This window comes from Oncorhynchus nerka, linkage group LG23 (genome assembly GCF_034236695.1).
Source record: "Oncorhynchus nerka isolate Pitt River linkage group LG23, Oner_Uvic_2.0, whole genome shotgun sequence".
Classification (NCBI taxonomy): domain Eukaryota; kingdom Metazoa; phylum Chordata; class Actinopteri; order Salmoniformes; family Salmonidae; genus Oncorhynchus; species Oncorhynchus nerka.
In genome coordinates this window covers 37,793,641-37,923,781 of record NC_088418.1, presented here as the reverse complement: position 1 = coordinate 37,923,781, position 130,141 = coordinate 37,793,641, and the positions used below count along the sequence as shown (strand labels likewise).

The 130,141-nt window shown below is 43.8% G+C and overlaps 4 protein-coding genes across 4 annotated transcripts; 2 read left to right on the top strand and 2 right to left on the bottom strand.

Moving 5' to 3' along the window:
* Window positions 1-20,578: 20,578 nt before the first annotated feature.
* On the bottom strand, window positions 20,579-26,268 carry LOC115106226 (testis-expressed protein 26). Its single transcript, XM_029628788.2, has 8 exons — window positions 26,104-26,268; window positions 25,813-25,996; window positions 25,475-25,565; window positions 25,190-25,352; window positions 24,516-24,672; window positions 23,458-23,634; window positions 21,123-21,284; window positions 20,579-20,894 (listed from the first exon to the last, which is right to left on the bottom strand). Exons 1-8 carry the CDS (start codon window positions 26,122-26,124, stop codon window positions 20,761-20,763), a joined length of 1,089 nt encoding a protein of 362 aa, XP_029484648.1. The 5' UTR covers window positions 26,125-26,268; the 3' UTR covers window positions 20,579-20,760.
* A 4,757-nt stretch (window positions 26,269-31,025) lies between these two features.
* Window positions 31,026-33,758, top strand: LOC115106798 (high mobility group-T protein-like). The gene is made up of 5 exons (XM_029629896.2): window positions 31,026-31,134; window positions 32,025-32,187; window positions 32,360-32,505; window positions 32,613-32,787; window positions 33,202-33,758. The coding sequence occupies exons 2-5, from the start codon at window positions 32,041-32,043 to the stop codon at window positions 33,310-33,312; spliced, it is 579 nt and encodes a 192-aa protein (XP_029485756.1). The 5' UTR covers window positions 31,026-31,134; window positions 32,025-32,040; the 3' UTR covers window positions 33,313-33,758.
* A 28,997-nt stretch (window positions 33,759-62,755) lies between these two features.
* Window positions 62,756-111,074, top strand: LOC115106794 (protocadherin Fat 4). Its single transcript, XM_029629886.2, has 22 exons — window positions 62,756-63,025; window positions 64,116-64,368; window positions 64,826-65,173; window positions 88,119-88,546; window positions 89,055-89,270; window positions 90,921-91,190; window positions 91,712-91,883; window positions 92,255-92,435; window positions 92,550-92,800; window positions 92,961-93,186; window positions 93,336-97,459; window positions 97,767-97,868; window positions 98,244-98,393; window positions 98,552-98,703; window positions 98,843-98,928; window positions 100,606-100,785; window positions 101,028-101,155; window positions 101,389-101,615; window positions 106,643-106,702; window positions 106,836-107,046; window positions 107,714-107,857; window positions 107,951-111,074. Exons 1-22 carry the CDS (start codon window positions 62,942-62,944, stop codon window positions 109,282-109,284), a joined length of 9,327 nt encoding a protein of 3,108 aa, XP_029485746.2. The 5' UTR covers window positions 62,756-62,941; the 3' UTR covers window positions 109,285-111,074.
* Window positions 111,052-129,107, bottom strand: LOC115106797 (ATP-binding cassette sub-family F member 3-like). The gene is given in 22 exon segments (XM_029629895.2): window positions 111,052-112,343; window positions 112,591-112,678; window positions 113,333-113,465; window positions 114,058-114,149; window positions 114,259-114,347; window positions 114,750-114,882; window positions 114,967-115,011; window positions 115,270-115,346; window positions 115,606-115,806; window positions 116,440-116,495; window positions 116,728-116,750; window positions 116,997-117,053; window positions 117,154-117,213; window positions 117,946-118,026; window positions 118,164-118,430; window positions 118,971-119,093; window positions 120,269-120,366; window positions 120,495-120,550; window positions 121,117-121,193; window positions 121,347-121,494; window positions 129,003-129,092; window positions 129,095-129,107. Coding segments are annotated over 22 exon segments (2,166 nt in total). The 3' UTR covers window positions 111,052-112,184.
* Between the last annotated feature and the right edge of the window lie 1,034 nt (window positions 129,108-130,141).

Below are 130,141 nucleotides of genomic sequence, written 5' to 3'. Positions count from 1 at the left end.
GTGATCTGGTATTAGTAAGACATGGTTTAGACAGCCAGTGTGTGATCTGGTATTACATGGTTTAGACTGCCAGTGTGATCTGGTAATAACATGGTTTAGACTGCCAGTGTGTGATCTGGTATTACATGGTTTAGACTGCCAGTGTGTGATCTGGTATTAGTAAGACATGGTTTAGACAGCCAGTGTGTGATCTGGTATTACATGGTTTAGACTTCCAGTGTGTGATCTGGTATTACATGGTTTAAACTGCCAGTGTGTGATCTGGTATTACATGGTTTAGACTGCCAGTGTGTGATCTGGTGTTAGTGAGACATGGTTTAGACTGCAGTGTGTGATCTGGTATTACATGGTTTAGACTGCCAGTGTGTGATCTGGTGTTAGTGAGACACAGGTTTGACTGCTAGTGTGTGATCTGGTATTACATGGTTTAGACTGCCAGTGTGTGTTATCTGTTTACTGCCAGTGTGTGATCTGGTATTACATGGTTTAGACTGCCAGTGTGTGATCTGTATTAGTAAGACATGGTTTAGACTGCCAGTGTGTGATCTGGTATTACATGGTTTAGACTGCCAGTGTGTGATCTGGTATTACATGGTTTAGACTGCCAGTGTGTGATCTGTATTAGTAAGATATGGTTTGACAGCCAGTGTGTGATCTGGCATTAGTTTATGGTTTAGACTGCCAGTGTGTGATCTGGTATTACATGGTTTTAGAATGCCAGTGTGTGATCTGGTATTAGTGAGACATGGTTTAGGCTGCCAGTGTGTGATCTGGTATTAGTGAGACATGGTGTAGACTGCTAGTGTGTGATCTGGTATTTACATGGTTTAGACTGCCAGTGTGTGATCTGGTATTACATTGTTTAGACTGCCAGTGTGTGATCTGGTGTTGGTTTAGACAGCCAGTGTCTGATCTGGTTTAGACATGGTTTGCTAGTGTGTGATCTGGTATTACATGGTTTAGACTGCCAGTGTGTGATCTGGTATTACATTGTTTAGACTGCCAGTGTGTGATCTGGTATTAGTAAGACATGGTTTAGACTGCCAGTGTGTGATCTGGTATTAGTAAGACATGGTTTAGACAGCCAGTGTGTGATCTGGTATTACATGGTTTAGACTGCCAGTGTGTGATCTGGTATTAGTAAGACATGGTTTAGACAGCCAGTGTGTCTGATTGGTTTACTGAGTGATCTGGTAGACATGGTTTAGACTGCCAGTGTGTGATCTGGTATTAGTAAGACATGGTTTAGACAGCCAGTGTGTGATCTGGTAATAACATGGTTTAGACTGCCAGTGTGTGATCTGGTATTATATGGTTTAGACTGCCAGTGTGTGATCTACTATAAGTAAGACATGGTTTAGACTGCCAGTGTTATCTGATATAGTAAGACATGGTTTAGACAGCACAGTCTGAGATCATGGTTTAATTTCAAAGACATGCAAGTGTTGATCTGCCAGTGACATGGTTTTTAGAAGCCAGTATGTGATCTGGTATAACATGGTTTAGACTGCCAGTGTGTGATCTGATAGACATGGTTTAGACTGCCAGTGTGTGATCTGGTATTACATGGCTAGACCAGTGTGTGATCTGGTATTAGTAAGACATGGTTTAGACTGCCAGTGTGTGATCTGGTATTAGTAAGACATGGTTTAGACTGCCAGTGTGTGATCTGGTATTACATGGTTTAGACTGCCAGTGTGTGATCTGGTATTAAGACATGGTTTAGACTGCCAGTGTGTGATCTGGTATGGTTTTAGTACCAGTGTGATCTGGACATGGTTTAGACTGCCAGTGTGTGATCTGGTAATATACCAGTGTGGGTTTAGACTGCCAGTGTGTGATCTGGTATTACATTGTTTAGACTGCCAGTGTGTGATCTGGTGTTAGTGCCAGTGTGACATGGTTTAGACTGCTGAGATCAGTCAGTGATCTGGTATTACATTGTTTGACAGAGGCTGCCAGTGTGTGATCTGGTATTAGTAAGACATGGTTTAGACTGTCAGTGTGTGATCTGGTATTAGTAAGACATGGTTTAGACAGCCAGTGTGTGATCTGGTATTATAAGACATGGTTTAGATTGCCAGTGTGTGATCTGGCAGAAGTACTATAAGTAAGACATGATTTAGACTGCCAGTGTGTGATCTATAATATGAGACATGGTTTAGACTCACAGTCTGTGATCAGTACATTTTCAAAGACATGCAATTGACTGCCAGTGTGATCTGAACCAGTATGTTAGCTTGACATGGTGTAGGCTGCCATTGTGTGATCTGGTATTAGTAAGACATGATTTAGACAGCCAGTGTGTGATCTGGTATTAAGACATGGTTTAGACTGCCAGTGTGTGATCTGGTATTACATGGTTTAGACTGCCAGTGTGTGATCTGGTATTAGTAAGACATGGTTTAGACTGCCAGTGTGTGATCTGGTATTATAGGGTTTAGACTGCCAATGTGTGATCTGGTATTACATTGTTTAGACTGCCAGTGTGTGATCTGGTGTTAGTAGACATGGTTTAGACTGCCAGTGTGTGATCTGGTATTACATTGTTTAGACTGCCAGTGTGTGATCTGGTATTAGTACATTGTTTAGACTGTCAGTGTGTGATCTGGTATTAGTAAGACATGGTTTAGACTGCCAGTGTGTGATCTGGTATTACATGGTTTAGACTGCCAGTGTGTGATCTACTATTACATGGTTTAGACTGCCAGTGTGTGATATATTACATGGGATTACATGGTTTATTGACTGCTAGTGTGTGTGATCTGGCTAGATCAGTGACACATCGTTTAGACTGCCAGTGTATGATCTGGTATGACATGGTTTAGAATGCCAGTGTGTGATCTGGTATTAGTAAGACATGGTTTTTAGACTGCCAGTGTGTGATCTGGTATTAGTGAGACATGGTTTAGACTGCTAGTGTGTTATCTGGTATTACATGGTTTAGACTGCCAGTGTGTGATCTGTGTTAGTGAGACATGGTTTAGATTGCCAGTGTGTGTGATCTGGTATTACATTGTTTAGACTGCCAGTGTGTGATCTGGTGTTAGTGAGACATGGTGTAGACTGCTAGTGTGTGATCTGGTATTACATGGTTTAGACTGCCAGTGTGTGATCTGGTATTACATTGTTTAGACTGCCAGTGTGTGATCTGGTATTAGTAAGACATGGTTTAGACTGTCAGTGTGTGATCTGGTATTAGTAAGACATGGTTTAGACTGCCAGTGTGTGATCTGGTATTACATCGTGTAGACTGCCAGTGTGTGATCTGTTATTAGTAAGACATGGTTTAGACAGCCAGTGTGTGATCTGGTATTAGTAAGACATGGTTTAGACAGCCAGTGTGTGATCTGGTATTACATGGTTTAGACTACCAGTGTGTGATCTGGTAATAACATGGTGTAGACTGCCAGTGTGTGATATAATATTACATGGTTTAGACTCACAGTCTGAGATCAGTAATTTCAAAGACATGCATTAGACTGCCAGTGTGTAAACCAGTATGTTAGCTTGACATGGTGTAGGCTGCCATTATGTGATCAGGTATTAGTGAGACATGGTTTAGGCTGCCAGTGTGTGATCTGGTATTAGAAAGACATGGTTTAGACTGCCAGTGTGTGATATGGTATTAGTAAGACTTGGTTTAGACTGCCAGTGTGTGATCTGGTATTAGTAAGACATGATTTAGACGGCCAGTCTGTGATCTGGTATTACATGGTTTAGGCTGCCAGTGTGTGATCTGGTATTACATGGTTTAGAATGCCAGTGTGTGATCTGGTATTAGTAAGACATGGTTTAGACTGACAGTGTGTGATCTGGTATTATAGGGTTTAGACTGCCAGTGTGTGATCTGGTATTACATTGTTTAGACTGCCAGTGTTATCTGGTATTAGTAAGACATGTAATAACATGGTTTAGACTGCCAGTGTGTGATCTGGTATTACATGGTTTAGACTGCCAGTGTGTGATCTGGTATTAGTAAGACATGTTTTAGACTGCCAGTGTGTGATCTGGTATTAGTTAGACATGGTTTAGACAGCCAGTGTGTGATCTGGTATTACATGGTTTAGACTGCCAGTGTGTGATCTGGTATTACATGGTTTAGACTGCCAGTGTGTGATCTGGTATTACATGGTTTAGACTGCCAGTGTGTGATCTGGTATTAGTGAGACATGGGTGTCTTATATCTTATTTTAGTAAGATATGGTTTAGACTGCCAGTGTGTGATCTTGTATTACATGGTTCATTTAATGTAATTAAATTTAATGTAATTAATGTAATTTCCCAACTATAACAGCATACATGCTCCTCTGAGCAGTGTGATCCTTCATCAGAAAGGTCATGTCTACATCCTCACACTTCAAAACTACTCACTGAGTCACTGCCACACGCACCCGCACACCTACCCACACTCGCTCTTGCTCCTCTTCAGGATGAGCCCGGGGCTCCAGTAGTAGACAGCACCATCCTCGCAAACGGTGAAAATGGTGCCATCAGGGCTGCAACGGGCTCTCCATGGCACAGGTCCCTGACCGGGGCGGGCAGGGAAAACGCCACCTGTTGGCCACACTGCGCCGACTCCTCCTCCACTGTGTAACTCATCCTGCAGGAGATAGAGCAATGTCAAATCAATATATTAATGTATTTGTCCTACTAGCTGTTATAGGAAATCATTCAGGCAAGCAGTGCCAATACATATGACAAATAACATGAGATAACAGTTGAGACATTGAGATAATAGTTATTAAAAGCATGTGTGGTGTGTGGTGTAATGATAGGAATGCAACTCAAGATCATCAGCAGTTGTGACATAAATGTATAGCATACTCTAGAAATGGGCTATCCAACTAAATTCCTGGGTTCAGGCTAAAACAAAATCTTTGTTAGACATGGAATCACACCCAAACATTTTGAATTACAGTTTCATGTCAACTGTAATTCTTTTTTTGAAATGAAATTGTTCTTGTCAATTGTTTTCCTAAGGCAGTCACCGTTCCAGGGTGGGTTCTTTAGTTTTGTGCATTCTATGTTGTGTACATTCTATGTTGTCTATTTCTTTGTTTGTGGCCGAGTGTGGTTCCCAATCAGAGGCAGCTGTCTATCGTTGTCTCTGATTGGGAATCATACTTAGGCAGCCCTTTTTCCCACTTTCTGTTGTGGGATCTTGTCTACATTTAGTTGCCTGAGTGCACAACAATAGCGTCACGTTTCGGTTTGTTTGTTTGTTTGTTTGTTTGTTTGTTTGTTTGTTTGTTTGTTTGTTTGTTTTTTGCTGTGTTTCGATTTATTAAAAACATGTGGATCTCTACTCATGCTGCGCCTTGATCTACTCATTACGACGATCGTGACAAGATCCCACCAAAAATGGACCAAGCAGCGTGTACAGGAGGAGTGGACTTGGGAGGAGATCCTGGATGGGAGGAGATCCTGGATGGAAAAGTATCCTGGATGGAAAAGTATCCTGGATGGAAAAGTATCCTGGATGGAAAAGTATCCTGGATGGAAAAGGACCCTGGACGCAAAAGGACCCTGGACGCAGGCCGGGGAGTATCGCCGTCCTAAGGAGGAGATAGAGGCAGCAAAAGCGGAAAGGTGACATTACGAGGAGTTATACCAACGAGGCAAGCACAAGAGGCTATGTGGAGGGAGGGAGGGAGGGAGGGAGGGCTAATCATTTATTAATCTATCTGTCCAATAATTAAAAGTTGGTTCTTCTGGCTGCTTTTCCAGTTCCATTTTTTAAATATATATTTTTTAGCTTTATTTAACTAGGCAAGTCAGTTAAGAACAAATTCTTGTTTTCAATGACGGCCTAGGAACAGTGGGTTAACTGCCTGTTCAGGGCCAGAACAACAGATTTGTAACTTGTCAGCTCGGGGGTTTGAACTTGCAACCTTCCAGTTACCAGTCCAACACTCTAACCACTAGACTACCCTTCCGCCCGATTAAAAAATTTACTATGTTGTGTAAGCCCAAACACTTCTTCACTATCAGTCCAAAGTTGAGCACATCCAGTGGTCTTAGGACACCCATTTCAAATTCCTGCAGAGGAGAAGGTGTCATTAAATACATTAGATCACTGAATTCCAAATCGCCCCCAAGCCCCTACATTCTAGGTACTTCCGATTTGAGGATTGGATATGCATTATAGTAATAGCTTCATCTTGTATTCTGATTGGCTAGATAGAAATGTCGCCAAATTGCTTCCGCCTACCAATCCTCTCAGATCTACAGGATTGGCTAAGGTTCGATTGGAATTCAACGCATATATCCATAAGGAATGACCATACTAGGTCATCCCAACAACACATTCTCAAACCATAGCAGAAATGTACCTCAAAGGCCAGCTTGAGCTTTGGCAGGCTTTCAAGCGATACTCTCTTTTCAATCTATTTGAAGAAAAATATCAATTATTGTCATTATAGTGTCACAAATTATATTTTTTGAAAGTACTTACACAAAGGAATGAACAGAAACTTCAGATCAAAGCAGCTTTAGTATACGATAAGCTAAAAATGGAAGTGGAACAATTTTTCATAACTGTTCCATTTCCTTTGGATAATGAAGAAGATTGAAATAACAAGGCGAGGTGGAAAGGTGACAGATCAATCTGCTCTTTAAATTCTCACAGCCCATGATAGACTTCACTTTCCAGCCAATTAATGAACTCGGAGCGCTAGAGATGAAAGGCAGGGGAGGGGAGGGGAGGGGAAGGGACGAGGTTGAGAGAGGACTCTGGCTAACATGGCACAACATTTCCATTTAATTATCATTTCCATTTAATTAACAACACACATCAATAGGTGCCACCTCTGAGTGTGATTAGACCCCCATTTTAGTGGCCCTTACATGCAGGCATCATGTAAGACCTGGGTTTATAAGTGTGGATATCGACTCTGCCGCTCGAGCATGCTTTTGGGGCACAGTCGGTAGCGCTCTGGACTTCGGGCTAGAAGGTCCAGGGTTCGAGACCTGCTACCTGCTTGTTTCATTACAATACTACACACACGTAACATTATTGCTCCCGTCCCGCTCCTTGTCCCAACCTGGACTTGAACCAGGGACCCTCTGAACACATTGACAACTGCCACCCAAGAAGCATCATCACCTAGTGCTCCACAAAAGCCAAATCAAATCAAATCAAATCAAATCAAATTGTATTTGTCACATACACATGGTTAGCAGATGTTAATGCGAGTGTAGCGAAATGCTTGTGCTTCTAGTTCCGACAATGCAGTGATAACCAACAAGTAATCTAACTAACAATTCCAAAACTACTGTCTTATACACAGTGTAAGGGGATAAGGAATATGTACATAAGGATATATGAATGAGTGATGGTACAGAGCAGCATACAGTAGATGGTATCGAGTACAGTATATACATATGAGATGAGTATGTAGACAAAGTAAACAAAGTGGCATAGTTAAAGTGGCTAGTGATACATGTATTACATAAGGATGCAGTCGATGATGTAGAGTACAGTATATACGTATGCATATGAGATGAATAATGTAGGGTAAGTAACATTATATAAGGTAGCATTGTTTAAAGTGGCTAGTGATATATTTACATCATTTCCCATCAATTCCCATTATTAAAGTGGCTGGAGTTGGGTCAGTGTCAATGACAGTGTGTTGGCAGCAGCCACTCAATGTTAGTGGTGGCTGTTTAACAGTCTGATGGCCTTGAGATAGAAGCTGTTTTTCAGTCTCTCGGTCCCAGCTTTGATGCACCTGTACTGACCTCGCCTTCTGGATGATAGCGGGGTGAACAGGCAGTGGTTTGGGTGGTTGATGTCCTTGATGATCTTTATGGCCTTCCTGTAACATCGGGTGGTGTAGGTGTCCTGGAGGGCAGGTAGTTTGCCCCGGTGATGCGTTGTGCAGACCTCACTACCCTCTGGAGAGCCTTACGGTTGAGGGCGGAGCAGTTGCCGTACCAGGCGGTGATACAGCCCGCCAGGATGCTCTCGATTGTGCATCTGTAGAAGTTTGTGAGTGCTTTTGGTGACAAGCCGAATTTCTTCAGCCTCCTGAGGTTGAAGAGGCGCTGCTGCGCCTTCTTCACGACGCTGTCAGTGTGAGTGGACCAATTCAGTTTGTCTGTGATGTGTATGCCGAGGAACTTAAAACTTGCTACCCTCACCACTACTGTTCCATCGATGTGGATAGGGGGGTGTTCCCTCTGCTGTTTCCTGAAGTCCACAATCATCTCCTTAGTTTTGTTGACGTTGAGTGTGAGGTTATTTTCCTGACACCACACTCCGAGGGCCCTCACCTCCTCGTTGTTGGTAATCAAGCCTACCACTGTTGTGTCGTCCGCAAACTTGATGAACTTGATGAACTCTTGAAGTTGGAGGCGTGCGTGGCCACGCAGTCGTGGGTGAACAGGGAGTACAGGAGAGGGCTCAGAACGCACCCTTGTGGGGCCCCCGTGTTGAGGATCAGCGGGGGGGAGATGTTGTTGCCTACCCTCACCACCTGGGGGCGGCCCGTCAGGAAGTCCAGTACCCAGTTGCACAGGGCGGGGTCGAGACCCAGGGTCTCGAGCTTGATGACGAGCTTGGAGGGTACTATGGTGTTGAATGCCGAGCTGTAGTCGATGAACAGCATTCTCACATAGGTATTCCTCTTGTCCAGGTGGGTTAGGGCAGTGTGCAGTGTGGTTGAGATTGCATCGTCTGTGGACCTATTTGGGCGGTAAGCAAATTGGAGTGGGTCTAGGGTGTCAGGTAGGGTGGAGGTGATATGGTCCTTGACTAGTCTCTCAAAGCACTTCATGATGACGGAAGTGAGTGCTACAGGGCGGTAGTCGTTTAGCTCAGTTACCTTAGCTTTCTTGGGAACAGGAACAATGGTGGCCCTCTTGAAGCATGTGGGAACAGCAGACTGGTATAGGGATTGATTGAATATGTCCGTAAACACACCGGCCAGCTGGTCTGCGCATGCTCTGAGGGCGCGGCTGGGGATGCCGTCTGGGCCTGCAGCCTTGCGAGGTTAACACGTTTAAATGTCTTACTCACCTCGGCTGCAGTGAAGGAGAGGCCGCATGTTTTCGTTGCAGGCCGTGTCAGTGGCACTGTATTGTCCTCAAAGCGGGCAAAAAGTTATTTAGTCTGCCTGGGAGCAAGACATCCTGGTCCGTGACTGGGCTGGGTTTCTTCTTGTAGTCCGTGATTGACTGTAGACCCTGCCACATGCCTCTTGTGTCTGAGCCATTGAATTGAGATTCCACTTTGTCTCTGTACTGACGCTTAGCTTGTTTAATAGCCTTGCGGAGGGAATAGCTGCATTGTTTATATTCGGACATGTTACCAGACACCTTGCCCTGATTAAAAGCAGTGGTTCGCGCTTTCAGTTTCACGCGAATGCTGCCATCAATCCACGGTTTCTGGTTTGGGAATGTTTTTATCGTTGCTATGGGAACGACATCTTCGACGCATGTTCTAATGAACTCGCATCCCTTGAAGAGTAATGGAAACAACTACTTGCGCTAACTAGCTAGTAATTTTAAATCAGCTACACAAACAAACAAACACACAGACACTCATATGCATTCAATCTCACACTGCACACACAAAGTGGAGGATGGGGAAGACTAGGAACATACATATCCGTATGTTCCTAGGGGGTATACCACGCTCTCTGTAATAATGACCTCTCTCAGATGTGACAGCCAGAGTCTCCTAGCAACAGGCCTTTCATCCAGGGAGCCTCTTTGAGCTGTCATAAATATATTTCAGGGATAAACACGCTAACCAACTCCTGGACTGGGGGTGCGTGCGTGTGTGGACTCAGACATACAGCTCCCTCTCACTAACCCCCTGACCCTGGCTGTTACCTAATGGCTAAATCTTCACCCAGCCTCTTGTTCAGTACGAAGAATGGTTTAGAAGCAATACTACTTCATTGCTTCATTTGTGTTGAAAGAAAAGTCTTTGTTGGAGTCATTTGTGCCTGCACATATGCTTATAAAAGCTAGGTCATTGTGCATGTCATGAACTTTGTTGTACCTCTGTCAGAGGTATTTGATTAGTAATAGCCAATATTGCCAAGTCATGAAGATATTTGCTGCATTTGAATTTGTTGTAATTTAATAGTTTACTGATGGAAATATGGGTATGTACTGCATATCAACAGTTAACATACAAATGGAGATAGAGAATTTAATCAATCATTACATTTTGGGTGTATTTAAAACATGTTTAACCACCTTGGCATCATACTTGATTCCAACCTCTCTTTTAAAAAGCATGTGAAAAAGGTAATTCAAATAACCAAATTCAACCTAGCTAATTTCCGATTTATAAGAAATTGTTTGACTACATCTTCGTCTTGCTGCTTTTTATTCTATGTTGCTCTGTCTGTATGCTATGTCTTGCTTGTCCTATGTTGCTCTGTCTGTATGCTACGTCTTGCTTGTCCTATGTTGCTCTTCGTGTGCTCACTGCTCAATGATTATCTATATTGTAATTGTTTTTAATAACCTGCCCAGGGACTGCGGTTGAAAATTAGCCGGCTGGCTAAAACCCAACTAAACTCAACTAAACACAGGGTTCTAACAGGAGGCATCACACTGCTAGAGTAAATGGTGCTAAATAGAACCAAAAAGTGCTAAATGGTTTGTTTCATATAGCCCTCAAAATGTTCTATAAAGAACCACAACCAAGCATTCGTATTGTCTAGCAGTGCAGGACAGTCATTATGCATCAACCCCATTGCTCTCCAAATGCTTCTACTGACTGATTTGACTCCATTCACATTTCTACCTGAGGCAGAATGTACCTGCTGTCACATAGAAGTTCTTAAAGGGGAAATCTGGGATTGGTACATTCATTGTTTTACTTTTAATTTGAATGATATATGGCCATTGATTCTTGAAGAACATAACTTAACCTCTGTTTGACAACATCAGAACACAAAATGTAAGGTTGTTTCACTTTATTGTTTGAAATCAATGTATAATTGTAAACAAACATTGTATAGCTTCAATACATGGTTAAAACTAGCATTTTGGTTAGTCCTTGCATCTGTAGCTCCATCTATGAATTTGAGTGGTTACATTTTTCCAGCCCGATCCTTGGCCCTTTAATTAACAGGTAAACTATAAAGAGAATCTGCCCTCTAGCCAAGCTATTTCTGCATTCTGATTAGTTTACCAAAGCCAAAAGAGGTTAGGGAGCCTTTTCAAATCAAATCAAATTTATTTGTCACATACACATGGTTAGCAGATGTTAATGCGAGTGTAGCGAAATGCTTGTGCTTCTAGATCCGACAATGCAGTAATAACCAACGAGTAACCTAACAATTCCAAAACTACTACCTTATACACACAAGTGTAAAGGGATAAAGAATATGTACATAAAGATATATGAATGAGTGATGGTACAGAACGGCATAGGCAAGATGCAGTAGATGGTATCGAGTACAGTATATACATATGAGATGAGTAATGTAGGGTATGTAAACAAAGTGGCATAGTTTAAAGTGGCTAGTGATACATGTATTACATAAAGATGCAGTAGATGATAGAGTACAGTATATACATATACATATGAGATGAGTAATGTAGGGTATGTAAACATTATATTAAGTAGCATTGTTTAAAGTGGCTAGTGATATATTTTACATCAATTTCCATCAATTCACATTATTAAAGTGGCTGGAGTTGAGTCAGTGTGTTGGCAGCAGCCACTCAATGTTAGTGGTGGCTGTTTAACAGTCTGATGGCCTTGAGATAGAAGCTGTTTTTCAGTCTCTTGGTCCCTGCGTTGATGCACCTGTACTGACCTCGCCTTCTGGATGATAGCGGGGTGAACAGGCAGTGGCTCGGGTGGTTGTTGTCTTTGAAGATCTTTATGGCCTTCCTGTGACATCGGGTGGTGTAGGTGTCCTGGAGGGCAGGTAGTTTGCCCCCGGTGATGCGTTGTGCAGACCTCACTACCCGGCAGTTGCCGTACCAGACCGTGATACAGCCCGACAGGATGCTCTCGATTGTGCATCTGTAGAAGTTTGAGTGCTTTTGGTGACAAGCCGAATTTCTTCAGCCTCCTGAGGTTAAAGAGGCGCTGCTGCGCCTTCTTCACGATGCTGTCTGTGTGGGTGGACCAATTCAGTTTGTCTGTGATGTGTACGCCGAGGAACTTAAAACTTACTGCCCTCTCCACTACTGTCCGATCGATGTGGATAGGGGGTGCTCCCTCTGCTGTTTCATGAAGTCCTCAATCATCTCCTTAGTTTTGTTGACGTTGAGTGTGAGGTTATTTTCCTGTCCGAGGGCCCTCACCTCCTCCCTGTAGGCCGTCTCGTCGTTGTTGGTAATCAGTTGCCGTACCAGACCGTGATACAGCCCGACAGGATGCTGTCGATTGTGCATCTGTAGAAGTTTGAGTGCTTTTGGTGACAAGCCGAATTTCTTCAGCCTCCTGAGGTTAAAGAGGCGCTGCTGCGCCTTCTTCACGATGCTGTCTGTGTGGGTGGACCAATTCAGTTTGTCTGTGATGTGTACGCCGAGGAACTTAAAACTTACTGCCCTCTCCACTACTGTCCGATCGATGTGGATAGGGGGTGCTCCTCTGCTGTTTCATGAAGTCCTCAATCATCTCCTTAGTTTTGTTGACGTTGAGTGTGAGGTTATTTTCCTGACACCACACTCCGAGGGCCCTCACCTCCTCCCTGTAGGCCGTCTCGTCGTTGTTGGTAATCAGTTGCCGTACCAGACCGTGATACAGCCCGACAGGATGCTGTCGATTGTGCATCTGTAGAAGTTTGAGTGCTTTTGGTGACAAGCCGAATTTCTTCAGCCTCCTGAGGTTAAAGAGGCGCTGCTGCGCCTTCTTCACGATGCTGTCTGTGTGGGTGGACCAATTCAGTTTGTCTGTGATGTGTACGCCGAGGAACTTAAAACTTACTGCCCTCTCCACTACTGTCCGATCGATGTGGATAGGGGGGTGCTCCCTCTGCTGTTTCATGAAGTCCTCAATCATCTCCTTAGTTTTGTTGACGTTGAGTGTGAGGTTATTTTCCTGACACCACACTCCGAGGGCCCTCACCTCCTCCCTGTAGGCCGTCTCGTCGTTGTTGGTAATCAGTTGCCGTACCAGACCGTGATACAGCCCGACAGGATGCTGTCGATTGTGCATCTGTAGAAGTTTGAGTGCTTTTGGTGACAAGCCGAATTTCTTCAGCCTCCTGAGGTTAAAGAGGCGCTGCTGCGCCTTCTTCACGATGCTGTCTGTGTGGGTGGACCAATTCAGTTTGTCTGTGATGTGTACGCCGAGGAACTTAAACTTACTGCCCTCTCCACTACTGTCCGATCGATGTGGATAGGGGGGTGCTCCCTCTGCTGTTTCATGAAGTCCTCAATCATCTCCTTAGTTTTGTTGACGTTGAGTGTGAGGTTATTTTCCTGACACCACACTCCGAGGGCCCTCACCTCCTCCCTGTAGGCCGTCTCGTCGTTGTTGGTAATCAGTTGCCGTACCAGACCGTGATACAGCCCGACAGGATGCTGTCGATTGTGCATCTGTAGAAGTTTGAGTGCTTTTGGTGACAAGCCGAATTTCTTCAGCCTCCTGAGGTTAAAGAGGCGCTGCTGCGCCTTCTTCACGATGCTGTCTGTGTGGGTGGACCAATTCAGTTTGTCTGTGATGTGTGAGGAACTTAAAACTTACTGCCCTCTCCACTACTGTCCGATCGATGTGGATAGGGGGTGCTCCTCTGCTGTTTCATGAAGTCCTCAATCATCTCCTTAGTTTTGTTGACGTTGAGTGTGAGGTTATTTTCCTGACACCACACTCCGAGGGCCCTCACCTCCTCCCTGTAGGCCGTCTCGTCGTTGTTGGTAATCAGTTGCCGTACCAGACCGTGATACAGCCCGACAGGATGCTGTCGATTGTGCATCTGTAGAAGTTTGAGTGCTTTTGGTGACAAGCCGAATTTCTTCAGCCTCCTGAGGTTAAAGAGGCGCTGCTGCGCCTTCTTCACGATGCTGTCTGTGTGGGTGGACCAATTCAGTTTGTCTGTGATGTGTACGCCGAGGAACTTAAAACTTACTGCCCTCTCCACTACTGTCCGATCGATGTGGATAGGGGGGTGCTCCCTCTGCTGTTTCATGAAGTCCTCAATCATCTCCTTAGTTTTGTTGACGTTGAGTGTGAGGTTATTTTCCTGACACCACACTCCGAGGGCCCTCACCTCCTCCCTGTAGGCCGTCTCGTCGTTGTTGGTAATCAGTTGCCGTACCAGACCGTGATACAGCCCGACAGGATGCTGTCGATTGTGCATCTGTAGAAGTTTGAGTGCTTTTGGTGACAAGCCGAATTTCTTCAGCCTCCTGAGGTTAAAGAGGCGCTGCTGCGCCTTCTTCACGATGCTGTCTGTGGGTGGACCAATTCAGTTTGTCTGTGATGTGTACGCCGAGAACTTAAAACTTACTGCCCTCTCCACTACTGTCCGATCGATGTGGATAGGGGGGTGCTCCCTCTGCTGTTTCATGAAGTCCTCAATCATCTCCTTAGTTTTGTTGACGTTGAGTGTGAGGTTATTTTCCTGACACCACACTCCGAGGGCCCTCACCTCCTCCCTGTAGGCCGTCTCGTCGTTGTTGGTAATCAGTTGCCGTACCAGACCGTGATACAGCCCGACAGGATGCTGTCGATTGTGCATCTGTAGAAGTTTGAGTGCTTTTGGTGACAAGCCGAATTTCTTCAGCCTCCTGAGGTTAAAGAGGCGCTGCTGCGCCTTCTTCACGATGCTGTCTGTGTGGGTGGACCAATTCAGTTTGTCTGTGATGTGTACGAGGAACTTAAAACTTACTGCCCTCTCCACTACTGTCCGATCGATGTGGATAGGGGGTGCTCCTCTGCTGTTTCATGAAGTCCTCAATCATCTCCTTAGTTTTGTTGACGTTGAGTGTGAGGTTATTTTCCTGACACCACACTCCGAGGGCCCTCACCTCCTCCCTGTAGGCCGTCTCGTCGTTGTTGGTAATCAGTTGCCGTACCAGACCGTGATACAGCCCGACAGGATGCTGTCGATTGTGCATCTGTAGAAGTTTGAGTGCTTTTGGTGACAAGCCGAATTTCTTCAGCCTCCTGAGGTTAAAGAGGCGCTGCTGCGCCTTCTTCACGATGCTGTCTGTGTGGGTGGACCAATTCAGTTTGTCTGTGATGTGTACGCCGAGGAACTTAAAACTTACTGCCCTCTCCACTACTGTCCGATCGATGTGGATAGGGGGTGCTCCTCTGCTGTTTCATGAAGTCCTCAATCATCTCCTTAGTTTTGTTGACGTTGAGTGTGAGGTTATTTTCCTGACACCACACTCCGAGGGCCCTCACCTCCTCCCTGTAGGCCGCCTCGTCGTTGTTGGTAATCAGTTGCCGTACCAGACCGTGATACAGCCCGACAGGATGCTGTCGATTGTGCATCTGTAGAAGTTTGAGTGCTTTTGGTGACAAGCCGAATTTCTTCAGCCTCCTGAGGTTAAAGAGGCGCTGCTGCGCCTTCTTCACGATGCTGTCTGTGTGGGTGGACCAATTCAGTTTGTCTGTGATGTGTACGCCGAGGAACTTAAAACTTACTGCCCTCTCCACTACTGTCCGATCGATGTGGATAGGGGGGTGCTCCCTCTGCTGTTTCATGAAGTCCTCAATCATCTCCTTAGTTTTGTTGACGTTGAGTGTGAGGTTATTTTCCTGACACCACACTCCGAGGGCCCTCACCTCCTCCCTGTAGGCCGTCTCGTCGTTGTTGGTAATCAGTTGCCGTACCAGACCGTGATACAGCCCGACAGGATGCTGTCGATTGTGCATCTGTAGAAGTTTGAGTGCTTTTGGTGACAAGCCGAATTTCTTCAGCCTCCTGAGGTTAAAGAGGCGCTGCTGCGCCTTCTTCACGATGCTGTCTGTGTGGGTGGACCAATTCAGTTTGTCTGTGATGTGTACGCCGAGGAACTTAAAACTTACTGCCCTCTCCACTACTGTCCGATCGATGTGGATAGGGGGGTGCTCCCTCTGCTGTTTCATGAAGTCCTCAATCATCTCCTTAGTTTTGTTGACGTTGAGTGTGAGGTTATTTTCCTGACACCACACTCCGAGGGCCCTCACCTCCTCCCTGTAGGCCGTCTCGTCGTTGTTGGTAATCAAGCCTACCACTGTAGTGTCGTGCGCAAACTTGATGATTGAGTTGGAGGCGTGCATGGCCACGCAGTCGTGGGTGAACAGGGAGTACAGGAGAGGGCTCAGAACACACCCTTGTGGGGCTCCAGTGTTGAGGATCAGCAGGGTGGAGATGTTGTTACCTACCCTCACCACAGGGCGGGATCGAGACCCAGGGTCTCGAGCTTGATGACGAGTTTGGAGGGTACTATGGTGTTAAATGCTGAGCTGTAGTCGATGAACAGCATTCTCACATAGGTATTCCTCTTGTCCAAGATGGGTTAGGGCAGTGTGCAGTGTGGTTGAGATTGCATCGTCTGTGGACCTATTGGGGCGGTAAGCAAATTGGAGTGGGTCTAGGGTGTCAGGTAGGGTGGAGGTGATATGGTCCTTGACTAGTCTCTCAAAGCACTTCATGATGACGGAAGTGAGTGCTACGGGGTGGTAGTCGTTTATCTCAGTTACCTTAGCTTTCTTGGGAACAGGAACAATGGTGGCCCTCTTGAAGCATGTGGGAACAGCAGACTGGGATAAGGATTGATTGAATATGTCCGTAAACACACCAGCCAGCTGGTCTGCGCATGCTCTGAGGGCGCGGCTGGTGATGCCGTCTGGGCCTGCAGCCTTGCGGAGGGTTAACACGTTTAAATGTTTTACTCACGTCGGCTGCAGTGAAGGAGAGTCTGCATGTTTTGGTTGCGGGCCGTGTCAGTGGCACTGTATTGTCCTCAAAGCTGGCAAAAAAAGTTATTTAGTCTGCCTGGGAGCAAGACATCCTGGTCCGTGACGGGGCTGGTTTTCTTTTTGTAATCCGTGATTGACTGTAGACCCTGCCACATACCTCTTGTGTCTGAGCCGTTGAATTGCGACTCTACTTTGTCTCTATACTGACGCTTAGACTTGGCGCTCTGGTACCTCTTGTTGTGTGGTGAACAGGGAGTACAGGGAATACAGAATGGGACTAAGTACACAACCCTGAGGGGCCTCAGTGAGCCAATGAACAGCATTCAGTTCGGATCTATTGCCACTAATAAATTGCCACTAATTCCCTGCCTGCCCGAAGTCCTGTCAGGTAATAACCTCAAATGGATTCCTCTTGTACCTATCGGCTTCAATTTTATGTAAAGAGGCAGGACCTCAACTGACACTCTACTGACACCTTGAGGTTAAACGCATCATGATAGAGATTCTATGAGTCAGTCAGTCAAAGTTTCAGCCCAATGACCGCCAATCAGTTTGGTATAAAGCTACGGGAAGGTGCTGGAGAAATTTAACCCCTCTCAAATTCATAGATGGGTCAAACCAGTAACATTAACTTTTTAGGCACCAGTACTCAAATACTTATTTAATTCAGCAAGACTGTTTGAGTTTTGCTTAGAGAGAAGCAACACAAAGAAAATGACATTTGCACTTACACTATTCCAGAGCTTTTTTACATTCTCCATGGATAGTGAACAGGCAGGCCACTGATCCGTTAGCAACCCTGATGTCTATCTATACTTGTCTCTAAGTAACAGGTGCCCAACAAACCTTCCTCTGCTGCCTGCTGGTTACCAATGTCTGGTAACACCACCCAGGGTATGAGAAGGGTAATGAGTTGGTAGACAGGAAGTCACACAACATCCAACCACATTCATCTCCCAAAATGAGTTTAGAAGACCTATTCAAGCGAATAATTAAAAATATTACTTCTTTACTAAAAAGCTTGGTTGTAAACAAAATACACATTTCTGTTCTCTGCAAGATAATGGGCAACAACATATTTAGCTTTTTAGTCCAGAACTAGGCTTAATCTGGGTCTGGGAAACTGTCCTTTAGTGTGGTATACCTTGAGCTTACTGAGGCTGCATGTGGGATCAGCACTGTAGAGCAGTTGTGACCTCAGTTTGACTTAGTCTCCCAGGGTTATAGAGTGGCAGCGGTTCTCCTGTCTCAGCAGCTCAAGCTCCAGCCACTTAAGAGGTGGCCTGTCCTCTGACACGGACCCCAGGTACACCCTCGCGTCACCACGGGCCGATCTCTCTCTCCCCGCTGCTCTGTCCCGACATCTTAGTCCATCGCTCTCCTGCATTCCCCAGCTCAGCGAGAATGCGGTGAAAGAAGAACCCAAAAGTCTCAGGTTAAGTCCAGAAAAGAAGACCCTGTTTGAATACTTTGGAAGTGCATCCTTTCTTCCTCTCTTCCTTGAAGTAATCACTGAACTAACACAAATTGATAGGTGTAAGCAATGGTTCTACCACAGCTTTCACCAATCCAGCCATGTCAGATCAGGAATGTAGGCCTATTCAAGGAAGATAGAAGGGTGCATTGTTAAAATATTAAAACAGGGTCAAACCCTACAGCCCCTAGGCACGAAATGATAGACATAAACAAAAAATGGTAGTTGCTCCACCTTGCCCTCTGATAGGCTTGGTAGGACTTTCACCATATTTATTACACTGTAGCAATCAAATCCTTTCAGATGTCCAGAATTGCCAAGTAAGTAGGGGATAGGGGGTGTTTCTGGAGTGGTAAACATTAAAAGAAATACAAGTAAATAGTTGGAATAATGTTACCTGTGGATGGCTTTATGCAAGTTCTGGTTTAACTTCCAAAAATATGTTTAAATATGCAAATCTGAATAACTACAGTCTAAATCCCAGGTCTCAGACTTCATAGTGTTGTGTAATTGGTGCTGTGACCTAGGGGGATCCAATCTTACATTTCCTCGCTCTTCACACAAGCAGCCAAATTTGGATATTTTTCCAAGTGATTGGTCTTTTGACGAATCACATCGGCTCTTTTCACAACATATATTTTTCAGAGCTGATCTGATTGGTCAAAAGACAAATTATTTAAGTTTGTTTTTTTACACAGGCAGCACAATTCTGATATGTATTCACTAATTGGTATTTTGGCCAATCAGATCAGTTCTGAAAAAGATATGATGTGAAAAGATCTGATGTGATTGGTCAAAAGAGCCTTTAGTGGGAAAAAGATCAGAATTGGTCCGCCTGTATAAACACAGCCTTAGATACTTAAAGCTTAGAGCTCAGTGTCAATGCTGTGAGAGGGAGGATAGCCCTATTTGCAGACACATCCACCAGATAATTGAGTCAGTCTCAAAACCCTTCCAGACAAACCAACCACAGAGCAGACTCAGAGAAGACGGGGGTTGCAAATGAAGTTGTTCCTTACATAATATGCGGTAGATAACTACTGTCCATCAGCGGGAGTCTGTGTGTATAGCAGAACTTCACTGTGAGTTTTTAAACTTTGCTTGACACAGCCAAGACAGTTTTTACGACAAACTCTGCATGCGCTGGCAATTAAATTATATTTACCAAAACAGAAGGTAGGAGGGGGGCTAGGAATAACAGCTTTAAATCTAATCAAATCTAGGGAAATGTATTTATCGGAGCTCAAATTAATTAGGCTTCCAGTGCTACATGGTAAATGTAGAGCTGTGCCACTGAGTGCGCCTCCACAGCCCCTTGACAACAGTCAACAGGCTTTGAAAAACAGGCGTTCTACTCCCGTGGAGAGCAACATGTCAGTGCAACAATGCAGAAGACTCAACCCAAATCACCCCGTCAACCCAGCTCAACCCAGTCAGCCCCTTGCTGAGATGAAAGCCCACAGAAAACAGCAGCAGATAATCAATTAGAAAACCAGCACCTGATCTGCTGTTTAAAGCAACAACAAACTGACAGGTGGCAGAGCAGAGGCAGAAAACCTGGACACATTCTGAATCTCTAGTTTCCCAGCAGCTGAAGAAGGGCAAACTTTCTTCCCCCAGCGGCATCCCAGTAGTCTTTGTATGTCTGTCTGTCTGTCAGCCTGGTCCAGTGTTCAGTTCTCTGTGAGAGTGGATGGAGGAGCTCAGCCCTTCAGAGCCAGTCCAGCCCACAGCCTCTGCTTCTCCAGATGTCACATTACCTGACACTCTAACCTTTCACCTGGACTCACGTGGGTGGCTCTCTGGTAACTAAGATACTAAGATAACTACTGGATGCATTTCTGCTAATATTGTCAGGTCCACAGAGCAGACAAAACCTTGGATTAGATCTAAAGGGCACCACCCTATTGGTGTAAACATGTGTTATTGTTATGTTACTACATTTACTTTTGACATTTGAGTAATTTAGTAATGACTTACAGTAGTGGGTGCAGACACTTTCGTACTAGCATGTTATAATGACGGTATTACACTACTGACTGTCTCTGAAACCTCATTCTGACGCCTTCTAAAGAAGTAGGCCTACTATTGATAAATCTGAGGTTTGGTTCTGGAATCATGGTAACTGTACCAAAGAAGAATTTGATTCAGCAAGTAAAACTGCACTTACATCTGTGATATCTACAGTACAACATGCTAAAAAAGTATCACAATGGTGTTATTCAGTACTGTTATAGTTAGATTGCAGATGTAAACGGAAGTATCGTTGCATTAGATTGATTGGCTTTATTTTCAGAAATGTCAAGGCAGTTACAACACTGCAAATAAAACTCACAAACAGAGCATAAACACTCGTACACACAGTCCCACAAAGGCACTTGTTGACTGGACAGTGCCTCTGGTTGTCACATGATTGTGGCGGGATGCTACAGAAAGTCAAGTATCACAGGGGCCCGGGCCAGCCAGACATCCACTCTGACCTATACAACGCAGGAGGGAGGACAGGTGACTTTGTACCTCTCTTCACCTGGCCGGTAGGGGGCACTCGGTGCAAAAATGTCTGCACAACCTCCTTATCTGTAAACACAACACATCAGTCAACATATATACAGTGCTCGGGGGTGAATTTTCCCTTAGGTACAGATCTAGGATCAGATCCCCTGCCCCAATCCTTAACCATTAGTGGAGAAAATGCCAAACTGACCCAGGATCAGTGTTTATGGGCAACTTCAAGCAACCAAACAGGGAAGTGATTTGTAACTAGGAGAATAGAGTCAGGGTTCATAACAAGAGTCCGTAGCTCACCTTTTTCAGGTAGATGTCTGCAGAACTGCTGGAGCTCTTGGGGTTGTAGAGAGCGGAGCACGGCCGAGACATCGGTCGTTATCCCTCCAAAGTGTCTGTCGTAGGTGGTCAACTGGGAACTATTTTCCTGGTTGTGGATGTGACCATGAACAACAGTAGGAACTGGAACAGAAAGGGGCGGGAGATACACTGAGATCTCTAAGTGATGAGCCTGGTAGGTTGTTTAATTATTTAACTAGGCAATTCTTATTTACAATGATGGCCTAGGAACAGTGGGTTAACTGCATTGTTCAGGGGCAGAACGACTAATATTTACGTTGTCAGCTCGGGGATTCAGTCTAGCAACCTTTCGGTTACTGGTCCAATACTCGAACCACTAACCACTAGGCTACCACTAGGCTACCACTAGGCTACCACTAGGCTGCCACTAGGCTACCACTAGGCTACCACTAGGCTACCACTAGGCTACCACTAGGCTGCCTTATTTTACCCGAGTTTAGCTCTGAGCAACATTGTGCAGCGTGGGAAAATATTAAATGGCACCCTATTCAGTATTTCAGGGATGGTAACTTTGATGGGGGTGGGGGCCACAAGAAATATGAACTCATCATGGCTCACAGGTCTACACAATCACATCCATACCCACACATGTAAGTTAGAGCCAGCCCTAGCCTGTTGGAGGCGCTAAGCTACATTTTGTTGGGGGGGGGCAACAACTTGTGCGTTTTAGAGTTCTTTTCCAGCAATTCTACACATTTTGTCATGGGGCATAGAGAACATTTTGCAGTTTTATAGCACATTTGATGCAATTCTACATATTTTGCCATGGAGTGGAAGAGAAGATTTTGCAATTGTATAACTCATTTCATACAATTCTACTAATTTTGCCATGGGGTGGAAGAGAAGATTTTGCAATTGTATAACCAAATTTCATACAATTCTACTAATTTTGCCATGGCAAGTAGAGAAAACCTGCTGATGCACAACCACATTTTGAAATGACACCTTGTGTATTCTACAATTCTAACTAAGTAAGTTAAGACCCCGACTGTGTTCCAACTGTATTTTCATTCTTATAGATTTTTTGGGGGAAATTGCCCATAAAAGGGGGGCCGGGGACGCCAGTTGCCCACCCCTGCCCTATATAGTCTTCCCTAATAGTCAAAATGAAAGGAAATCAAATGACTTATAGCAGTGGCGGCCCGACCATAAGAGAGTTAGGGGCGGCACTCAACTTGTGATTGATCAACAACAACAAAAAGTACACATTTTTTACATTACATTTTCCTGTTAAAAAAATAAATAAGCTGTTCCTGTTCAATAAAGAAATAACAAGCTGTTCAGTTACTGCCCCAAAGATACTGCCAGCAGCAGCACCGGCTTACTTCCGCACGTCAGACTAGATCTGCTCTATCAGGTAGAGGTGGCACTAAAGCGAAAAGCAATAATTCACTTGTAAATAAATTATCGTAACAGTCATGGCAGCCTGGGACCTGATAAACTGGACAACTACCTCCAACAAGAGTCGAAGGACAGAGGAATGCACTAGCTAGAACCTTCTCATCACAGATCTGGTAGGAGAAAAATACATGGCCAATTTGATTGTTCCCCCCCATGTTATTCATCAGGTTCTGCTGTAGGTGACAGGGCGGGCGACATGTTGTGTGGACTAAAACAGCATAAACCCGGATGATTCACAAAGCATGATCAAATTAATTAGCCAGCTACAGTAATTTTGAGAAACACTTTTTTGGTCAAATGAACCAGTTATCTACCTTAAATACGCAGATAGATAGCTATAGCTAGCTGTTAGCTTCCTAGCTAGTTAGCTCCCATGCCAATTTCAAGTCTTTCTAAACTCATATCTGACTAACTCGTAAATCTGAAGTTTTTCCAGAATGAACGTTAACTGGCTTGCGCATCATGCTTTGTGACATTATGTTAGCTAGCTATCCCCAGTTAGATAATGTGTTTTCACTTATTGCATCTGTATGCTTGTTGCATTCTCCCTAGTGCACTAGTTTATTCATGAGTTGACTGCTTATTTTAAATAGTCTAAATATCTTCTCAAAGAAACTACTGGTAGTTCAAAAACTTGGCATCATATTTCCGCCATGCTGTTTTGTTGACAACTCTAAACACCTCACACCCCGGGTATTCAGCCAATCAGCAGCCGCCACTGCTCCAGGGTTTCCCCTAGGTACAGATCTAGGATCGGCTTCCCCTCCCCCAATCCTAACCTTAACGATTAGTGGGAAAAATACTGACTCAAGATTACTGGCTAGGGGCAACTTCACTCTACTCATAGGATGCATCCAGGCAGCTCATAACTTACCTATACCCCTGGGGGCAACGCCGTGCAGTGCGTTGCAGCCGTAGCGCGACATGTTGCCCCGCAGTTCAGACCGTTCCCTGGGCTGGCGGTAGTTGTGCCTCATCTCTGTGTGCGTGCAGTGAGGGACTTGGCGCTTGTGGTTCAGCGGAGTGAGAATCGGGGGGATCAACTGAAGTCCTGTAAAAAGACAAAAGTGCAGAAGAGAGAACTTGCAAGGCGAATGCTGTAAAGGGTAACAAACAACTAGAGTGAAGTTGTACTACTGTCTTCTGCTCAAACTAAAGACATAACCCCCCAAAACGTAGAATTACCAGGATTCAATCAATTGCAGGTAATGGCTTCCAGATAATGCTTTCAGAATTGTGTTTTAGTTCCACAGCAGAGTTATTTATAAACTGAATCATTACATGGCAAGACCTGTTCAGTTCAGACACAAACCTGACTGAGAAGTCATCTAGTGCATGCAACTTGACTTATTATGTCCTGTACAAATAAAAAAAACTCTTCTGAAAGTGCTATCAGGAATATCCTTATCTGCTTGATTGAATCCTGATAAATATTATTATTTTTTATTTTTTTGGGGGGGGGGGGGTTCCGACTTCAGTTTGAGCCGACTTTAGTTGTTTTTTTCCCCTTACAGCTTTTGTAAGCCTACAGTATCATACTCTTACATAGAGATACTCATGCTGGGGAGTACTTCGAAAACACTGAGAACTTCGAAACAGGGTGTGGCTTTGGACAAAATTAGTGTGGGTATCATTTCAGACACAGCTCAGAGCCTATATCCATAAAGCCTCTCAGGGCAGGAGTGATGATCTAGGATAAGTTTAGCCTTTTGGAGCTTAATGAATAAGATTACATGGAGAGAGGGGGAACCTTATCATAGATAAGCAATCCTACTCTAAGACGCTTGCCATATACAGTGCCTTCGGAAAGTATTCAGACCCCTTGACTTTTTCCACATTTTGTAGGTTACAGCCTTATTCTAAAATGTATTAAATTGTTATTTTTCCTAATCAATCTTTCCGAAGGCACTGTATGCTCCCTGATCTCTCTACCTTGAGGCATGCCCAGGTAGTCAGTCCGGTAGGTGGACCGGTACTGGGCAGTCAGAGCGTTTCGGATCTCTTCCTCAGAAGGAGGACTTTTCCAGGGGGACCAACCACCTACAGAGCTCTGCTTCTGGCCCTTGGGCAGTCTCCACACCATGAATGACTAGGGAAAAATGAAGAATGTTTAGCACTTTTCAATACATCGCTGCCCAAAGAGCTTAAATGTATAAGTAATAAAGCATAGAGGTATAATAATAATAACAGGGATGTGTCCCAGATGGCACCTTACACTCTTAGAAAAAAAGGTCCTATCTTGAACCTTAAAGGGTTTTTCGGCTGTCCCCGTAGGAGAACCCCTTTGAAGAAAGTCTCTACCTGAAACCAAAAACGTTTCCCCTGTCGGGACAACTGAAGAACCCTTTTGAAACCATTTTTTCTAAGAGGGTACAGTGCACTACTTTTGACCAGAGCCCTATGGGCCCTGTTCAAAAGTAGTGCACCATTTGAAATGCAACCCTGGATAGGAGCACCAGAGGGACAGACAGGTTAGTTAGCTAAATGTTAGATTAATGTTTGTTAAGAAGCTTTTCTTTCTGTAAAAAGTTAATGGAAATGTATGAAAGTTTACACATTCTAAATAGTTCATGTCCAGAGGATTGAGTGTGAATGTGGATCTGTACCTGACTGGGATGTGGGTTGTTCCTCCTGTTCCCAGAGGCTGATCCTGTGCGAATGCTGTCAGGTTTAGTGGCTGGCTTCCAACAGAAGTCCTCATTGTACACAGTGGCACCCACAGGACAAGCTAGTGCATAGGAGTTTCTATGGGCTCTTGTCTTTGTAGGACTGAAAAAGATTTCACAAAAGGAGAAAATGTATAGGGAGACATAGCCTAAATGTGAATAATATAAACAACATAATGAAATATAAATGAATTCATGAATAGTCAATCATATTTTCAGGCCTACGGTAAAACTGGTGTTGATGAACTGGGTCGATAAATAAAATCTCTTTTCTGCGATGTTTCATATGGGTCCCACTCCCACATACGTCTGTCATCTGAAATATCAAATATCACGTTAATAGACAATAACTCATTTAAATTAGTATAAAAGGGGAGGTTTCTCGGACATTAATAAACCTAGTCCAAAAAACATGCTCAATGAAGAATAAGCCTAGTCCTGGACTTTAAAGCAAATTCAATGGAGAATCTCCTTACAAATATATTTATTTTCCCAAAGACTACGATCAGAGTCCGAGAAACAGCCCCAAAAAGTCTCATGTCAGGTAATCTGAGGCTCCTCACCCACGGCTGCCATAGCTGTTTTCGCTCGTGATGAAACGTTTCCAGAAATCGGAATATTTTGGTTATTGGGCGCGATGTCTGGAAACAAATGCACACATCTCTTCTCTAACTCTGCCTGAGATGGATGTGTTAGGCAAACTTGTCGATCGTGCGCTTGATGATGCTCCGGGACAGTTCCGTGGTGCTTGAAATCACAAGCGAGAGAAAGTCATTAAAAATACGCCACCAATGCAATGTAACGTAATAACAATTATGACGTCAGAAGTTATGACACTTCAGTTGTAGGCCTACCTGGTTCGCAGGATTCTTCATCTTGAGTTTGCATTGTTCAATTTGGCCTATCTAGAAAACTTGTTTTCAGGGCTCCGTGGTGTGCAACTGTGTGTGCTGGAGTGTGTGCTGGAGTCCTTGGTTGTTATGGGAGACACACAACAATTCCTGTGAATTGCACAACAGCCGCGAGGGCAATTTGATGATTGATGCTGTGCTGCCTGGGGGGCTTGGACCCGCATGAAAGATTCAGCATCACATTTGGCTAGGTGCACCAAGGGTGGTAGACCGGGTTACTGGTGGTTACACTGTTTTATTAAAGTATATATATGTGTTTTATTAAAGCCTGCCGAATAGGCTATGTCGTTGTGTTTGCAGGTGTCCGAGTAAATGTTCTGTAAAAGGCCAGACAAGTGAAGGCAAGCACAGCATCTATATTCTCGCCATTAATGGCCAGAAGTTATGCTGATATGTTGTTGGGCCATATAATAGTCCTTGTGTGGGGCAGTTTTTGGAGTTTATTTTTAAAATAGCATTTTAAAAGATTTCAAAATGTGACACAAACAAATGTTTTATTAATTTCCGCGGCACTGAAACAAAGAGGTGCCGCTATTATGGACCGTGACGTGAACGGGCAAATGGACCATTTTAAACTTGGTGGACCCTGAATGCTGATTGACCGACAGCCATGGTATAATGAGACCGTATACCGCCGGTGTGACAAAACATGTATTTTTACTTCTCTAATTACGTTGGTAACCAGTTTATAATAGCAATAAGGCGGCCTGGGGATTTGTGGCATATGGCCAACATAACACGGCTAAGGGCTGTGTCCAGGCACTCCACATACATAAGAACAGCCCTTAGCTGTGGTATATTGGCTACATACCACACCCCCTCGGGCCTTATTGCTGAAATTACTCCATGTGCTCATTACTAGTTTGGAGCACCTGGCGCACGCCCGGGAGGCAGCCCGTTTCCAAAACGAATGCCATCAGTTTTCACCTGGTGTAAACTTCTTCTCAGGCGGCATCCTGGGCCAAATAATCGAATCCCCTCAAACTTTGAAGTGTCACGCTAGACTCTAGAAAGACGACCAATCATTCGACGTCTCCAGTAAGAGCTGTAGAAAGCAAGCGCCCAATCAGACGTTCTACGGAGTTAGCGGCAGCTAATAGGAGCCACAATGCATGGAGACGTCGCACAGCTAAAATACCGCTCATCGAATCTGGCTATTACCGTTATTTTAGCAGCAAGATATTATGCTGGCAGCACGATCGAGGGATGTAAAAATGTTTAATAAGAGTCCCCCTGCAAAGACAAGCTAAACTTTAAGAATATCGAAAATCAAATAAAAATATATGTAATTAGAATTAAAGTCTGCTAAACTTAAATTGGTCTCTTATGTTGACCAACGGGTTTAATACAGAGTGCTGGTGACTCCTTACTCCACCCACTCCATTCGATGTATATTAATTACATATTGGCTCATAGAGAAAATAAATATTATATGTGCTGAGGTAAAAGAGGGGTTGGGATTACTCTGTAGGGTCTGTAGAATCTCTATATCGTGTTATTTCTTGGATGGCTGTGGTTGAAATATCCAGCATCACTTTCTAATCCTCCCATTCCATTGGTCCCAAAGCAATACACTGTAGGTTTATAAATGACATATTGGTTTATGGAGATAAAACTATTCTATATGCCAAAGTAAAAGTGTGCTTGGGATTACTGACTAGGGTCTGGAGGATCTATATACGGTGTTATTTATTTGCTCTACTTTTGATCTAAAGCTCAAAGGGTATTTGGTGTTTCAAAAACAGTGTATTGCACTGTGGCCAATGGAGTGGTTGGAGTAAAGTGCTGCTAGGTATTTATACCTCAGTCCCCCACTAAACTACATCCAGATACACTGAGTGTAGAAAACATTAAGGACATCTGTCCTTTCCATGACATAGACTGACCAGGTGAATCCAGGTGAAAGCTATGATCCCTTATAGATGTCACCTGTTAAATCCACTTCAGTGTGGAGGAGTCAGGTTAAATAAGGATTATTAAGTCTTGAGCCAATTGAGACATGGATTGTGTATGTGTGCCATTCAGAGGGTGAATGGGCAAGACAAAAAAAGTGCCTTCGAACGGGTATGGTAGAAGGTGCCCGTTTGTCAAGAACTGCAACGCTGCTGGGTTTTTACACTCAACCGTTTCCTGTGTGTATCAAGAATGGTCCACCACCCAAAGGACATCCAGCCAACTTGACAACTGTGGGAAGCAATGGAGTCAACATGGGCCAGCATCCCTGTGGAACGCTTTCAGCACCTTGCAGAGTCCAGGCCCTGATGAATTTAACCTGTTCTGAGGGCAAAAGTGGGGGGGTGCAACTCAATATTAGGAAGATGTCCGTAATGTTTTGTATAGATTATACAGACCCTATTGAGTAATCCCCACCACACTTTGGCACATAGAGTATTTTTTTCTCTGTAATGTATAGGCCTATATTGTATTGCAGTCCCCCAAGAAATAACACCATATATAGATTATTCAGGCTCTACTGAGTAATGCCAAACCCACTTTTATTTTCGGCACATAGAATAGCTGTTTTTTTCTCTATAAGCCAATATGTAATAGATAGGTCGATAGTGTATTGCATTGGGACCAATGGAGTGGGTGGAGTACGAAGTAATGCTAGGTATTTAAACCTCAGTCGCCAAAGAAATAACACTATATAGAGATTCTCCAGACCCTACTGAGTGTTCCCAAACCCACTTTTACCTCAGCACGTATAATAGTTTTTTCTCTAAATCCCAATGTTGAGAACATACCAATCTGAACATTGTATTTTTTGATAGTGGTCTTCCATTATTTTTGTAATTGGTTTCCACAAATTCCTTCTTGCATTTATATTATATTTACATTATAAGCACAATAAAAGCACAATATAAGCACAATAATATAAGCACAATATAAGCACAATAAAAATGAACATTGATTAACATTTAATATCTCTTGAATGAGTTCTCCACTTTGCAAGAGGGTAGGTTGATGTCAGTGGCTGACTCTTGAAGAGGACGGAACTAGTGGGTTGCTCTTTGGTTAAAGATGGTGGAAGCTGGAGCAGGTGGTGAACACAAAACTAATGGCGGTAAAAGCAAGGAAGATTGGACAATGGTCCAAAAGAATTGAAAAATGACCAAAGTATTGCTGGAAAACAAAATGGATAGTTCTGGGAATGCTCCTTCTTATCTTGTAGGAGTGCTGTTTGTTGAGGAGGGGCGAATCCATTTGAAATATCCAAGCTGGTGGAAAGAGTGATGGTTTAAGTAAATGTAGTAAGGATTACGAGAAGTGGACTTGTTTTGATTTCGTGTACTCCTGATAAGCAGAAATAGCTTGGGTAACGTTGTACTGGAGTCGAGAATGTTGTCATGTTGTGCGTAGCTCTTCGGATCAGGGCACCCCTCAAGGGGGTAATATCTGGCGTTTCGTGGGAAGTGCAATTGGAAGAAATGTAAAATATCCCTGGAGTGATTGATGCACGTTGGATGAAATGAGTAGTTAATGGAGAGAACATGAAGAGTATCTGTTCTTTTGTTTTTTGAAGTGAAGTCCCTCCAAATCGAGGAGAAGTTGAGGTATGTGAATTACTGTGTAAGAGCATTTGTACCAAGATTGTGATTGCTGTTGTGCCTTTTAACACGTGGAAAGTGTCTGTGATTGAAATATGAAAGTTGTGGAGAAGATCATATTGAGTGTGGTTTGAGTTTTGATCATGTGAAATGTTGCAATTGTGGTGGGAACCATGTTGCTTCATTTTAGGAATGCCCAACGAGGGTGAAGGAAAATGGCTAAAGTCAGGTCCATCCAGAATATATCATTTGCAGTGGCTGTCAAAAGGGTTGAGGGAGCGAGCGGTCCTGAAGGCCCCATGGTGGTGGATAGGCATTACCTGCAGGCTACAGATATTCTACAGGTTAAGAAGGTGAACTTTGTACTATTTATGGCTATGGTGATCAGCGGCACTGCCAAAGTGGAGAAAAGTCTAGAAAGATGGACATCATTGTGGATGCGTCAGAGAGGTTCCTGAGATTGGAGGACTTGTCGGCGAAGGAGTTTACATGAAAGGCTATCACGAGCCTTTACTACCCTCTCAGGCCCCAGAGCCTGAGTTGGGAAACATGGAACTTTCAACGATGGATGGAAGAAGTGGGAGTCTGTTTTGCTTCGTTTTGTTTTGTCGATTATGTTAGTTTTTTTCCCTTCAAATATGTGTTTCTTTTCTACCTTGAATACAGTAGTGGGAGGCAATATAACATGTTAGATGTCGTCTGCACTAAAACCCTAGCCTCGTACAAACCATCCTGATCTCACAAGCTTACATTCTGTTTCTCTAAATCAGGATGCTTCATACGAGGCTACTAAAACCACTGAGGTAAATAAGAACTGGAGACTGCGTCCAAGATGTCCGGACGTCCGTTGTTTTCAAGGAAATCTACTGATATTTGCATATGCCGATTCATCTATATCTGTGTTGCATCCGGTTTATACGGACCAGGATTTGCATCCAGTTTACACAGACCAACACCACAGGCACACTAGCACTCAGTGCGCACAGGTAGCAGGCAAGCAACAACACGTCATCCAAAAACATGTCAGACATTGGATGAATATAAACTATAAACATAATATCTTCGGCTGTGAGTGATGGGGGAAAAATCAGCCTCAGTGACAATTAGTGTATTATTAGGAATTTTCTAATCTGACATGTCTATGTGGCCTTGTATGGAAATTGTATTTCTGGGTGGGCATCTGCAGTATGGAAGCAAAACTGTAGGAGCAGTCGAAACCGTGCTTCTAGACCGGAACCCTGGCCACTTGACTAAAACCCCACCGAAGAAGATTTACATTTGTATGTTTAGAAATGCGTGCTTTTATTTTGAAGAATTCTTCATTACCATACGAGAGTGACGTCATTGTTTGCGCTACTAGCGAATATTAATCATCGTCCCATTGTTGTTTGATGAAGCATAACGTTAGCTGGTTAGCTAACTGAGGGTATGTATTTACACCCAAAATATTAGCTAGAATACGTTGCTAATTATGAGAAATAGCAACATTGACATTTATTTTTGTTCAAATATTTAGTGTATTTTGCTGAGCATTCATAAACATTTGCTTGCTAACTAGCTATGTAAGTGAAATGTGGGCTAACAAAAGACAGTAAACAACTGCTAGCCAGCACATTTTTAGGCACCAACTAAAACATTGTCGTGACTTTAATTACGTTAACGTTAGTTGGTTTTAAAAACTCATGGAAGCCAGACATATCTAACGAGTTTATATTCTACTACGTCTATCTAGCGTTAGCTATTTTTGCTCTAGCTAGACGCAAGCTTGGCCCGTTGCGCTGACATTAACAACGTTAACAGAGCATCTCGATTTTATTTGCTGTATCGTAGCTAACGTTAGTTGTTTTTGTTTTGTCCCATTTGATACGAGTCAGATTAGGTAACCATGTTGTCTTTTGCAACACACACGTTATTTAGCTATTTATAACGGCTCACTGCAAGGCTAGGTAGCTAGCTATTACCTACGACACAACAATGGGATGGATCCATGATAGCTATGCTTTGTTTTGGTATTCAGAGGGGGTTGGATTCGATGCTAGCGAACTGCCATTGTAGCTTGCTAGCTACGCTGCACCATCCATATGCACAATTGCACCTTTAATTATTTGCAAAAAAGGTTTTGCCGTAATGCAGCAAGTGATAATTATTAGCGATTACAATAGTTTATTTTCAAAAAGGAGAAGACAAATGTGCACACCCCCAGGCCCCATTCTTTGTTATGGGCAGCTAGGGAGGGACACTCATTTAATATGGCCAAAGCTCAGGGTGAATTTATCCTTGTTATGTTGAAACTCTATCTATATCCTCTCCTACTAGACCTACACAAGTCACCATGGGGAAAGATCCTAGGAAGCCGAGAGGCAAGATGTCCTCATATGCTTACTTCGTGCAGACCTGCAGGGCGGAGCACAAGAAGAAACAGCCCGAAGCCAGCGTCAACTTCGCGGAGTTCTCCAAGAAATGCTCAGAGCGATGGAAGGTAGCATTACACACCAGTGAATGATTGTGAAGTGACATGTTTCTGGTCCATATTCAGAATGGTTTTGAATTTATTTCCACCTTGGTATGTTTTGTTACACTTGAGTGACCTTGTGGACAGTCTTGCTGTGGCCATGTGGATGTGTAATCTGAATTTATACCTCTACATCCAGCCCATGTCTCCTAAAGAAAAAGGAACGTTTGAGGACATGGCAAAGCAAGACAAGGTCCGCTACGAGAGAGAAATGAAGAACTACATCCCACCCAATGGCCAGAAAAAGAAGAGGTTTAAGGATCCCAATGCCCCCAAGAGACCGCCGTATGTACCATAATTCACAAGGTTTGCATGACAGATAGACTGGATAGCAATCCGAGAGGGGAATTAAACTTCCCTTTGAATTGACATGTGTTTGTTTTGTTTCTCAGGTCTGCGTTCTTCATCTTCTGTGCTGACTTCCGGGCCAAGATAAAGAGCGAGCACCCAGGCCTGTCCATTGGAGACACTGCTAAGAAGCTGGGAGTGATGTGGAACAGCTCTGCAGCTGAGGAGAAGAAGCCGTACGAGAAGAAGGCAGCCACGCTGAAGGAGAAATACGACAAGGTGAGCAGGGCTTTGATACAACTTCCAGAGATGGGATTTTCACAATGACTGGAATTCTGGCTTTTCTGTGATTATCCTCTATTCAATCATCTTAGAAGTTGACCTATGAACTTCTGATTTTGAATAAGATGGGTGCAGATAATTCCACCAATATTCAATAAATAGGATGAAAAAGGGGAATTTCATGCTGATCTGAACGCCATTCTCATGATGCCATTGTCCAAATGTAAGAAATCAACATCTGACGCATATTTCTTGGACAACTGCTATTTTGGATGGCAATTTGAGAATTCAGTGTGGGAAAATCACTTTTTAATTATTTTCCCTCTGTAAAACAGTATGTCAGCAGATATATTGGTTTTGGGTCCAAACATATCCGTCTGGCTCTATAAGTAATTGTGATGTGTCCCACAGGATATTGCATCATACCGCACCAATGGTAGAGTGGATACTGCCTCCTCCGCAGCTGCTGATGACGACGACGACGAAGATGAGGAGGATGACGATGAGGATGATGACGAGTAGCCTCCCTGCTGTTGGAGGCTACATTCTTGTTTAACGCTATGTAACCCTATTGTACACACTTTACATCTCCGAACAGACCCAGACGCAACTAGAAACACATTAAGCTGTGTGTATATTTAATGTTTTAATGCTCCCTAACCGGTTAAAGGTAACACTACATGTCTTGTTTTTGTTCTTGTAGTAGCCCTTTTTTCCTGCCCATGCCTGTAACTGCTTTGGCAGATTATAAATCACTATGGAAGTAATAACTTCCCTTTAGGTGTGCAACTCTCAAATCAGATTTCTGGGTTGGTAGCGAGTGAATTATGTTTTTTTCTGTATTTGTTTTAAAGGATATTTTTTCATATGTTTGTCACACGGTCTTTGTATTGTTCTTTGAATACCACTCTGATAACAAATGCAGCTGACATTCAGGAATGTCTTAAATAAAGGTCTTTTTTAATAAATTGTATTTGTTTTTTTATTTCAAGATTTAACAAACTAAATAAGGCATTTGGTTGACTTTGATCAATCTTGGCAATGTACATACAGTGCCTTCAAAGTATTCATACCCATTGACTTATTCCACATGTTGTGTTAAAGCCTAAATTCAGAATGGATAAAAAAAAACGTGTTTTACCTACACAATACCCCATAATGAGTGTAAATATGTTTAGATTTTTTTTTTTTACACATTTATTGAAAGTGAAATACAGAAATCTCTTATTTACATAAGTATTCACACCTCTGAGTCAATATTGTTAGAATCACCATTGGCAGTGATTACATCTGTAAATCTCAAGAGTTTTGCACACCTGGATTGTACAATATTTGCCCATTTATTCTTTGAAAAATTCTTCAAGCTCTGTCAAGTTGGTTGTTGACCATTGCTAGACAGACATTTTCAAGTCTGGCTATAGATTTACAAGCTGATTTAAGTAAAAACTGTAACTAGGCCACTCAGGAGCCAGTGTATAATTGATTTTGTGTTTTAGGCTATTGTCCTACTGAAAGGTGAGGGATTTTCTCCCAGTGTCTGTTGGAAAGCAGACTGAACCAGGTTTTCCTCTAGGATTTTGCCTGTGCTTTACTCCGTTTATTTTTACCCTAAAAAACTCCCTAGTCCTTGCCGATGACAAGCATACCCAAGAGATGTTAACTAGTCACCTTTTGGCGAAATTCGCCGTTTTGAATCCAAAATAGGTGACCTACGTAATTTGTGTAGATCAGATGAGAAAGGGTTGGATCACTACTGGCTGTAAGCGAACGAGTGATACGCGTTTGGAGCAATACCGGCTGTATCCAAGGCTCAGCCAATCGTTCACATAACAACAGAATGCAGCACGCGACTGAAGAGAGAAGAGACAACCAATTTAGGAGTTACCGCATCAAGGCGCTCTGGAAAGGAAGCTTGCCAGTTACAGCCAAGTACCCCTGACTGCAGTGTGCAATTCCGGGCCGGGCTCAATGTGGGCGGAGTCAAACGGTTGACCCCGCCCACCCTTTTTTGTCCATCTGAGGTTTGACAGTCACACACTGAATACAAACACACACATAATGTTTTATTTTGATCCAAATGATATGGACCCTGATTTAACTTTCATTGTTCATTTGTTTATCTTTCATGGAAGATTCTTTGTCCATAAAATGAAGTGGGCAGAGAACAAACACCTCTTCACATGATTTAAGATAGAATTGAAATATTATTTTGAAATGATCAGTAAATGTAAAAACAAAAAAGCAATACGCACCATAAAAGTATTTAACAAATTGAAAATGAATCTTGAAATGTAATACCCCTGTCTGTTAGGTTTATGTACTCTTGTTTGTATATTTCAGTTTTTTTGTATTTGTTGTGTGCATAATTTAAAAAATCATTTAAAATGGAAAAAAATACTATGGAAAAAAAGAATACAAACATACGTTTGCGTAAGGCACACGTTGAATACGAACGTATTTCAGAAGATCGAAGATCGTAAGAAATATGCTATAAAGTACCAGCAGATGTGTTGTAACACATTTTGCTTCATGCTCTATTTGAGACAAGCTACAGATACTACAGATACTGCAGTGAACAGACTTTTTATGTATGTCATGTACTGTTAGAATTGTGTTGATAAATGTTATTTCATTGAGCATATATATACAGTTACCACCTATCTTGATTTATACTGCTATTTACTTTCCTCATGAGAATGGAGACAGACTATACCATATAGACATACTGACAAACTGAATGTGCTTTGTACATTAAGTTATACCAGCTCCAGTACAGAGATCATAGACTCGGGTGACTTCTACGTCATTTTTACTAAACAACACAATTAACAATTAAGACAGCAGACAAAAACAAGGTTTGACACTCCTCAAAAATGGCTTCACTCCTGCTCCTCTAAAGAGGCAAAGACAGTCATTTTCTTGTTGTCAACTGCCTCCACATAGAACATCTCATCATCTCTCTGTAACTGGAACATGAATGGTTTCTTGAGGAGAATATTTTCTTCTTGTCACATAGAACATCTCATCATCTCTGTAACTGGAACATGAATGGTTCCTTGAGGAGAATATTTTCTTCTTGTCACATAGAACATCTCATCATCTCTCTGTAATTGAAACATGAATGGTTCCTTGAGGAGAATATTTTCTTCTTGTCACATAGAACATCTCATCATCTCTCTGTAATTGGAACATGAATGGTTCCTTGAGGAGAATATTTTCCTCTTCATCCAGACCATCATACAACCGTAGTTCTTTAAGGGTTGTAATGCGGTCTTCCCTGTCCATCCCAATTATACTAGGGAGGGAACCAGTGGGTGCCCCTTAGAAGAACATCTGCTTCATTAAAGAAAAAGGAAGTATACATATTAAGAGTAATGCCTCATTGGGTGATCAAGTCAAATTTACACCCCACTTTCACAATACCACCATGCAAACAAAAGCCACTATTACTAAAGGGTTTTTCGGTGATATCTAGAACTACTCAACAAGTCATCACAACTATTATATCTTGCCACGCATCAAGCCTTCAGCATTACACAGTAGACTACATACCCAGTTCACAGCTCCCAGTTCGCCGTGCATTTTGTTTTCAGTTTCGTCTAGAAAGAAAACAGACTGGGGTCATTAAGTCATGTAAGGGAACCTCTAGGGATGTGTGGACTGGAATGCACCTTACTTTATCTAATAGCCTATACAGTACCTGATCCTGCAGAGCTGGATGCTGATGTGACATGCTGTGACTTCTTGGTGGGGGGGACGTCTTCTACATCATCCTGAAATATATTGGAGAGGGGGGGGGGGGGGGGGTTAAATCTTTGAACATTGGTTTAAGACTATACCACTCATCATATGACACCTACCTGTAGTGTGTTTTGTTTTCGCCTCCTTTTTCCATCTTTCAACCTCCTTCAGACCTTAGTGAGTGAACGACATACATTACATACATTACATACGGAAATATATATTCAGGTCAGTCTGGCTACAGTGAAACATGTGATTTTAAGGATGAGGAAATTAAACTTTTTGATAATGTTCAAAACTTATGTCATGGGAAAGTTCCACAGGAGAACTAGTCACCACCATGGCCTAATTTGCTGCATGTTTTCCTTTGAAAAAGAAAATCACACAATCGGATGAGTATCCCAAAAAACATTATATCCACTAGTGATGAGAATTTCATAATTTATACATACCTCAGTGAAATCACACTGTGCTTCATTGCAATGTACAGAGCGTACTGTAAGTTAAGTAGGTTGTTAAGTTTGATAGTTACGATAACAATAATATATGAATTGTGTATGTAGTGTAAAAACTGTAGGAAATAGGTCCCCAAAAGTGTCAAGGATAATAAACAAGAAAAAGTATGAGCAATAACAATAGTGTGCTTTGCATGCTGCAAGCACAGAAATAATAGTAACTTTTCATATGTTATAACATAAAATAGGACTAATATCATATACTGAATAGCATCTTACCTTCACAACAAAACACCTCACAGTTGTTTGAGAAACCTTGCTTTGGTAGGCCCTGTGGTGTGAACAAGGTACAAGTTTCAATAAAGAAATGAAAATCAAATGGTACAGTTCAGTGGAATCATTTAAAGGAATATCTAACCTGAACATCATCCACACCAAAAGTCCTCCAAGGTCCAGGGGACAAGATCCGAGCAATGTTTCTGTGAACACAGTGTATGTGAGAGAGAATACAGTCGACGGCATCTGTCAAACGAGTGATTTATGACCTATTTTATGGGTCATGTGGTTATGCCCATATATGTACATCCTGTCCTTCTGTTCTCACGCACTCGAATGAGCGTTTATTTAACCAGATAGTGCATCTGTTTATGTTAAAGCTTAAAGCTGTCATGATGATTGGATGTGTAGTGACCTCATTGAACTGTGGAATGTGTTTGAAGATTTCAAAGAGTATGGCCACCCCTGTTGTAGTGAACTTAGGGCCTGGCTGTAGTATATAAAAACAGTCATGTCCGGGGGTATTGGACAGGCGCAGTATAAGTAAGAGCAGTGAACACTACAAGTGACCTCGATAAATCCCAGAGCAATAAATAAGAAATAAAAATAAACCCAGAACACTAAAGAGGAAATTAAATTAAATTTGTCTCCTAGACAAATTGTAGGTGTACTGTGTTCCTCGTGTCAAGAACACAATTCTTTGGGAAGGTCCTGATTGTTGGACATGAGTGATGGCCATATGGGTTACATTTTCCAACCGGACGATTCCGGACGATTCAACCGTGAAGATTTTCAGAGGGCACAGCACCCTTTTTCAAACGAAAGCAGGGAGGTTTTCTCCTGCGCTGAGGATGAGAGAATGGCTTAAGGTACGGCTGGCGCTATGCTTCTCTTTATGTTTAAAGACTTGAAGTGTTTTCAGAGCAACCTCTGTGTCCTAACTTATTCAGTTTGCAGTGGGGAAAAGTTACAATTACTTTTCTTGACTTGCCATGTATGTTGGGACCTGGTGATTTAATTATTGTATATACGATGTGTAGGCTGTGTAGACTCGCTATGTGTAACTAAGGGAATGGCATCAACGATATATATTTAGAGCCAGCCAAACACAACAAGGCATACATTGAAGACACACCGAAAATCAACGATCAAATCGATTACGTAACTGTACATGTAGGCTTACTGATCAAGTAGGCACATTTGTCCAAATAAGATTTCCTCATTGTGAGCAATTAGCTAGCTCACGTGCAAATGGGTGCTAATTAACGCTATGTTAACATCGGTGCAGTAGTTTGTCACCTCAACTTAGGTGACTTTGAAGGAGACAGGAAGGGTTCTCCGCCCACATTGAGCCCGGCCCCAAAGTTTGAATCCGCCCACATTGAGCTAGGCCCCGAACTGCATGCTGCATTCAGGGCTTCAGGAGCGCGTCCCCTGAACGGTAACGTTAGGTGAGATGCCTGACCACAGAGACGGGGATGAAGTGTACTTCATGAGCTGTAACCGAAAAACTACTGGCATTTGGAAAGTTTGAGGTGATGGAGAAAGTGTGGTGGAAAGTGTATTAGCATTGTTAAGTATCTTGCTAGCTGGGTCTAATTCTCCGTTAGCTAGCCAGAGAAATGTTGAGCAACATTAGCCAAGTTATCTAATCAAATATTAGAGCTTATGGTGTGAAAAGTTGTTTGCTAATAAAGTCAGACAGCTAACATTAGCTAGCTAATGTTACAACATCAGATGAGCTAACATTAGTAACCTAACCAATTCGCTATAGTATTAACTGGTATACGACTCCTTGCCGTCCAGTAAGTTAGTTGCTTACTGGACCCTGGAAATCTGTGTGAAATGTTAACTAGTTAACTAGCTAATGAACTATCTGTTAACTAATGTTTTCCCTTTACAGAATGTGTTTAATTTTCAGAATGAGAGAATTAGGTGACAATGAGGTGTTGCTTGTTAAACAAGTGGATTCAGGGATCAAGTAGAGCAGGAGCTGGTCCTGGTTTAAGCTGGATGCCACTAGAGGTGAAAGGAACCCCACACACTTTCCCTTTTTCTCACTTTTGCTGACATTGTAGAACAGATGTCCACAGATAGAAAGTGTACAATGCAATAATGTGCAGTGTAGCCCAAAGATATTGTTTTTGTTGTGTTGAACTTTACAGACACACGTGTGTGTGTGTGTGTATGATTATTACGTTTTTTGCTCAGTGAACATGACTTTTGCACACATGTAGCCTTGTGCACTTGATCAATGTCTATCGTGGCCACTATAATAGAGCAAAAATAGAATGACTGTTTGTTTCTATTTCTATTTCTACTTTAATTCTATTTCTACTTTAAGATGTTTTTTTCCCAAGTGCAATATTTAGATGTGTGTGGTCACAAGCATTCTATTATAAAAGCTGTCATGGCTAACTGCCATATTAGTGTATTGAAGTTTTTGTCTTTTTGTCATTTGCAGTAAAGTCTAGGCAACAAATAACATAGCTTCCTTTACATCTTCAAGCTGTGTTCACATGAATCACTTTTTATTTCACACACCCAGACTGATCATGTAGATCATATTCTGTTGTTTAATTAGTTAACCTGCATTTCCCCCTAGCAGGGATTTATTACATGTTTCAGAGCAACAACAAAAGTGACCCCTTTTTGGTCTCTCAGCAGTTTGCTGATATCCATAACATGATGCAGCTGCCAACATGCCACGAAAATATGAAGAGTGGAACTCAGTGATATGTTGTTTTGGATTTGCCCCAAACATAACGCTTTGTATTCAGGACAAAATACAAAATACATATTACTTTAGTGTCTTCCTGCAAACAGGATGCATGTTTTGGATTTTTTTTAAATTCTGTACAGGCTTCCTTCTTTTCACTGTCATTTAGGTTAGTATTGAAGAGTACCTACAATGTTGTTGATCCATCCTCAGCTGTCTCCTATCACAGCCATTAAACTCTGTAACTGTTTTAAAGTCACCATTGGCCTCATGTTGAATTTCCTTCCTCTCCGGCAACTGAGTTAGGAAGGCCGCCTGTATCTTTGTAGTGACTGGGTGTATTGATACACCATACAATGTGTAATCAATAACTTCACCATGCTCAAAGGTATATTCAATGTCTGCTTTTTGTTGTTGTTGACCCATTCACCAATAAAACAGCTGCAGAGTTGAATGGCTGTGATAGGGGAAAACTGAGGATGGATCAACAACCGTGTAGATACTCTAAATGACAGCGTGAAAAGAAAGAAGCCTGTACATAAAGAAGCTTTTGCGAGGCAATGGAACATTTCCCTGGTCTTTGTGGTTGAATCGGTTTTTGAAATTCACTGCTTGACTGAGGGACCTTACAGATAATTGTATGTTCTGGGATACAGGGATGAGGTAGTCATTCAAAAATTATGTTAAACGCTATTATTGCACCCAGAGTGAGTCCGTACAACTTATTTTGTGGCTTGAGAAGAACATTTCTACTCCCAAACGTATTTAGGCTTGCCATAACAAAGGGGTTGAATACTTACTGACTCAAGAAATTTCCAATTTTAATTTGTTATTCATTTGTAAACATTTCGAAAAACATAATTTCACCTTAACATTGTGGGGTATTGTGTATAGGCCAGTGACACAAAATCTAAATTAAATCAGTTTAAAAATTCAGCCTGTAAGACAACAAAATGTGAAAAAAGTCATGGAGCATTTTTTAAATGCTCTAATAAGTATAGTGTTAACCATCTAGCAGGTTAAATTCTTGTGATCGAGTTGCACAGTAATGGCAGTAGAATACAAGTGTATATTAGTACGATGTAAATTCAGCAGGTGGTGCCATGGAAAGGTAGGCTTGTCGCCCAAAGAAGATTATGGAGAATGACAAATGAGAAGGAGATGAACATGGCAGGAACCACCTGGAAACCACAGCATTTGCTGGAGATGCACTGTTGAGGCCCATTGCTCCACTATGAGCTGAAATGAAGAAAAAAATAACAGTGTCTCTGAGGATGGATCAACAACATTGTAGTTACTCCACAATACTAACCTAAATGACACAGTAAAAAGAAGGAAGCCTGTACCGAATAAAAAATATTCCAAGACATGCATCCTGTTTGAAATAAGGCACTAAAGTAATTCTGAAATTCACCTTTCAGCAAGACAATTACCTAAAACACAAGGCCAAATCTACACTAGAGTTGCGTACCAAGACGTCATTGAATGTTCCTGAGTGGTCCAGTTACAGTTTTGACTTAAATTGTCTTGAAGATCCATGGCAAGACTTGAAAATGGCTGTCTATCAATGATCAACAACCAACTTGAAAGAGCTTGATGAATCTTTTAAAGAATAATGGGCAAATATTGTACAGTCCAGGTATGCAAAGCTCTTAGAGACTTACCCAGAAAAACTCACAACTGTTATCGCTGCCAAAGGTGATTCTAACATGTATTTATTATTATTTTTATTGACCCAGGGTTTTTTTTAATACATATCTAATCACGATATATTGTGTTTTTTAATAATATTACAATTATTCTTCCGCTTTGACATTACAGTGTAGCTTGGGTAAATCGTTGATAAAAACATGAATGAAATCCAGTTTAATCCCACTTTGTAACACAACAAAATGTGGAAAAAGTCAACGGGTGTGAATACTTTCTGAAGGCACTGCAATTGTTCAAGGCTTGTTGGTCTTTCAAAGACAGGAATGAATGTGTCTCTGTCTGTCAGTTTTATATATTTGGTGTGTGGATGACTTTTCATACACACACACACATAAAGAAAATACTTTTTGAAAATATTATATTCACACATTTGTCACATTTGTGCTTTTTCATCGGAAGTGAATGCTTACGGTTACCTTTATGTGTGAAAAATATGACTGTCCTCAGATTTTTTATGAATAGATTTTAGATGTGTATTACAATTGGCTTTGTTGCAAAACCCTATATATCCATTATTTAGCTGGAATGGAATGTTCGTATCCTGTATATCTAACATATAAATTCTACACATCATAAATCTAGCTATAGTCTTTGGTTAGTTAGGTCTCATCCCAAAGGGCACCCTAATCCCGATATAGTGCACTACTTTTGACCAGAGTCCAGATCTCACATTATTGTATTGATAAATGTTTTTTATACTGTATATATGTATTTAATATATTGATGCCAAAATGTATCGTTTGTACAGTTTTTTATAAAAATTCTTTTAATTGTTTGTCACATTTGACTGTGTAAAACCTTGCAGTCCTACTATTTTATCTGAGAGTGAGGCGGATATATCTCATTTTGCATCAAAATGTGATCGTTTGTCTTTCTGAAATGAAACCTAACCAATCTAGTGATTGGTTTCAAACAAATACATGTCTGTCATTAAACAACGCCATGTCATGATTAGATGGGAAAAATCTCTTTAATAAGTTCTTTAAACAAAAAAAATATTATTTACCAATATTTATGAAAATGTATATTTAGTATTTTGGAATGAAACTCTTCAAATGTGCTTCGTATCAGCTTGTATGATATCTGCTGGAAGTGTTGCATTAGTTTACTCATTATGTGGATATCTAAAGAGATTTCAACGATGTCAGGATGGGATAAACAGACTCTTAATATCAGCTCAGTGCAAATGTTTTCTCCCTCTGGCCCCCTTGGAAGCTATAGCTTTCAAAGACTGGTGGGTATTTTTTTCTCACCTATTCTTCCCATTCACCATCTGTCTGAGTAAATGTCATTCAGCTGAATGAATTCTCCATCTGACACTGAAAGGCAGGATCACCCTTGGCTGGCATAATAGTAGAGGAAGATATTTAAATAGACCATTGTTTTTCAGGATCACAAAGGATATGGCATGGGTCCAGGTGAGGAAGAAAAACAACTAGACAAGACACAGTGATTCTGGGGTTTTGGCTGCCCTGTTCTTTGCATTCAATAGCCTCTTTCCCTCATTGAAAAAGCAACCTAATAGATGACAATAATTTCAAGTAGGAATAATATGTTTATTTGATGAAAAAGTAGCAATGCATTTATTTCTTCATGAAGAAGTGACAAATCATGGGTGAAAAAACATTACATCCAAGTATAAAACATGAAACAAGCATTAGTAAATTAAATGCATCTCTTTCATCTAATGAAAGTGACGACTGGGTTATGCAGGACGCTCACGGGCAGTGGGTGTGTGCCACTGGACCACAGCGCTGACTCACTGAATTGCTATGGATAAGCTACTATCATGAGTGATTCAGGCCTAAATTAAGCCAAATGACTGGGCCGGTGCTTTGCGGTGGTAATGCCGGGAATGGCCCCCCTAGATAGATTTTATGCCCAGCAGCCCCCACCCACAGTTTTGTTTCCCCATAAAACATTTTTTTTTTTTTTCATTCTATCTGTGGCTGTGACCTTGAGCAAGGCATTTACCCCTAATTTCTCCAGGGATACTGTGGTAGTGGCCTGTGGGTGTCTCAGGGGTGTAGACCAGGACCAAGGCTATATGCCGGGTGTCCACTGAGGAGTGGGAGGGAGGGTGTAATAATGCAATATTTAGTAGTTAAAATCCAGAAATGCATTCTGATTGGGAACCTAGCCATGCAATGTCATAAGGCATCGCTTCATTACCTGGTTTCAGAAGCTCATTGGATCCCAGGGCAGGGTCAAATTGGCAATTTTCTTCTCACAGAGAGGGAAAAAAGTTGGTCACTTTTTGTAGACAGCTAGCAGGCTACAGCTACTAGGCTAGCTAGCACCTAGCTTCATTAAGTTTTGGTAACGCTGAATAATTATAGCAAGTTAATGGCTAAGCTTTGATGAGCATGGATATCCGAAGTCCACCAAGGAAAAAAAACTGAGGATCACCATGCTGAGAGTGATACCGAGCTCAAGGAGCATTCTACTAGCCTGACCACCAAGGTTGAGGAGCCTAGCAGTAATACCAGCCCCCATGCCGCCTGCTGACCAACAAGATCTAAAAGAGACCAGCAGGTTACCATCACATCAAGCACCTGTTCAGTGGGAGAAAGCTGGGTTTTTGTAGCGCCTGGTTCAATCACAGAGAGTGGCTTGAATGCTAGACTTGAGAGTGGCTTAAATGCTAATTCGGGCAGAGCTTTCCCTAAAACTGGCTACTCAAGTTGAAACCATGACAATGGCAACACTAAAGGACTGGGGAAGCATACCTCTTGTAAAGAGCATTTGAAATGCATGATTTAATGGCAGACAAAACAAACACCAAGTGAAAGAAATGTCCACTCTTGTGAATACAGAGCAGCTAGGAAGAAGACATCTGCATGTGTTGTTTGGCTGATTTTTTAAATGTAGTGTACATAAATGGGCATTCAGAAAGTACTCATACTCTTTGACTTATTCCATATTTAGTTGTGTTACAGCCTGAATTCAAAATGGATTAAATATTTGTTTTTCTCTCATCTATGTACACACAATACCCCATAATGACAAAGTGAAAATGTGTTTTTAATCCATTTTTGCAAATTCATACCAAATGAAATACAGAAGTATCTCATTTACATAAGTATTCACACCCCTGAGTTAGTACTTTCAAGAAGCACCTTTGTCAGAGATTACAGCTGTGAGTCTTTCAGGGTAATTCTCTAAGAGCTTTCCACACCTGGATTGTGCAACATTTGCCCATTATTCTTTTCTAAATTATTCAAGCTCTGTCAAATTGGTTCTTGATCATGGCTAGACAACCATTTCAGGGCTTGCTATAGATGTTCAAATAGATTTAAGTCAAAATTCTTGGTAAGCAACTCCAGTGTAGATTAGGCCTTCTGGTTTAGGTTTTTGTCCTGCTGAAAGGTGAATTCATCTCCCAGTGTCTGGTGGAAAGCAGACTGAACCAGGTTTTCCTCTAGGAATTTGCCCTTTCATTAGCTCCAGTATGTTTCTTTTTTATCCTGAAAAACTCCCTAGTCCTTAACAATTACAAGCATACCCATAACATGATGCAGCCAATGTGCTTGAAAATATGGAGAGTGGTACTCAGTAATGTCTTTTATGATAGTTGCCCCAAACATAACACTTAGCATTCAGTACAAAAAAGTTAATTGCTTTGACACAATTTTTGCAGTATTACTTTAGTGCCTTTTTGCAAACAGGATGCATGTTTTGGGAATATTTTTTATTCTGTACAGGATTCCTTCTTTTCACTCTGTCAATTAAGTTAGTATTGTGGAGTAACTACAATGTTGTCGATCCATCCTCAGTTCTCCTAGCACAGCTTACTCATTGTGTCACAAATTCGACTGAAATGTAGCCTATAGATGTATTTTCTTCAAATGATTGAACGTGACGTTTTGTAGACTATTTCAGTCAAATTTTTCTGCCACCCACATACAGGAAAATGGTTCCATTATTTTGTGTTCCACCACCCATGTTATTTACATTATTAAATGTCCATGTGGGCTGTGATATGTAATGTTTAAAATGTGTATTTTGACGTTTGCCTAATCACTTATACTAGTCTTGATAGGAATTATGGATAGTTTTAATGATCTTTAAGGAAAATAGTTGTATTAAACATTGAGAACCTCTCGTTCTCTCAAACAGATAATTAGTGAACATAAAAGTTCAATCAGGAGAAACAACAGGGATTATCCAGTCGCAGTACAATTTAATGACCTAAAGTATGACATTTCTACCTTTAGATTTTGTGGCATTGAGAACGTTACGATATCAGATAGGGGAGGTAATGTAAATAATACTCTGAGTAAAAGATCATGTTTTTGGATTTTCACCCTCCAGACATTATTTCCTAAAGGTCTTAATGATGAAATGCCTATGTATGTTATGTTGTGAATTTGAACATGAATTATGTCCCTATTTCAGATTACTCTGAATTTTTCGTACGATGTACCCAATGATTTATGAAAACTTGCTCGGCAGGTCTATGTCCTCATTGGGGTTTTACAGACGTGTTTAATACGTCTTATTTACACAATTTATTTTAATATTTATGAAATGCATATTGTTATATTTGGGAGCACTTATTTGTTTTTCCTTCGCCTCCAACCACTTCGATGCGTGGAACGGATGTGGGTGGGGCTAGGTCTACATAAGGGTGCTAATTTTAAAAAATCACAAAAGCTCTGACGAAAGCCGCGAGGCCGATACGTAAGCTTATTAAGGATCAGTGATACAGCTCCTTGTTCCTTCATCTTGTTCAACTCTCACCATGCACCTGCAAAAAAGATTGCTCAGATGTGCGAGTGCCTTTTGAGTTTTACGTTGTGTAGACTTGACATTTGAATAGTAGTAGGACCAATCTACCTTATATTCTAGGGCTCTAAAGCAATACTAGTTGTGGTCCCCATTGATTTAAAATAACCCCTCAGGCATTTCATCCTGGAGCCGGGCCTGCCCAATGAAGCTACTGATACCTCTCACCAAGTCACCTAACATCTTACACTTAGAAAAAAAATGTTCTGGATACAACTAAAAAGGGAACCCCTAAAGGTTCTATATAGAACCCTTTTGTAGTGTTCTTTGATCAGGTTATTCTTCACTGAACCAATATTGGTTCCATATAAAACAGCTGGGCTCCATATAATAGTGTTCTGTATGGAACCAATTTTGGTTCTATATAGAACCTTCAGTGGTGCCATACACTGAGTGTACAAAACATTAGGAACACGTTCCTAAATTTGAATTGCACCCCCTTTGCCCTCAGAACAGACTCAATTCGTCGGGACATGGACTCTTCAAGGTTTCGAAAGCGTTCCACAGGGATGCTAGCCCATGTTACCTTTAATGCTTCTCCCAGTTGTGTCAATTGGCTCGATGCCCTTTGGGTGGTGGACCATTCTTGATACACATGGGAAACTATTGAGCGTGAAAACCCAGCAGTATTTCAGTTCTTGACACACTCAAACCGGTTCTCCTGGCACGGTGGAGGAAATTCATTAATTAATTAGACACACTATACTGTTTTTTCATTAAAGAATTGTCCATTGTTATATGCTAGTATTTTTTACTGATACAAACTTGTCTTGTCATCAGAGCACACGGGTTTATGAGCCATTTGGGTTCGACCATAGTATGTGACCTGCTGTGTATATAATCGGCAGGAATTTAGCTATGTGGGAATTGCAGATGAGATAAATGACTTTTTACAACTCCGTTCCCTGGCCGTTTCTGCACATCGGTTAACTGTCACACAGATAAGAGGATGTACTTTCTATAAAAGGAGAGAGACAAATCTGTTTGTTGAGCTTTCATCTCAGAACCATTTTGAGTGATTGTTGATTACTTCATTTTTGCTCATCTTATATTTAAGTTGTTGTTTGACAGAATCTGCAGTCTCTTGCTATATAATTAGACCGAGGTTAACTGCGTGCAGGGGCTGCGTTATACAGTTGAAGTCGGAAGTTTACATACACCTCAGCCAAATACATTTAAACTCTGTTTTCACAATTCATGACATTTAATCCTAGTAAAAATGTCCTGTTTTAGGTCAGTTAGGATCACCACTTTATTTTGAGAATGTGAAATGTCAGAATAATACTAGAGAGATTTATTTCAGCTTTTATTTCTTTCATCACATTCCCAGTGGGTCAGAAGTTTACATACATTCAATTAGTATTTGGTTGCATTCCCTTTAAATTGTTTAACTTGGGTCAAACTTTTCGGGTAGCCACAAGCTTCCCACAATAAGTTGGGTGAATTTTGGCCCATTCCTCCTGACAGAGCTGGTGTCATTGAGTCAGGTTTGTAGGCCTCCTTGCTCGCACACACTTTTTCAGTTCTGCCCACAAATTTTCTATAGGATTGAGGTCAGGGCTTTGTGATGGCCACTCCAATACCTTGACAGTGTTGTCCTTAAGCCATTTTGCCACAACTTTGGAAGTATGCTTGGGGTCATTGTCTATTTGGAAGACCCATTTGTGAACAAGCTTTAACTTTAACTGATGTCTTGAGATGTTGCTTCAAATTTGTGGAGGCCGGTTGGACATACAAGCAAAATCTCTAAAACGACATTGGGAGGCAGCTTATGGTAGAGAAATTAACATGACATTCTCTGGCAACAACTCTGGTGGACATTCCTGCAGTCAGTTGCAAGCCAATTGCAAGCTCCCTCAAAATTTGAGGCATCTGTGTTATGTGACAAAACTGCACATTTTAGAGTGGCCTTTTATTGTCCACAGCACAAGATGCACCTGTGTAATGATCATGCTGTTTAATCAGCTTATTTATATGCCACACCTGGGTTTTTAGACAGACAGACCTATCTATACATAAATACACACACACACACACACACACACACACACACACACACACACACACACACACACACACACACACACACACACACACACACACACACACACACACACACACACACACACACACACACACACACACACACACACACACACACACACACACACCGCCCAAGCCAAACTGGGAAAGTCAATAAACATGTCTGTGGAAATTTCATGATCTGTTTGTCATGCGCAACAACGGGATACTGCTAGCAGCATTTTAGCCACAGACTTATGTGCAAGCTGTCTAGTCTGTTTTACACATGTGCAATGAGCATAAAAATATGCATTTGTAAGGCATTGTCAACTCATTCTCATTTTGAGAAATAAGCTGTTTTTATCCAGATAGGCCACTTGATTTCAACATCTAAACCAAGTGAACAGGCTGTTATTCAAACAGTTGAAGACGGACAGGAGGGTGTATCCATAACAGTTCAACTGTTCCCCCTAAAAGTGAGTTGCCCCCCCACCCAAATCAGAATAGACTCAATTCATCAGGGCCTGGACTCTGCAAGGTGCTGAAAGCGTTCCACAGGAATGCTGGCCCATGTTGACTCCATTGCTTCCCACAGTTATATCAAGTTGGCTGGATGTCCTTTGGGTGGTGGACCATTCTTGATACAAACGGGAACTGTTAAGCGTGAAAACCCCGGCAGGGTTGCAGTTCTTGACACAAACCGGTGCACCTGGCACCCACTACCATACCCTGTAAATAGGCACACTTGCTCATTCACCCTCTGAATGGCACACATACACAATCCATGTCTCAAGGCTTTAAAAAAATCCTTCTTTAACCTGACTCCTCTTCATCTACACTGATTGAAGTGGTTTTAACAAGTGACATCGATAAGGGATCATAGCTTTCACCTGGATTCACCTCATCAGTCTATGTCATGGAAAGAGGTGTTCATAATGTTTTGTCCACTCAGTGCATACAAGTTGGCAAGTCTTGAAATATAAAGATTAGGTGGCTACTTACCTGCACATGGGCTGGTGCTTTAGAGATCGTTTATGAGACCCGTGTTCATTTTCTATAAGGACTGCTACAATAAGTTGGTCATTATTAGGGGATTGCATTGCGCATGGTTCTGGTCATTTTTATTAACAAAAATGGCATAGACAAACTTGAAAGCCAGATCAGTGAGTGATTATTGAAACATTATTTTGAGAACATTTTAAAAAGGGAGGTATATATATATTGTGAATCACTAATAAGTTAGAAAAAAATAAATAAAATTGAGATACATAGGCCATATCGCCCTGCATACAGCTCTGGGCTCCCGAGTGGCGCAGCAGTCTAACCATCACGTGCATGATGATTTTGTACCCCCACACCAGACACGATCAGGACACGCAGCTTGAAATATCAAAACAAACTGAGCCATTTATATTAATTTGAAGGTTTAAAAGCATTAAACATTTATGGTAAGTTTTTAAAACATTAATGGTAATTTGGCTAGCTAGCTGTTGCTAGGTCATTTGTCCTGGGCTATAAACATAGGGTGGTTATTTATCCTGAAATGCACTAGGTCCTCTACTCCAACGATAAAACAGTAAACCAAATTAGTTTCCGACTGGAGTGTGGACCTAAATTCACCACCCACGTGGGTATATGCTCCTAAAAACCAATGATGGGAAAGGCCGGATTTGCAACGTGTTGAGTGTCACAAATATAATCAATTTCTATTTTAGAGCCTGGCCACACAGACGCCGCTGACGTGGGCGAGCAGTGTGGGTGCAATGATTGAATAACATGTGTACATTTATTTTGCAACGCTTGTGGACGCGATGTGTCCGATCTGGTCAGCATGTTAGGCACTGCATCTCAGTGCTAGAGGCTTTACTACAGACCCTGGTTCGATTCCAGGCTGTATCAGAACGGGCCGTAAATTGGGAGTCCCATAGGACAGCGCACAATTGGCCCAGCGTCGTCTGGCTTAGGGTTTGGTCAGGGTAGGCAGTCATTGTAAATAATAATTTGTTCTTAACTGACTAGCCACGTTTAAAAAAAAAAAAAAATACATTTATAAAAAACAGTACATATTAAGCTGAAAAAAAATCTTGGTCTACCGAGTCTTTTCTTCTGACCAATCAATTGGCCAACATTTTAAAACATGTATTTATCCATTTATAGGACACACCCTATGCTTTTTAATACAATTCTCTATACTGAAAAAAAACTATAAAACAGAAAACGTAACAATTAAAGATTTTGCTGAGTTACAGCTCATATAAAGAAATGAGTCAATTCAAATCTATGGATTTCACATGACTGGGCAGTGGCACAGTGTGAGGGAGTAGGGCCCAGCCACTCTGAATAAGTTTGTATCCACAAAAGGGCTTTATTACAGACAGAAATATACCTCTGCACCCCAACTTTCCTCCCTCTGATGATTCCATAGGTGAGGAAACCAGATTTGGGGGTCCTGGGCTGGTATGGTTACACATGGTCAGCGGTTGTGAGCCAGGTTGGATGTACTGCCAAATTCACTAAAATGAAGTTGGAGGCGGCTTGTGATAGAGAAAGTAACATTAAATTATCTGGCAATCGCTCTGAGGACATTCCTGCATGCCAATTGCACACACCCTTAAAAACATGAGACATCTGTGGCACTGGGTTGTGACAAAACTGCACATTTTAGAGTGAATTTTGTCCCCAGCACCTGTGTAATGATCATGCTGTTTAATCAGGTTATTGATAAACCACACCTGCCAGATGGATGGATTATATTGGCAAAGGAGAAATGCTCATTAACAGCGATGTAAACTAATTTTAGCAAAAAATGTAAAGAAATAAGCTTTTGATGCATATGGAACATTTCTGTGATCTTTTATTTCAGCTCATGAAACATGGGATGAGCACTTTACATGTTGTGTTTATATTTTTGTTCAGTGTAGATGTACAGAGCTTGTCTAATGTTTTAAGCACACTGTTTGATTAAATAATTAAAACACAAATGTCTCAAGAGGGAGCCAGAGATCAATCTAGCCTAACCAGAAGAAGAAAAACCTGTGCCCGAGCCTCCTCCCCCTACTGCTGGCCTTCACAGATTCTGCCGTTACGCTCCAGAAGTTGCCGGGAATAGGCTACGCCAAGGGTCTGCAACCTTGTCCATTTTGGAGCACCAATTTATTTTACCATTTCAAATTATCTGCATGCCAGTTATGATTTTCATATCGGTTATGATTTTCATATGCACATTTCGTGGAAGAGTTTCATTTCATTAATAGTCTTTGTATGTCAAAATCATTGTCATGTGGTTAATATAATTGTATCTAAAAAAAATGACTAATCTAAAAAGATACTTCTGTTGCCATTGCAACTACAGTTGAAGTCGGAAGTTGACATACACATTAGCCAAATACATTCAGATTCTGTTTCACAATTCCTGACATTTAATCCTAGCAGAAACTCCCTTTCTAAGGTCAGTTAGGATCACCACTATTTTAAGAACGTGAAATATGATTTGTTTGTTTGATCGTAGCTAGCTACATAGCTAGCTACATAGCCGTCTTTGTATCAAAGATAATTGTGTAGTCTAGAGCGATTTTCTAGGTTAGCTAGCCAGCTATTGTCGTTCTTTTAACGCAACGTAACGTAATCAACACTGCTAGCTAGCCAGCTAGCCCCCGAATAGCAGCACTGTAGAAACCATTACACTCAACGGAACGACTTGATTAGTGTAGTGTCAACAACGCAGCCACTGCCAGCTAGCCTACAAAGTCAACAACGCAGACACTGCCAGCTAGCCTACTTCAGCAGTACTGTATCATTGTAATCATTTTAGTCAATAAGATTCTAGCTACGTAAGCTCAACTTTCTGAACATTCGAGACGTGTAGTCCACTTGTCATTCCAATCTCCTTTGCATTAGCGTAGCCTCTTCTGTAGCCTGTCAACTATGTGTCTGTCTATCCCTGTTCTCTCCTCTCTGCACAGACCATACAAACGCTCCACACCGCGTGGCCGCGGCCACCCTAATCTGGTGGTCCCAGCGCGCACGACCCACGTGGAGTTCCAGGTCTCCGGTAGCATCTGGAACTGCCGATCTGCGGCCAACAAGGCAGAGTTCATCTCAGCCTATGCCCCCCTCCAGTCCCTCGACTTCTTGGCACTGACGGAAACATGGATCACCACAGATAACACTGCTACTCCTACTGCTCTCTCTTCGTCCGCCCACGTGTTCTCGCACACCCCGAGAGCTTCTGGTCAGCGGGGTGGTGGCACCGGGATCCTCATCTCTCCCAAGTGGTCATTCTCTCTTTCTCCCCTTACCCATCTGTCTATCGCCTCCTTTGAATTCCATGCTGTCACAGTTACCAGCCCTTTCAAGCTTAACATCCTTATCATTTATCGCCCTCCAGGTTCCCTCGGAGAGTTCATCAATGAGCTTGATGCCTTGATAAGCTCCTTTCCTGAGGACGGCTCACCTCTCACAGTTCTGGGCGACTTTAACCTCCCCACGTCTACCTTTGACTCATTCCTCTCTGCCTCCTTCTTTCCACTCCTCTCCCTCTTTTGACCTCACCCTCTCACCTTCCCCCCTACTCACAAGGCAGGCAATACGCTCGACCTCATCTTTACTAGATGCTGTTCTTCCACTAACCTCATTGCAACTCCCCTCCAAGTCTCCGACCACTACCTTGTATCCTTTTCCCTCTCGCTCTCATCCAACACTTCCCACACTGCCCCTACTCGGATGGTATCGCGCCGTCCCAACCTTCGCTCTCTCTCCCCCGCTACTCTCTCCTCTTCCATCCTATCATCTCTTCCCTCTGCTCAAACCTTCTCCAACCTATCTCCTGACTCTGCCTCCTCAACCCTCCTCTCCTCCCTTTCTGCATCCTTTGACTCTCTATGTCCCCTATCCTCCAGGCCGGCTCGGTCCTCCCCTCCCGCCTCCGTGGCTCGACGACTCATTGCGAGCTCACAGAACAGGGCTCGGGCAGCCGAGCGGAAATGGAGGAAAACTCGCCTCCCTGCGGACCTGGCATCCTTTCACTCCCTCCTCTCTACATTTTCCTCCTCTGTCTCTGCTGCTAAAGCCACTTTCTACCACTCTAAATTCCAAGCATCTGCCTCTAACCCTAGGAAGCTCTTTGCCACCTTCTCCTCCCTCCTGAATCCTCCTCCCCCTCCCCCTCCTCCCTCTCTGCAGATGACTTCGTCAACCATTTTGAAAAGAAGGTCGACGACATCCGATCCTCGTTGCTAAGTCAAACGACACCGCTGGTTCTGCTCACACTGCCCTACCCTGTGCTCTGACCTCTTTCTCCCCTCTCTCTCCAGATGAAATCTTGCATCTTGTGACGGCCGGCCGCCCAACAACCTGCCCGCTTGACCCTATCCCCTCCTCTCTTCTCCAGACCATTTCCGGAGACCTTCTCCCTTACCTCACCTCGCTCATCAACTCATCCCTGACCGCTGGCTACATCCCTTCCGTCTTCAAGAGAGCGAGAGTTGCACCCTTCTGAAAAAACCTACACTCGATCCCTCCGATGTCAACAACTACAGACCAGTATCCCTTCTTTCTTTTCTCTCCAAAACTCTTGAACGTGCCGTCCTTAGCCAGCTCTCCCGCTATCTCTCTCAGAATGACCTTCTTGATCCAAATCAGTCAGGTTTCAAGACTAGTCATTCAACTGAGACTGCTCTTCTCTGTATCACGGAGGCGCTCCGCACTGCTAAAGCTAACTCTCTGTCCTCTGCTCTCATCCTTCTAGACCTATCGGCTGCCTTCGATACTGTGAACCATCAGATCCTCCTCTCCACCCTCTCCGAGTTGGGCATCTCCGGCGCGGCCCACGCTTGGATTGCGTCCTACCTGACAGGTCGCTCCTACCAGGTGGCGTGGCGAGAATCTGTCTCCTCACCACGTGCTCTCACCACTGGTGTCCCCCAGGGCTCTGTTCTAGGCCCTCTCCTATTCTCGCTATACACCAAGTCACTTGGCTCTGTCATAACCTCACATGGTCTCTCCTATCATTGCTATGCAGACGACACACAATTAATCTTCTCCTTTCCCCCTTCTGACGACCAGGTGGCGAATCGCATCTCTGCATGTCTGGCAGACATATCAGTGTGGATGACGGATCATCACCTCAAGCTGAACCTCGGCAAGACGGAGCTGCTCTTCCTCCCGGGGAAGGACTGCCCGTTCCATGATCTCGCCATCACGGTTGACAACTCCATTGTGTCCTCCTCCCAGAGCGCTAAGAACCTTGGCGTGATCCTGGACAACACCCTGTCGTTCTCAAATAACATCAAGGCGGTGGCCCGTTCCTGTAGGTTCATGCTCTACAACATCCGCAGAGTACGACCCTGCCTCACACAGGAAGCGGCGCAGGTCCTAATCCAGGCACTTGTCATCTCCCGTCTGGATTACTGCAACTCGCTGTTGGCTGGGCTCCCTGCCTGTGCCATTAAACCCCTACAGCTCATCCAGAACGCCGCAGCCCGTCTGGTGTTCAACCTTCCCAAGTTCTCTCACGTCACCCCGCTCCTCCGCTCTCTCCACTGGCTTCCAGTTGAAGCTCGCATCCGCTACAAGACCATGGTGCTTGCCTACGGAGCTGTGAGGGGAACGGCACCTCAGTACCTCCAGGCTCTGATCAGGCCCTACACCCAAACAAGGGCACTGCGTTCATCCACCTCTGGCCTGCTCGCCTCCCTACCACTGAGGAAGTACAGTTCCCGCTCAGCCCAGTCAAAACTGTTCGCTGCTCTGGCCCCCCAATGGTGGAACAAACTCCCTCACGACGCCAGGACAGCGGAGTCAATCACCACCTTCCGGAGACACCTGAAACCCCACCTCTTTAAGGAATACCTAGGATAGGATAAAGTAATCCTTCTCACCCCCCTTAAAAGATTTAGATGCACTATTGTAAAGTGGCAGTTCCACTGGATGTCATCAGGTGAACGCACCAATTTGTAAGTCGCTCTGGATAAGAGCGTCTGCTAAATGACTTAAATGTAAATGTAAAAACGAGTTTTAATGACTCCAACCTAAGTGTATGTAAACTTCCCACTTCAACTGTAGTTTTGTCTAAAATTACTTTTTCAACGTTTTACCATTTAAATTTGTATGAAATTTACTGAGGAGGATGGTCCTCCTCTTCCACCTCTGAGGAGCCTCCACTGATGGTAGTAAATTGTTAGACTCAGTGGCGAGAGAAAAGCCACCATGTCTAAGTGTATTTTAGGCTGCATAAAGGGTACATAAATGTTGGGATGGTTTAAAACACAAGTGATTAATAGTGGAGCAAGGACAGAGGCCTCCCTGTGAACAGAAGTTATCATGTTTTGTTTTGTCTGTAATTTAAAACTTTGTGTACACCTGGTAAAGTAAACGTTAGACGGAAAGACAGAGGTAGAGTATAGTATAGATTGTAGAGGGAAACAAGTGTTGGTGTGGAAGAGAAATGTACTGGGTGATGGTGATTGAGAGGTCTTCTGGGTTAAAGGAAACAGATATGTAGATTAATTGGAAAGCAAATAGGTTTAAAATTTAGCAAAGTGGAAAATAACCACATTTTTATTTTCTCTTTTAGGAGAGGATGGGGTGTCCCTTTCTCTCCCCTTGAAATATTTCCAGAGGCTGTTTCCTTAAAAGATTACTTAGTGAAATGCTGCAGTTTTATAAACATTTACATTTAAGTCATTTAGCAGACGCTCTTATCCAGAGCGACTTACAAATTGGTGCATTCACCTTATGACCTCCAGTGGAACAGTAGTGCATCTAAATCTTTTCAAGGGGGTGAGAGGGATTACTTTATCCTATCCTAGGTATTCCTTAAAGAGGTGGGGTTTCAGGTGTCTCCGGAAGGTGGTGATTGACTCCGCTGTCCTGGCGTCGTGAGGGGAGTTTGTTCCACCATTGGGGGCCAGAGCAGCGAACAGTTTTGACTGGGCTGAGCGGGAACTGTACTTCCTCAGTGGTAGGGAGGCGAGCAGGCCAGAGGTGGATGAACGCAGTGCCCTTGTTTGGGTGTAGGGCCTGATCAGAGCCTGGAGGTACTGAGGTGCCGTTCCCCTCACAGCTCCGTAGGCAAGCACCATGGTCTTGTAGCGGATGCGAGCTTCAACTGGAAGCCAGTGGAGGGAGCGGAGGAGCGGGGTGACGTGAGAGAACTTGGGAAGGTTGAACAAGACGGGCTGCGGCGTTCTGGATGAGTTGTAGGGGTTTAATGGCACAGGCAGGGAGCCCAGCCAACAGCGAGTTGCAGTAATCCAGACGGGAGATGACAAGTGCCTGGATTAGGACCTGCGCCGCTTCCTGTGTGAGGCAGGGTCGTACTCTTTGAACCTACAGGAACGGGCCACCGCCTTGATGTTAGTTGAGAACGACAGGGTGTTGTCCAGGATCACGCCAAGGTTCTTAGCGCTCTGGGAGGAGGACACAATGGAGTTGTCAACCGTGATGGCGAGATCATGGAACGGGCAGTCCTTCCCGGGAGGAAGAGCAGCTCCGTCTTGCCGAGGTTCAGCTTGAGGTGGTGATCCGTCATCCACACGGATATGTCTGCCAGACATGCAGAGATGCGATTCGCCACCTGGTCATCAGAAGGGGGAAAGGAGAAGATTAATTGTGTGTCGTCTGCATAGCAATGATAGGAGAGACCATGTGAGGTTATGACAGAGCCAAGTGACTTGGTGTATAGCGAGAATAGGAGAGGGCCTAGAACAGAGCCCTGGGGGACACCAGTGGTGAGCACGTGGTGTGGAGACGGATTCTCGCCACGCCACCTGGTAGGAGCGACCTGTCAGGTAGGACGCAATCCAGCGTGGGCCGCGCCGGGAGATGCCCAACTCGGAGAGGGTGGAGAGGAGGATCTGATGGTTCACAGTATCGAAGGCAGCCGATAGGTCTAGAAGGATGAGAGCAGAGGAGAGAGAGTTAGCTTTAGCAGTGCGGAGCGCGCCTCCGTGATACAGAGAAGAGCAGTCTCAGTTGAATGACTAGTCTTGAAACCTGACTGATTTGGATCAAGAAGGTCATTCTGAGAGAGATAGCGGGAGAGCTGGCCAAGGACGGCACGTTCAAGAGTTTTGGAGAGAAAAGAAAGAAGGGATACTGGTCTGTAGTTGTTGACATCGGAGGGATCGAGTGTAGGTTTTTTCAGAAGGGTGCAACTCTCGCTCTCTTGAAGACGGAAGGGACGTAGCCAGCGGTCAGGGATGAGTTGATGAGCGAGGTGAGGTAAGGGAGGAGGTCTCCGGAAATGGTCTGGAGAAGAGAGGAGGGGATAGGGTCAAGCGGGCAGGTTGTAGGGCGGCCGGCCGTCACAAGACGCGAGATTTCATCTGGAGAGAGAGGGGAGAAAGAGGTCAGAGCACAGGGTAGGGCAGTGTGAGCAGAACCAGCGGTGTCGTTTGACTTAGCAAACGAGGATCGGATGTCGTCGACCTTCTTTTCAAAATGGTTGACGAAGTCATCTGCAGAGAGGGAGGAGGGGGAGGAGGAGGATTCAGGAGGGAGGAGAAGGTTGCAAAGAGCTTCCTAGGGTTAGAGGCAGATGCTTGGAATTTAGAGTGGTAGAAAGTGGCTTTAGCAGCAGAGAGAGAAGAGGAAAATGTAGAGAGGAGGGAGTGAAAGGATGTCAGGTCCGCAGGGAGGCGAGTTTTCCTCCATTTCCGCTCGGCTGCCCGGAGCCCTGTTCTAAAGTATAAAGTATAAAGGTATCCCGATTTGGGCATAAGTAAGGCCTGGCCATTTGTGTGTTTTTGCTCTATATTTTAACACACACACCAGCACACGCACACACAACCCACCGGTTATGAACATTTGTTAGTGGTTTTAACACCGTGTTTGTTGTAAACCGGGTAAGAAGAATGATGGAAATGTTTGAAATGTTTTTAAATGGTTTCGGAAGTACAGGGAAAGAAAAGGGGAATACTTAATAGGGCTAACTGACCTTTGTTCTGACTTCCTGGTGACACCTGATCACCCTCACTAGAAAGACTGGAGGCATTGGATGAGATTTAAATGGGCTATGTAAACACTAAGTTTATAATTTAGCAATAGTCCAATGTGTGATTCGGAACACAAGAAGGAGAGAGAGAGTATTGCCACTGAATGAGGGACACCTAGTCTCTAGTCTATTTACCATTACCTTATGGCATACAATTTTCCCTATGGAGTTATCAAGAGTTGTAATTTTAATTTAATTAGTTGTTTTTTTTAACAGGCAATATTGTTGTTGCCACCCTTTGTTAAATATGCATGTGCTATCTTTACATGACTGCCTATAAAATTAAGAAATATATGTTGGTAATGGGTTGACAGTTACTCCAAATGGATTTAAGTTTTTCCCTCCTCAAGTGATATACAGTGCATTCGAAAATTATTCTGACCCTTGGACTTTTTCCACATTTTGTTATGTTACAGCCTTATTCTAAAATGTATTAAATAGTTTTCCCCCCTTATCAATCTACACACAATAACCAATAATGGCAAAGCAATTACATTTTTTAATACATTTTTGCAAATTTATTTAAAAAAATGAAATATGACATTTACGTAAGTATTCAGACCCTTACTCAGTACTTTGTTGAAGCACCTTGAGTGGCGATTACAGCCTGAAGTCCTCTTGAGCATGATGCTACAAGCTTGACACACCTGTATTTGGGGAGTTTTTCACATTCTTCTCTACAGATTCTCTCAAGCTTGGTCAGGTTGGATGGGGAGAGTCACTGCACAGCTACTTTCAGGTCTCTCTAGAGATGTTTGATTGGGTTCAAGTCCAGGCTCTGGCTGAGCCACTACTCAGAGACCCGAAGCCACGCCTGTGTTGTCTTGGCTGGGTGCTTATGGTCATTGTCCTATTGGAAGGTGAACCTTCGCCCTAGTCTGAGGTCCTGAGCTCTCTTGAGCAGGTTTTCATCAAGGATCTCGCTGTACTTTGCACCGTTCATCTTTCTCTTTCTCTTTCTCATCTTTCCTAGACTCCCAGTCCCTGCCGCTGAAACACATCCCCACAGCATGATGCTGCCACCACCATTCCTCACTGTAGGGATTGTGCCAGGTTTCCTAAGGATGTGACACTTGGGATTCAGTGTTCGACTTGGTTTCGTCAGACCAGAGAATCTTTTCTCATGGTCTGAGAGTCCTTTAGGTGCCTTTTGGCAAACTCCAAAAGGCACTCAATAGAGGAACTCTGGAGCTCTGTCAGAGTGACCATCGGGTTCTTGGTCACCTCCCCCGATTGCTCAGTTTGTGCGGGCGGTCAGCTCTAGAAGAGTCTTGGTGGTTCCAAACTTCTTCCATTTAAGAAGGGCCACTGTGTTCTTGGGTACCTTCAATGCTGCAGAAATGTTTTGGTAGCCTTTCCCAGATCTGTGCCTCGACACCAGGGACGTTGCTTGGCCTATAGCCTTGGGACTAAAGCCCCCCTAAAATATTAATTAGCCCCGCCTAAATAAATCAATATCAGTCAATATATGTTTTAAGTGGATGTAAAGAATCTAGCTAAATAAAGCACTTACTGCAAATTGAATGTACAATTTTGTAAGCTTGCCTTGCTGATATATGCCATGCAATGCAGATAGATGAAGTAACAGAGCTAGCTATGTACTTGGTTATTGTGCAGTGGATGATTAAAATCCCTGTATGCCCATGGATGTGTAGCTAGCTATCTAGACGATCTGTGTATGGACCCAAACGTTTGGTATACATATTAGTTCAGAACTGAGCTATGAACCTCCGCTATCATAGCCAGTTGTATCAACTTCAAAACAGCCTGAATGACATTTATGAAGCCTATGGATTGAGTAGAATATAATATCATGTTGAGCCAAGAATGCAAGTTGTATATACATGTAGTTATTACCATGCATGAGAGCCCCACATTGTAGCCTGTACATTTAATATATTCACTGATCTTGTACTCTACCTTGGCAAATAAAGGTTGAGTTCAGGTATGAATGTCTTTGAGACAATTTTTCAGTCATATCCAATAGTATCAAATTCCAGTCTGAATGATGCTGTGTCTGCATGTATGTATTACAATTATACACTTCAACAGTGTTTACCAATCTTGGTCCCGGGACATCAATGGTAACACATTGTAACTAATAGACTAGAAACAGGATTTAACTAATTAAAGGCTGATTTGTAATTCATATATACAAGAATAGAATAAAAAAAAATAAAAAACAGTACGCTACACATCCTATGTGTCATGTCTAAAACCAGTTCATCTCAATATCTAATGCCCTTCATCTGCATTGATCTGATAAACAGGATAGGTGTATTTCATCAAATGAGAGACAAGTGCTATAAATACATAATACATGCATTATAATATTGTAATTGTAATCTGCACTTCACTGCACATTTGGTGTGTATTATAAAAGCAGAGGAAGAAAGAGGTGGCGAGAGGTGTTAAAGACAAAAAGGGAAAGAGGTAAGAACAGGAGCAGGGAAGACAGCATATGATTAATGAATCTCAGTGCTATGCTAATATTCTCTCAGTTCATCACAATTACATCGTATCTAGTCAGCCCGAAGGTTATCTTAAGAGCGGGTGATGTGGCTTTGATGAGACTGGGGGTTGGCATCCTCTCTCACATCAAAACATATCTGCAGACGAGAGACAGATGGAGAGAGAGAGCTTGTTTAAGCCTTGTTTTTATGTTTTATTCTAACATTGTTAATCACAATCGAAAAGCTGCTCTATGCTGCCAGCACGCCCACAGGCAAGTCACAGTGGGCGGCCTGAGAGGCACGCGGCAATTTACTGCTATCTAGTTTACATGCACTACAATGGGCGGCCTGAGGGGCACGCGGCAATTTACTGCTATCTAGTGTACATGCACTACAATGGGCGGCCTGAGGGGCACGCGGCAATTTACTGCTATCTAGTGTACATGCACCGTTAGGCCTACTTGTAGCTAACATTTTGGTTAAAGTTAGCTAGCAGTAAACGGACAGGAGGGAGTATGCCTCCCCTAAAATAAGCGTAGCCCCCCTATCCATGAAACTCTAGTGACGTCCCTGCTCGACACAATCCTGTCTCTGCACTCTACGGACAATTCCTTCGACCTCATGGCTTGGTTTTTGCTCTGACATGCACTGTCAACTTTGGGACCTTGTATAGACAGGTTTGTGCCTTTCCAAATTATGTCCAAAACATTTAATTCACCACAGGTGGACTACTGAATTTTGTTGTAGAAACATTTCAAGGATGATCAATGGAAACAGGATCCACCTGAGCTCATCGACTGGGCTGCAGTGGAGCAGGTTGACAGCTTCAAGTTCCTTGGTGTCCACATCACCAACAAACTAACATGGTCCAAGCACACCAAGACATTCGTGAAGCGGGAACGACAAAACCTATTCCCCCCCAGGAGACTGAAAAGATTTGGCATGGGTCCTCAGATCCTCGAAAGGTTCTACAGCTGCACCATCGAGAGCATCACTGCCTGGTATGGCAACTGCTCGGCCTCCGACGACAAGGCACTACAGAGGGTAGTGTGAACGGCCCAGTACATCACTGGGGCCAAGCTTCCTGCCATCCAAGACCTCTATACCAGGTGGTGTCAGAGGAAGGCTCTAAAAATGGTCAAAGACTCCACCCACCCTAGTCATAGACTGTTCTCTCTGCAACCGCATGACAAGCGGTACCTGAGCGCCAAGTCTAGGTCTAAGAGGCTTCTTAACAGCTTCTACCCCCAATCCATAAGACTCCTGAACATCTAATCAAATGGCTACCCAGACTATTTGCATTGCCCCCCTCCCCACACCACTGTCACTGTCTGTTGTCATCTATGCATAACTCTACCTACATGTACATACTACCTCAACTAACCGGTGCCCCCGCACACTGACTGTGTACCGGTACCCCCCTGTATATATTGTTATTTTTTACTGCTGCTCTTTAATTACGTGTTACTTTTATCTCTTATTCTTATACATATATGTTTTGAAACTGCACTGTAGGTTAGGGGCTCCTAAGTAGGCATTTCACTGTTTGGTGAATATCTGTTGTATTAGGTGCATGTGACTAATACAATTTGATTTGGTATGATTTGAAACACAGCGTTTCATTGGAAATTAATGTAATTCTGTTGTACCAAAATGCAATAAAGCTGTCGGTGTGTTCGAAGCTTAACATGTATGTGTAAATTGATTTTGCAACGCTTTGCACGTAACGCGACCGGTGTGGTCAGCATGTTCAGGCAGACGTTCAATTGTAGGTGACAGTAGCTCATTCGGCTCATTGTTAGCTCTTTTCACCCGCGATAGGCTCCAACAAGTTTCCCCTTGCCTGTGCTGCGACCAACTATTTGACTAGGCTACATGAATGCCGCCAGCACGGACCGTACCCCCTGGAAACATTTATGTGATCTAAATGCATGCGGTTTTCTCACTATCATCACTTGTGTGAAAACACCAATGGAGAGGTAACTGCGCTCAAATGGTTAAGATTGTGTCTTTGATCACGAAAATGGACACTGCTGGATCATTAATCAAATGGAAAACTTTTCTTTTTTATCTAATGGTAAGTTTCCTCGAATTACGACAATCATTCAGGACTTTCAAGAGCTCCATAGACCTACATGTTATTTTGCATTCTATAACATCTTCTGTTTTATTCAACCTGCTTTCATATGATCTCTATTATTCACCTGAGGTCCTGAAAGTCTAGTCTAGTCTTGTATTGCCTAGTTGTAGTCCAGTGTAGCTTTGGAGTCGGTTCCAAATTCCAGTCAGTGACCAATAGTGTGCCACAATTTTTCAATTGTTTTGTCTTTTTATTCTTCAATGTATGCGTATTTCTCACGAGGAAAAAAGAAACCATGTACCCTAAAGGGGCAGTGCAGTCTAAAATGTTATTTCCTGTACTTTATATATTTCCACATTTATTTTTTACCAATTGATTTGAAAACAATTACAGTAAGGTACTTCATTGTTACCCAGAAGTCATTTGATATTGAGATAAAAACTGCTGTGTTGGACTTTTTTAAAAGTTGGCTGGCTATGAACTCCTGTTAAAACAGAAAAGTTTTCCAATTGAAAGACTGAGAAAGCAGCAGACAGAAACAGTTATAGAGTCCTCTCACTCTGTCTGAAGTAATAGAACAAGTTGGCATTATAGGGATTGTCAAAGGCAGGATCCCGGGGGAGGGGACGAATGAAACATTCAAGACTGGTCTCTGGTGCTGTGAACGAGAAATAGAGAAAGAAGTGGAGCAGCTAAAGTGCAGCGCCTCCAATTCAAAGTATAATGTTACTGCCTTCAGAAAAGGTGTGCCACAAAGGCTGTTTTCTCCTCTTTGTGTCAGACTGAGGGACTAAGAAGTGTCTGTTCCGGTTGATGTAGGTTTCAGTTTACCATAGATGTTTTGTCCTTCAAAATGTTACTCAATATCAACATTAATTATATAGTGGTATCCACACTGGAGTAGTTATTCTTTTGCTTCTATATAAAATACTGAACCACACATATTGGACATTAATATAAGATGTTTTGTAAGATTTTTAAAAAAAAATTATAAAGTCACACACTGTTTGCAATGAACTTTTTTGTATTGCTTCAAATGTTACCGCTCTAATGCCTCCATTGGCGTGTGCTTTGTCTGTTTTAACAGGTTGTCAACTTCATGTTTTTATATGGAGTGCCATTTTCCAATATGGCCGATGCTAGCCAAGCTGCCAGCAACCAGGAGAAGTGGTCCAATATGACCTTGGTGCAGCGGCACCCTCTGTCCTCCTGGTATCAGAGATCTCATTGGCATGGCAACAGCAAGCCAGGCGCTACACATTCTCCACAAAGACGTCTCACACCACTGTCCTTCTCCAAACTTGTCTATTCTTTTCAAGTGAAAGAGGACACACAACCAGGTAGAGCAGTGTTTACCCCTTTCCTTCTGTCAGATATTTAAATGTTGATTAGTTAAGCTTGTTCATACATGTTTGTTCTTAAATCCAGAGTCACATGCCTCAGTTACGAAGTCTTCAGGCTGACTCCTACTGACTGATCGGCTTAGGAAGTTATTGGTAGATGTTAATGCTCAGTATTTCTTTTAAACCTCATGGCTCTAAATTAAATTCCACCAACTCCCCTGCCTACTTCAGTTCGAGGATTAAATACCTCCTGGGGTGCTCCACCTTCCTCATGTAAGAGAATGGTGATGATGAAACATTGTGGGGAATGAATGCACAACACTGGTGTTGCCAGCACCATACTTTAACCCCACTGAGCCATTGGAACCAGCATTGGTAATAGTAAGTTATCAAACCATCAGACCATTCAGAGAATGTCATCCTGACTGTACTGTCTAATTCCATGTGTTGACAGGAACGATAGTGGGGAACGTGGAAGCAGGAGAGCCTAGCAAAGGATCGACAAACACCATCTTCTCTGTGTTGGAGGACGACGGGGAGGGCCTGTTCCTGCTCAGCCGTCTCTCCGGTGACTTTCTGTTGTCACGCTCCCTGGACTACGAAACCCAGAGACTCTACATCCTGACAGTGGTAGTGAAGCACGGGGACTTAGGGGCCAGCAGAGTCCGGGTCTATTTTAATGTGCTGGATGTCAACGATAACCTTCCAGTGTTCAGACTGGACTCTTACTCCGTCTCTGTACCAGAGGACAGCCCTGTTGGAACCTGTTTCCTCGATCTCAATGTCTCTGATGCGGATGACGGTGAGTGTGGAACAACATGTTTAACATACCACCTGACACAGACCGGTGCTGTATAGACCAAGGTTGTGTTTATTAGGTATCAAACAGACAAGGCATTACCAGTTTCAGTCCTATTTATTTAGTTACTAGTCAGCCCCATCACACGATCAAAGCCACATCAAGGCTTGTCTGCTGAAAACAGGCGCTACTCTATACGTTAAATCAATCACAATTATTATTAACCTGGGCATTTGATCACGGATCTATGATCTATGATCTCCATCATTTCAACGGTGGTTGAGCTCATTGCAAATGACTAATAAAACAACTATCTCTTGAGTGAGAGAGAACAAAAACAACACAAAATTTAAAAAATCCATTTCTATACTGTATACTGTATTTAGAAAGTACACGATACAGGTAATGCTGAACAGAATGTAAAAAGCAACATGTCTGTAAATTCTAAATAGCTCCTGTTAGGATACAGTAGGCCTGCAGGTAGTGCATCAGTATATGGGTGTGTTCTGTCACTGTCTGGGGTCTGGTTCAGGCAGTCCCAGAAGGCAGGCTGCAGGCCTGGGTCCTGGGACCAGTCCAGGTAGGTCCTAACTAGCCTGGTCAGCCAGTAGTAGGCAGACAGCTGGCAAAATGGGATGTCCTCCAGGAAGACCAGGATGAGAATGTCCCTGTGCTCCACCTGCAGACGGAGGATGGCCAGTCGTAGCTCCAGGAACACCAGTTACTGTGCAGGTAGTGACGACTCCGCACACACAGGGTTTGGTGGGTGCCGCAGACAGAGACCCATGAATGGAGGCCCGGCAGCAGCTGCTCCATCACAAGCGCTTGTTTCTCCCACTGTACAACGCAAAGCCATCGTAGCGGTAGCACCCCCTGGGGTTGCCACTCCTCACAGCCTCCACACAACCTCCTCCAGCTAGCCATGGATGATATGGCAGAAGGCCAGCAGGTAGTCCCCGGCCAGCTGATGGAGCAGCACCAACAGCATGAAGAGGAGCAGGCCCAGGGATAAGCAGAGGAACAGGACAAAGCCCATGTCCAGTGAACAGTTGGTCTCCAAGTACCTGGGGATGCCATTTTAATTTTTACATGTAATCTCCGGTTCTCCATCATTCCATAAAAAGACCTGGACATGTCTCTGTCCTCTGACCTAGTTGTCCAGCCAGGCTTTGGTCTCCCGAGTGGCGCAGTGGTCTAAGGCACTGCATCTCAGTGTTAGAGGCGTCACTACAGACACCCTGGTTTGATTCCAGGCTGTATCACAACCAGCCATGATTGAGAGTCCCATAGAGCGGCGCACAATTGGCCCAGCATCGTCTGGTGTTTTGGCCGGTCATTGTAAATAAGAATTTGTTCTTAACTGACTTGCCTAGTAAAATAATGGTTCAATTTATGACCAAAAGAATTTGGATCCTGCTTGTCGAACATCTCCAAAATCATGGCCATTAATATGGAGTTGGTCCCCCCTTTGCTGCTATAATAGCCTCCACTCTTCTGGGAAGGCTTTCCACCAGATGTTGGATCATGGCTGCGGGGACTTGCTTCCATTCAACCACAAGAGCATTAGTGAGGTCGGGCACTGATGTTGGACGGTTAAGCCTGGCTCGCAGTCGGTGTTCCAATTCATACCAAAGGTGTTCGATGGGGTTGAGGTTAGGGCTCTGTGCAGGCCAGTCAAGTTCTTCCACACAACGATCTCAACAAACCATTTCTGCATGGACCTCACTTCATACACTGGGCATTGTCATGCTGAAACAGGAAAGGGCCTCCCACAAAGTTGGAAGCACAGAATCATCTAGAATGTCAGTGTATGCTGTAGCGTTAAGATTTCCCTTCACTTGGAACTAAGGGGCCTAGCCCAAACCATGAAAAACAGCCCCAGATCATTATTCCTCGAACTTTAAAGTTGGCACTGGATTCGGGCAGGTAGCATTTCCAGAGTTGTACGTCGAACTGCCAGATGGTGAAGCGTGATTCATCAATCCAGAGAACGTGTCTCCACTGCTCTAGAATCCAATGGCGGATGGTGATCTTAGGCTTGTGTGTGGCTGCTCAGCCATGGAAACCCATTTCATGAAGCTCCTGATGAACAGTTCTTATGCTGACGTTGCTTCCAGAGGCAGTTTGGAACTCAGTAGTCAGTTTTGCAGGACAGGCAATTTTTACACGCTACACGCTTCAGCGGTCACATTCTGTGAGCTTGTGTGGCCTACCACTTCTCAGCTGAGCCGTTGTTGTTCCTAGACAATTCCACTTCACAATAACAGCACTTACAGTTGACCAGGGGAGCTTTAGCAGGGCAGAAATTTGATGAACTGACTTGGAAAGGTGGCATCCTATAATGGTGCCACATTGAGTCATTGAGCTCTTCAGTAAGGTTGTTCTACTGCCAATGTTTGTCTATAGAGATTGCATGGCTGTGTGCTCAATTTGATACACCTGTAAGCAACGGATGTGGCTGAAATAGCCGAATCCACTCATTTGAAGGGGTGTCCACATACTTTTGTATAAACAGTGCATTGGGACCCCTTGACTTTTAACACATTTTGTTACGTTACACCCTCGGAGGGAATACAATGTGGTATGGATCTCAATTTAGTCCAAGATGGCATAGTAGTTTTTTGTTTGTCTTGTCCTGTCCCGTGTATATATTGTATACATTTTTTATATTTTTAATCTCATTTTCCATCTACGGACTGAATATACTCCCCTGCAACCCGCCTCACCCAATGTGGTATGGATCTGCTTTTTTATACTTTAGAACCAGAACCCCCATCAGAAGCTAACTAGCTACTAGTCAGTTAGCCACTGCTAGCGATCATTACCGTTAACTCAAACATCAGCCAGCCTCAGCCAGGTCAATTCCCGTCGATCGATCGCGACTGGTCTGCCAACGTAACCGTCCGAGGGGTTTCAACAGGCTCTTCCGTGGCAACATACCCGAGGCCTATCTGCTAGCCCCGACCTGCTAGCTGTCTGAATCGCTGTGTCTCCAGCTCGCCTAGCTACTCACTTGACCCTATGATCACTCAGCTACACATGCCTCTCCCTAATGTCAATATACCTTGTCTATTGCCTTTTTGGTTAGTGATTTGTCTTATTTCACTGAAGAGCCTCCAGCCCTGCTCAATATGCCTTAGCCCCCCCCCACACACACACACACATGCAGTGACCTCACCTGGCTTAAATGGTGCCTCTAGAGACAAAACCTCTCTCATCGTCACTCAATGCCTAGGTTTACCTCCACTGTACTCCCATCCAACCATACCCTTGTCTGTACATTATGCCTTGAATCTATTCTTCCGCGCCCAGAAAACTGCTCCTTTTACTCTCTGTTCCGGACGCACTACACGACCAGTTCTTTTAGCCTTTAGCCGTAATCTTATCCAACTCCTCCTCTGTTCCTCTGGTGATGTTGAGGTGAATCCAGGCCCTGCAGCCCCCAGCATCACTCCCATTCCCCAGGCACTCTTATTTGTTGACTTCTGTAACCATAAAAGCCTTGGTTTCATGCATGTTAACATTAGAAGCATCCTCTCTAAGTTTGTTTTATACAATACTTTAGCACACTCCGCCAACCTGGATGTCCTAGCAGTGTCTGAATCCTGGCTTAGGAAGGCCACCAAAAATCCTGAAATTTCCATCCCTAACTACATTTTCCGACAAGATAGAACTGCCAAAGGGGGCGGAGTTAGCCTGCAGAGTTCTGTCATACTAACCATTTCTGTGCCCAAACAATTTGAGCTTCTACTTTTAACAAGTCTCTCACCGTTGCCACTTGTTATAGACCCCCTTCAGCCCCCAGCTGTGCCCTGGACACCATATGTGAATTGATCGCCCCTGATCTATCTTCAGAGTTCGTACTGTTAGGTGACCTAAACTTGGACATGCTTGTCAACCCGGCCGTCCTACAATCTAAGCTAGACGCCCTCAATCACACACAAATGATCAAGGAACCTACCAGGTACAACCCTAAATCCGTAACCGTGGGCACCCTCTTAGATATCATCCTGACCAACTTGCCCTCTAAATACACCTCTGCTGTCTTCAACCAGGATCTCAGTGATCACTGCCTCATTTCCTGCGTGCATAATGGGTCCGTGGTCAAACGACCACCCCTCATCACTGTCAAACGCTCCCTAAAACACTTCAGCGAGCAGGCCTAATCAACCTGGCCCGGGTATCCTGGAAGGATATTGACCTCATCCCGTCAGTAGAGGATGCCTGGTTGCTCTTCAAAAGTGTTTTCCTCACCACCTTAAATAAGCATGCCCCATTCAAAAAAAATAAAAAAGTAGAACTAAGAACAGATATAGCCCTTGGTTCACCCCAGAGTTGACTGCCCTTGACCAGCACAAAACATCATGTGGTGTTCTGCATTAGCATTGAATAGCCCCAGCGATATGCAACTTTTCAGGGAAGTCAGGAACCAATATACCAAGTCAGTCAGGAAAGCTAAGGCTAGCTTTTTCAGGCATTGTGTAGCACTAATAACAAAAAGTTTTGGGACACTGTAAAGTCCATGGAGAATAAGTGCACCAGCTGCCCACTGCACTGAGGATAGGAGACACTGTCACCACCGATAAATCTACGATAATCGATCATTTCAATAAGCATTTTTCTACTGCTGACCAAGCTTTCCACTTGGCTACCTCTAACCCGGCCAACATCTCAGCACCCCCTGCAGCAGTTTGTCCAAGGCCCCCACTTCTCCTTCACCCAAATCCAGACAGCTGATGTTCTGAAAGAGCTGCAAAATCTGGATCCCTACAAATCAGGTGAGCTAGACAATCTGGACCCTCTCTTTCTAAAATGATCAGCCGAGATCAGGGGAGACACTCTAGACCCAAATTGTTATAGACCTATATCCATCCTGCCCTGCCTTTCTAAAATCTTCAAAAGCAAAGTTAACAAACAGATCACTGAACATTTCGAATCACACCGTACCTTCTCCACTATGCAATCTTGTTTCCGAGCTGGTCATGGGTGCACCTCAGCCACGCTCAAGGTCCTAAAAGATATCATAACCGCCATCGATAAAAGACCGTACTGTGCAGCCGTCTTCATCGACCTGGCCGAGGCTTTCGACTCTGTCAATCACAGCATTCGCAATCATCGGCAGACTAAATAGACTTGGCTTCTCAAATGACTGCCTCGCCTGGTTCACCAACTACTCTCAGACAGCGTTCAGTGTGTCAAATCGGAGTGCCTTTTGTCCGGACCTCTGGCAGTCTCTATATGGGTGCCACAGGGTTCACTTCTCGGGCCGATTCTTTTCTCTGTATATATCAATGATGTCGCTCGCTCTTGCTGCTGTTGATTCTCTGATCCACCTCTACGCAGATGACACCATTCTGTATACTTCTGGCCCTTCTTTGGACACACAAACCTCCAGACGAGCTTCAACGCCATACAACACTCCTTCCTTGGCCTCCAACTGCTTTTCAATGCTAGTAAAACGAAGTACTTGCTCTTCAACCGATTGCTGCCCGCATCCTCCCGCCCAACTAGCATCACTACTCTGGACGGTTCTGACCTAGAATATGTGGACAACTACAAATATCTAGGTGTCTGGTTAGACCGTAAACTCTCCTTCCAGACTCACATTAAGCATCTCCAATCCAAAATTAAATCTATAATCGGCTTCCTATTTCGCAACATAGCCTCCAACACTCTACTCAGCAAATTGGATGTAGTCGATCACAGTGCCAATTGTTTTGTTACCAAAGCCCCATACACTACCCACCACTGCATCCTGTATGCTCTCGTTGGCTGGCCCTCACAACGTATTCGTCGCCAAACCCACTGGCTCCAGGTCATGTAGTATAAGTCTTTGCGAGGTAAAGCCCCACCTTATCTCAGCTCACTGGTCACCATAGCAATACCCACCCGTAGCAACCGCTCCAGCAGGTATATTTCACTCGTCATCCCCAAAGCGGACACTTACTTTGGCCGCCTTTCCTTTCAGTTCTCTGCTGCCAATGACTGGAACGAATTGCAAAAATCACTGAAGCTGGAGTCTTTTCTCCCTCTAACTTTAAGCATCAGCTGTCAGAGCAGCTTACCAATCACTGTACCTGTACACAGCCCATCTGTAAATAGCACACCCAACTACCTCATCCCCATATTATTACTTACCCTATTGCTATTTTGCACCTCAGTATCTCCACTTGCACATCATCTGCACATCTATCACTCCAGTGTTAATGCTAAATTGTAATTTTTTGCCTCTATGGCCTATTTATTACCTACCTCCCTACTCTTTTTCATTTGCACACACTGTACAAAGTATTTTTTTATTTTCTATTGTGTTCTTGACTGTACGTTTGTTTGTGTAACTCTGTTGTTGTTTTTGTCGCACTGCTTGGCTTTATCTTGGCCAGGTAGCAGTTGTAAATGAGACCTTGTTCTCAACTGGCCTACCTGGTTAAATAAAAAAATATTTTTAGCAAATGTATTAAAAATACAAAACTATCACATTTACATAAGTATTCAGACCCTTTTCTCAGTACTTTATTGAAACACCTTTGGCATCGATTACATCCTCGAGTCTTCTTGGGTATGACGCTGCAAGCTTGGTACATCTGTATTTGGAGAGTTTCTCCCATTCCTCTCAAGGTTGGATGGGGAGTGTCGCTGCACAGCTATTTTCAGGTCTCTCCATAGATGTTCAAGTCCGGGCTCTGGCTGGGCCACTCAAGGACATTCAGAGAGTTGTCCAGAAGCCACTCCTACATTGTCTTTGCTGTGTGCTTGGGGTTGTTGTCCTGGTGCAAGGTGAACCTTTACCCCAGTCTGAGGTCCTGAGCACGCCGGAGCAGGTTTTCATCAAGGATCTCTCTGTACTTTGCTCCGTTCATCTTTCCTTCGACACTGACTAGTCTCCCAGTCCCTGCCGCTGAAATACATCGCCACAGCATGATGCTACCAGGTTTCCTCCAGACGTGATGCTTGGTATTCAGGCCAAAAAGAGGTCAATCTTGGTTTCATCAGACCAGCAAATCTTGTTTCTCATGGTCTGAGAGTCCTTTAGGTGCCTTTCGGCGAACTCAAAGTGGGCTGTCAAGTGCCTTTTACTGAGGAGTGGCTTCCGTCTGGCCACTCTACCATAAAGGCCTGATTAGTGGAGTGTTGCAGAGATGGTTGTCCTTCTGGAAGGTTTTCCCATCTCCACAGAGCAACACTGGAGCTCTATCAGAGTGACCTTCAGATGCTTGGTCACCTCTCTCACTAAGGCCTTTCTCCCCCAATTGCCCCGTTTGGCCTGTGGGCCTGTTCTAGGAAGATTCTTGGTTGTTCCAAACTTCTTCCAAGTTTTTTAAGAATGATGGAGGCCACTGTGTTCTTTGGGACCTTCAATGCTGCAGAAATGTTTTGGTACCCTTCACCAGATCTTCCAAAATATGTTCAATCAATTGAATTTACCGCAGGTGGACTCCAATCAAGTTGTAGAAACATCTCAAGGATGATCAATGGAAACAGGATGCACCTAATGTTACGTCCTGACCATAGAGAGCCCTTATTTTCTATGGTAGAGTAGGTCAGGGCATGACTGGGGGGTTTTCTAGTTATTATTTTCTATGTGGGGTTCTAGTTGAGTTTTTCTATGTTGGTGTTTGGTATGATTCCCAATTAGAGGCAGCTGGCTATCGTTGTCTCTAATCAGGATCATTTTTAAGTAGCATTGTTTCCACCTGTTTTATGGGATATTGTTTTGAGTTAATGTATGTTGTTTGTTGTTTGTTTCGTTCTTTTTTTGTTATTTTGTGCGTTTCTAATAAATAATATGTGGAAATCATATCGCGCTACAGCTTGTTCCGATAATTATTCCAGCGAACGTGACAGAATATCCCATCACAACGGGACCAAGCAGCATGCCCGGGAGGAGATGGCATCCTGGTCTTTGGAAAAGATCGAGGAGAGAATATCCTGGACTTGGTAGGAAGCCTTGGCAAGACACGAAAGCCTGCTGTGGAAACAGATGACAGGAGAGAAGGGAGGACAGCGACGACGCCGGTGTTCGCGGCCAAAGAGAAAGCCCAAAAGACAGCCCAATTTTTGTGGGGGAGGCACATGGGCTGGTTCGGCGGAACCGGGAAGTGAGCCAGAGCCTGTGTGGGAGTCGATAGAAGAAGGTAATGAGAGATACCAGAGAGAGGTTGTGGAAAGGAGTATGCTGCAGCGCAGGCGCGTTGAAAAGCACCATCTGTGCCAGCTCTACGCACCAAGTCTCCAGTACACCTTCACAGCCCAGTGTGTAAAAGGTCCGGTGCAATTGATGCTGGCTATACGCAGTAGGTCTCCAGTGCGCCTTCACTGCCCAGTACGACCTGTGCCAGCTCCTCACACTTGCCGGGCGAGGTGTGTCATCTAACCGGTACCATTGATGCCGGCTATATGCACCAGGTCTCCAGTACACCTCCACAGCCCAGTACGACCTGTGCCAGCTCCACGCACCAGGCCTCCAGGGCACCTCCCCAGTCCGGTACGTCCTGTGCCTGCTCCACGCACTCGCCCTGAAGTCCAACAGCAGGCCGGTACCACCTGTGCCGGCTCCACGCACTAGGCCTCCAGTGCGCCTCCCTGGTCCGGCGCTTCCGGCGACGCTCCAGGGCAGGAGCCTTCTTCTGCGCCGATGCCCAGCCCGAGCACGGCGTCCAGTCCAGCTCCAAGACAGGAGCCTTCCTCTGTGCCGATGTCCAGTCCAGACACGGCGTCCAGTCCAGCTCCAAGGCAGGACCCTTCCTCTGCTCCGATATCCAGTCCAGACACGGCGTCCAGTCCAGCTCCAAGGCAGGAGCCTTCCTCTGCATCTAGGTCCAAGCACAGTGTTCAGCCTGGGTCCATGGCTGGATAAGCGGGTTCTTCGGCCCGCACCAGAGCCGCCCCGATGCTGGCGGGATGAGCGGGTAATTCGCCCCGCACCAGAGCCGACACTAGACACCCCCCCCCCCCACCCCACCCCACCAACCCTCCCTTTTGGTTTCAGGTTTTGCGGCCAGAGTCCGCACCTTTGAGGGGGGTACTGTCACGTCCTGACCATAGAGAGCCCTTATTTTCTATGGTAGAGTAGGTCAGGGAGTGACTGGGGGGTTTTCTAGTTATTATTTTCTATGTGGGGTTCTAGTTGAGTTTTTCTATGTTGGTGTTTTGTATGATTCCCATTTAGAGGCAGCTGGCTATCATTGTCTCTGATTGGGGATTATATTTAAGTAGCATTTTTTCCACCTGTGTTTTATGGGATATTGTTTTGAGTTAGTGTATGTTACACCTCTTAGTTACGTTTCGTTCTTTCTTTGTATGTTTCTAATAAATAATATGTGGAAACCATATCGCGTTGCAGCTTGGTCCGGTAATTATTCCAGCGAACGTGACACCTGAGGTCAATTTCAAGTCTCATAGCAAAGGGTCTGAATACTTATGTAATAAAGGTATATATGTTTTGTATTTTTTTTAAATTAGCTCAAATAAATTTAAACCTGTTTTCACTTTGTCATTATGGGTTATTGTGTGTAGACTCATAGTCTTATTCTCAAATGGATTACATAAATAACAAATCTAATGTAACAAAATGTGGAAAAAGTCCAGGTGTCTGGAATGCACTGTATAGGTTGGTCAGGGCCCTGGTAAAATGGTAATTATACAATAAAAGTCTAGGAATTATGTATCTGTACTGTTAACAGATAGTTACCAATTGTCGAAGGACCAGAAAGTAAGTACCCATTGATAGCTGGTATTTACTAGGAAATTATTAGGTAAGTAATTGTTATGTTATTCATGTTTTAACAAACAGATCAATCAATATATACTTGCCTCAGCTGCACTGTTCAGGTCAGTCATATCCACAACTCTGCTGAGAACCATGACTGGAAGTCAAAATACTCCGGCGAGGAGAATTTCTTGGTGGCAAAGTCAGACCCACACAGGAAACGTGCCGTTATGACTGTGAGGCTGATGACCGACTGGAGGAATGGCTTCCAGCAGTCCTGAAAGATCACGATTGGGGCATGAAGCCTCAGGGATCAGAATCCCGAATTATCCCTTTAAATGGGAAGTTTGCATTAGTGGGGATATCATTCACATCTAATTCCATCTGTTCCAGATTAATCAAGCAATAGAATAGTCATAGGAAGTCTCTTCAGCCACGTGACATGACTCTTTAGAAAGTCAGAAAGCAAATGGAACACCGGGTAAACATCAGAATGAACAGAAACTGATGTCTGTGAGATCCTACAACTGAATCAAGCTAGGATTAATGCTGGAATTAACACCAGGACAAACTTGCCAGTGACCCCCTGACAGTTTCTCAATAACGACGTTGAGTAGTTTTCATGTTTTTATGGTGACTTACATCAAGTTGTGTGATCAATAGTTCAAATATAATTTCACAGACACAAAATAAATGCTTTTCTTGTCGAGAGAAATGATCCAATCTGCTGATACCATATTGCAGCAGCTGTGTCTGTGGCTCATCAATACCAGCCAAATAGAGAAGTGATATGTTATCAAAGCATTTAAATCCATCATTATCCAAACAACATGCATTAGGGAAGTAAAGAAACACCTTGGAGACAAGAACAGTTCCATTTGTGTCAGAGCAGTTTTGGTGTTTCATAATGACTATACCCCCTGATTCAAAGTCCAGGGTCATCAATGACTGACATATTTACTAACCTACAAAGCAAATCCTGTGTACAGCTGTCAACTTTGTCTTTCTTTAAAAGAGGGATCCCTCCCAATGCGCCGCGTGCCATGACTGAAAGCCTATAGTTCATAATGGACAGTTCCTCCAGATTAGTCTGGTCATTGAAGGTGTTAGATAGAAGTGATGAATTGTAACACATATAGCAGGACAGAGTGTTTGCTCACACTGGACAGCCACTTGAAGGTGCCAGGGACAGCCCTTTAGGTCAAGTTGCTATAGGGAGTACAATTGAGAGAGAGCGGCACAGATCCTAATTGCTGTTCCTGATGACTGTGTTATCACGTTCTCCGTAGCCAATGTGAGTAAGACCTTTAAACAGGTCAACATTCACAAGGCCGCAGGGCCAGACGGATTACCAGGACGTGTAACTCAGAGCATGTGATGACCAACTGGCAAGCGTCTTCACTGACATTTTCAACTTGTCCCTGACTGAGTCTGTAATACCAACATGTTTCAAGCAGACCACCATAGTCGCTGTTTCCAAGAACCCTAAGGTAACCTGCCTAAATGACTATCGACCCGACGCAATGACATCTGTAGCCATGAAGTGCTTTGAAAGGCTGGTAATGGCTCACATCAATACCATTATCCCAGAAACGCTTGACCCACTGCAATTTGCATACCGCCCTAACAGATCCACAGATGATGCAATCTCTATTGCACTCCACACTGCCCTTTCCCACCTGAACAAAAATAACAATTACATGAGAATGCTATTCATTGACTACAGCTCAGTTCAACACCATAGTGCCCTCAAAACTCATCACTACTTTTTTATTTAACGAGGCAAGTCAGTTAAGAACAATTTCTTATTTGCAATGAAGGCTTACCCGGCCAAACCCTAACGACGCTGGGCCAATTGTGCGCCGCCCTATGGGACTCCCAATTACGGGCGGTTGTGATACAGCATGGAATTGAACCAGGGTCTATAGTGACACCTCTAGCACTGTGACGTTCTTGCACTGAGACGCAGTGCCTTAGACTGCTGCACCACTCGGGAGGACCCTGGGACTAAACACCTACAGTTGAAGTCGGAAGTTTACATACACTTATGTTGGAGTCATTAAAACTTGTTTTTCAACCACTGCAAATTCATTGTTAACAAACTATAGTTTTGGCAAGTCAGTTAGGACATTTACTTTGTACATGACACAAGTAATTTTTCCAACAATTGTTTGCAGACAGATTATTTCATTTCATTATAATTCACTGTATCACAATTCCAATGGGTCAGAAGATTACATACACTAACTTGACTGTGCCTTTAAACAGCTTGTAAAATTCCAGAAAATGATGTCATGGCTTTAGAAGCTTCTGATAGGCTAATTGACATCATTTGAGTCAATTGGAGGTGTACCTGTGGATGTATTTCAAGGCCTGCCTTCAAACTCAGTGCCTCTTTGCTTGACATCATGGGAAAATCAAAATAAATCAGCCAAGACCTCAGAAGAAAAATGTAGACCTCAACAAGTCTGGTTCATCCTTTGGAGCAATTTCCAAACGCCTGAAGGTACCACATTAATCTGTACAAACAATAGTACGCAAGAATAAACACCCTGGGACCACGCAGCCATCATAACACACTGCGAAAAGTGCAAATCAATCCCAGAACAACAGCAAAGGACCTTGTGAAGATGCTGGAGGAAACAGGTACAAAAGTATCTATATCCACAGTAAAACGAGTCCTACATAGACATAACCTGAAAGGCGGCTCAGCAAGGAAGAAGCCACTGCTCCAAAACTGCCATAAAAAAAACAGACTACAGTTAGCAACTGCACATGGGGACAAAATCGTAATTTTTGGAGAAATGTCCTCTGGTCTGATGAAACAAAAATAGAACTGTTTGGCCATAATGACCATCATTATGTTTGGAGGAAAAACGGGGAGAATTGCAAGCCGGAGAACACCATCCCAACCGTGAAGCATGGGGGTGGCAGCATCATGTTGTGGGTGTGCTTTGCTGCAGGAGGGACTGGTGCATTTCTCCAAAAACATTATGGCATCATGAGGATGAAAAATTCTGTGGATATAAGCAACATCTCAAGACATCAGTCAGGAAATTAAAGCTTGGTCGCAAATGGGTCTTCCAAATGGACAATGACCCCAAGCATACTTCCAAAGGTGTGGCAAAATGGCTTAAGGACAACAAAGTCAAGGTATTGGAGTGGCCATCACAAAGCTCTGACCTCAATCCTCAATCTTATAGAACATTTGTGGGCAGAACTGAAAAAGCATATGCGAGCAAGGAGGCCTTCAAACCTGACTCTGTTACACCAGCTCTGTCAGGCGGAATGGGAAGCTTGTGGAAGGCTACCCAAAACGGTTGACCCAAGTTAAACAATTTAAAGGCAATGCTGCCAAATACTAATTGTGTGTATGTAAACTTCTGACCCACTGGGAATGTGATGAAATAAATAAAAGCTGAAATAAATCATTTTCTCTACTATTATTCTGACATTTCACATTGTTAAAATAAAGTGGTGATCCTAACTGACCTAAGACAGTGAGTTTTTATTAGGATTAAATGTCAGGAATTGTGAAAACTGATTTTAAATGTATTTGGCCAAGGTGTATGTAAACTTCCGACTTTGCAACCGGATTGGTAGGTAACAACACATCTGCCACGCTGATCCTCAACTCAGGGGCCCCTAAGGGGTGCGTGCTCAGACCCCTCCTGTACTCCCTATTCACCTATGACTGCAAGGCCAAGCACGACTCCAACACCATCATTAAATTTACCGACGACACAGCAGTGGTAAGCCTGATCACTGACAATGATGAGACAGTCTGTAGGGATAAGGTCAGAGACCTGGCAGTGTGGTGCCAGGACAACAACCTTTCCCTCAATGTGATCAAGACAAAGGAGATGATTGTGGACTACAGGAAAAGGAGAACCGAGCACGCCCCTATTCTCATCGACGAGGCTGTAGTGGAGCAGGTTGAGAGCTTCAAGTTCCTTGGTGTCCACATCATCAACTACCTATCATGGTACCTATCATGGTCCAAACACACAAAGACAGTTGTGAAGAGGGAACGACAATGCCTATTCCCCCTCAGGGGACTGAAAGGATTTGGCATGGGTCCTCAGATCCTCCAAAAGTTCTACAGCTGCACCATCGAGAGCACTGGTTACATCACTGCCTGGTATGGTACATGCTCGGCCTCCGACTGCAATACACTATAGAGGGTAGTGCGTACTGTTCAGTACATCATAGATGCCAAGCTTCCAGCCATCCAGGACATCTATACCAGGCGGTGTCAGAGGAAGACCCTAAACATTTCCAAGGACTCCAGCCACCCTAGCCATAGACTGTTCTCCTTGGTCCCGCACGGCAAGCGGTCCTGGAGCGCCAAGTCTAGGTCCAAAAGGCTTCTTAACAGCTTCTACCCCCTGAACAGTTAATCAAATGGCTACCCGGGCTATTTGCATTGTCCCCACCACCCCATTTTTACACTGCTGCCACTCTCTGTTTAGTACCCATGCATTGTCAATTTACCTCTACCTACATGTACATATTACCTCAATTGCCTCAACTAACCGGTGCCCCCACACATTCCCTCTGTACTGGTACCCCCTGTTTATAGCCTCGCTACTGTTATTTTATTGTTGCTCCTTAATTATTTGTTATTTCCCCCAAAAAATCTTAAAACTGCATTGTTGGTTAATTAAGGACTTGTAAGTAAGCCGTTCTGGTCTACACCTGTTGTATTCGCATCATGTGATTTTAGATCCATTCCTAATCTCGAGACAGAATTTGAGGGAACAATAGAGTAGTTGAGTTTGAGGAATGCGCTTCTAGTACCGGATGGACTGATCCTAGAGGATGCATTTTTATTCAACCAACCCCAGGATCCAAAGATCCAAACAAAACGTGAATAGTCCCAATTGAACAAAGACCAGCCTCATTTTTATTGTGAAGTAGAGACACTGACCAGTTAGAAGGTAATGGTGATGCTGGTCCTGGAGTTTGTCCAAGGGAATTACGTTCAGTCTTGTCCAGTTGAGTTCTGTTTTATCCAGTGAACGTTAATTGATCCAATGAGATAAATGATTGAGAAGCAGAATGATGCACTATTCAAGATGTTGGTGGGATTACTTGTCCAGTGGATTGAATTCCTGGAGTAGTTCCACTGCTTTCTCTGTGAACTGTGTTGTCTGTGTACAGCTTCTTTTAGTATGGTTACATATTTTACTATATGTGTAATCCCTTCCATACATGAAGGGCACATTTTGGCTTTTGCTGAATGATCAATGAGAAACGCCATATTGCAAATGTACGGTCCATTACTAGATGTCCGCAAATGTTTGTAAAATAAGCCAATGGCGGCTGGCCGTGCACCGGGGCCAGATCTTCCGGGAAGTCATCGAACAAAGTCACTCTGACATTCGGTTTCCGTTTTATAAAATGTTCAAATTTTGGTCATTTTTCCGCTGTCCCGGTAAATTCCACCAGATGGCGAATGGAATCTTATTGCAAATGTACAAAACATCACCAATCACGACATGGCCATTTCTCCTAAACAGCCTCAGCTAGGCCTACACATTATGTCACAACTGAACCTGCAGCTAGAATGTAACTACGTGTTTTATGTTTTTATTATGGTTTAAACAGAAGGCGCTGTGAATTTTGGGCCTGCTCTGAAATATGTGATAGTTGGCTTCTAAACGAGTTGGAAAAAGTGGGTGTGGTGTCAGTTTGGTGTCAGAATGATATCTAATTGACTGATAGATGGGGACTTGCTGGCTGACTTTTGTCCATTTGCAATATGTTGAAAGATTCTTGGCGCTACCCATCCCGTTAGCGGGATCATTTTCGTCAGCAACCGCTGAATAGCATAGCGCCATAGTCAAATAATATTACTAAAGAATATTCATATTCATGAAATCACAGGTGCAATATTGCAAAACACAGCTTAGCCTTTTGTTAATCCACCTGTCGTCTCAGATTTTGAAATTATGCTTTACAGCGAAAGCAATCCAAGCGTTTGTGTAAGTTTATCGATAGCAAACATAACATTATGTACACTTAGCATCAGGAAGCTTGGTCACGGAAATCAGAAAAGCAATCAAATTAACCGTTTACCTTTGATGATCTTCGGATGTTTTCACTCACGAGACTCCCAGTTACACAACAAATGTTCCTTTTGTTCCATAAAGATTATTTTTATACCCAAAATACCTCCGTTTGTTTGTCGCGTTATGTTCAGAAATCCACAGGAAAGAGCGGTCACGACAACGCAGGCGAAAATTCCAAATAGTATCCATAATGTCCACAGAAACATGTCAAACGTTTTTTTATAATCAATCCTCAGGTTGTTTTGAAAATATATTTTCGATAATATATCAACTGGGTGTGTAGGTTTTTCAATAACACCGGGAGAATCTATGGCCGCTTTACTCTGTAGCGCAAAACTCACTCAGAGCTTCCACCTATCCACTTACGCAATGTGATCTTTCACGCTCATTTTTCAAAATAAAAGCCTGAAACTGTCTAAAGACTGTTGACACCTTAGGGAAGTCATAGAAAAAGGAATCTTGTTGATATCCATTTAAATGGAAGATAGGCATGCATAGGAACAGAAGGGTTTCAAAATAAGAGGCACTTCCTGATTGGATTTTCCTCAGGTTTTCGCCTGCAATATCAGTTCTGTTATACTCACAGACAATATTTTTACAGTTTTGGAAACTTTAAGGTGTCTTCTATCCTAATCTGACAATTATATACATACTCTAGTTTCTGGGGCTGAGAAATAGGCCGTTTCAAATGGGTACGTTTTTTAACGAAAAACGAAAATACTGCCCCCTACACGCAAAAGGTTAAACCGTGATGAACCATCACCAAAATTACATTCTGAAATCAACACCAGCGAGTGATGGAGAGGAACCAGAATCACTCCCCGGCCATCCCGAGTTCATCGGGCCAGTCAATTTTGCATTTCTGCAGTATTTTCAACATGTCAAATTTGTGATGATAAATGCCCATTGAAACATATTGCAAATGGACAGTACATTTGCAATAAGATTCACCATTGAAAAAACATCACCAAATGGACATTTTTTAATATATTTTTTTATTTAACCTTTATTTAACCAGGTAGGCTAGTTGAGAACAAGTTCTTATTCAGAACTGCGACCTGGCCAAGATAAAGCAAAGCAGTGTGACACAGACAACACAGAGTTACATATCTAGTAAACAATAAACAAGCCAATAACACAATAAACAAGTAAATGAGACAGTAGAAAAAAAAGAAAGTCTATATACAGTGTGTGCAAAAGGCATGAGGAGGTAGGCAATAAATAGGCCATAGGAGCGAATAATTACAATTTAGAAGATTAACCATGGAGTGATAAATGAGCAGATGATGATGTGCAAGTAGAGATACTGGTGTGCAAAAGAGCAGAAAAGTAAATCAAATAAAAACAGTATGGAGATAAGGTAGGTAGATTGGGTGGGCTAATTACAGATGGGACTATGTACAGCTGCAGCGATCAGTGAGTTGCTCAGATAGCTGATGTTTAAAGTTGGTGAGGGAAATAAAAGTCTCCAACTTCAGCGATTTTTGCAATTCGTTCCAGGCACTGGTAGCAGTGAACTGGAAGGAAAGGCGGCCAAATGAGGTGTTGGCTTTGGGGATGATCAGTGAGATTTACCTTCTGGAACGTGTGCTACGGGTGGGTGTTGTTATCGTGACCAGTGAACTGAGGTAAGGCGGAGATTTACCTAGCATAGACTTATAGATGACCTGGAGCCAGTGGGTCTGGCGATGAATATGTAGCGAGGGCCAGCCGACTAGAGCATACAGGTCGCAGTGGTGGGTGGTATAAGGTGATTTGGTAACAAAACAGATGGCACTGTGATAGACTGCATCCAGTTTGCTGAGTAGAGTATTGGAAGCTATTTTGTAGATGACATTGACGAAAGTCGAGTATCGGTAGGATAGTCAGTTTTACTAGGGTAAGTTTGGCGGCATGAGTGAAGGAGGCTTTATTGCGAAATAGAAAGGCGATTCTAGATTTGATTTTGGATTGGAGATGTTTAATATGAGTCTGGAAGGAGAGTTTACAGTTTAACCAGACACCTAGGTATTTATAGTTGTCCACATATTCTAGGTCGGAACCGTCCAGGGTGGTGATGCTAGTCGGGCGGGCGGGTGCGGGCAGCGAATGGTTGAAAAGCATGCATTTGGTTTTATTAGTGTTTAAGAGCTGTTGGAGGCCACAGAAGGAGTGTTGTATGGCATTGAAGCTCTTTTGGAGGTTAGTTAGCACAGTGTCCAAGGAAGGGCCAGAAGTACACCGAATGGTGTTGTCTGCGTAGAGGTGGATCAGGGTATCGCCCGCAGCAAGAGCGACATCATTGATATATACAGAGGAAAGAGTCTGCCCGAGAATTGAACCCTGTGGTATCCCCATAGACTGCCAGAGGTCCGGACAACATGCCCTCCGATTTGACACACTGAACTCTGTCTGCAAAGTAGTTGGTGAACCAGGTGAGGCAGTCATTAGAAAAATCAAGGCTACTGTTGAGTCTGCCGATAAGAATATGGTGATTGACAGAGTCGAAAGCCTTGGCCAGGTCGATGAAGACGGCTGCACAGTACTGTCTTTTATCGATGGCGGTTATGATATCGTTTAGTACCTTGAGCGTGGCTGAGGTGCACCCATAACCGGCTCGGAAATCGGATTGCACAGCGGAGAAGGTATGGTGGGATTCGAAATGATCAGTGATCTGTTTATTAACTTGGATTTCGAAGACTTTAGATAGGCAGGGCATGATGGATATAGGTCTGTAACAGTTTGGGTCTAGGGTGTCACCCCCTTTGAAGAGGGGGATGACCGCGGCAGCTTTCCAATCTTTAGGGATCCCGGACGATACGAAAGAGAGGCTGAACAGGCTGGTAATAGGGGTTGCAACAATGGCGGCGGATAGTTTTAGAAAGAGAGGGTCCAGATTGTCTAGCCCAGCTGATGTGTATGGGTCCAGGTTTTGCTGCTCTTTCAGAACATCTGCTATCTGGATTTGGGTGAAGGAGAAGCTGGGAAGGCTTGGGCGAGTAGCTGCGGGGGGGCGGAGCTGTTGGCCAGGGTTAGAGTAGCCAGAAGGAAGGCATGGCCAGCCGTTGAGAAATGCTTATTGAAATTTTCGATTATCATGGATTTATCGGTGAGTTAGAGCTTCAGGATGCAAATTTCTGCTTGAAAAAGCTAGCCTTTGCTTTCCTGACTGACTGCGTGTATTGACGGGATGAGGTCAATATCCTTCCAGGATACCTGGGCCAGGTCGATTAGAAAGGCCTGCTCGCAGAAGTGTTTTAGGGAGCGTTTGACAGTGATGAGGGGTGATCGTCTGACCACGGACCCATAGGGGATACAGGCAATGAGGCTGTGATTGCTGAGATCCTGATTGAAAACAGCGGAGGTGTATTTGGAGGGCAAGTTGGTCAGGATAATGTCTATGAGGGTGCCCATGTTTATAGATTTATGGTTGTACCTGGTGGGGTCACCTGATGATTTGTGTGAGATTGAGGGCATCTAGCTTAGATTGTAGGACTGCCGGGGTGTTAACATATCCCAGTTTAGGTCTAGATGGGGGGCGATCAATTCACAAATGGTGTCCAGGGCACAGCTGGGAGCGGAGGGGGGTCGATAGCAGGCGGCAACAATGAGAGACTTATTTCTGGAGAGATTCATTTTTAAAATTAGAAGTTCGAACTGTTTGGGTATAGACCTGGAAAGTATGACAGAACTTAGCAGGCTATCTCTGCAGTAGATTGCAACTCCTCCCCCTTTGGCAGTTCTATCTTGACGGAAAATGTTGTAGTTGGGTTTGGAAATCTACGAATTTTTGGTGGCTTTCCTAAGCCAGGATTTAGACACATCAAGGACATCAGGGTTGGCGGAGTGTGCCAAAGCAGTGAGTAAAACAAACATCGGGAGGAGGCCTCTGATGTTGACATGCATGAAACCAAGGCTTTTTCGATCACAGAAGTCCACAAATGAGGGTGGCTGGGGACACGCAGGGCCTGGATTTACCTCTACATCACCCGAGGAACAGAGGAGGAGTAGGATGAGGGTATGGCTAAAGGCTATCAAAACTGGTCGCCCAGAGCTTTGGGGACAAAGAATAAAAGGAGCAGATTTCTGGGTGTGGTAGAATAGATTCAGGGCATAATGTGCAGACGGGTATGGTGGGGTGCGGGTACAGCGGAGGTAAGCCCAGGCACTGAGTGATGATAAGAGAGGTTGTATCTCTGGACATGCTGGTTATAATGGGTGAGGTCACCGTATGTGTGGGAGGTGGGACAAAGGAGGAATCTGATGCATGATGAGTGGAACTAGAGGCTCCATTGTAAACTAAAACAATGATAACTAACCTAAACAGCAGTATACAAGGTATATTGACATTTGAGAGAGACATACAGGGAGGCATAAAGTAATCACAGGTGTTGATTGGGAGCGCTAGCTAAGACAACAACGGGTGAGACAACAACAACAGGTAAAATGGCGATGACTGGGCAGAGTGGGTCGGTTAACTACACACAGAGTTTGAATTTGCAACTGGGGCCGAGAGATAAACTTAAAAATAAACAGAATGGAGTACCGTGATTAATGTAGCCAAGTGATCATAGGGTGCAGGGTGTAGCCGCAGTGAAGTCGCTACTACGCTAGCAGGCGGGTGACACAACGTTTAAAGTTAGTAGCCCGGGGCTTGTAGAAGCTTCTGCTCCGACGTCCAATGGAGGCCGGTTGAAGGCACAGCAGTCGTGGTGGTGCGGTGGGTGTCATGTTGACCAAGGATCCCAGCCAGATTGCGAAATCAACACAACGAGCGATGGAGAGGAACGACTATCACTGCCCGGCTATCCCGAAGTTTATCGGGCCAGTCAATTTAGCATTTCTGCAGTATTTTTGGGCATATCAAATTTGTGATGGTAAATGCCCATTGAAACATATTGCAAATGGACAGCCGTACACCTGGTGATTGGAATGGATTACCAGGAGCATTTTGGACGTTTTTTAAAAATTGTTAAAATAACAGGAGTCCCACTTCTCCCTCATCATACATGATAAATAGACCATCTAGGTTGATTAATGGCTTAACATAGTGCTATATATCATTTGGGCAGTATAAATGCCATTTGGACATGGTTCACTGACTTTTGTGTTTGGAAACCGACTTCCTATAATCGTACATGGCAAATGGACATAACATCCTGATTTGGCACTTTCAATACTTTCATATTGCATTTGGACATTTCTTATGGCATTTGGCAATGGTTCACTGACTTTTGACTTTGACTTTTGACTTCTAATGAAATCATATTGCAAATGGACAAAACATATGCCTTATGGATTTTTTTAAAAAATGACAATAAAATATGACAGAAGTATGTTCATACAGTTCTAATACATGTATAATTGACCCCCAAAAAATGAAAGAATTTCAAAAAACGGTCCAGAAAGCACTTTTTTAAGGGGGTGATATGTTTTTGAAAACAATTTCACATTTTCCAAATTTGACCCTTGGGTCTTGACTTGATGTGCATTTACAATATGAAAATTTACTGTGGAGCGTGCTCACCATCTATTTGATTTTTGCTGTGTGACACTTGGCATTTGCCATATGGCATTTGCAATAAGTTTTGAATTAAACAACGTCCATTTGAGTGGTATTGTACATCGTGTATATGTTTCGTACGGTGCCAATAAGTTCCCTTTAATTTTTGTCCATTTCAGGGGGCTATTCCCTTATATATAAGTGTTGTTTTAACAAGACACTTTAGGTTCATTTTATTTGAACTCTTCTTCACTTCCTCTTAGCCTCTATGTGAGAGTAAGTGGTTTGCAGTGTCTATATGCAATACAAAGATGCCAGACAATCATAGTCTAAAGGCAGATCACACACAACATACAGTGCATTTGGAAAGTATTCAGACCCCTTGACTTTTTCCACATTTTGTTACGTTACAGCCTTATTCCAAAATGGATTAAATACAAATAAATCCTCAATCTACACACAATAATGACAAAGAAGAAACAAGATTTTAGAAATCTTTGTAAATGTATTAAAAATAAAAAACAAATACCTTATTTCCATAAGTATTCTTTCACTTTGCTGAGACTCATTTGAGCTCAGGTGCATCCTGTTTCCATTGATCATCCTTGGACTCCACCTGTGGAAAATTCAATTGATTTGACATATTTTGGAAAGGCACACACCGGTCTATATAAGGTCCCTTCAATGCTACATTTCTGTAGCATTGAAGGTCCCCAAGAACACAGTGGCCTCCGTCATTCTAAATAGAAGAAGTTTGGAACCCACCAAGAATCTTCCTAAAGCTGACAGCCCGTTTGGAGTTTGGCAAAAGGCACCTAAAGGACTCTCCGACCATGAGAAACAAGATTCTCTGGTCTGATGAAACCGAGATTGAACTCTTTGGCCTGAATGCCAATCGTCACGTCTGGAGGAATCCTGGCACCATACCTACGGTGAAGCATGGTGGTTGCAGCATCATGCTGTGGGGATGTTTTTCAGCGGCAGGGACTGGGAAACTAGTCAAGATCGGTAGAACGATGAACGTCCTGTTGGACGGTGACCCTTCCAACAGGAAAACGACCCTAGGCACACAGCAAAGACAACGCAGGAGTGGATTTGGGACAAATTATCCCCAGCCAGAGCCCAGACTTGAACCCGATCAAACATCTCTGGAGAGACCTGAAAATAGCTGTGCTGTGACGCTCCCCATCCAACCTGACAGAGCTTGAGAAGATCTGCAGAGAAAAATGGGAGAAACTCCCCAAATATAGGTGTGTCAAGCTTGTAGTGTCATACCCTAGAAGCCTTGAGGCTGTACTCGCTGCCAAAGGTGCTTCAACAAAGTACTGAGTGAAGGGTCTGAATACTTGTGTAAATGTTTTTTTTTTTTTTTATACCTTTGCAAGAATTTCTAAAAACCTGTTTTTGCTTTGTCATTATGGATTATTGTGTGTAGATTGATGAAGATTATTTAAAAATATATATATTTTAGAATAAGTCTAATGTAACAAAATGTGGGAAAAAAAGTCTGAAGATGGGGTCTGAATACTTTGCGAATACACTGTACTTTACACATTTGTATTCAAATTATGATAGTTATCCATCCATCCATTTTATTGGTAGACTACATGATATTATAGATGATGTTTCTTTCAGATATTCTATCCTTAGTATTGAATAATCCTCCTTGATGTTGTCTGTCAGGTATGAACGGAGAGGTGGACATAGAAGTGACAGGCGAAGATGGCGACACTACATTCTCGGTCAATCCAGACGGTGCTCTCTGCCTAAACATAGAGTTAGACAGAGAGAGCAGCTCAGACTACCGTCTGACAGTCCAGGCTAGCGATCGTGCTCTGTCCATTTCTAGACGCCTGACTGCCACAACACGTATTGTCGTCAATGTAGACGATATAAACGACAACATGCCGTCTTTCACGTCAGCCGGTAGTGTCACCATCCCAGAAGACACTGCTCTCCAGGCTGTTGTCATGGTGATACAGGCAGTGGATGTGGACTCAGGATCCAACGGGGACATCGTCTACACCCTGGAGGACACGTCAGTCAGTGTGTTCAGTATCAACAGTACTAATGGTCGTCTGTACCTGCAGCAGCCTCTGGACAGAGAGCAGGTAAATTGACTACTTTTACATTTTTACTCTTTCTAGCACCCACTGCTAGAGGCCATGCATAGTACAGGGTTGGCAACACTACCACTAGACTAGACCCCTCTTTTAGTTGAATATCTGCTAATAAACTGAACTCACTTTATATTTTCCTCACCCCGAAAATTGTTTATGGGTCAGGAGAAACCGTAATCCATGGTTTGGTTTTCTTTAAAAATGCATTACAAACTTCAGTTAACTTTAGCCATCACTAGCTAAAACTCTATGGAAGTGATAGGGTCAGCCACTGAAACCTACTAAAATCAACGCAATTACTTGGTTTGATGTTACTTGTCACCTGTGTGCCCCATGCCCCTATCACTCCCACAGATGTTTTGCTAGTTAAAGTTAGCTGTGGTTAAACTGGCTATTTAAAGTAAACCAACCATCTAACATTATATAGTAAAATAGTAAACTTCCCCTTTAACGTAATGATCTGCTAAATGACTGAAATGTAAATGTCATGTAAATTCAGTTGGATACGCTGACTGTCACTGTGACAGCCACAGACAGAGGCTCTCCTCCGCTGGCCTCCTCTATGAACCTAGCAGTGCATGTAGAGGACGTCAACGATCACAACCCAGAGTTCACACACAACTACTACAGCCTGGCAGTCCGAGAGGATACCCCCAGAGGAACCAGCCTGTTGCAGCTCCGTGCTCTGGATGGGGACATTGGCTATAATGGACAGGTGTGTCCCCGGGTCACAAGAAAGACAATGGGTCTAATGGACAGGTGCAGCAATGAGCTGTCCCAGGGTCAGACAAGAGATATTGGGATTACATTTAATGTACACTATATATACAAAAGTATGTGGACACCCCTTCAAATTAGTGGATTTGGCTCTTTCAGCAACACCTGTTGCTGACAAGTGTATGAAATCGAGCACACAGCCCTGCGATCTCCATAGACAAACATTGGCAGTAGAATGGCCTCACTGAAGCCTCCCGAGTGGCGCAGTGGACTAAGGCACTGCATTGAAGTGTTGCGGCGTCACTACAGCCTGGGGTTCGATCCCAGGCTGTCTCATTGCCGACCGTGACCAGGAGTCCCATAGGGGTTTGGCCGGGAGGGCTTTACTTGGCTCATCGTGCTCGATCGACTCCTTGTGGCAGTCCGGGCGCCTGCAGGCTGACTTTGGTCATCAGTTGAACAGTGTTTCCATCGACACATTGGTGCTTCTAAATTAAGAAAGCAGGTGTTTAGAAGCGCGGCTTGGTGGGTCATGTTGCAGAGGTGAGACAATATTGTAATCATGAAATTGGGGAGAGAAAGGGGGTATAATTAAAAAAAAAATAACGAATGGCCTCAGTGACGCGCTCAGTGACTATCAACATGACACCGTCATAGGATGCCACCTTTCCAACAAGTCAATTCGTAAGTGCTGCTATTGGCAAGTGGAAGCCGCAAAGTAGTAGGCCACACAAGCTCACAGAACGGGACCCCCGAGTGCTGAAGCGCGTAGAGCCTGAAAATCGTCTGTCTTCAGTTCCAAACTGTCTCTGGAAGCAACGTCAGCACAGGAACTGTTCGTCGGGAGCTTCATGAAATGGGTTTCCATGGTCGAGCAGCCGCACACAAGCCTAAGATCACCATGTGCAATGCCAAGCTGTAGGGGTGTAAAGCTCACCACTATTAGACTCTAGCAGTCGAAACGCATTCTCTGGAGTGATGAATCAAGCTTCACCATCTTGCAGTCCGACAGACGAATCTGGGTTTGGCGGATGCCAGTAGTACACTACCTACCCGAATGCATAGTGCCAACTGTAAAGTTTGGTGGAGGAGGAATAATGGTCTGGGGCTGTTTTTCATGGTTCCAGTCTAGGCCTCTTGGCTCCAGTGAAGGGAGATTCTGTGCTTCCAACTTTGTGGAAACAGTTTGGGAAGGCCCTTTCCAGTTTCAGCATGCCAATGCCCCCATGCACAACGCGAGGTCCATACAGAAATGCTTTGTCGAGATCGGTGTGGAATAACTTGACTGGCCTGCACAGAACCCTGACCTCAACCACATTGAACACCTTTGGGATGAATTGGAACGTTGACTGCGAGCCAGGCCTAATCGCCCGTCATCAGTGCCTGACCTCACTAATGCTCTTGTGGCTGAACAGAAGCAAGTCCCCGCAACAATGTTCCAACTTCTAGTGGAAAGCCTTCCCAGAAGAGTGGAGGCTGTTGTATAGGGGGCGGATCAACTCCATATTAATGCCTATGATTTTGGAATGAGATGCTCGACCAGCAGGTGTCCACATACTTCTGGTCATGTATTTGTTTTTAATGTTCTGAAAGGTCTGTCTGTTTTTGCAAACATGACCAATAAGAACTCTAAACTCTAAATGGACAGGTGCGCTATCAGCTGTCTCAGGGGAGTCCGTTCCTGGTGGACTCAGTCCGAGGTGTCATCTCCCTGATAGACAGGCTGGACAGAGAGAGAGACTCCTTTCACCTGCTAGCCGTCACAGCGATGGACCAGGGCAGCATGCCCAGGTCAGCCACTGCTGTGGTCAACATCACTGTCCTAGATGTCAATGACTGCAGCCCGCTGTTCTCTCCAGACACACTGACGCTCCATGTGTTGGAGAACGGCGGAGACCCGTCTCAGCTCACCCACCAGGTAACTGCTGTGGTAGGGTTATTGGTTTATTATTAAACCCTTATTTATTTAGGTAAGTCATTATAATAAGGACCTGGTTAGGACCTGGAGTAATCTGACTGAACTACCCTCCAGCTTCATATGAACAAACAGATGATGTGGCAGCTCATCTCAGAACACAGAACCAAATCTTCCATCATGCATTGGCCAGCTCCTCGATATGTCTGTCACGAGAGGCTATGATTGATGTTATGACAGGAGACAATCACATCATGTTACCAATATAATTTTGATGTGGCCATAATGCATTGTAAGATTTGTCATTTAGTGTAATCTCATAATGATGATTGAGTTATTATTAGCCATTTTGAGTCTGTTAAACAATTGCCACATGACATACAGTAGGACATGACATACAGTAGGACATGACATACAGTAGTATCATGAGTTGAATACAATTCAAGTAATACATTAGTAATATATTATACCTGTTGCCTTTCAGTAATATCTTAACCCCCCCCTCCCTCCCCAATTGTGACCAGGTGTCAGCTAGGGATGATGATCTAGGGGTGAACAGCCAGATGAGGTACTTCATAGATAGAGACTGGGAGGGTCTCTTCTCTCTGTCGCCAAACGGCACCTTTCACATACTACAGAGCCTGGACAGGGAGGTGACATCTCTCTACAAGTTAGACATCATGGCTGTCGACTCAGGTGATCAGGATCTCTGCTTCCGTATGACAAAAACATGTTGTTCCTTTACGAAATATCAGAACTCAGTTTTTTCTGCTTTACAAGTATAATGTATACACATGAGAGCTGTACCTAAATTGTACACTGTATATCACATTGTGAAATCCGGCTGCAGTGATTTGTGTGTGATGTAGGATTTAGCTAAGCTATCTCTGAGCAGTAATGAATATGGAATAAGATGTTATTTTATGTTTGTCGAGACATCACAAAATAATAAAATAATAATAAAATAAAAAATCATACATGCTTATAGCAAGTAATAAAGCATAATACCTGCAGGCTATTTATCTTTTTGTTGCTGTTGATATTGTTCTTTTGTTTGTTCTTTTCAGGTTTGCCGCCTCTGACAGGGACTGTGACAGTCCATGTTGTAGTGGACGATATGAATGACAACCGGCCAGTGTTTAGTGAGGAGGTCTACACCACCATTGTCTATGAGGATAGCCCTGCAGGCACAGTGTTTGCCATGGTCACTGCCTATGATGCGGATGAAGGTGTCAATGGACAAATAAGGTACAGTTCCCTTGACTGAAGTCCTGTGGATCCTCATCACTGGAGTTGAGAAAGAATATATGGTCAGATCCTGTTTGATTCACTGCTGTAATGTGATGGTTACCTATATTCCAGGTACTCCATAGAGAGTGCTGATGGACCCTTCTCTATTGAGGACACGTCTGGGGAGCTGTTGACCACTGGCGTGCTGGACAGGGAGGCGGTGGCAATCTACAGACTGACTGTGGTGGCCAGGGACACACACCCCACACAGCAGCTGTCCAGCTCTGTACAGGTGTCTGTCCTGGTTGCGGATGTCAACGACCACTGGCCTCAGTTCCTCCACAGCCCCTATGTGGCTAACATGCCGGCTGGATCTGCTCCGGGTGAGGGGGTTTAGTAACAGCAGCCATTTTAGATATCATAGATAAACAAGGAAAACGAAGTAAATCATATTATGACAAATGCCCTTTATTAATGCGATTATGATAGGTGTACAATGTGTTTATGATTTGTTTCAATGCTGTTTGTGCCCGTGTTCTGCAGGGTCTGTTGTGTGTGCGGTGAGAGCAGTGGATGGGGACTCAGGGATCAATGCACAGCTTCACTTCTTCTTATACGGGCAGAACACTGGCCAGTTCTTCATCAGCCCACACAGGGGAACCATTTTCACCACTGGTGCCCTCGCAGGGACAAACGACTTCACTATCAACGTGCATGTGGAAGATGGGGGAGACCATCCTAAATTTGACACAACAACTGTTACCATCAGGTTCAAAGTTCTAATCTGTATTTGTCTGCTTTGGGAGTTGTGGGGAAGGTCTGTATAAAGGGGGGGTTGCTCTTTAACTGTGGTGATGACCTGCCATCCGGCACATCACCAACTGCATTTTCCTCTTCTTCTTTTTCTCTCCTTACCAGATTCCAGAATGCCTCAGAGTTCCCCACAGTTGGTGTAGATGTTCTCAGACCATCTCTCTCTGAAGAGGACCCAGAGGGAACATTGGTAGCTCTGGTCTCAGCCGGGACTTCCAGAGCAGGTCCAGTCTCCTTCTACCTGGTGTCTGGAGACTCCGACCACCTGTTCCGCCTCCACCAAGCCACTGGCCAGTTGACCATCCACCACCCTCTGGACTATGAGACCAACAAAGAGTTTCTACTGCTGGTGGAGGCCAGAGATGCAGGCTCCCCACCGTTCTCTTCTTATGCAGAGATTCACGTTAATGTCACTGATGTGAACGATAACGCACCGCAATTCACTCAGCGTGAATATAGGTGTGAGGTACTGGAGAACTCTCCAGCGACGTGGGTGTGTGACGTGCTCGCCATCGATGCGGACTCTGGGAGTTATGGAAAGGTGCAGTACAGCATTTTAGAGTGGAACAACATTGACCATGTTTTTACTATCGACTCAGAAAATGGCATGCTGAGCACAACAACGAGTTTAGACCGCGAAGAAATACCTGAGTACAATTTAACCATCGTAGCGGCAGACAAAAACAACAGTTTCTATAAAGACATTGCAGTCATGCTAGTGGTGGTTGTGGACACAAACGACCACGCACCTCGGTTTACACAGATCTTCTTCACTGAGGTAACTGAGGATTCTCCTATCGGACACACCATTTTACAGATCGTCTCAACAGATGACGACATCGGTGCCAATGCTGTGATGACTTATTCCATAATTGACCAGAGGGATGACGTTCTTCCCTTCAGTATTGATAAGACTAGTGGGTGTATAACAGTGTTGCTGTCCCTGGACAGGGAGACCCAGGACCATTATGTGATGAAAGTCAATGCCAACGACTCAGCTTGGACCATTAGTACAGACGTGACAATAGACGTAACCGATGTTAATGACAACAAACCTGTCTTTACTAAACAGGTCTACACCACTACTGTCACTGAGACCAGGGCCCAGGAAGTATTTGTTATGCGAGTTCTCGCTATGGATGCTGACCTGGGACAAAACAGTCAGATTGTGTATCTGATCGACCCTCCCAGTGAGCACTTCTGGGTCAATGCGTCTACTGGGGATATTCTCACCAAGCAACCCATATCTTTACTACATCAGTCTGCCTCTCTGAGCTTTAGTATTACGGTTGTAGCCTCTGACTGTGGCAATGTTCGTTCATACAGTAACTCCATGGTCATTGTAACCGTTGTTCAGTATAACCACTTCCCTCCCAGCTTCCTGCCTTTCCCGACTCTCCTGTCCATCCCCTTTAACATCACCATGGGAACCGAGGTGGTGCGGCTAACAGCCGTGGACCGGGACTCCAATCGCAGCAAAAGCAACACTACTATAGAATACAGTCTCGCCGGAGGTAACGCATCAGATTTTTTTGTAATAAACATGGACGATGGGAGACTGATGCTTAATAGGACATTGAGGCAAAGCATTAACTCACTGTTGATGCTCATAGTTACAGCAAAGGACCAGGGGTTCCCTCCTCTCTCATCACAGGCTGTTGTTCAATTTGAGGTTACAGGAGAGAATCAGTTTTCTCCACAGTTTTCAGAGATGTATGTTACCTTCTCCGTCCCTGAGGATCTGCTAGTGGGGTCAGTCATTGGGAAAGTCCAGGCCGAAGACGGAGACGATGGTGTCAATGGTGTGCTCTCATACTCTATAACGTCAGGAAACAAATATTCACCGTTCTCTTTAGGACAGAGGTCAGGGTTGATTACCCTAGTCGAAAGGCTGGACTATGAGAAACAAGGAGTTTATCGTATTCAGATCACCGCCAAAGACGGAGGCTGGATCTCTAAGACTGGGACGGTAATCATGACCGTGAATGTCAGTGACGTGAATGACAACCCTCCGGTCTTCACATTGTCACAGTACACAGCCTCAGTGCTGGAGAACTCTGCGGTTGGGACACCGGTCCTCCAGGTCGGTGCTACCGATGCAGACTCAAGCGCCAATGCAGATATCACCTACTCACTGATGGCCAGTGGACACTCTGGCCAGTTTGCCATCGACTCCAGGAACGGCACTGTCACCACTCTGGATATCTTTGACTTTGAGCTCAAGCGGTCCTTCGAAATAACTGTCAAGGCCTCAGACGCAGAAAACCGCCATTCATTCAGCATCGCGCACGTTAATATCCAAGTCTCAGGAGTCAACGAGTTCAGCCCAGCGTTCCTGCAGCACAAGTTCAACCTGTCTGTCTCCGAGAATGTATCTATTGGAACTAGAGTTGGCAAGGTAACCGCCACTGACTCTGACGAAGGCCTGGACGGACTGGTCTTCTACCTGCTCATTGGACAAAGCCGATGGACAGGCTTCGACGTAGATGAACAGAGCGGAGAGATCTACATCACCGCTGATCTGAGGAAGCAGGGCTACAGCCATGTCACCCTGAGAATCCTAGCTAAGAACCGAGGCGTCATCACAGGGCTAGACGTGGACGAAGCTTTGGTCCACATCAATATAGTGGACACTAACGACCCACCAGAGTTCTCCTCGGGGCTCTACAGTGCGGAGATCAGGGAGGACAGCCTTGTGGGGAATTCTGTTATCAGAGTGGTTGCCCTGGACCAGGACTCTGTCCCAGAGTGGAGCCGCTTCTCCTACAGCATCCCGGATGGAAATGTCAACTCATCCTTCTTTGTAGACCCTGTCAGTGGACTTGTGTCTGTCAGTGCCCCCCTGGACAGAGAACTGTGGCCCCTATACAACCTGACTGTGACAGCCACAGACCAGGGTTCTCCGCCAGCCACTGGGACTGCTCAAATTGTGGTGACCATTACTGACGTTAATGACAACGCCCCCACATTAGTCAACATACATGGACAGGTGAAGGAGAACCAGCCTGCTGGTACCATAGTGGCCAGGCTCAACTCCTCTGATGCTGATCTACCTCCCAACCAGGGGCCATTCTCCTACTGGATCGTCCAGCCTGCCTCAGGGAGGAGCTTCACCCTAACTTCTGATGGAGTCCTTTCCACCTCCAGACCTCTGGACCGGGAGGTCAACTCTGTGTTTCATCTGTCGGTGGTAATCAGTGACGCAGGGACTCCTCCGCTGTCCTCCACCACGATGTTTAACGTCAGAGTCGAGGATGAGAACGATAACCCATCGGTCCCGAGGAACGTCTACATCGAGGTGAAGTACTATGGCAGTGCCTTCCCCGGCGGCTTCATCGGCGACGTCAGACCCGAGGACCAGGATGTGGTGGACACGTTTAACTGCAGCATCAGAAACGGACCTCTTAACATGTTCACGATCCCTGACGGCACCTGCGATATCTGGTCTTCTCCATACCAGGGAGAAGCTACGTACAACATCACAATTGAGGCCACCGACCACCTCCACCCTCCCGTTAACAACAGTATCTACGTGAACTACAAAGGCTTCACCAACGCTTCCATGGACAGCTGTATACTGTTCTATGTGGCGTCTACCTCGGTCGAAGACTTCTTGTCTCTCAATTATTTGAAGTTTGTCAAAGCCCTGGACAGCCTGTTCAACCTGCAGGCCTCCAAGACTCACATGTTTGGGATTAAGCTTACAGGTGATAAAGTCCTGCTCCTGGCTGCGGTGAAGAGTTACAACGGTCAGTACCTGAATGGAGAGGTCGCCAGCAGTATCTCTGCTGCCCACCAGAAACTCCTGGAGGCTCAGAGCAACATCACTCTGTCCTACATCTCCAGCGACCCCTGCCTCATCAACCCCTGTCTGAACGGCGCCACCTGCAACAAAAATGTCCACATCGGCCCAGAGGTGTTCGTCCTGGAGAGCCCGTCGGTCATCTTTGTGTCGCCGCAGAATGAGATCTTTAATTGTTTGTGTTCAGCGGGCTTTGCCGGCACACTGTGTGAATTAGATGTGGATGAGTGTGACGAGAGACCCTGCGAGAAACAGAGCGTGTGTGTTAATAACCCAGGAGGGTTCCGTTGCCACTGTAGGAGGGGCTTCTCTGGCCTGTACTGCTCAGCTGACCTGGATGTTTGCCTGGGGGTCCACTGTCAACATGGAGGGACGTGCCTGAACACGGAGGATGGGGTTCACTGTGACTGTAGTCCTGGATATGAGGGTAAGTCATATTGAACCTGAATCTCAACATTGACTCTATAATGCATGTAATCCAGTCACGGCAAATTCATGTTAAAACTGAGGGTTGAGAATCGGAGGTTCCAATTCTCAGATCAACTTACTAATAGACAAATTGTTATCACAACACTAAGATGTCAGATGAACACCGGCATTCTACAATGGCTTTACACACAAACAGTACTGTAGCAATTCCAAATACCGTACAGAATTATTTTTGACATTTGTCTGAAAACAGAGATAGAGAGAGGATTTGGAGTGTTAACTCTTTGACCCGTTGTTCTTTTCAGGAGACTTTTGTGAGCATTCCGTTAACCACTGCGCATCAGCACCTTGTTTCCAAGGCAACTGCACCAATGGCCTGACAGGATACACATGTCATTGCCCTTTTGGTGAGAAATGATACAAGCTATTAACGTACACACTTCTTGTCCAGGCTGGGCAGCACATTGGTTAAGTCACTCATATGATTGTATTTGTGGTTATTATGTCGACCTGGCATTAAACTAGCTGTAAACGCTTGTCACACCAACATACATGCACTTGACTTAATTGTTGTGCTACACTGTGTAGCGAACCATTAATGTAAACTCGTGAGATCAGGCGGCTTGCGAGGCTACTGAATGGGTGCTCAGTCCTTAAAATGTGTCATCAGAATGCTGAAAGGATTTCTTTGAATCCCTACAAAATTTCAGTCCTGATCCTCCTCTCACAATGATTTTCAGGATTCTTGTTAGTTCTAGATTTGCCTTTGTCTTCTCCCTCAGGTGTGAGTGGCATCCACTGCGAAGAGGACAGCTATGGCTTTGAGGAGTTGTCCTATATGGAGTTTCCTCCTCTAGATCCCAGGAGTAACTTCATCTCCCTGGAGCTGGCCACGTTGCAGCAGAACAGCCTGCTGCTGTATAACCCTGCAGGTAGATGGATTGGTTTGACTTATTTTCACTGTGTAAAAACTACACAGTGAAACACTGCATTTAAAAAGTCTGTGTTTGATAACGTATTGTTGTAAAATTCTTGAGGATAACACCAACAAAAATAAATGTTCCTTTATGGTCCTTGACCATGGTATCAGGCTCGGGCAGTGTAGAGTACCTGGCACTGGAGGTTGTGAAGGGGAGGGTCCGTCTCTCATACGACCTGGGCTCTGGAGCTGTCCGTCTGCAGACGGAAAGGCAGGTGGCTGATGGACGCTTTCACAGCATCACCGTCAGGAGGATAGGAAATGTGAGTCCCAAGGGCATGCGTGTGCGCAGCCCACACACGCACGTTAATAGTACATGCAGACATAAACACATATGGTACATGCAGACATAAACACACACACATATGCACGCACACACTTATTTTTGATTTCATCTTACAGATAGGCTCTCTACAAGTGGACCACTGTCCTGATGTGAAGGCTACTGGATTTTGTCTCTCTCAAAGTAATGGCATTGGCTCCAAAAGGTACTCGTCTACTCATTATTACATTATAAACTTTAAAAAAGAAACGTCCTCTCACTGTCAACTGCGTTTATTTTCAGCAAACTTAACATTGTGTAAATATTTGTATGAACATAACAAGATTCAACAACTGAGACATACACTGAACAAGTTCCACAGACATGTGACTAACAGGAATTGAATAATGTGTCCCTGAACAAAGAGGGGGTCAAAATCAAAAGTAACGGTCAGTATCTGGTGTGGCCACCAGCTGCATTAAGTACTGCAGTGCATCTCCACCTCATGGACTGCACCAGATTTGCCAGTTCTTACTGTGAGATATTAAACCCACCTCCCTAGCCCTCACCCTCTGATCCAACAGGTCCCAGACATGCTCAATGGGATTGAGATCCGGGCTCTTTGCTGACCATGGCAGAACACTGATATTCCTGTCTTGCAGGAAATCACACACAGAACAAGCAGTATGGCTGGTGGTATTGTCATGCTGGAGGGTCATGTCAGGATGAGCCTGTAGGAAGGGTACCACATGAGGGAGGAGGATGTCTTCCCTGTAACGCACAGCGTTGAGATTGCCTGCAATGACAACAAGCTCAGTCCGATGATGCTGTGAACATACCGCCCCAGACCATGACGGACCCTCCACCTCCAAATCGATCCCGCTCCAGAGTACAGGCCTCGGTGTAATGCTCATTCCTTTGACGATAAACGCAAATCTGATCATCACCCCTGGTTAGCTTGTCGTTCTGCCCCTGAACAGGCAGTTAACCCACTGTTCCTAGGCCGTCATTGAAAATAAGAATTTGTTCTTAACTGACTTGCCTAGTTAAATAAAGGTAAAATAAAAATAAAAATAAATGAGACAACACCACAACTCATCAGTGAAGAGCACTTTTTGCCAGTCCTGTCTGGTCCAGCGACGGTGGGTTTGTGCCCATAGGCGACGTTGTTGCCGGTGATGTCTGGTGAGGACCTGCCTTACAACAGGCCTACAAGCCCTCAGTCCAGCCTCTCTCAGCCTATTGCGGACAGTCTGAGCACTGATGGAGGGATTGTGCGTTCCTGGTGTAACTCGGGCAGTTGTTGTTGCCATCCTGTACCTGTCCGGCAGGTGTGATGTTCGGATGTACCTATCCTGTGCAGGTGTTGTTACACGTGGTCTGCCACTGCGAGGACGATCAGCTGTCCGTCCTGTCTCCCTGTAGAGCTGTCTTAGGCGTCTCACAGTACAGACATTTCAATTTATTGCCCTAGCCACATCTGCAGTCCTCATGCCTTCTTGCAGCATGCCTAAGGCACATTCACACAGATGAGCAGGGACTCCTGGGCATCTTTCTTTTGGTGTTTTTCAGAGTCAGTAGAAAGGCCTCTTTAGTGTCCTAAGTTTTCATAACTGTGACCTTAATTGCCTACTGTCTGTAAGCTGTTAGTGTCTTAACGACCGTTCCACATGTGCATTTTCATTGAACATGCATGGGAAACAGTGTTTAAACCCTTTACAATGAAGATCTGTGAAGTTATTTGGATTTTTAAGAATTATCTTTGAAAGAGAGGGTCCTGAAAAAGGGACGTTTCTATTTTTGCCAAGTTTATGTGGGTTGTGTTTAATTTAATGTCATATCAATGTGTTTTATTCATTCTCACTTACAACATTGTGTTCTTGGTCCCTGCTGTCCCTCCCAGGACCCTGGACGTTGGCGGCAGTAACATGACGTTTGGGGGAGTCAGGTCTATTGAGTCTGTTCTGCTGCGTCCTGGTCAAGTCCAGACTCATGACTTTGTTGGCTGTGTGAGAAACATGAAAGTAAATGGTATACCTTTAGGGCTTACCAAAGCTCTGGCGGCCTACAACTTCTTGGAGAGGTATGTGCTCAGATTTACATCCTCTGTGGGACCAAAATAAGTGTACTATATAGGTAAAAGGGTGCCATTCAGGATTTAGCCTAAAATGGTGGGATGTAACAGTTGTCGTAGCTGTAGAGGAGCCACCTGTTGTTGTAAAAATCTTAAGTCAGATGAGGGAATCCATACAGTACAACAGATAGATGGTATAGTCCTATTGACAGTTAACATACAGTATAACCAATGGATGGTATGGTCACTAGGTGTCCTCGAGCAGCAGTGTCTCCGTGTCTCAGTGGTCCGTGTCTGAACGGAGGAGTGTGCCAGGACCTCTGGTCTCACTACATCTGTCAGTGTACACACCACTACACTGGAACCACCTGTAACACAGGTACTGGCCTACACACATGGGGACAATGCCGCTTTCAATTCAAGAAAACGTTTATCAAAAACAATGGGCAATTTACACAATTTACTCCCTGAATTGACTGAATTAAAAACCAAATTAACCCCAGCCTTCCTGGTACGACAGTACCACTAAACCTGACTGTGCTTCTGTTCATTGTGTGACCAACCTGTTCAATGACTCGCAGCTCCACTGACTAAGTATTTTATTTCGGACAGAGATTTCAGAGGAGCATGTGTTACGGCTGGGCAGTAGCGGCTACATAGAATATGTGGTCAGAGAGAGCTACAGGAGAGAGCAGCAGCTGAGAGACCTGCTGGACGAAGACAGAGGACAGACAGAGACCAGCAGAGGTCTCTCTGAGATAGAAGTCAAGGTGAAGACTGTGGAGAGAGACGCAGTGTTGCTGTTCGTTTTGGGAAGGAAAGGACACTTTGAGCTCAGGGTGAGCTGCACATTTATTATTATATTTTTTACCTTTATTTAACACGGCAAGTCAGTTAAGAACAAATTCTTATTTTCAATGACGGCCTAGTGGATTAACTGCCTTCTTCAGCGGCAGAACGACAGATTTTTTTACCTTGTCAGCTGGGGGATTCGATCTTGCAACCGTTCGGTTACTAGTCCAATGGTCTAACCACTAGGCTACCTGCCGCATATGAGATACTTTCATGTGAGATTAGAGATATTTCTCAGTGAAATACCGATAATGTTAACACCGGTATGTGTTCAGAGGATTTGAATGTGCAGGGGCAAGAAAAAGTATGTGAACTCTTTGGAAATACCTGGATTTCATCAAATTTAATCCGATCTTCATCTAGGTCACAACAATAGATAAACACAGTCTACTTAAATAAATAACACACAAAATTATATGTTTTCATGTCATTATTGAACACACCGTGTAAACATTCACAGTGCAGGGTGGGAAAAGTATGTGAACCCTTGGATTCAATAACTGGTTGACCCTCCTTTGGCAGTAATAACCTGATCCAAATGTTTTCTGTAGTTGCGGATCAGACCTGCACAACGGTCAGGAGGAATTTTGGGCCATTTCTCTTTACAAAACTGTTTCAGTTCAGAACTGCTCTCTTGAGATCGTGCCACAGTATCTCAATCGGGTTGAGGTCAGGACTCTGACTGGGCCACTCCTGAAGGCATATTTTCTTCTGTTGAAGCCATTCTGTTGTTGATTTACTTCTGTGTTTTGGATCGTTGTCCTGTTGCGTCACCCAACTTCTGTTGAGCTTCAATTGGCGGACAGATAGCCTAACCATCTCCTGCAAAATGTCTTGATAAACTTGGGAATTTATTTTTCCCTCAATGATAGCAAGCTGTCCAGGCCCTGAATCAGCAAAACAGCCCCAAACCACGATGCTCCCTCCACCATACTTTCCAGTTGGGATGAGGTTTTGATGTTGGTGTGCTGTGCCTTTTTTTCTCCACACATAGTGTTGCATGTTCCTTCCAAACAACTAAACTGTAGTGTCTGTAGACTACAGAATATTTTGCCAGTAGCGCTGTGGAACATCCAGGTGCTCTTTTGCAAACTTCAAACTTGCAGCAATGTTTTTTTGGACAGCAGTGGCTTCTTCCACAGTGTCCTCCCATGAACACCATTCTTGTTTAGTGTTTTACGTATCGTAGACACGTCAACAGAGATGTTAGCGTGTTCCAGAGATTTCTGTAAGTCTTTAGCTGACACTCTAGGATTCTTAAGTTCATTGAGCATTCTGTGCTGTGCTCTTGCAGTCATCTTTGCAGGATGGCCACTCCTAGGGAAAGTAGCAACAGTGCTGAACTTTCTCAATTTATAGGCAATTTGTCTTACCATGAACTGATGAATATCAAGGCTATTAGAGATACTTTTGTAACCCTTTCCAGCTTTATGCAACTCAAAAAGTCTTCATCTTAAGTCTTCTGAGATCTCTTTTGTTCGAGGCATGGTTCACATCAGGCAATGCTTCTTGTGAATAGCAAACTCAAATTTTGTGAGTGTTTTTTTATAGGGCAAGGCAGCGCTATCCAACATCTCCAATCTCGTCTCATTGGTTGGACTCCAGGTTAGCTGACTCCTGACTCCAATAAGCTTTTGGAGGTCATTAGCCTAGGGGTTCACATACTTTTTACAACCTACACTGTGAATGTTTATATGATGTATTCAAAATAGACAAGAAAAATACCATATCTGTGTTGTTAGTTTAAGCACACCGTTTGTCTATTGTTGTGACTTAGATGAAGATCAGATCAAATTTGATGACCAATTTATGCAGAAATCCAGGTAAATCCAAAGGGTTCACATACTCTTTCTTGCCACTGTAGACAGTTTAGTTATAGGACACGGAAAATTGAGTTTGCAATGGAGGGGAGGAGAGAGCTTCTTAAATTACATTCTTTGGGTGATCTGTGGTTCCAAATGGCACCCTATTCTGTAGTGCACTACTTTTGACAGAGCACTATGAGCCATGGTCAAAAGTAGTGCACTATAAAGTCAATAGGGTGCCATTTGGGATGAATCCTATACACTGTATTCGGAAAGTATTCAGACCCCTTCACTTTTTCCACATTTTATGTTACAGCCTTATTCTAAAATTGATTAAATAGTTTTTTCCCTCATCAATCTACACACAATACCCATAATGACAAAGCAAAAACTGTTGTTTAGAAACTTCTGCAAATTTGTAAAAAAAAAAAAACAGATCACATTTACATAAGCATTCAGATCCTTTACTCAGTATTATGTTGAAACACCTTAAGCAGTGATTACAACCTCGAGTCTTCTTGGGTATAACGCTAGAAGCTTGGCACACCTGTATTTGGGTAGTGTCTCCCATTCTACTCTACAGATCCTCTCAAGCTCTGTCAGGTTGGATGGGGAGCGTCGCTGCACAGCTATTTTCAGGTCTCTCCAGAGATGTTAGATCTGGTTCAAGTACGGGCTCTGGTCAGGCCACTCAAGGACATTCAGAGACTTGTCCCGAAGCCTTTCCTGCGTTGTCTTGACTGTGTGCTTACGGTCGTTGTCCTGTTGGAAGCTTAACCTTCGCCCCGAATCAAATCAAACTTTATTTGCCACATGCGCGGAATACAACAAGTGTAGACTTTACCGTGAAATGCTTACTTACAAGCCCTTAACCAAGTGCAGTTCAAGAAGAAGAAAATATTTACCAAGTAGACTCAAATAAAAAGTAATAATAAAAAGTAACACAATAACGAGGCGCCGGTACTGAGTCAATGTGCAGGGGTACAGGCTAGTTGTGGTAATCTGTACAAACAGCGAGTAGCAACAGTGTACAAGAGGGGGGGTGTCAATGTAAATTGTCCGGTGGCGATTTTTATGAATTGTTCGGCAGTCTAATGGCTTGGGGGTAGAAGCTGTTGAGAAGCCTTTTGGTCCTAGACTTGGCGCTCCAGTACCGCATGCCGTGCGGTAGCAGAGAAAACAGCCATGCGTCCTACGAAACACAACCCAACCAAACCGCACTGCTTCTTAACACAGCGCGCATCCAACCCGGAAGCCAGCCGCACCAATGTGTTGGAGGAAACACTGTGCATCTGGCGACCTGGTTAGCGCGCACTGCGCCCGGCCCACCACAGGGGTCGCTAGTGCGCGATGAGACAAGGATATCCCTACCGGCCAAACCCTCCCTAACCCCGGACGACACTAGGCCAATTGTGCGTCGCCCCATGGACCTCCCGGACGCGGCCGGCTGAGACAGTGCCTGGGCTCGAACCCAGAGTCTCTAGTGGCACAGCTAGCACTGCGATGCAGTGCCCTAGACCACTGTGCCACCCGGGAGGCCTAGCCGTAGAACCTTGTGAGGATTTTGGTATCCATGCCAAATCTTTTCAGTCTCCTGAGGGGGAAAATGTTTTGTAGTGCCCTCTTCATGACTGTCTTGGTGTGTTTGGACCATGATAGTTTGTTGGTGATGTAGACATCAAGGAACTTGAAACTCTCGACCCGTTCCACGACAGCCCCGTCGATATTAACGGGGGCCTGTTACACCCACCTTTTCCTGTAGTCCACGATCAGCTCCTTTGTCTTGTTCACATTGAGGGAGAGAGTGGTCTTAGTGCCAGCTTCGCTTTGTGGTGGTAAAAAGACAGCTACGAATAATACAGATGAGAACTCTCTTGGTAGATAATGTTGTCTACAGCTTATCATAAGGTACTTTACCTCAGACGAGCAATACCTTGAGACTTCTTTAATATTAGACATCGGGCACCAGCTGTTATTGACAAAAAGACACACACCCCCACCCCTCATCTTACCAGAGGTAGCATCTCGGTTCTGCCAGTGCATAGAAAATCCCGTCAGCTCTATATTGTCTGTTTCTTCGTTCAGCCACGTCTCAGTGAAACATAAGATGTTACAGTTTTTAATGTCCCGTTGGTAGGATAATCTTAATAGTAGGTCATCAAACTTTATTTCCCCCAGTCAGAGAGCAGGTTTTCATCAAGGATCTTTCTGTACTTTGCTACATTTATCTTTCCCTCGATCCTGACTAGTCTCCCAGTCCCTGCCACTGAAATACAGACCCACAGCATGATGCTGCCACCAAAATGCTTCATCAGAGCAGAGAATCTTGTTTCTCATGGTCAGAGTCCTTTAGGTGCCTTTTGGCAAACTCCAAGCGGGCTGTCATGTGCCTTTTACTGAGGAGTGGCTTCCGTCTGGCTACTCTACCATAAAGGCCTAATTGGTGGAGTGCTGCAGAGATGGGAGAACCTTCCAGAAGGACAACCATCTCCACAGAGGAACTCTGGAGCTCTGCCAGAGTTACCATCGGTCACCTTCTTGGTCACCTCCCTGACAAAGGCTCTGCTCCCCCGAATGCTCAGTTTGCCTAGCTCTAGGAAGAGCCTTGGTGCTTCCAAACTTCTTCCATTTAAGAATAATGGAGGTCACTGCGTTCTTGGGGACCTTCAATGCTGCAGAAATGTTTTGGTACCCTTCCTCAGATCTGTGCCTCCTGTCTCGAAGCTCTACAGACAATTATTTTGACCTTATGGTTTTTGCTCTGACATGAGCTGTCAAATGGGGGGCCTTATATAGACAGGTGTGTGCCTTTCCAAATCATGTCCAATCAATTGAATTGATCACAGCTGGACTTCAATCAAGTTGTAGAAACATCAAGGATGATCAATGGAAACAGGATGCACCTGAGCTCAATTTTGAGTCTCATAGCAAATAGTCGAAATACGTAAATAAGGTATTTGTTTATGATTATAAAATTGCAAACATTTCTAAAAAAAACTTTTTGCTTTGTCATTGTGGGGTATTGTGTGTAGATTGAGGCAAAAAACTATTTAATCCATTTTAGAATAAGGCTGTAACATAACAAAATGTGTAAAAAGTCAAGGGGTCTGAATACTTTCCAAATGTACTGTTGGAGTCTGCATTTCCGGAGTAAAGTGTTAATTCTTAGCTGTCCGTATTCTAAACCAAGTTTCCGTTGACACGTTCAGGTGATGGATGGAAACCTTCTGTACGTCTCCAGAGACAGAAGGTCAGACGTCCTCTCAGAGGTAACCACCAGCGTTGGAGCATGGTGCTGCTGACAACACCAGAGTTGGGGTTCAATTCCTGCATGGGCCTCTTTCTCAATATATGTGTTAGCTGTCAGTGCTTTAACCTAAATATCATTATTTATCATGCTAGGTAGCCTCAGAGACCAGCATGGCAGACGGGGACTGGCATGTCCTCCATCTTTCCACAGTTGGACAGAGCACTGTCCTTCTGATGGACGGCCAGACAGTCACGAACACCAGCAATAACGGAGCTCTGGACCTAAGTGCTGTCAATGTGGAGAAGATAGTCCTTGGAGCAACTCCACCACCACCACCCCGAGACACGAGAATCAAGCGCCCAGGTTGGAAGAAATGGTGTAGGATGAAGTTGCCCTTAGATGCTGATCTTCGGTCAGTTTAGCATTTTCCCAACTAATGGTTATGGTTAGAATTGGGAAGGGAAATCCTAGACTTCACCCCGGATCGGAATACCTTTCAGGTTGTCAGTCAATGACATACTGCTGAGCTGTGTATTCATTAACAGTGTATTACTGTAATCGTGTTCTCAGGGTATTAAGTGTTCATGTGTCATGACCTGCAGTGTGAAGATGTACAGCCAATCCCAAATCCTACCTCCTATGTAGTTTCATAGATCCGAGTGGATTGGATAGGTGTTGCAGTATGGTCAAAAATGTACATTATTGTGCTGGAGTGTCTGGTGTAGCAGTCTAAGCTCCCAACTCTGAACTCGTTTCCCCCTTAGCGATGTGGGTTCAAGCCCCGGGTCTGCCAACTGTCTGCCCTTCACTGCTTCACTCAATCTTTACTTATATCTGTCTTGTCAAAAATAAATAAAGTGATGAACTCCCATCCCAGAAATACACTTGACCTCTTTGAAGGCAAAGTGGAGCAATCATACCATATTGATTCACATCCAGTTTAAAAAAGATCTACACAGCTACCTAGGGGGTTAGCAGTTAGGGGCATGTTTTGGGATCAGGCAAGTATGTTTCCTCTGTCTCCCCTCAGTAGGGTTCTCTGGTTGTGTGGAGTATGTCCGATACAATGGCCATTTCCTGCCAGTCAGCGGCTACAGTCTGATAGTGGAGGTTTGGCCCAGTTCTACCCTTCTTCAGTCCAGCTGTGAGTCCCCAGGCTCCTGTGTTCCCTCATGTGAGTCACTGACACACACACATTAAATCTAACAGAAAGGCTCCTCCTCTTACCTGTCCATACTGTAACACACATTTCCTCTGGTACATCCAGGCTCCTGTGTTTCCACCACTTGCCCTGAGGATGTCCCCACCAACGCCAGACTACCTTGCCTCTCTCTGCCCTGTCCCACTGCTCCAGCCTGCGGTGGCTCGGCTGACACTAGGAACAGCTCCTGTATCTGCCTCACGGCTGGCTCCTGTGAGCTCTGCTCCTCCCCTCCACCAGAGGACTTCCAGGGAGGAGCAGGAGTGTGTTCTGATAAGGAGGCCCTCGGGGGCCCCTCCGCTCCTCTGTGGGTCATCGGCGTGGTTCTCCCCATCACCTCCTTCCTCCTCTGCCTGGGCCTGGGTGTGTTCCTCTGCCTGGGGAGACGCAATGCTAACGCCTGCTGCCACCGGCCACAGAAGCGTCAGGCTGAAAGTGGCTCACCGCAACGTGGAGAGGAAGGGACGGACAACGGAGCGTTTTGTTTTGAAGGCCCGAGGACCACTAGTTCTGTACCTGCGGTGAGAGGGAAGCCACCTGACGGGATCCGGGCGGACAAACTGAGGGAGGCTGTCCAGGACGGCTACAGTACAGCCAGGCCAGGTGTGGAGGCTGGTGGACACAGTGAGGAGCTGGAATACTACGAGATAGACAGTGTCTACAGTGTGTTCCAATCTGACACTGGCTCTCTAAGGCTCACTGGGTCTCTCCACAACACAGATTGGGAGAGGACAGAGACTGGAGTGAGGGGAGGATTGAGGGGATGTCAGAAGAAAACGCCAGATTCCCCAAATCCAGATGATCGAGAGAGGCCAGTGGAGCTGTGGCAGAGGCCCCTGACACACCCTGACCAAAGAGTCTCCAGACATGGAGGATGTGGTATGGCCAGTGGGCCGCTGAGCCAGGTAGCTGATGAAGAGCAGCGCTTCCCCGGGAGGTTGGTAGTGCCAGGGCTGAGGGGTCCTCCTCACTGTCTCTCTGTGGAGGAGGTGAGGAAGCTGAACAGCCCTGTGGGTGTTCAGTTACATCAGCTGGCTCAATGGCCCAGGCCTGGCAGACCTACCAGAGGGATGGACAGCAACACCCACAGCTCCTTTACCTGCTCAGAGGTCGACTTTGACAGGGACTTCGCTCTACTAAGCGCCCAGGGCTTGTTACAGGAGCGGACACTGATCACTACCCCCAGAGAACCAGTGGAGAGCCTGCCTGTGCCCCCCTCTCGGGCTCAGTACAGGACTAGGACGGCCGACTCCGGAGATTCCCCTCAACACTGGGAGCAGCTCCTGAACATGTGTGTGTGTTTCCACACCTACGCCCCAGTGTTTGAGGACATAGCAGGGCTGCCAATGGAACAACCGCCTGACTGGGACAGGCAAAGCGATCTGGAGGAGATCATATGACAGGTCATGAAAAGAAATGTACAAGAACTATGGTAAAGATTGTTTCATTGTAAGAGCTCTGCCAGGGAATGAGTTTGATTTTATTCATGCAGGTGTTTGCATCGTAATTGAGGGTAAAGTACATCCCTGGCAATGTGTGTTGACAGTATTGCGGACAGCAGAATGTACTGTATGCAGAATGACTATATTTATATTGTAATGCAATGCTGTCAAACATCCTATCCCACCCATTTATTTTCACTGACTGTTGCATTGAAATAGTCTCATGTTACTCAAAGCTGTGCATCATTGTGTTGTTTACCTTCCATTTGGTTAGTTAGTGTTTTGGATTTAGATCACTTTTGTCTCACTTTAATAGGCAACAGTGCAGTTGAACGCAGAAACAGTTCAGCACCAGGGCTACTGTTCTTTACATTGAGGGAGTTTTATTACGCTGGCCCGGGTTGAACCGGGCAACGGCCCTTCACATCATCGGGCGAAAGCTGGGAGGGAGGAGCACCCTTCTCAGATCTAACAGTAATCTGCGCAGCTCGGTCATGTTGTCAACAAGGCAGCATGGTGCATCGTCCAGAAACATACATCTCTTTGCCAGAAAATGAACTAGTTTTAATTTTGATAAAGCATTAAGATAACAATCACATAATCCTACGCATCACTCCATGTGCTTAATTACGTCACTTTTGTTTTGAGCGGGGTACCTGGCTCAAGCCCGGGGGGCAGTCACTTTTCACCCAATTCAAACTCCTCCCACCGGGGTAACCCGGGCCCGATAAACAACCCCCCCCAGTATCAAATGACTAGCTCTACTTTCTATAGGTACGCCAATCTGTAGAGAGCTGACTAGCTCCACTTTCTATAGGTACGCCAATCTGTAGAGCTGACTAGCTCTACTTGCTATAGGTACGTCAATCTGTAGAGAGCCGACTAGCTCTACTTGCTATAGGTACGCCAATCTGTAGAACTGACTAGCTCTACTTGCTATAGGTACGCCAAGCTGTAGAGAGCCGACTAGCTCTACTTGCTATAGGTACGCCAATCTGTAGAGAGCCGACTAGCTCTACTTGCTATAGGTACGCCAATCTGTAGAGAGCCGACTAGCTCTACTTGCTATAGGTACGCCAATCTGTAGAGAGCCGACTAGCTCTACTTGCTATAGGTACGCCAATCTGTAGAGAGCCGACTAGCTCCACTTTCTATAGGTACGCCAATCTGTAGAGGGCTGACTAGCTCCACTTTCTATAGGTACGCCAATCTGTAGAGAGCTGACTAGCTCTACTTTCTATAGGTACGCCAATCTGTAGAGAGCTGACTAGCTCCACTTTCTATAGGTACGCCAATCTGTAGAGCTGACTAGCTCCACTTGCTATAGGTACGCCAATCTGTAGAGAGCTGACTAGCTCTACTTTCTATAGGTACGCCAATCTGTAGAGAGCTGACTAGCTCTACTTTCTATAGGTACGCCAATTTGTAGAGAGCTGACTAGCTCTACTTTCTATAGGTACGCCAATCTGTAGAGAGCTCTGAAGTAATCGACAAGTCTGTATGGTACCAAATCAAATCACCATATACACACGCAGTCCACTCCTTTATGAACTCAACCTGTGAATGATTAAGCACCCATTTACAATTTTCGCAAAACATTTCTATTATTTGAGTGTTTTCTGTCGCTTGTATATGGACTCTATCCATAGATCTTCTCTAGATTGTTATGAAACGGGGTCCACTTTGTCAAAATAATAAAGTCACGAACATCAGACCTGGCGAATGGATGATTAAAGCTTTTTATTTAGCATGGTGTTATGATTGAATAGTTCTTTCAACAGCTATTTATAAGTTAGTGATATAATGTTGAAGCAGAAGGAATTTCGTCTTTTATTCTGATAATTGTCTTTAAGATGTGTGTATATATATATATAATATAATACCCCTCTTTACTTGGAGATACTGCTGCTTCTTCCCAAGAGAGCTGGAGCCAGCTGCTGCTGTTGTACAAGTTGTTGTTGTGCTGGTGGGTTCCCAATGCTAACACATATGGATGTTTCCAGGATCGTGTTCTTTAGGGAACGCAACAGAAAACATTTGGAACAGAAAAGGAGCGTTTTTTATTGAACAAGTCCACGTAGTCCCTCCGTTTCAGACTGTTTTCTTCTGTTTGGTGCCCAGTGAACACGACCAGGGGTGTCTGAAATGACGCGATGGTGCACTTTTGGCTTGTTCCCAAAATTCTGCACTATGTAGGGAACAGGGTGCCATTTCAGCTCAGCCCCAGGTTCCACTGATTAAGAGATGATCCCTCTCCATCACACATGTTCAGGAGAAACATCATCCCATATCACTTGAAATGTATCCTCTCTCGCACTCAATCACACACATATTCAACATGGATGAAGAAATGGAGACATTCATCCCTTCACTGATATTAATGAGAGCTAAAAGGATGTAGCGTTATCCCAAGATGGCTGCCCACATGGGGTTAACAGTTAGAGGGTACAGCACCCCCACCTTCACAGGATGGAATATCCTCCTTGATGTTAAGTGAACCAAACCAGCTCCAACTATTATGATCAGAAAGGTTTAGTGGTGAGGCCGGAGCAGTTTCAGAGTACACACACAATCGATATTCGACAGATTTTGTACCCTCCATGTACCCTAAAACGTGTCTGCTTCAGGACAATGGACAAGAGTACGCCACTTTGAACTGTCGGGCCGAACTAAATCACAAACAAAACAAAAACGGTAGTGTGGGGGAGCAGAGAGGATGCCGGGACAGTTAAACTCAGTTCTCCCCGGGGATGATGATTGGCAGTCAGGGAGTGAAGAGTGGGGGGGGCTTTAGGTTATTGAAGTCAATTGGCAACTTGGCATGCCTATCATAGTTGGCGTAATGGGTGAGTTACCACTCACAGGTAGCCCTCTTTGCGGAACTGTTCTTGCAAGATATCCCGGTACTCGTCGAAGCCCCCCTCCACTCGCCGCACGTTCCCGTGCTCACAGACCCACAGCTCTCTGCACACGAGCCGGATCAGACGCTCGTCGTGAGAGACAAGGACCACTCCACCCTGAGGAGAGGATAGAGTTGTTAAGGGTATGAACGCACATTAAAACTGTGTTCAAGAGCTATCATTTCCATTGATTGATAGCTAGAGGCCAAAGTGAGCTTATAAAGAAAAGCCATCCATGATTTACTCTACTGATAAAGGACATTTTCTCTTCTAGTTTAACAAGCTTACTTTGAATTTGGATAGGTTTTCTCTAGATTTACTCGACTGATAAAGGACATTTTCTCTTCCAGATTAACAAGCTTACTTTGAATTTGTTGAGCGCTTTCGCTAGAGCCTCGATCGTTTCCATGTCCAGGTGATTGGTTGGCTCGTCAAGGATATAGAAGTTGGGGCTGAGAGAGAAAGAGAAAAAGTGAGTAAGAGATACAACTGTAGCTACAAGCAGCAATGAAACGGGGGGCTGTTGCTGGCTTATGAGCAGGCTGAAAGAGATGAACGCATTGAAGCATTATTCATGTACTATATGCAAGTGTTAACAAAATATAATAGTAAATTTTTATGGCGCCATGCAGTGGCTGTTTGACGTAGCAATTATTCCCTTGCAGATTTGTAGGGACGAACAAACACTGTAGTCGCCAAATCTCTAGACTTAGTGTGAAGATTTGTAAAATCGTTTTAGCATTAGCATAAATGCTAGCTGTTTGAGGTTCACAACTGAATTGCATGCGGCTTCCATTTTTAAAATATATATCAACACCTGTTTTTAAATACACCTTCCGACTAGTGTCGGTCAAGACCCTTAATCAGTTATAAGGTGATAGAGCGAAGATAAGAACCGACCAGAGTCAGTTTAACATCTGAAGGATAGAGAAATGTAACCCAGCGGGCTAAGCTGGTCACAATGCCATTATTAAACGTCATGGTCTGGAGGCTATACACTGCTCGTACAAGGACGTTTTTCCAACTTAACTAAAACCAGTTTACTACTACAATATGACAATCCTGTGTACAATTTTGCGGCCATGGAGTGTAATAAAAGGCATTACCAAGGCATTGTCATCTGAGCGAAGGCAACCCGGCTCTTCTGCCCTCCTGACAAACTGGCCACAGGCCGAGTTGCCAGCTCCCCTGTTATTCCATAGCCACCCAGCTGGTGTCTGTACTCCTCCTCGTTACGACCTGGGAGGGACAAAAAGGGTTACAGATGACAAAGACTGCAGGCTATAGATAGGTTGGTTGTTAAGCAACATGGGCCAAAACAGACAGGGTTGGCTTAGACGGTTGCCAGAATGTAAATTATAATTAGTCCCCAACGTTTATTGAAAACCTAAATAGCACTTGTCTCAAATACATCTTTACAGTTCTTGGTTAGCTAGCTAGCGAATCTTAGCCACATCAGCATCAGTTAAAACACCTCAAAACAAGACATGGTATCAAGAACAAGATAAAAACTAGCTGAAACGATTCACCAACGATTCCTCACATGGCAGCTTTCTTGTCATTGTTGCTAGCCACCTGGTCATCCAGAATCACAACACACTGCCGTTTGCCCCATTGAAGCGAGCGCATTGTTTTCGTGACGTTGTCATCTAACCCGCCATAGGGATTCGTAACAACCACCTGGGTCGTGTTCATTAGTGCACGCAACGGGTATTGGGCCAAGTCCAGGTAGTGCTGTTCCAATCAGTTTCCTTTGCATTTGGTGCCTAATGAACACAGCCCAGGGTTTGATAATGATCAGTATTGATATGTTTTGGTGGTGGGTGGTCACCTGGGAATTTGTTGAGTAGCAGCTCAATTGAACACACGTTGAGGTCCAGTTGATCCACGTGGTGCTGACTGAAATAACCGATCTTCAGGTTCCTGAGCGAGAAAGGGAAATAAAGCTGTCGTTTACTTCCCTGCACGCACACCCACCGAGACACACACTAGCAGCAGAGGAACATGGCTAACGTCAAGCATAGAACCTCACCGATGGGCGTGTCTGATGCCGTTGACAGGCGTTAACTCTCCCATCAGTAGCTTAAGCATGGTGGATTTACCCGCCCCGTTCTCACCCACCTGAGAGACAGAGAGAGACAGAGAGAGAGACAGAGAGAGAGACAGAGAGAGAGACTGTAGGTACTACTTTAGCAGTTGGAAGGTTGCACAGAGCGTTGTCTGTGGAAGTGTTTCACAGGTTTAAAGTACAATATTAATGGAGGCACAATATATCAGTGACGATGTGGGGGCGAAGATATGTTCTTACTAGCCTTATGAACATAGGAAGTGCAACAACGGTTCTATCTGTGCTAGGACATTTAAAAGGGCCATAAAATGAAAAAAATATCTGAATCAGTTGAAATCGCAAAGAAAATATTGGCATCAGCCCAGAATGATCACATCGGTGCATCCCTAACTATTAGCAGTGCATGTGATTTAGAACTAGTCATCAGGATTGAGAGCAGTGTGATTAATACGTACGATGCAGATGCGAGACTCCAGGTCTGCAGACACAGACAGCTGTGTGAAGAGGCGCTGGTCAGTGTTATAGTAGAACTCCACCTCATCCAACTGGAGCACCGGGGGAGACAGCTTCTCAAAGTTATCAGGGAACCTGTGGACAGACGCACGTTAGCGCTCAGATTAATATGAGAATTGAAACCTGACTTCATTCGGGACAAGAGGAGCGGTCTCTTACTTTAAGGTGACTTCGGTTTCCTTCTCCAGAGGTTTGAGTTCAGGCCTGCAGGAGACAAGAGAAGAGCAGAGGGGGAATGGACGTCGGATGACAATAGATATTCTTTACACTGACCATTCATTCCCCTGTGCACCTGTTCTGTTTGCACAGGCAAACAAACACGCAGAGGTCATCATGCATGTGCAAGACGGAAGTTATCCTTTACAATGAATTGGACTTTCAGGCTGTAATTCCCAAGGGAGCCCTACATAAGAGAAAGCAGGGTGGGGTGCGTGTAACATTTTGAAATGGATGGTTACTCACAGTTTTTCTAAGAGCTTCAGTTTGCTCTGCACCTGTGCCGCTCTGTTGGCGTTGTATCTGAACCGGTCGATAAACACCTGGCACACAGAGGGAGGGGATCAATCCACGATTATAATGTATAGTAATAAGATACTATAATATATCATCTAGTATTTAGCAGGATGTTGATACGTTTGGCATTTCAAGATCATATAAAATAAACATACTAATCAGCAAAGACAAATGCTTATAGAGTGCATTGTTATTACACTTGCCATAGGCTTTTTAGTTTATGTGCATACCTCAATGTGAGAGAAAATGTGTGTGTGCAGGACAGTGTGTGTGTGGGCTCCTAACCTGGATGTGCTCTCTGTACTGAAACTGGGCCTCGTACTCCCTCTGCTGGTTCTTCAGGCGGTCCTCTTTGGTCTTGACAAAGTTCTCGTAGTCGCCGCGGTAACTCTCCAGCCGCTGCGAGTGCAGGTGGATGATGTCAGTCACCACGGCGTTGAGGAAGTTCCGGTCGTGGGACACCACCAGGATGGTGGTCTGCCAGGTCTGTGGGGTCGGAGGAGTTAAACGGGCCATATGGAAGTTGAACATGTTGCTCTTGATTTAGTTATGTCACAATTATCTGTCCTTCCACCCAAAGTGTGCATTCATTCACTTCCATTCAGTAATTTGGATGGAAATAAGTGGTAGAAGAAATATGGTGGTAACTCCAGCTAGCCCATGCCTCCATTAATCCAATGTGTTTTGACTTGTAGAAGTACTAAATGAGTGCACACTTCAGGAGAAGGGAAATATTATTGGGACACAACCTTAAAGTCACATTTTGGCTTGAGTGTTGTTCGCAATTTCCTAACTTGTGATACAACACAATCCATTTGAGGCTAACCATGTATGCTTGGCTCATGAGCGTGAGCAGGTGTGTCCCTTGCCAATGTAGAGGACCCCTTTTGTCTCAAGGACACCCAGAGGCAAAATTTGAATTACCCAGCACGTTCTGGAAATTAAAACAATTTAACGTATGCTCCTATTTTCTACCCTTCTCCCTGAAATGTACACTCATTCACGCCCCTTGACCTGGACTCGGGTAAGGAATATGGTAGAAAGTCCCTATTGTCCACGCTTGCCTGTGCTTTCACCAATCGGGGACTGAATTTGATTCGGTAAGCAGGAGTAACCTACCTGCAGGTAATTCTCCAGCCAAAGAATGGCTCGGACATCCAACATGTTGGTGGGCTCTGAGAAACAAACAGACAGACCAACAGTCAGTCAGAGGGCTCTGAGAAACAAACAGACAGACCAACAGTCAGTCAGAGGGCTCTGAGAAACAAACAGACAGACCAACAGTCAGTCAGAGGGCTCTGAGAAACAAACAGACAGACCAACAGTCAGTCAGAGGGCCTTTGCGCTGACTGCTGGACACCATTGAACTGATCAAACAAAAATACTTCATGTGGTTTCATCACTCACCATCAAGTAACAAAAGATCAGGCCTAAAAAGAGACAATACAAATATACACATTACTTAGAGACTTGAAGCTAGCTTTAGAATATTTAGCAGAGCCACATTTATGTCTTGATAATCTGTCTATGGAATTGATGGTCTATAATACATTGAGATTCAGGAAATAGCTCATTGGAGATTTATAAATGTACAGAAATATTCTAATATAATCTCTGTCCTTGTATTTTAATTGGGAAGACTGTCCTCAGGATAAAAGCGACAAGCAGAGACTCACTTGGCGAAGAGCGCTCTAGCCAGAGCTAATCTCATTCGCCACCCTCCAGAAAACTCCCTGTGAAGAGAACACAGAGAGAGATCAGTTAATCGTGCACACACACACACAGACACACACACACACACACAGACACACACACACACACACAGCAACTTACTTGGTTGTCAGCGTTTGCATTTTGGGAGAAAAACCTAAACCACATAGGATGATTGAAGCACTGTATAAAAGAGAGGAAAAGAGAGGGGGGAGGAGAGAAACAGAAAACAATTATCAAACCAGAACATGCATCTGTTGTCATCTGTTGTACAGTATACACACAGATATGACATTATGTACATATCTAAATACACTGCTAATGTAAGGAACACACAGATATGACATTATGTACATATCTAAATACACTGTTAATGTAAGGTACACACAGATATGACATTATGTACATATCTAAATACACTGTTAATGTAAGGAACACACAGATATGACATTATGTACATATCTAAATACACTGTTAATGTAAGGTACACACAGATATGACATGTACATATCTAAACAGATATGACATTATGTACATATCTAAATACACTGCTAATGTAAGGAACACACAGATATGACATTATGTACATATCTAAATACACTGCTAATGTAAGGTACACACAGATATGACATTATGTACATATCTAAATACACTGCTAATGTAAGGTACACACAGATATGACATTATGTACATATCTAAATACACTGCTAATGTAAGTTACACACAGATATGACATGTACATATCTAAATACACTGCTAATGTAAGGTACACACAGATATGACATGTACATATCTAAATACACTGCTAATGTAAGGTACACACAGATATGACATGTACATATCTAAATACACTGCTAATGTAAGGAACACACAGATATGACATTATGTACAGACATGTTTAGTGTGTCTCTTTACCGGGCAGGTGCCTTATCTGCTTCAATCTCCTCCAGTTTAGCATAGATCTCCGACAGTCGAACAGTCTCCATTCCTTCAGCACTAACATGGAATAGAATAAACTGCAGGTTTAGTGACTGTTGCAGTTTCAAACCCAAAAGTGTAAAAATCCTGCAAAAACATTTAAGGCTGCCAGTATTGACTCCTTCCAATGTAAGGAGTAAGTAAGACTGACGTACGTTCCGTTGGCTATGCGCGCATTCAGCAGGCGTTCCTCCGTCAGGAGCCCCTCCCGGACCGTGTCGCTCTCAAGCACGCTCTGCAGCGCCCCTGTGTCGTCACCAGCGACCTCCTGCTCCACGTGCAGGATCGTGATGTGGGCGGGGACGCGCAGGCTGCGGCTCGCCAGCATCTTCAGTAGCGTGGTCTTCCCAAGGCCGTTGCGGCCAATCAGGCCGTAGCGGCGACCTGTTGACAGCGACAGCTCCGCCCCCTGCAGCAAGGACCTGGAAAATCAGAGAGAGACAATTTGCTTGCATATTGCTTTACGGTTCAGACTTAAATGTCTCTGTCTCTCTCCTACTCTCTTTGTCGCTCTCTCGCTGTCTGGTATTAAATAAGAAATAACAATAAAAGGGTAATTACACAGGAATAACCTATGATTTACTCATTTAGTTGTTTGCCATTCATTTAAACAAGCACTCCTTCGCACCATTTGATATCAGGTAGTTGTGTTGAAATTCTTTAAAGTAATTTGCAGAAAGTAACTATCATAACCACATCAACTCATTTGAAATAGCAGGTAAATACTGGTGGAAACGGTGTCTAGCTAACACAGCATTGAATGATGCTGATTAGAATGAACCACCTGCTCCAGTGCTGGATATAGTAGGAGAATGAGTGGGTATGGCTTCATCCCAAATGGAACTGTATTCCCTATATAGAGCGGTACTTTGTACCAGATCCCTATTGGCCCTGGTCAGAAGTACTGCACTTAATAGAGATATGGTGCCATTTGGGAAGCAGCTTAAGAGTGAACCCCTCACCGCTCGCCAAACGACACGTCAAAGTTCTCGATGCGGATGTCGTAGGTGCGATTCTTCCCGGACAAGTCGACGCGACTGTCCTTTTTGCTACTGGCCTGGCTGGCTGATGCCTCCTCCAGTACCCTGAGACCAACAGCGGTAGGCAGAGCAGACGAGGACAGAGTGAGACAGACACAGAGGGAGAAATAGACAGAGGGAACCAGAAGGAGACAAATTAGATAGAAGTAGAGAGAATGAGTACAGGAAGGAAGACAGTGGAAGAGAGACAGAGGAATGACAGACAGGCAGAGGTGAAACATCCGTCCAAATCATATCACTCTGACACGGTAACCGAACTTCATCATACATCTGTGAATAGAAATCTGTATTTTTGCTGTCACAATACCAAACCAAGGATCAGTGGTGTAAAGTACTGAAGAAAACATACTTTTAAGTACTACTTAAGTTATTTTTGGGGGGGTATTTTGTACTTTTGTACTACCAGTAAAAGGTTTGGACACCTACTCATTGCAGGGTTTTTCTTTATTTGTACTATTTTCTAAATTATAGAATGACATCAAAACTATGAAATAACACATAAGGAATCATGTAGTAACCAAAAAAAATGTTAAAGAAATCAAAATATATTTTATATTTGAAATTCTTCAAAGTAACCACCCTTTGCCTTGATGACAGCTTTGCAAACTCTTGGCATTCTCTCAACCAGCTTCATGAGGTAGTCACCTGGAATCTATTTCAATTAACAGGTGAGCTTTGTTAAAAGTGAATTTGTGGAATTTCTTTCCTTCTTAATGCATTTGAGCAAATTAGTTGTGTTGTGACAAGGTAGGGGTGGTATACAGAAGGTAGCCCTATTTGGTAAAAGACCAAGTCCATATTATGGCAAGAACAGCTCAAATAAGCAAAGAGACACGACAGTCCATCAATAAGACACGAAGGTCAGTCAATACGGAACAATTCAAGAACTTTGAACATTTCTTCAAGTACTGTCGCAAAAACCATCAAGCACTATGATGAAACTGTCTCTCACAAGGACCACCACAGGAAAGGAAGAGTTACCTCTGCTGTAGCGGATAAGTTCATTAGAGTTATCAGCCTCACAAATTGCAGCCCAAATAAATGCTTCACAGAGTTCAAGTAGCATTTTACGGGGTGGTTTTCAATTTTACTTGATTAATTTTCAATTAACGTATCTTTACTTTTACTCAAGTATGACAATTGGGTACTTTTTCCACCACTGCCAATGATAAACTGTTTGCATGGTCTTCGGGTGTAGATGAAAAGCATATGAAACTCACAGTGGACTAGTTGTTTTTTGCGAATCCCGTTCATTCCGCCTCCCTTGTTTTTGCTTCAGCTTGGCTTCGGCCTTCTCTAGCTTCCTCGCGTCCACCGTCTGAGGTGGTGTGTGGAAGAAAAAGTGGATGAAGTTGACAGGAGAAAAACATAGGTCCAAGTCAGGCCTGTAGCTTAGACAAAGAACATAATACACAAGAAGATACGATGCAACAAAAAATACTTTACTGTATTCTGGCCCCTCTTCATCATCCAGATCCCTTGGACATCGTTAGTGACAGATACTGAGACAAGAAAGACAGAAGGAGTGGAATGAGACGAAACAATAAGTCAGGGAGGATATTAAAAAGACATGGGAGAGGTGGTAGGAAGGGTAGAGAAAATAGGAAGTACGAGCAGTAGAGGACGGGAAAGACAGAAGGAGTGGAATGAGACGCAACAATAAGTCAGGGAGGATATTAAAAAGACATGGGAGTAGGAAGGGTAGAGAAAATAGGAATATTAGAGGACGGGAAAGACAGAAGGAGTGGAATGAGACGCAACAATAAGTCAGGGAGGATATTAAAAAGACATGGGAGAGGTGGTCGGAAGGGTAGAGAAAATAGGAAGTACGAGCAGTAGAGGACGGGAAAGACAGAAGGAGTGGAATGAGACGCAACAATAAGTCAGGGAGGATATTAAAAAGACATGGGAGACGTGGTAGGAAGGGTAGAGAAAATAGGAAGAAAGGCTAAAAACAGTAGATAGAAAATTACAGGCTACCAGAATGAATATCAAACGTATACACATCTGTATACTGGACCGTAAAGCTGACAACAAAGAGCAAGACCTAAGTCCCCTGCAGACTTACCACACTCTGCAGATATCTGAGACAACTGCACCGGAGTGTCGAGCAGCACTTGCTTTGAAGCGGCATGGCCGTTACTCCTGATGGAGAAGACAGGAGTATATTTTTGATGAATCAGCAAGTGAATTACATAAATTATTAGCCTTTGGTGTGTGGCAGTTAGTTAATGTTTGTGTTGGATGCTGGTTGTGAAAGAGGTGGGTGTTAAGGTTTTGTGTGTTTGTTGCACTTACAGTTTAAGAGTGTTGAACATCTGCTGACAGATGTCCCGGATGTCATCCTCGTTTTTACAGTCAGCCGATGACCCCTGCAGCAGCCCACCAATCGCATCATACACCTCCACTCCATCCTCAAACTCCGCCCCTCCACAGTCCAACACACCTATCACACAGGATAGAAATATAGCTTAGAAATGTCAATTTCCAGTTGCAGGTGGTTCTACAGAAACCATAGAAAATTCAGAAAGATATTCAATTCATGTTTTTGCGGGGTGGGTATCCCTTGAAGTATCAAAAAATATATACAAACATTATTTGATGAAAAGTGTATTTTGGGACTGAGTGCGATAAGCCCACACAAACAGATTCACTACATGGAACAACAAAAATCTAAACAAAGCTTGTTCTGAAGTGTCTATCCTATATCTGAGAGATAGAAGATCAGGAAACACTATATTTTTTATTTTAACAAGTATTTGTCACTAAACAGTCTCCTTGTATACAGTATTTGCATAAATTGTTTTCAGCTGGTTCCAGGGGACCTCCAGACGAGTCTTGTGAGGCCTGTTGGAGTCCTAGAGTAAAACACAGTTTCACTTTTGCACAGATGGGTCATATTAGTGTGTTGCCCAAACTGTTTGGACATTTCAGACAGAAGTTCCCAGATTGGCTCTACCGACTTTAGACGCGTCCCAAGACGCTTGAGTTCGTGAGTGTCATATTTTGTGATTAAACCTAATTTTGGGACATCTCATGGACTGACAGACACCTCTCTAGTGCTGTCATCTTTCACTGCAGATGCAGAAGTGCGACATAGGCAGATGCGGTGGATTGAGACGCATCCATTGCAAAAACAGATGCACTACATGACCAAAAGTATGTGGACACCTGCTAATCGAACATCTCATTCCAAAATCATGGGCATTAATACAGAGTTAGTCCGCCCCCTTGCTGCTATAACAGCCTTTACTTTTCTGGGAAGGCTTTCCACTACATGTTGGGAACATTGCTGTGAGGACTTGCTTCCATTCAGATACAAGAGCATCAGTGAGGTCGGGAACTGATGTTGGGCAATTAGGCGTTCCAATTCATCCCAAAGGTGTTCAATGAGGTGGAACTATGAACAGCTCCAGACCATTATTCCCCCTCCAACAAACTTTACAGTTGGCACTCTGCATTGGGGCAGGTAGCATTGTCCTGGCATTCGCCAAAAAACAAGATTCATCCGTTGGTCTGCCACATGTTGAAGCATGATTCATCACACCAGAGAACGCGTTTCCCCCGACACATTGGTGTGGTTGGATTACGGGTTAAACGAGCAGTGTGTCAAGAAGCAGTGCGGCGGGATCTCTCTCTCGAAAATGTTTTGGTACCTACTGGAGAGCTTTGTCTACACCCATTGAGCATCGTTCACACCCTCCTAAGCTTTAGCCCCACCCATCTCTTTAAGGATTCACATGTGAGTCTATGTACTAAACAACCAAAGATTTAAAGACTAAAGGCTGGCATACTACAGGTGTGTTCGAACATTTAATCTGGAGTGCCAGAATGTGCTCAGGGCGTGTCTGGAGTGGTCAGATTGTCCGTTTGTAAATTCAGAGCGTTCTGACCTAACAACAGCAGGCAAGCACCCAAGCTAACTGGCTAACTTATGCTAGCTACTTCCAGACACAAATGACAGCTCACTGACCATTTTACTCTCCCTAGCAGAGCTGGTTAGGCTGTTTTGATGTTATCCAGAGCGTTGGTGACTGCAACTGTGCTGCTGGCAAAAATGTAATTACTCTTTATTTCCAAAGTTTACTGACACCTGCCATGTTCAACGGGTGTTGAGCGTTCGTAAATTCATAAATTATTCTGCTCTCTGGCACACTCAAACGAGTGTTTCTGAAATCAGAGTAGATAGCCAGAATGAATTTACCAGCTACCTCTATCGACAATTGTCACAATGACATCATAGACATTCTATTGAAATAGTTACTTGCATGGTGTAGTCTTTTGTTTAGACATGTAGCTAGCTAAACAATGAACCATAATCCCAGCTCATAACGTTACCACCCTGCATGAATCTGCAGGTAGCTAACCAACCAGGTCCAATGTTAGCTAGTTAACATTAGGCTATTTAACTGGCAATGCAAATGGCTCTGAGATACTAATAATATTACTACACAGATCAAACATGTAACATTAACTAGCTAGCCAGCTAACGTTAGCTAGCTAGCAGTACACTTCAACTTAAAATGAAAACGACTTTGACAACATTAGAAAGGTGTAATATCTGAAAATGTAGCTAGCTAGACTCTTTTACCCGTATACATGGATGGACGCTTTCTCCCTCTCCGTCACGGATGTCATGGTCACCCTTAGTTTTAAGATGTAATCCGGAGAGGTGTTTTATACATCAGCCTTCTGTTCTCTTTCCGACTCCGTCTGCATATTTGCAATCAAACGCCAGAATTTTCTCCATCTCCTTAGCTATCATACTCTAATCCCACTGATTTCAAAACTCGGTCCTCCAGAAAGTGGAGAGTAACTCTTTTGCAGTTCAACTAACTGATATCTTCCATAAAAGCCACGTTAGAAAGGATTATCTACACATACTGACAGCTCATATTATAGACAGAAGCATGCTACATGGCAGACCAATCCGACCTCATCTCTCAGCATGTCCATCATACTCATTAACTCAGCCAATCATGGCTAGCGGGAACATTAACATCTTTTTCCTTGGCTAAACCAACTAGGCTAGTAATTCAACAACTGTATTCATATTTACAGATGGCATACAAGTTTGTTATTAAGGCAAATGAAAGTTCACATGTTCCAGAAGGCATTTCTGCCAAAAACCACCTTTTGATCAACAACAAAAAGTTTACTTTTAAATGCCTCTCCTGTAAAGTAGTAACACAAAACATACGCCTAGTTTCCTGAAACGAATCACACACAATTGGATATCACGAAAAAGGGGTAAAAAGTCAAACAAAGAATCTGCTACATTTTCTCTTACCCTCATGACAAAATGTGTAGAATACCATTATAAAACTGCAAATGTCTCTTTCTGCACCAGGCAAAATGTGTTGAAATACAATAAGTTAATTGATGTCCTAAAATAAATAAAAATACCCCCCCAGCGTTTTTTTGGGGGGGGGGGGGGCTGAAGGTCAGTGCCCAGGGGCCCAAAATGTGGTAGAGCAGCCTTGCCCTTATTACCCCAATGGTACGTTTTGACCAGAACCAGCACCTCCTCTTGACAAGATTGGCCGCGTTGTAGGCATGAACCTATTCAAGTAAGTAAATAAATAGATTTTTCAAAATGTATGTATTATTAGCTAGCTACAGCAGACCACTCTGTGCAGGCTAATAAGCTGCTAGCTAGCCAACTCCACCTACTACAGCTAGCTAAATTCATATTGACATTAGCTTGATGTGAGCCTATTAATGAAAAACTCATGCTCCAAATGCATTTGTAGATAACAGCAATGGAAGAGGTTGAAAGGATTTGCTGCTCCAGCCATCAGTACTAGTTAGATAGGGCGGGTTGTGTGAGGACATTATGAAAAGATTCTCCAGTTCAAGTCCCTAGAAAGGAAAACCATTGTCTGTCCTCATATATAAAGCTGCGAAAGCCTTTCTGCAGATGAAGAGGGCCCAGTGAATGTCCCAAGAGACTGCACATCAGGGTTTCTGATGGCTTTTGTAAAAAAACAACTTTTAAAAAACTATATATACTATTTTTTCGAAAAAAAAGAAGAAAAAAAGTGCAGGCTACCTGCACGTCACCCACCACTTTACAATTGGAGGCAGTATACATTTTGAAAACATACTTAACCCTTGTGTAGTGTTCATGTTTTTGTTATTCACCCTGATGGACTGATGGTCTGAAGGACCCACAACATTATTGGGTTTTTTAAACAATACAAACATAACAAGTTACGCAAAAATACTTAAGAATTACAGTTGAAGTCGGAAGTTCACATACACCTTAACCAAATACATTTAAACTCAGTTTTTCCACCATTTCTGACATTTAATCATAGTAAAAAATTCCCTGCCTTTAAATTGTTTAACTTGGGTCAAACATTTCAGGTAGCCTTCCACAAGCTTCCCACAATAAGTTGGGTGAATTTTGGCCCATTCCTCCTGACAGAGCTGGTGTAACTGAGTCAGGTTTGCAGGCCTCCATACGCTTTTTCAATTTTCTATAGGAGTGAGGTCAGGGCTTTGTGATGGCCGCTCCAATACCTTGACTTTGTTGTCCTTAAGCCATTTTGCCACAACTTTGGAAGTATGCTTGGGGTCATTGTCCATTTGGAAGACCCATTTGCGACCAAGCTTTAACTTCCTGACTGATGTCTTGAGATGTTGCTTCAATATATCCACATAATTTTCCTACCTCATGATGACATCTATTTTGTGAAGTGCACCAGACCCTCCTGCAGCAAAGCACCCCCACATCATGATGCTGCCACCCCCATGCTTCACAGTTGGGATGGTGCTCTTCTGCTCTGCTTGCAAGCCTCCCCCTTTTCCTCCAAACATAACAGTCATTATGGCCAATCAGTTCGATTTTTGTTTCATCAGATCAGAGGACATTTCTCCAAAAATATACGATCTTTGTCCCCATGTGCAGTTGAAAACCGTAGTCTGGCTTTTTTAATGGTGGTTTTGGAGCAGTGGCTTCTTCCTTGCTGAGCGGCCTTTCAGGTTATGTCGATAACAATCGGAAATCTGTATTATTGGACACCGATTTGGCCACCTTTCCCCCCCCCCAACTACACAATGTCTTGCGGGAAGACCCTCGGGTCTTACCTTGCTTGAAAATAGAAACAGAGGCAATTATTTTATAGACTTCATAGGATGTGCATGAGTTTCCAGTTTGGGAATACATACAATTTATCCTACCATTTCTAACTATCTGCATGCCAGTTATGATTTTCACATGCGTATTTTCGTGGAACAGTTATTCAAATGTCTTTGTTTCTCAAAATCATTATCACATGGTTAATCATAAAAATCTTAATTAAAATTATATAAAAATCAAAGTAAAAATTCAACTAACTGCAGGAGCACCAGCCGCTGCCATATGGACACTGTTAAACCGTGATCATTGGATGCTAAATATCTTAAATGAGCGCATGGAACTCGGAGACGGACAATGCAACCATTGGCCTATAACGTCCATTGTCAACTAAGTTAAAATACATATAGCCGACAAATAAATAAGGTCGAAAATAAAAGGATGAAGAATATGATTGAAAGAAATTTAATTAAGTGCAACATTGTATCAAATCAATCAACTGGATCAGGCCTGAAGCAGTCTCTTTCAACTAGCCTATTCCGCCCCCAGAGTTTTCTGTGCAAGGGAAAGGTGATTTAGAATGTTTTCACTGGATATATGGAATAATCAGCAATGTTCACGCTAAACTGCGCACCTCCTCCGGGACTGCTGTGCAACAGAAATGCCAGGCCACGCAGACTCAAGACTGAACTTCACTGAGTTCGCCCCATTAATTTGCACTGTGTGTAAAATTATATTGGTGGGGTAGCCCTTGAGCAGCCTTTCCATCACCCGAGAGTGAATGCACTTTTCAGATCAGTTCAGAGCGCAGAGTCGCATGTGCACATTGGTTGACATTCTTTGCTAGTTACCGAGTTATTAGTCCAGTAAGTAATAAGTATAGGTCAGCAATCAAATCAAATTGTATTTGACCCATGCGTAAATAGCCCACCCAACTACCTCATCCCCATATTGTTATTTATTTTTTTGCTCCTTTGCACCCCGGTATCTCTACTTGCACATTCATCTTCTGCACATCTATCACTCCAGTATTTAATTGCTAAATTGTAATTATTTCACCACTATGGCCTATTTATTGCCTTACCTCCCTTATCTTACTACATTTGCACACACTGTATATAGATTTTTGTATTGTGTTATTGACTGTATGTTTGTTTATCCCAGGTGTAACTTTGTTCTTTGTGTCGCACTGCTTTGCTTTATCTTGGCCAGGTCGCAGTTGTAAATGAGAACTTGTTCTCAACTGGCCTACCTGGTTAAATAAATAAAATATAAATAAAATTGTCCCGAGCACAAGGTGCACCTGTGTAATGATCATGTTGTTTAATCAGCTTCTTGATTTGCCACGTGTCAAAAGGATAGATTATCTTGGCAAAGGAGAAATGCTCATTTACAGGGACGTAAACAAAAAAGAAACACCGACCAGACAAGTAGATGCGCAATGGATTATGGTCATTGTAGGAAATGATGCACTTAAACTATGTAGAATATTGGCCTGTTGGAAACTTCAACTCCCTACTACGGTGCACAGTTTGGCTGGATCTGATTTCTCAAGAGAAACCGTGCAATTTGCACATTGAAATCACAGAAAAAAACATTTACGAAATGGAATTCAAATAATTGAACCAACATTGGTCAATTCGTTATTTAAAAAAACTAAAAATAACCGGAATTTAGGGTAATCACTCAGCACTAATTGTTATGCAAATCTCTCTTCACTCACAATCCTCCTCCATGCCACTTACCTTCTGATTTTGTCTCTGTATTCTATCTAGCAAAGTGACATAACATAGAATTGAAAAACCAGACACTGCGATGATTGGCCGTCCTCCAGCTTTTTTAGTTTTGCTTGCCCAGAACAAATAACAGGCGGGAAACGGTTTCATGAATTGAAGATTTTCAAGCAAACATTCGCTCCTCACCTGATTGGTTAACGGCAGCAGTGGCAGCGTGCAATTTGCATAAAGTAGAGCAGAGCTTAAGGCCTTCATCACACCGACAGTGAAATTGTTTATTTAACTTTTGTTTATGATCTACTTCACTTGCTTTGGTAATGTGAACATATGTTTCCCATGCCAATAAAGCCCTTGAATTGATAGCGCAAAATGGTTTCGCAGCATCATCTAGATGTGTGTACGACAAAAGTTAAACATTCACCTTCTGCGACCATTTATGTCAAGCAGTTAATATGAACGCTCTGTAAACGCTTCAAGGCAAACTCAGCGTGCCATTGGAAATGAAATCCCTGTCGGTGTGATCGAGGCGTAACTTTTTTATAGCGCTTGGCTTGTAAGGGTTCTCGCCGCACACCTTCCCACAAACCCCAGCACCGCGTGCCCCCAAAAATGAATACGGGAGGATCTTCGTCTGACTAATTCGGAAGTAGTGAAAACTCTATGTAAGCCGGATTCATACCCAAACCCCAAACTTCCCATACATAGATAAGATTACGCGTTCCCTTCCTTGAGCCCACCCCACTCTTTGTTCATGTTTAGGTTGATGTTTTGTGACTTTGGGTCCTTAAAGCGCTATATAACTAATTCCCATGTACTACTACATGCCGGTAAATCCACACAGAAGCAGCTAATTGGCTAGTAATTCAAGGCAATAAATGAGCTAGTCTAGCTCACCCGGTTATAGTTAGTTGTTCAACCGGGCCGATAAGATAACTAATGGCATGTTACTTGTTAGCTACACGCTAACGTTAGCTAGTCTCCCCTAACTTGGCTTGACTGAGCGTCAACGCTGTGGGACGGCTATGCTAGCTAACGTTACTTCACGTGGAGAAGAAGCCATCCGCCACTCATCTAGCCGCTGGCATTTTAAAGTGTACGAGATCCACACACCCTTCCCATTCATTTACAGTCTCTTACCCGTGATATATTCGAACACTTCGGTGTCAATTTCGGGAAACTCGCTCTTCAGAATATCCACGTATGTCGCCATGATACACCGGCTCATCCACAAGAACAGCGCATGTGCCCACAATATGCGACAAGGTATGTCCTCAAACTACGCATTATGGGTATTGTAGTATTTTCTGTGTGATATTTTGCTTCCATTTTTATCTCTCGTGTATTCACATTACATTTCCCCAAATAAGAGTTGTTGTTTTGGGCTGTTATTGCATCCCACGATTAAATCGGGGAAGGGACTGTGGGATCATTATTTGTTTTAAATGATGTAATATGCCAGGGAGATATATATACTGTAGTTAAGAAGTATGTTGTGTAGTAAGCTGTTAGTATCCCATGTGCCTCACCTTAATAATTTGGTCCCTTTCCCCCTCATAACTTACCCTACTGTTCTAACTTGGTGTTGCCTGTAGCCTGTTTTAGAGAAATGTCATCATCAACTATTGTAAGAGCTTTCATTGTCTGCTTATATACCCCTTTATTTAATATATGGTTCTAACTTAGTGTAAAGGGAGAACACTGTAAGAACGGCTCATGTTCTGAATTCTGTTGCTGTACATTTCAAAAGTGCTAAACAAATAGTTTTTTTTGACTATGTCCATCTTAGCTCGCTCATTAATGTTTTAATCGAAATTACGGATTGCCTCTTATCTGCTCATCTTTCCCTTATGGCATAGTTTGTAGATCTCAATTGTCAGTAGAAATCACATTTATTTAAGCTAGTCAGCTATGTTTTTTTATTATTTTTAAAGGCAGTAAATGAGGCACTAAATGAGGCTGAATTAACTGTTTCTCTGCCAGACAAGGCTCTGTTGATAGACCGGTGTAGTGGTGATAAGGAATCACTCCATGGTGCTGAAAAGAAAGCTCTGCTGTTGGGACAGAGCTGCTCTGACAGCTGGTGCTTAAAGTTTGTGAGGAAGATATGAGTCTCCAGCTTCAGTGATTTTTGCAGTTCATTCCAGTCATTGGCAGCAGAGAACTGGAAGGAAAGGTGGCCAAAGGAGGAATTGGCTTTGGGGGTGACCAGGGAAATATACCTGCTGGAGCACGTGCTACAGGTTGGGTGCTGCTATGGTGACCAGTGAGCTGACATA

Bases quoted from the DNA above. Each gene is read 5' to 3' on its own strand.
- LOC115106226 (XM_029628788.2), bottom strand. From the start codon at position 26,124: ATGAAGAATCCTGCGAACCAG. The intron at 25,997-26,103 runs GTAGGCCTACAA...TGTGATTTCAAG, and splicing joins TGAAGAATCCTGCGAACCAG to CACCACGGAACTGTCCCGGA. The intron at 24,673-25,189 runs GTACAGATCCAC...ATTTTTCCCTAG, and splicing joins ACAACCCACATCCCAGTCAG to TCATTCATGGTGTGGAGACT.
- LOC115106798 (XM_029629896.2), top strand. From the start codon at position 32,041: ATGGGGAAAGATCCTAGGAAGCCGAGAGGCAAGATGTCCTCATATGCT. The intron at 32,188-32,359 runs GTAGCATTACAC...CTCTACATCCAG, and splicing joins AATGCTCAGAGCGATGGAAG to CCCATGTCTCCTAAAGAAAA. The intron at 32,788-33,201 runs GTGAGCAGGGCT...TGTGTCCCACAG, and splicing joins TGAAGGAGAAATACGACAAG to GATATTGCATCATACCGCAC.
- LOC115106794 (XM_029629886.2), top strand. From the start codon at position 62,942: ATGGTTAAGATTGTGTCTTTGATCACGAAAATGGACACTGCTGGATCA. The intron at 93,187-93,335 runs GTTCAAAGTTCT...TCTCCTTACCAG, and splicing joins ACAACAACTGTTACCATCAG to ATTCCAGAATGCCTCAGAGT. The intron at 107,047-107,713 runs GTTGGAAGAAAT...GTCTCCCCTCAG, and splicing joins CACGAGAATCAAGCGCCCAG to TAGGGTTCTCTGGTTGTGTG.